Consider the following 144,179-nt stretch of genomic DNA (forward strand, 5'->3'; position numbering starts at 1 on the left):
GAACATTTGACCAGAGCCCAGAAGGGAATGGGCCATGAAATCATGGATGAATGATGGCTGAATATCCCAGAGAGCAGAAATAGCAAGCTCAAAGACCCAAAGGCTGAACTGTTCTCTAAGTGTTTGAACCACAACAAGGAGGCCCAGATGGCTAAACCAGAGTGAGGAAGACAATCTTTGGAAGAAGATGAAGTCAGAGAGGTACTGGGACCAATGATTTGGAGCCTCAAGGCCATAGGAAATATGTTAGCTTTTACTCCAAAACTGTAGTTTTTGAAATGAGAGCAGTTTTGAGCAGAGAAACATGATTTTACATTTTTAAATCCATCTCTGTTAGTCACCTTTCTGTCACTGTGACAAAACACCTGAAATAAACAACTTCTAAGAAGTAAAGATGTATTTTGGCTCTGCTGTTTTGGGGCCATGGCAAAGCAGAACATCATGGTGGTTGAGCATGTGGTGGATCAAAGCTGTTCACCTCATGATGATTGGAAAACAAAAGAAGCTGTGGGGCTGGGGTCCCAACATTCCTTTCAAGGCACACTTTCAATGACCCAATTTCCTTCCACTAAGCCCCACTTTCTTTAAACATCCCACCATGTCCCAAGAGCACAAGACTTCCACATATGGGACTTCGGGGGACATTCAAGGTCCAAACCATAACAGGATTAATTTAGCTGCTGTGTTGAGAAAACTTTTCAGGATGAAACAATGGAAGAGGCATGAAGATCAGGTGAGAAATAATATGGCTCAGGTCAGGGTTGCATAATGAGGTGGAAAGTTCTGTTTTCTTGATATACTCTTTTTAATGTTAGAGCCTACAAATATTGATGAATCAGAGACCTGTCCAATGTTTTTGTCCTTGGCAGCTAGGATAGAATCGAGTTTCCTGAGTCTGGGAAGACTGTGCTCCATGGGCTTGGCTAAGTAGAGAAATTGGAAATTCAGTTTTGGGAATGTTAAACTTGAAATGTTTCGTAGATATCCAAGTGGAAATGTTGAATAGACAGTTGGATAGGAGAGTCTGGGAATTCATCCAGCTGGAGCTACACGTTTGGGAGTTGTCAGTGTATAGATGATATTTCAAGCCATGGTACTGGATCAGATCACTTAGGGGTGGTACATAATGGAGAGAGATCTGATAACAGTCCTAGGGTGCTTCTAGTCCTTCTTCTGGTTTCCTTTGCAACCTTACATACCACCTTTAAATCTTTAGTTCTAGTTCTACCTGCTTTGAACTGTGTCTTTTGATTCTTCCAATGAGGGTTCGGAATACCTTTATTTCTCTTTACCTCTACCTCCTAACTTTAGCCAACCATACTGTTTTTGTCAACTTTTGCACTGCTGGGACTAAAAGACCTAACAAGAACAATTTTAGAAGAGTAAAAGTTTATTTGGGGTCTCATGGTTTCAGAAGTCTCAGTCTATAGATAGCCAGCTCCATTCCTCAGGGCTCCAGGCAATGCAGAACATCATGGTGGAAGAGTGTGGTGGAGAAAAGCACCTCACATGATGATCAGAAAGGAGAGAGAGAGATTCCATTCCCCATATATAAACAAAATATACCCCAAAGTCACACCCACAATGCTCACCTCCTCCAGCCACACCCTACGTGCCTTCAGTTACCACTCAATTAATCCTCATGGGGATTAATTCACTGATTGGTTTAAGGCTCTCATAACTTAATCATTTCACCTCTGATGTTCTTTTGTGGACTCACACATGAGGTTTTGGGAACACCTCACATCCAAACCATAACACCCCCCTCTACTTCATCGTTGTCAAGATTGATGACATTTACATTCTTCTAACCATCTTTTAGTCCTCTCTGTTAGATCCATGTGTTGATTCTCAAGAGTAACAGGACAGGAAAAGGCATTCATATTATTATAATTTATGAATTTGGGATACTGCTAAGCCAAGCAGTGTAAGGTACATTTTCTTCTTTACTGGTTCAGTGTCATTCATTAAATAGTTCTTTTCTGCCTGTTGTATCTCAGGAACAGTTTTAAATGTTAGCACACAAGTTGCCTGACTTCATCATGTCAGGCAATTTGAGACACCTTTCTTTCTTTCTCTCTCTCTCTCTCTTTTTAAATTTAAATAATTTGTTTTAATTAGATATACATGAAAGTAGAATGCGTTTATGCACGTTGATATATCATACATAGATGGGATATAATGTCTCATTTTTCTGAGTGTACATGTTGCAGAATCATATTGATCATGTAGTCACATATATACATACAGTAATAATGTCTGTTTAATTCTACTACCTTTCCTATCCCCACATTCCCTCCCCTCCCTTCCCATCACTTCCCTCTACCTAATCTAAGTAATGCTCTTCTTCACTAGTGCCCCCTGCCTAATTGTGAATTAGGATCCTCATATTAGAGCAAACATTCAGCCTTTGGTTTTTGGGATTGGCTTATTTCACTTAGCATGATATTCTCCAACTCCATCCATTTACTGGCAAATGCCATAATTTCACTCTTCTTTAAAGCTGAGTAATTTTCCATTGAGTATATATACGACAATGTTTACCTATTTATATGGACTCTTTACCACTTGAGATATAATGTTTCTAAAGTTAATATCAAAATAATTCTTTCTTAAAATAAAAAAAAACTCTTTTATAGCCCACTTCCCTGATATTAGAACCACTACACCAGCTTTCTTTTGGTTAGTGTTTGCATTGTTTTCATATGTATATATTTTTTATTAAGTAAATGATCTTTCATGCTTTATTAATTATTTTAAATAATGTTGCAGATTAGTTTTCTTTAATTTAACTTTCTTATATTTTTGTTTTGCTTATTTTATTTTCTGGAGTTTCTGTTTACTTTTTTTTATGATGAGAAGAAATACACATTGCTTATCATTCCACAAATATTTTTTACTCACTCTACGTAATGTAAAGAATTTTTTTTATATTTCTGAAAACATCTTTTTTAGAACTATGGAGTGTTTGCTCTAATTTGAACTACTTCAATCTAACCCAGCTACACAGCTGCTGACACTTCTCTTCTATATAATTCCTAGTTGTTTATTTTTCTTTTACTCCACATCTTCCTCTCTCTTGGGTTTGACCTTCACTTTGTTGGAATATATCTCAGGTACATTTTTTTTCAGAAAGAGTATATGGAAAATGAGCTTTGAATCAGGCATAATGAAGTCTCACACATGGTCAAGTATCTGGATTTATCTTATCTTCTAGGTCATTATATTTAACATCCAAATAGTATTTTAAGGAGTAATAATGAATACAAGCCACAAATAAGAAAAGAAAAACATTCAGGGAACAGGGATTATTTATACAAATGTACTGAGCCATGAGATGGCAGTGTGAATTGGGAATCACAAGAAATTCAATAGTGTAGGACATCAAGAGCCAGAAATAGAAGGAATAGGGTGGGGTTAGAAAGGAGGGGGAAATAAAACTGAAAGAAAAAGTAGGGTCATATCCTCAGCAGTCTTTTCTGTCATGCTAAGGGTCCTGGTTATAATACTGGAGTGAAAGGAAACATCAGATCAGTCTTACTCTGGGAAATATTAAGGCCAGAGATGTGATACAGAAATATTGATGGCTTACAGTAGGATGCGGAGGATGGTCATGAGATTGGAAGAAAAGGGGCCGCAGCAAGAGAAGTAACTTAGTTTAGCAAGACGATAGGACAGGGACAGATCATAGGGGTAAAAAAAGCCATGTTTTTACTTCATTCTGAGCAATGATAAAAACTTCAGATTCTGAATAGTGGGATTGGTACTTTAGCAAAATCACTTGGGATACATTTCAAGAGAAAGACTAGATACCAGGGTGGAAAGACTAGAGATAGGAAAGCCAATCACGGTGTTATTTTTTTTCGTTGTTGTAGAAACCAAGATAAGAGGTGATGGTGACATGAACTGACTTGGTGGCTGGAGAGAGGGAAATGGGTTTGAGTGATACAAGGAAGATTAATTAAAAATCAAATGCTGACTGATTAGATGTGAGGATTGAAGGAAGAAAGACAGAGGACTTATAGGTTCTCAGTTTGGACCAGGGGATGGATGGATGGATGACATAAATCTCTTAGAAGACATCTGTGGGAAAGGATGAAGGATGTCTTTCACTGGGAATGAAGCACATTTTAGATGTGGACCTTGTGGATCTCCTTTCCCCTTTTATCTCTCTAATGAATCAAAGAAAGGGACTGACTGCTTTTCCTCCTTCAATGTCTGTCCTAGAGCATACTCCCTGTTACTCCATCCTCTCCTATTGCCAGGGCAACAGTCTCCTTTCAAATTCTCAAAACTTCTCCACTTTCTTCAAACACAGGGCCTTTGCACTTGCTATAACCTGGGTCTAGAACTGTTTTCCCTCCTCTCTGTCAATGTGACACTTTCTCATTCTGTAGAGTTCAGTGTCAGTCACTTTGTCAGGGACACCCATCTGATCTTGTGCCAGCTCCAGGGTCTCCTACCCTTTTTATTTTTCCTATCCCATTCTTTTACCAATAAAGAACTTTTAGTCTATGGAAATCATTTATTTTTGTGAATAATTGTCTTGTCCGCTAGAGTATAGCCTTCATGAAAGTAAGAACTATGTTTATTTCACTCACCACTCTTTCTGCAGAGCCTAGAACAAATGTTTATTGAAGGAATGAATGAGAAGAATGTCCTGCAGCTTAGCTGTGGCTGTCACCACAGAGGATCTTTGCTCCCAGGGTGAAATGACTCTTCTCAGACAATTCTCAACAGCTGTTTGAGGAGTTGCATGGCTAATTCCCCGACAGCAATTTATCACACACAGGCTGTGCTGAAGCCACTGTGTATAATTCAGGCAAAACGGTACCTTCAAGGCCTCTTGAAGTTCTGAGCTGGGAAACCACCCCTGTTGCCAGGTCCCTTTGGGAAGCTACCAGCAGGGGGCTTGCAGTGTTACCTGGGAGACAATGGGGACACATCCAACTAAGGTGCTCCCTTCTGGAGTATTTGCTACTTTGCAGACCATGAGCTTCTTGACTGTATACTGGGCCCTGTCCATGATTTACCCCTGAACCCAGCTGAGTGCTGACTCATAAAATGAGCTCCATATGTATGTGTTGAATAAACAAATGGATACATTAACATGGCACAATCTCCTTATGTATCTTTCATCTATTTGTAAATCTCTCTCTGGTCCAAATCAGTCCAGAACTTTCAGAAGCAAGCCACGGGACATTTCCTTCAGTGAAGTGCTCTAGCCTTTACCCACCATTTCTGCAATTCAGACATTTCCATTATCTGCAGTGGTAGGTGGGAGACTCTCTCCCTTGAGGTTGATTAAGAACCCCAGGGCTTACGATATCTAGTAAAATTGAGGATGGGCCTTGGATCCCTAGTTGAACCCATTTCTACTTCCAGTGCTTCCTGCTGATGATACTTGAGGCTATTAAAGGCAGGTGGCTCTGGTGGGGCATCTTTCCCTAGCACAAGCTCGGCTGCAGACCTCTTGGCCTCTGCCTTTAGTGCTGTATGCTTAGCTTTCATTCCATCAAAGCACTGCCTAGCAATTCTCCTCCTCTCCCTCCTGCCTCAGGGAGGCAGCCTTTTTTCCTCCTCCTTACCCAAACTCTCACTTCCCATTTCTTCCCATCACCTGGGCATGGGGTTGGTCTGCCTCTCACCTTTCCCTTGCAGGTACAGAAGCCTCTATGCTTTCTTAGAGGCAGTGCAAAGGCCTGGTGAATCCCCTGGAATGAGTGAGACAAATTCAAGGCTGTCCTTAAAGGGAAAGGAAGAAGAGCCTCCTTTTCCTCCTCCTCCTCTGCTCTCTTCCTCATTTCTTCTTAAGACTAGTATACAATAAGGTACCAATTATGTTCACAGTTACTCAATTCTGTTAGATATATACATAAACATGAGGTCCTGTAATTTACTGTATTTCATGAAATCCAGAACACATCAGCAGTAAGATATTACATCATTTTATCTCCTACTAAGAAGAAAAAAAATGCTACCTATTATAAGTATTAAACTCTGTGGATTGTATGCTGTATAACAAATTCAAAATTATTCATATGTGGAAAAAAAGGAATTTTTTTTTTTTTAGGATCAACTAAATCATACTGCATTATTCTGCCCCTAGCTAATTTTGGTTAACGATTGGACTTAGAGATCTTTCTGTGTTCATATTACAAGAATCTATTTCATTGTAAAAATCATTCTGTAGTATTCCGAATAAGGAGATAAAATAGTTTATTTGATCATTCATCTACCGATAGATCTTATTTTTGCATTTGAAAACAATGCTTCAGTGAAGATTCTTGTGAATATTATGAATATTCTCAGTTCCCAGAAGTGGATTTCCTACACTGTATTAAATTTGGATCCTTACTATCAATTTGTTCCATCAAAGATATCTATTTGTAATCCTTCAGTAGTGCCTGAAAGTATCCATTTCCCCAGGCTCTTATCAAGTCTAGATAATAGCAATTATGTTTTCCATTTTTTTTAAATCAAGTTGACCCAAAATGGCATGTTGTAATTTGTACTTCCCACATTGCCAGTGAAAGTAAGCATATTTTCTTAATATTCCTTAGTTATTTTATTTCTTCTCTGGTACTTTGACTACCCATGCCCTTTGCACATTTTAACATCAAGTTGTTCAATTTTTATTGATTTACAGTTTTTTTTAATATAGTAAGGCTAGAAATTTTTAAAATATATTTAGAAAGCATTTTCTCCCTATTTACATACTCTAAAATTTTCCATGCTTAGTTTTTATTGTTGCTGAAATGTAACTACTTTGATTTCATTTTTTTGTGGCTTCTGGATTTTGCGTTGCTTAAAAAGGTACCAGACTATAGTTTTCCAGAATATTCCTGTGTGTGTCATATACATGGATGTGTACACATATGTATGTGTGTCTGTGTCTGAGAATGTATTTTTAACTGTTAGTCTGCCAAGAATTTATTTTTGCATGTCATGAGGGAATCTAACTTTGATTTTCTTCACTTAGTTTAGTTTTTAAAGGATTTTCTTTTCTATATAAACTTTAAAATAGTTTAAGTTCCAAAAACAGTCCTCTGAAATTTGATTGAAATTTCATTAATTTATAGAGTAAATTTATTACATTAATTTACCGATAAAGTTATTGAATAAATTAGATAAAATAAACACATTTATTATTTTGGATCTTCCCATTCAAAACATTACCTTACCTCGATGTGTCCCAGTTTCCTTTTTCAAATAATGAGGATAATAATTTTAAATGTCTTATAACATTTCCAAGGAAAACTAAACAAATCATGTAAGTAAAAATATTGGACAATTCTTGGCACATTAAAAGAAAATAAATTCTAGTTGCTATTATTATTGTTATTATTATTTCCTATACTTGTAGGTTTTCTTTACACCTTTACAGATTAGTTTTATAACATTATTTTAAATACTTGTAGGTTTGATCACTATTTCATTTCTACTGTATGTTCTAATTTTTTATTGTTAACACATAGAAAAAATGGATTGAAATATACATTAATTATTTTAATATTTATTAAGTATCCTAGATGACCTTTTCCCATTTCTCCCTCTGATCTGGCTCTAATAGTATTGGGAAGTGCCAAGAACAGAGAAACAGAGACCAGACAGAAGGTCTTAATATGCCATTTTCTTGAAAGTTTGGTGCGTTTGATTTCCAAAATCAAACATAAAGACACTTGCAGTGTTGTGTTGCTCAAACAAGTTTTCCCTGTGACCAGTTAGGATACACTGGAGAATTTCCTGTATCGAATATGAGAGTAATCACTGCCATCAGAATCTTTTAATATTGGCTTATGTAAAATACACCTTTGACTATCTCCTTTGTAAATGGCCATTTTATTTAACATTAGGAAGCAAGTTGTTTTGAGACAACTGAGAAAACTCAGGATGCCCAAGAGGAGGATACAGCTTGGTGGATTTCTACCATTCTCATGATGCTCAAGAGAGGAAGTGGCTAAGACTTACTAGAATTCTTAGATGTATTATCCTCAAACAAGAGGTGTCAGTGGGGAGAACTCTAGGTAGGCTGCTGAGTCTAAAAGAACATCATCTTCCTTCAACCGACTACCCAGGGGGTTTATCAGTTCCTTGAATAACTGAGTCACATCATTAATATCCAAAAGAAGAATATGATGAACTCTATGATTATCAGATTTTTAGAAATCTATTTTTATATTAGCCTCTTTCAAACATCAGTGGGGCTCACAGGGTTCATATTCAGCTCATTTAAAAGCGGGTCTTGCTATCCTGAACATTGTTTGAAACTTTTCTTTTTCTCTCTTCATTCTTATGAGGACGGCATCCCCTCAAGTGTTACTGGCCTGGTTCCACTATGTCAAATGTATGCAGCAGAGAAAGGAGATACACCAGCAGCTGGAGTGGCTGAGCGGAAGGAAGGAGACTAAAATGTATTAATCCCATTTGAAGCAACAGGCACTGTGTTGAATGCTTTCAGATACAATACCACGTTGATCCTCATAACAATCTTGCAAGGAGAACGTTGCTATGAGTATGTTCACACCTGGAGAAACTGAGGCATAGGGAAATGAAGATTTGAACCAGGGTTGGTTTAACTCCAAAGTTCATGGGTCAGAAATGCCAGCTCATTTAGAATTCCAGCTAGAACTACCAGAGATATTAGGCCAGGTCTCCAGAATCCTTGATACAAGACCTTGGTAATGTGGAGGCCAAAGATAAGTCTCAATAGACTGGACTTATGCATGAAGAAATAAACTTCTTTTTTGGCAAAATACTCCATCAAGAGCTCCCCTGATGGGCAATTCAAAACCTTTCCAAGACAACGAAGACCTGCCGTCTTAATGGGAATGCTGCTGCTGTCTTGATCTTTTGGTTAAAAATCTACTTCCTGGAACAAGGTCACTCTCTCCCAGTATTTTCCATCTCTAATCTTGCTCAGTGAGTTAAGATCAGACAAATAGGACTGAGGAAGCTGTAGGCAGACAGAATTAGCAATAATTCTTTCCCACAATACTGCACTCCATTCTTCTAACATACCTCAAGTGCATGCCCTCGGCCAAAACAGATCTGGCAAGAGGAAGATTAACAATGATGACAAAAATAGTCCCTGACTTGATAAAACAAATATCAACTGGGTCAGGGGACAAGAACTGCCCATAACTAACCTTGGGATCTAATATGTTCTTCATTAGCACAGTATTGCACCATCTTAAGCATTTCACCTCATGCTAACTCTGAAGTTAGACCTTAAGCCTCTGCCCTTGAACTTAGTCAATATTTGCAAACTGTAGGGGGAAAAAAAAAGGATATAGATCTGCATGGGGGGTGAATGGAAAAGATTCGGGAATAACTTTTCTGGCTTTCTGTAAGCTCACCATTTCCAATTCCTTGATTTTTTTTTTTTTTTTTTAGAACCAAACTTTAGAGACAAAGTTCCTCAAGTAGATGTTTTCTGTGACATTGTGTGTAGTGTGTGTGTGTGTGGGGGGGGGGTGGAGGGGTAAATTTTCATTGAATAAAATGTGGCTTTGTCTTAGTCTGAGCTCCCTAATTTCCTCTCAAGATAAGGATGAGCTCATTGAACCTATCTGGTCTCTAGATCAGTAAACACTCTGCATGGGGCAAATTCCAGTCCCAAACCCTGGGCTCCTGCACTTCGGGAGCCCATTGATTTTCCCTTTCCTGAGGCTTCAGGGTGAGAGGTCAGGGCAGGTGGTGGCGTGGGTGGTCAGATTTCCTCTGTCTTCCTCTCTATCCAAGGCTCCAATTCTCGGATGTGGGAGCATTCAGTCTCACCATGTCCAGAGCAGAGGGTGCCTTCTTCACCATCTCCTGCCATTCTTTTATTCGGACATGTACCCCAACTTTTGCCATGATTTTTGTGCCATCTGTTATTGTTGTTGTTGTTGTTATTATTGTGGTGCAGGACCTTCTGCATAATTAGGCAAGTTAGCATGATCTACCTCGAAGCTACACCTCCATGCTCTGTAAGATCTATTTTGCAAGGAAGTTTCTTTTCTGATCACCTAGCCATGAACTCTGGTCTTCCCTAAGTAAAGTTGCCCCACTCCACTTCCTTTTCCCCTTACCAGTGGTAGGAACTGCAGATCCATTTTTCCCATTGATCAATGTGCAGCATTTTGAAGTGTGTCTTGGACATCCTCCCTCCCATCTATAACACCAGCTTGCTCTTTTGAAGGCAGGATCCATATATAGCTCACTCTTGTTTATGAACTCTGCCTTCCTTCTTTACCAGGAGCTCAGTGAAGGTCGATTTGGGATGTGACATTGAGAAAAGAAAAAAGGAGTAAAGTACCAATGGTAGCATTTAAAATGCCAGGGACTACCCTATGGGGGCACCCATTTCTCAAGGCTAATGATAATTCTCTCTCTTTGACTTCCTCTTCCTCCTACCTTTTATTGAGCACATGCTATACCAGGTACATTCCCCCCAGCATATCTTATTTATTCCTCGATTCAGGGAGTAGGTCTTGTGTCATTAAAGAATAAACAAGGGCTCAAAAGGACTTCAAAACTATCAAATCATGGACGAGGCTTCAGATGTAGGTTTCTTGGAGTCTGAAGCCCATGCCAGTGACAGTGGTGCTGCACCCTCTTGTCTCCCAGACTGCTGCTGCAGAGAGCTGATCCGTGCAGACTGTCCGTGGGCTAGCAAACAGGGAGGCATCTGTGCAGGTCAGGGCCTCATTTCCTCTCTGAAGGGGAAGGGCACATTTCCCCGCTGTCTTCTGTGTTTTTGTCTCTTACTGTGCTTCCTACAAACAAAAGTGGTATTTGCTTACTGAAAAAAAAAAAATCTAAAGACTACAGAAATGTATAAAGTCAATGCAGAAATTGCCCCTTACTTAAATGCTTTCTTGCTTACTTCTATTCCTCAAAAGTAACATTTATTATGGTGACACGTATTTATCATGGTATACATGCACTTCTATGTGTATGTATGCGCATGTGCGTGCATGCACATGCTGGATAGATACAGAGATATTTGGACTTTAAAAAGAACCTCACAAAAGTGGATCCAATCCATGTTGTGTGGAAATATTCTTGTATTTACTTTTAAAATTCAACAACATATCATGGATAACTTTCTATTTCATTATGTATTTCACCCTCACAATTTTAGTGGGTAAATAATATTCCATAGGCCTTGGAATCAAAATGCAAATCCGACAAACTAAAAGTAGAAATAAAGCCTTTTCAAAAAAGATAGGTATAATTATTGTGTGGCAGAGGTGACATAAGAGGGAAGTGGGGTCAGTTCCACCCAGGTTAAATTCACTTAAGAAGACATAAAGTCACCCAGTTTGTTTTAACAATCTACCTAGTGGATGACTTTGGGTCTACTGAGGATTTTTCCATTGTTACATATCCCTGAACATGTCATGTAAAATTTAGACACATGAACTGAGGCTGTCCCTGCTTCAAACCCCAGTTGTCTGTGACTCTTCCCCATTCAGCCAGGGTCAAGCACTGGTTCTAGAAGGGACTTCACAAAGGAAGTACAGAGACAAAGCATCAAGGTTTTGACTTTTGAATTTCTAAATAGGGTCTTAAAACTCAGTGTTGAGACACCAGTCTTAAAAGTGCAGGCTTTTAATTTGCCAGACCTAACTTTTTTTTTTTTAAACAGTATGATAGAAAAGAGTGTTTTTAGTTTCAAAAGCTCAAACACCAAAGAATCAAGGAGGCATAAAGCTTCATCTACAACAAAGAGCAGAGATAACACGTGAGGATCCAGCCCTGCTCACCTTCACTGGCTGGAAGAGGTCTCCCTGGGCTATGGGACAGAATGGCAAAGAGGTATGTAACTAGACCCTGTCCCTGTAAAGTGTCCCTTGGATCTTAGGCTAAACCCGGAGCTTGGGTGGAGATGACAGGACCGCCAGGTACATTGGGACCTTGAAGAAAGAATTCACAGCGGTGTTCCATCCGGCACCCAGAATGTCATCGCCATGCAGACGTGGCCTGGGCCAACATGGTGTGGCTACATTAGGGTACCAATGGCGAGTGAGCACCGGTAGCTGAGGCCTCTACCACAAAATGGCTTGAGAAAAGGGTCAGACTTTCCCGAGTTCAGATCACTGCAGGTATTATCATGAGGAAGAAGGTGAGTCACTGAGGATCTGGGGACACCTCAGTGGAATGGGGCATGGAGCTCTGAGGTCAGCAGTGCAGCCCTGGCCATGGTCACAGACATGGTGCTCTGCTGACAACTTGGAATTGGATGACTCATGACTCCTCTGCTCAAGGACCAGACAGTACAGCATTGTTGGGACATTATAACCAGAGGCCTCCCCCAAGGACATCAAACACGGGGAACTGAAAGTCCACAGGAAGAGAGTAGAGCAGAGAGGGATGGAATCTTCTCGGAAACAGCTGAGCAGGCCTGGAGGTGCCTAGATTGCTTTCTGCCATCAGAACAAAGATGAGCTCGAGATATAAATTAAGTTGACTTGTAGGGGGAAAAAGTCATGGGTTTTAACCAAACCGAATATTTGCCTTTGTCATTCCTACTGGCTGAGGTGTGCAAATATTTCGATACGATGGCTAGCTAGATGAGGAGTTGGTGAGGCAAAACCATGCACCTTTAAAAATGTTATGGGTGTTGCCAAGTTTCTCTCCAAAACTTTGGTGGTCCCAGCTCACGCTGTTTGTCACCAGGTCTGTTGGACAGAAACTTCTGTCCCATTCCTGGTCAAGCTCTGAATGATAACAGCTATTTACTAATATTTTGCCAACCTGAAAGGGAAACAAAAAGTCTTAACTCGTCCTTTGACCACTGTCCACTGCTGCAAGTTTCAGCCATAAATCCACTTGGAGTTTTCTTTCTATTTGGGAGCCCAAAGTAGAGGAAAAAATAAGACTGGATTAAAATTAAAATGTTGAAAACAAGCAAATCCATTTCATTTATTTATTTTTTTTTTCTGCCACTGAATCTTGTTACCTGTAATGGCAACTCTCATAAACTTCATCAAATTGCCTAGGGTCAGTCCTTCCTAAACCAAGCTCCTTCAGTCTGGTGGTTTGTCCCTTTTTCTTAGAAACTAAAAAAGTAAGTTCTAATGTTTTTTATGTCAATATTCCAGAAAATGAAAATGTCATGATTCCTTTTGCGTAGAATGAATAACCTACCTTTAATGGCTTTCCTAGATTTCTTTCTTCTTTGTTTAGTTATGGAAGGAAGGTCTTAGCAATGCACTGGATGAATCTGGCTTTCCCCAAAGACTCAGAGTTCTAAGGAGACATACTAAAACGAGACATGGTCTCTGAGTTAGGCAACCTGGCAAACTGAAATCGCTGAAAGAGCAAAGGCTACTTGGCCCTTTGACACAGAAAAACTCAGGAGGGGGTAGCACACAGTGTTTGAGGTCGCTGACAGCATCAATAAGAAATATTTGTCTTCATTCTCATTTGAAGGTAGAAAAAGCAAATAAAATTTATCAAGAAACTTTTTCCTGCTTTTCATGTAGGAGTAAGGCCAGATCTTACTCCACGTCAATCTGAACCTGCTCATTGGCAGTATTCTTTTTACTATAGAAGGGATGGTCCCAAAATAAAATTTCAAATTTATAATAATAATATCAAATAAATTATAATAAGATCATAAAATTTATATCTTGTGTAAATATAAAATATATTTTATATTTAGAAGTAACTACTGGATTTGCTCAACTTTTTTGCTTTTGTGTTCATAAATATGGGCTTTATAAACAAACTGAGTGTACATAGATATGTATGTTTTGTGATGCATATCTGAACTAGTTATACAATATGACCTCTTTTGCATATTTGATTGAATTCACCCATAAAAGCATAACGTCCAGGTACCTTTGGGGAAAGAGAAAAGTTTTGTTTGCTTTTGGACCATTTTCCCAATTTCTTCTGTAGCATTGGTCCTCTTGGAATTTCTTACTTAGTAAAATTTTATTTACTCTTTGGGCTGGGGTTGTGGCTCAAGGGGTAGAGTGCTTACCTAACATGTGTGAGGCACTGGGTTTGATCCTCAGCACCACATAAAAATAAAATAAAGGTATTGTGTCCACTTACAACTAAAAATATATATTTAAAAAATTTATTTACTCCTTTTTGCTTATGAATTCATCTACTTGGCTAAGATGTTTCATGTGTAACCCTAGTATTAACTATGTTAATTCTTGGATTTGGAGTGGAGAAAAAAAACCAGAAATAATACTCATTTGGTAATGTATGTATCATTCATGATTTTTTTCTAAGTGCAGATACCTATCCTCATGTGCACACACCCAAGTTATGTTTGGACACTTGTACATTTACCCTGCTCTGTGCCAGCCTTCAAGGTTTTTGCTCAACTTTAGTGTCAACTGCTGAGCTATGGATAGAGATTAAGGGAACACATTGTTTTGTTGGTTTTCTTTCTTTCTTTCTTTTATTTCTGTTTACCAATGATTTTTCCAGTTGTGAATAATCGGAAATAGGAACATTGATTTTTAGATTTATTTCCCAACAGGTCAAGGGTAACACGACAATGACAAGAAATCCCTAGCTCCAATTTTCAGGGTCTAGAAATACTTACACCAAGGAATTTCCAATACCAGTAAAGCACAGTGTACTATTTGCACAAGCACTGGGGGAAAACCCAGAACTTTCTATACTGGCAGATTTATTTGCAGAGACACAGGCATTTTTTCCAGGGTGGCTGCCAAACTATCTCCTGAGCTTGTCTAGCTAGCACCTGGGCCACTCCGCAGGGGGCTTTGCAAATAATACCCTCCCCTTTGCCAGGATAGAGGCTGCCTAAGTGATTCTGTTTCAGTGTATTGTGGCACCTTAATCTTTCTAAGCTGCTCCACTCCTATCCTGGGGCCAACCCAAGAATGGCTGCTAAGGGTGTGGCCACAGAAGCTGTATGACTGAGGCTGGGGATAAGGCCTGAGAAGATGACAAGAGTGGGCTTTGGATTTTTAGAACACTTCTGTGATCTTCAAATTTAAACATCTTTGGAAGTTGGGATGGGTCTGGATGTAGTTCTTAGACTACAAGTTAAAACAAAGTGGTAAGGTAATAAAAGCCACTGACTGGCTTTTGAGAAAGAGAACCTATTGTTATTTGGCATAAACCATGTGCCAGGCTCCTGCTTCAATAACCTTTTTTTTGAAGGCTTGATAGAAGTCACATATGCTATTATCTATTTTATGCATTATATTTAAATTTTATTTCATTTGTAGTATTGGGGATGAACCCAGTATATGCTAGGTAAGTGTTCTACCTTGCTCAGTTCTTTTTTTATAATTTTATCTTGGGACAGGTCTCTCACTAAGTTGCCCAGGCTGGCCTCAAACTTGTGATCTTCCTGCCTCAGCCTCCTGAGTAGGTGGGATCACAGGCGTGTGACACCATGCCCAGCATTATCATCTATTTCAATTTTCACTTTCAACCTGAAAGATCTTTTACCTAACCCAGTGAGAATATTGAGTCATGTTGTTTCTTAGCAGACAACTCTTTTATTTAAAACCGGATAAGTTTTGTTAGAATTTACTTGTTATTTAGCTTAACATACACATTCATATCCTTTGTCATACCCAATGAAATCATTGTTGTTTTGAGCAGAGAAATCTTTTTTTTTTTAAATAAACATTTTATAGTACTGGAATATAAAGATGGAGCTGCTTCTGTTAAACAAGGTCTTAAAATGTTGGCCCCAGATATAATAATACCACATTGCTCTAGAGATCTAGAAATTTCTAAAATTTTTTTTAGTGATATTCATTCTTCTTCACAAGCAGGACTGTGACCCAATCTCTCGTAGAGAAGTGTCTCTCACCCTGTGAGTTCTTATGCAGGATGTGGAAGGACTCTCTGACCTTGGACAGGAAACAAGTCCCATAATTGAGGGTGGGGGGAAGGCTGGGGGCAGAAATACCTAGACAGACCATATAAGGTGCAAGGCACAACGGAGACCAATAAGACCTGGCCTCCTTGAGGTGGGGAAGGTCAGACCCCATCACCTGCCTTCAGGCAACACAGACCTGACATGGAACCAGCACCCAAGTATTCCTGTGCACCCACAACGTGTCATTTAAGCATGTACCACTGGAAGAGAAGCACACTGAACCCTTGATATCTTAATGTTTACTTTAACAGTGGCTCATGGCTGTGAACAGAGGGGGGGCAGCTATGACACAAGCACCCAAGGCTTGGCAAGAGGCCAAGACACTTACCAAAGGGAGAAGGATCATGACTAGAGAAGGATCCAGTCACACTTGGTTCACTTTAAAATCTTGCCCTTGCCTTGCTCTTTAATCCAAATCACCTTTCTCATGAGAAGCAAAACATCGTGAGAATTTTTTTTTTTTTTTGCATGTAGGAAAGTTAAAATTATTTTAAATAAAATAATTTTAAATTTAAATAAAATTATTTTAAATTCTCCTAGAACACTCGAGGATTGGCATTGAATAGATTGGAGGCAGATTTTCCAATGCCCAAAGCAATAATCCTTTGATGATTTTTCCTGTAGTTTCAAAAACTACCCTATAGGTGTTTACCCCAGTGTAAAGCCTCCCTCCAAAAGGTTATATTGTTGATAAGGGGATATGGTGCTACTTATTACTTTGGTATCTTTCATAATTTTGCTTATTTTTCTATTGGCTGTTTTATAAAGTTGTGTCTGCTGTTTTCCTTTCTGCACACTTCCTCTGTATTTTGTGCCTTTCAGAAGACAAGAATACTTATAGATCCCAGAATTTGGCAATGTATTGCAAATATATGATGTATGTTCTCCTACTTGTATTCAGGGGTGTCTATTTCTCATCTCAGCATATGTCACTAAAAGAATGTGTGCAAAATTTTATCTATTAATTTTAAAGAAAAACTTGTAAATAATTTATGATTGCTTTAATGAAGATAAAATGAATGAATCCCATTTTATTGTTAGCTTGTGAAGCTTATATATTCCATTATAAAACAGGCACGGGTATCCCTCGAGATGTGCAGGGGACAAAGTTTGTGATCAGATTTAGAACAGATCAGGGTTAAGAATGGTGGTGCATGATTTTTCTAGACCAAGTCCATCAGATAATTTAGAATCACTCAAGTAAGGAAATGAAGCTGTATTTTTTACTAAACCTTCCATCAGAAAACATTTCTACTTCATGTTTTGGGTCAGAATGTGGATTGTCTCATCTGGTTTAAAGCAGATCAGTGTTAAATAAGTTCACGAGGAAGGAAGAGTCACCATATAGCTGCAATGCCTCTTCTTTCCAAGAAGAGAAGTTGGAAGGTGGGAGGATTCTTTTTGCTCTAATCAGGGAATAAATATCTAAACATGGAGGGACATAGGCATGATCATCCTTTGTACAATTTAATTAGGAGACTGGAATTTAAGTTTGTGCAGTTGATGGGAAAATAATTCCAAGTGCTAAAAGCTCATTATCTTTTAATAAAGTTTTGACCTTGCATTTATTCCAAGAACCCCTGTGTCATTAGGGTCAAAATGTAAAGTTCTCATCATTTAGCTGAAGATGAAAGAAGAAATCTGTGAGACCAAGAAGATACTCTACAAGAGCTTGTTTAGACAGAAGGATGGTAGAGCTGTGGTGAACAGTGGATAGTTAAATAAATCTCAAATAGGCAAATGACTCAGCTAATTCTTGTTCCTGATGCAAGGATTTAATTCATTTTCAGTTACTATGATAAAGTACCTGAAATTAGATACTTTATTAGCTCACAGTTTGGAGGCTTAAAGTCCAATAAGAGGCAGCCCATCAGTTCAGCTCCTGTGAGGAACTCTTGGTAGATGGCATGATAGTGAGAATAGTATGTGTGGGAGGAAGAGATCACATGGCAGGAATGGAAGACAGATAGATTCAGAGACCAAGCTTGATCTTTTTTAACTGGCTCTTGCAGGAACTAACCAGGGTCCAGAGAGAATTTAATCCCTTCTGAGGATGGCTCCCTGAATGACTAATTACCTTGCACTAGACCCCACCTCTACAAGATTCCACCAACCCTCAACACCACCACACTGGGGACCAAGCTTCTAGCACATGGAACTGCTGGAAACATACTCCAATCATCTCTAAATCAAAAAAGAAGACATGATTTCAAAACAAAGAAGAATATTGATCTATGAAATGTTACAATCAGTCTTCTTAGTATGAAACATGCTATCAAAACTGTCTAGAGGATCATTTTAGGAAGATTTTGAAAATTTACATCATTCCTTATTTCTGAGTTCAACAGAAATAAACATAATGCAAGTGTTAGATCCCATATTTTAAGTAATAAATTTGTCATTATGTGACTGTCAGGAACATCTTTCCTTGTTCTTTGAATCATTTGACATTAACAATTGAACTTTAGTTTGAGGGCGGAGCAAATCTGAGAGAAGAGGCTTCTGAGCGACATCTAGCCATTTACAGCATTTACTGCAAGATAGATCTAGGAGTTGCATGCATTGATGCTGGGGTTATGTAACTAAGAATTGTAACCCAAGGAAAACTCTATACTTGATATTACAATCACAACTAGTCTACTGCCTTACAATTGCACCCAGGTCCAAACAGGAAATGTCATGCATTTCAAATAAAAAATTCAAACGGCACTGAGCTTGTAATGTATATTTTATTTTGCACAAGCTTGCATATATACTGCACATACATTCAGTTTAAGAGAAGATGGAAGGCACACAAGGCAATTGGACTACTGTATCCTTTAAGTGGTACAAAGCAAAAGGTAAAAGTTTGGAGAGAATACAAAAGCTTAAAACACACAAAGTAAAACCCCCTCCCTCCCTCCCTCCCCACAACAACTTATTTTTTTTCCTGTTTTAAAATTTAGTAGCTGCCAAACTAAATTTTTTACTTTTACTTTAAAATCAATTGTCTACTGCACCTTTTAATTTTCTTTTTAATATGGACAGGGAGTCTCATTGTTTTATCATATCAATTAATATTACAGTACATCCTTGGTAATACAAAATTGTACACCTTCATCAAATAAATTAGGATAAATTAAACCAATAAATTATGCAAAGTCTTCAGAACAATAGACAATAACAAAAATCCACAATTGAAATTGCCTCTAGCTAAAAAAAAAATCAAAAATTGACTTTATCAGTTTAGTTATTGTACTATATTCAAATCAAAGGGTCTTTATTACAAAAAAAAGAGCTTCATAATGCTATTTACAACATATTGCTAAATAATATAAAGGCAGTGTTTTGTCACGGTTTATACTATATACATATGAGAATGGCTGGGACAATATTGGGGGAAGCCATGACCTTTGATTCTTCTAGGTAGTGCTGAGACCAACCCCAAATACATTTTTTTTTGTTTCTAGTTCTAAATTTAAAGTGGTAATATACAATTTTGAATTTTTATCCCCCTATATAGAGGACTTGAATATTTAAAAAATACAGAATGAATCCATCTTCCCCAAGGAAGTCTAGCTCATTTGCCTTTCTGCTCTTGTTTGTGCATTTTAGGGGGTGTCTGATTTAAGAGAGGGCTCAGTTGAAAAGACTCAAAGTCCAGACGCTTCCACATTCTGTTATATTCTTAGAAGGATAATTATAAGAAGATGCAAAGCTTAAATACCAGTTTTGATCCCAGCTCAGAATATGAGCATTTTAGCTTGAGTTTTATAGATGGTTCATAACCAACAGATCTACAGAAAACAAAACTGCATTTCCTTCAACATAACATTTAAGTGCAAAACAGTAACTGCTTACTCATATCAACCAGTTACATTTTTTTTAAAGGGGAGCTTTTTGAAAACAATGCTTCTTGTAATTTGCAAACACAGAGTTTGTACCAGAAGGAAACATTTGTACTATTCACACCAATGAATACTCTATAATATACATGGCAAAGAGGTTTTGCACTGTCCTCACATATACACTGCTTTTTTTAAGGGGAGTCTGTAAACCACTTTGTCTTTGATGAATTGATGACTGCTTCTAGGGGACATCCTATTTTGAAAGCTCCCGAATCTTTAGCTTTATGACTCAATATTCACCTGCATGTGTGTGTGTGTGTGTGTATGGAGGGGGTTCTTACTAAATGTCTTCATGTACATAGAAAAGAAACTTCATAAATTTACAGAAACTGCATTACCCTTGCCCTTGACATCTGATAAAAGAGACTGTTATCTTTTAAAAGTAGAGAGCAGGATTTTCAAGAATGCTTTCAACTGTCTATACAGTCACTGTAGTGTTCCTAATAAATTCAACAGATGTTGTGAGAATGTAGTTATTTATTAAAATCTCATGTCTTACGTAACAGCAGCCATGAGGTTAAATATTTACATTGCTTTATAAAAGTTCCCCTCTTGCTTTAGTGTTTCCATTTTGCTTTTTTTTTTATTTGTCTGTTTGTTGCTTTAAATTTTTTTTTAAATGATATTCACCCACATCCCTAGTACAGTAACAAAGATTCTGCAAACATAAAACACTTTAATTAAATAATACTCGGAGGCACAAAGCAAACTTCAGGAGTATGTGGGTGAACATTTACTTAAATAATTACTACATTCTAACATCTTCCACGTGTTTTACCATTTAATGTGAAACGTCCTCATTTAAACAGCCAGAGAGACAGTAAGAATTAAATGTTTTGTTGTTGCAAATAGAACATTCTTTTCACAAAACATAACAAATGTCTAAAATAGGTTCTTAAATCTAGATAGGAAAAGGTAAGCTTTCCACTTCACACGCATATATATATGTATATTTTTACATGTGTGTATATGTGTGTATGTGTTTTTATATTCACACATCTGCACACACATACATAGCACATGGTATGAAATATTGCTTCTATACTACTTTTCATTAGGCTAAGAAAACACAAGATTTGCACCACAGTTACAAAAAATTGGCTTCTACAAGAATTTTCAAAACTCGAATGCTGCTCAAACAATTGAGGAAAAAAATAATTTGCGGTATCAAACTGTTCTAAAAATTCTCTTCTTCAAAAACGTATTCTCCCGCTTTGTTTTAAAAAGACACAAAATATGCATAGCTATCAACATTACGTCAAACAGCCAGAAAAAAAATCTAGTGTTTATTGCAGCTGTAGTAATTGGAAATAAAGTCAAAAAGATGAAATCGAAAGCCACAGAAGGCACAAGAACAATTGTACTTGTGGGAAAAAACTGGTATTTTGAAGGATTTTTAAAAATCCCCCCGCTGGTGCATTTAGATCTAGGCACAGACTATAACCTCAAGTGTACACGTAAAACTAATTTAGAATTAGCAGAAAATAAGTGTAATGTGGAATTTCAACATGGACTTTAGACTCTTTTTTTTTTTCTCTCCTGTGTAAACTGTCCCTCATCCTTCACCCTCCCACCGCGGAAAGTCAACTTTCTCCCATGGACCCAATTTTCAGGTGGTGAGAGTTAAGATTTGAAATTTGGTGATTTTTGTTTTTCAAGTAACTGTTAAATAGGAGTTTTTGAGAGACAGGTTTTTATCACTTTCCAATGCACTCGGAGGCACAAGATTGTAAAAGGGGGAAAACTATCTGAAAAGCAGAGTGGTCGAGTTCTGTTTTCAGAACAAAGAGGTGAGTTTATCCTCAAGCTGCAATTTTGACTCTGAAATCATTTCTGTGCCTCGGTAAACACTGAGGGGATATTCTCAGTGCTGTAAGTGCATCGACACTAGGTTGTAAACACACACTTTTACTTAATTTATCTATCTAAATTAGAAAGGCAGGGGATAATAATATGAAAACTCCAAATAAGTCTGGAATCAATATTTCACTTGCCCCAGATTAAGACACCTAGTCATCTGTCTACCCAGGTGAACCACTGCTCTGCCGTTTTGCCCTTTACCTTGCACAGGGCAACACAACGTTGATGTTAGGGATTACCCGGAACAGCAAAGACCAGTTGCATGCTGACATAAACAACAAATGTCAGACTCTTCCCTATGAAGCAAATTCAGATGGCTTCTCTACTTGTGCTGATTGGAATCTTTTTTTTTCCCCCTAGACTTTTATTCCAATATAATGATTATCCAAACTTTTTTTTTCTTTTTAAGCAAGCCAAAAAAAAAAAAAAAAAAAATGACAAATTGGATCCTAATGATTCAGTGTGCATGAGTGTGAGCTGGGAGATAGATGTGTGCGACCGTGGGGGCTGAGCGAAAGGGTTGGCGCACCAGTCCCAACCGCAGCACACTCTGTCCACACTGTGAGGGCCTGTGAGACTCCTGAATGATGCCCGGCATCACAGGACTGCACCATTTAATTTAAAGTCAGCAGGTTTTAAGGCTTTGTGCTGACAATAATTGTGTTCATACATTCCTGTCCATCAGCAGAATTTATAAATGATGTTAAATTACAGCAAATGGGTCAGCTAGTCAGTCACATGGGTCAACCTGCAGTCTCCAAAGTCAAATATGATTTTTTATAAAAATTAAGGGAAATGGCATTTATGTTCTGTATGTTTTAAATACCAGATTTGTTACTGTGTCATTTTTGGAGGTGTATATCAAATTATCTAAGGGGAAGGAGGGGCCTGGAAAACGCCATTAGAATGAATCATGAATTTGACTCCATCCACACACGAAAATTCATCTAAGAAAACAAGTGTGAATGCTGTTAGATTTTTTTTTTTTTTTAAATGCACGTATGGGACATTGTACATCACTGAAAAAACTGGGGAAAAAAAAAGAAAAGAAAGAAAAAAGAGGAGAATCATTGAAGAAAGCTTAAAATAGCAGCTAGCTTTCTTAGGTGTGCTGAAATTGTGTCTTTTGGGTTAACCCCAAATTTTCCTACGCTATACACTATTCTCACATTTTGGTCAATCCTAGCTTCTGACTTAGAAGAGACATTATCAATTGCTTTCAAACGTTATACCTAAAATGAAAAAAAACACTTAGACTGTCGCCACTTTGAATACCCATCAGGGTAGTGTAGAGCTGTATATATGGAAACAGGTCATTCTCACACGTCCTCCTCTTAGGAGGCAAAGATCAAGTCAGCTGACAGCTGTCAACAAACTTGTAGTGTAGGCAAGGATTTTATGGTCCATTGGGATTTCTTTTATTCCTTACTGTAGAAAGGTATAGTGTCTTAGAAAAAAAAAAGAGTTGATTAAACAAATAATAATTCTTTTAAGCATATAAACAAAGTCAAGCAAAGAATATATTTGAAGCTTATGTGCCTTTTAATATCTGAAGCAAAATAAATAGAAAATGATAACAAGTTATAGGGCTTTTCTCTATGAAGAGTGATCTAAGCTCACTTATTGTGAAGAACCTATTATAAAGTTGACAGAGGTGGCTAAAAGATCATGTGTGATTCCAGTCTTATCTTGAAAGAGTTAGTTTTGTACAAAATTGCTTTGCCTCCATTAGAAACTGGTACTAGTTTGGGGGTGTTTGCCATTGCTCTTAGGTAAAGACCGACAGTGATTATTTTTTTCTTTTTTAATTTGGACTGTTGGGGTATTTTTGAAAAGTGAGCTGCTCATCTGTCATTGGGATTATTTTTAAACACATAAGAAAAAGCTACTTACTGAGTTCAAACCAAACAAAATACTTCAGTGTATGAAGTGGTTTCATTGAGTTTCCAGACCTTCTTAACAATGAAAAACAAGAGACACATCAATGTCAGTAGAGCTGTGCTGTGTCATGGTTTACCTCAGCCAACCGCCATTTTCAATAAGCCACCAATCCAGCGGGTGCATCTTTAACAAATGCCCTTCCTTACTAATGTAGACTTTACACGCGCCAACATTCTTTTTCCCTGAAAATTAACCCTATGTTAAGTCTCCAAATGTTAAGGGCCGTGGGCAAAAGTAAACTAAAGGCGGAAGGAAAAATAACCATCCCCTCATTGTGGAAAACAAAAGGAAATGAGAGAGATGATGATGAGGAGGAATTACCAGCTGATTTCATAACATATCCATGCCTCCCATACACATATATATGAAATCAAAATCTAGACACATAAGTTGGACATCCAAAGGGGACTGCTACTATTCATACATTCAAAAAGAGTTGTTGAAGTTTCTACTCATGAAGCAGCTCTTGTAGGCAGTTTGGGGATTTGAAAATCTCAGGGACTTCACTATCCAGCTTGCAGATGACCTTGTATATGGCCTTCTTCCAGGAAGGATCAACATCTTTGCCTGCGATAATGGCATTGAAAAACTCCCGTAATGTGATCTGCGCAACTTCCAGGAATCTCTCTGGAACCTGCTGATACAAGGAGACAATGGCATTAATAAAGTTTTCAGTTTCAGGTCTACAGTCTTCAAAGGAAACTGAGCTAAGTTCGTTCTTTCAGAAAGAGGCTTCCATGGTACCTGCATTTTCTAAAAATGGCCGGCTTCTATTCTCTTATGTAAAGTCATTATATATAGTAGCATTGTAACATGACAGCTCTGTGGAGTTTTAGAAAAAGAATTGTGCAGAGCCTACACGCAGACCTATTGAAAAAAATAGGATTTCGTTGTGAACATTAGGGTAGAGAATAGGGAGGAGGCAGTTGGGATTCCTGATTTTATTAAATAGGTCCATTCCAGAAGAAAGTCTCCAGCGAATTTGTCAGAATATAATTCATATTTCCTTTTGATTTCCATCATGAAAATAAAATGTGTTCTCACAATCAAATAATAAATAATTGAGCATCTATATAAACTAAACCCATACTTTCAATAAAGAAAATTTAAAATCTCAGCTTCTGGGTTTGTATCAGGACTGTTGCTGAACTCTCAATTGTGTATTAAAACAATCTGTACCATGAAGTACTCTACATTCATAAAGGAGTAAGATAATATCACAAAATATAAAATTTAAACTGAATCCTAAAAATGCCACATCAGAAACTGCTTTGAGGTTAGAATTGCTCCATAAGAAAATGATTTATGCAGTCGATAATAATTATGAAAACTAACATTTTAGTATATATCAGGCACTAGGTTACCTATTGAATGTCATTTCATTCTCCCAAATTCTCTGTGAAATATTATTATCCCAGTTATACAATTAAAAAAAAACTGAGGGATCAAGGAAATTGCTCAAGGTCATTACATTCCAAGATAAACACTTCCCAAGTATTCTTTTTAGATCTGTATTTATAAAGCCTTTTCTTCTACAGCAATTAATAGATGTGTTGTGTATGTGTGTGCATGTGTGCACGTGTGTGTATGTGTGTGTGTCTATGTTCTCTTGTTAATTTAATAGATTCACCTCTTGACTAGGGAAAGGAGTAGCAACTGGTGTACCTATTTATTATTCTTTTAAAGTTACTTATAGTAAAATGTGGTCTATCTTTCCCCATTATCAATATAATGGATTCACAGAATAATGCCACCAACTCATAACTTTCCAAGTACATATTGACACTCAGTGGATATCTTTCAGGGGTGCATTTATGCATTGCTGACTGTTTTATTTTTACATATAAAGACATACAAGTACCATGGCTGTATTGTAGATACATCTGTCTACACACATAACAGATGAAAGATGTTTTTCTCAGTACAGATATGCTGCAGAAAAGGAGAGAAAAGGAGAGGTATTGTCATGTTGAGCCTCTCTCCCCATCTGTTCCCCAAACTGGTGCAATGGACCTTTTCATCAGGATAGTAACTGGTAAAGAAAACTAAAATAATGACCCAATATTCCAGTTTTCAACATTTAAAATTGGGCGAACAAGCTTATTACTCCCAATAGCAAATCAATCGTTCTCTTTAGGTAAACCTAGTAATTCCCCAGCAAAAAAAGGGGGTTCTATTTGGTGTCTAGCAAAAGGAAGAATTCTGCGCAACCTTTACCAAACACATTTACACTGGCCTATTGTTAGCACACAGTTCCACATCCATGGGTGACCGCCTGGAAAGTCACCCATGGATGTGCGTGCAACCCACCGTTCCCTCCTGAGAACTCATCCAGCTTTCCCACAAACCACTGGTGATCTCCCCCAAAGCTCCTGGATACACGCGAGGATTTGTTGGAGGAGAGCTTAGCCTCTCACTCACCTTATACCAGGACAAAGTCATTAGGCAGACTTGTTGAGTACTCTTCCCTCCTCCTCCCAAAGATAATCCTCCACATTTTATCAAACGGGCATTACTGAGAGAGGGGATCTGGGTGGAGAACAGTTAGGCAGTGTAACTACCCACCCTAACTATTTGGACTGGGAGCTGTTAGCCAAATGCTACAGAAACATAATCATTGGCATTTATTAAAATAAACATTTCAAGAAGTGTGGTTCCACTGGCCATTGGCAATAGAGCCTCTACAAAAATCTATGTTCCTTGAACACTCAGAGGAGCAACATGGCAGAAAGCGTTGAGGGATGACAGGTGTGGGCAGGGGCTCCAGAGGAAGGCAGAATCCTGGAAGCCTTGCCCACTACAAGGACCCCACGGGAGGTCTGGGGAGCCAGGGGAAGAGGAAAGAGGGGCATTGTGGATATTGTTCGAGGAGGTAGATACATCTAGAACAGCATCAACATCAGAGGAGGAAGGCAAGAGTAGCCACAGGATTTGAGAGAACAAATCAAGGTAACTTCATTGGGGATTCTGTGCAGGCTCTCTAGCTCATTATTCTTATCATCGTTCGCCATGCCTGCTAAAGGTTTTTTAGTGGGGTTTGTTCTGTTTCAAACATTCGTTTCGTGTGGATATCATCATGGGCTTAGAATATCTTCTGCATTTGCGTTTTGATGTTACATAACTTTTTACCTACTTGTGTCTACCTTATTCTCAGGTGTCTTTAGGTGAGAAGTCATGGTTTTTATTCTGCGTATCACCCACAGTGTTCAGCAGGGGATCTTTTGCAGAGTCATTTGATAAATACTGTAGTTCATAGTAAGATCTCATGCCCTGTTCTAGCCCATCTTGCCCTGGAATTATACTTATATTTTCCCTCAATACATTGGGGGTGGCGGCAGGGAAGGAAGCTTAAAATAAAGACAAAATTGGCTAGAAGTTTAAAAGTTAGAGTTAGGGATGGGGTTGTGGCTCAGTGGTAGAGCGCTTGCTGAGCACGTGTGAGGCACTGGGTTCTATCCTCAGCACCACATTAAAAAAAGAAAGAAAGGAAATAAAGTTACTTTAAAAGTTAGAGTTTAGAAATCATCATTTTATGGATGAAGAAACAATGTAATTCTCTTGAGACACAGAAATTATGAAATAAAAGAGACTTGTGTGAAATAAGGTGTCTTCCCATTAAACCATGCTGGCTCCCTTTCAATGTCTGTTTTGTTAATCAATTTCAGTTTCTATGAGGCATCCAATCTTTGACAAGCTTTTGGTCTGTAACTGAGAAAAAAACCACCAACAAGGAGCTAGGAACTTTAAAATAAATGAAAATGATGCAAAAAATTCCTGGGAAGAAACTGGGTTATTGGTTAATGTGTGGGAAGGGGTGAATTCTTTGTGTACAAGGGAAATGGGTTGCTAACCTAGTGTTTGCTCTGAGGTCATGTTCACCGAGTGGACTGGGATGGATAAAATAATGTCATAATGAGACCCCCTAACAATGGAGCAACTCCTCTTTTCTGGTGGCTCCTGAGGCCCAATGTTGGATAACAAATGGTCGGAGAGGGTGCTATTGAATTCTACCACAGGTAGAAATACCAGCCACGAAAACAGAAACCCCTAAACCCTCTGCTTGGAAATTTTCCCTAATTCCATTTACCAGAGTAAGGGAGGTCCTCCTGATGCTTTTGTGGGGGCATCTTAGGATTCAGGGTCATGAGTAGGACCATATTTTTCTGCACCTCCTCACACCTAAGGGCTTTCCAATCACTAATAAACATCTGCAGAAAATCCCTTAGTGACAAGTAATCCCTTATCTAGGTTTCTTTTAATAGAACCCAACACTCTGCAGAACGAACCCTAGAGTATATCTCCTCAGCATCAGGTGGCAACAGTCAATCAAGTCGCTGGAATGCAAGACAATGCAGGCTGCTGGGGGGGGGGGGGAGGGGGAGGGAGAAGGCCATGCCTTTGGACATGCCACAGGGAAAAAACAAAAGGCTTCCAAAGTCTCTGGCTGGAACTCTGAGGCTATTGTGGGAGCTGCTCTGCCCTGCGTTCTTCAGGAGAGGAGAGTGGAAAGTTTGCTTTGATAACAAAGGCATCCCAATAAGGGAGCCTCACCCCAAACGGTTTTGCCTTAATAGTTGGAGGAGAGAATAGGATTGTGACGAGGTGCTTGAATACTTGAATAGCTCATCAGTTTGAAGGGGGCTGGCTAGCAGCATCTACCAATTTCATCACAATTGTTTGTACTTGAGTCTCCTCAGAGCAAAGGAGGGCCTTGTGGGCTTCAGGCAACTGGGGGAAACAAGGGGGACTGTTTCAAGTCTGCTCAGTCCACAGCTGGGTTGAGCACACACACACACACAAGGTGTGTTGAGTGGGTAGCTGTTTTGCTGTTCTTTTTTTTTTTTTTTTTTTTAATCAGAATGAGTGGCAAAGACATTTTTCCCCCGTCTTCCTCCTCCTCTTCCCAGTTGCTTTACCTTCAAGGATGATTTGTTTTATTAAACTGACTGTCCCTAGCCTCTGCAGTACATAATAAAAGCCTGACATAGCAGGCTGCCTGCCTTCTGTGTCCTGCAGATACTCATCATAAGTGTCAGGACATACCAAGGTTAGCGGTCACTGGAAGTGTGCTCGCTGGCCCAAACCTTGCCAAACGCTCTTGGCAGCTGAATGAATGTCACAGAGAATAGAAGGGGAATTACAAAGGTTAAAAAGAAGACAGCCTCTCCTATTTTCTGGAGACAGAGAAGCTGATTTTTCACACCTCTGAAACATCCATAAGCTCATTCATCAGCCTCTTGCGGGGGACCATAACCTTGCCCCTTGCACAGGTCTCCATGGACACCCCTCCATCCTTGATCCCCTTTAAAAATTGGCCCACCGACCTTGTTTCATCAGTGAAATCATCTTTACTGAAATGGATAGAAAACAAACTAGGCATCACCTCTCCCTCTGTCTACTCTCTCTCTTTCTCTCTCTCTCTCTCTCTCTCTCTCTCCCCACCCCCCCAAGAACGGAAGATTCAAATGGCCCATTGAGCATTATCAATAGATTCCAATCTTATCAAGGGAGATCATCTTTACAATACATCTTTTCAGCTCATTTTTTTTTTCTCAAACTTCCTTCAACAGAAAAAGGGAATCTGGACTCATGTATGGGCAGGAATGGCTAAGGGTTGGGAAAGTAAAATCCTGCCTAGTGTTTTGGTGAATTAGTTTGTGTGTGGGTTTTCTTTCTTCTTCCTCCTCCTTTTTTTCTTTTTCTTTTTTTTCCTAATACTATAAAAGGGCAATAAAATGCTGACTGTAAGAAGACAATGTCAAGGAGAAAAGGGTACTGGTATTTTGGATACTCTTCACTGCTCGCCTTGGAGAGAGAGTTATTCTTGTCACAAACCCTTTTGTCTGCATCTGCTGACTGCTTGCCTGTAGCCAGCAGCATACTTTAACTGTTTTGTCACCTCCTAACATCACATGCATCAGCTGTTGGGCTTTTGTTACGGGTATTGTAGAACTAATCCGCTGTGGCTGTTCTACTGTGCAGTAAATAAAACAGAAACGGGCTTCTCAGACTATTCTGCATGAATATTTCAGATGGCTTTTACAACTCCGATTCACAAAATCAAATAAATAAATAACTCCCCCAGCACCCTCACCCCCCTCCCCGCACACAGAAACAAAACCCCTCCAACCAGCCCCAGATGCCTCCAAGTCAACTGCATTGAAGGCTCGGACTTGAGCCTTCAAGCAATTGTTTCAGTGAAGTTGAAAGAACAGTCTCCTCTCAACTTCAGCACCGTGGAATTCCTATTTATTATTAGAGTCGAACATGTCTCATGCTGAAAACCGGCTGAGCATCCCTGAAAATCTGAAGAGCTACTTTTTCTTTCTTTTTTTTCTTTTATTTTTTTCCCCTTTGGGCCTTAAAATATATAGGTAAGGCCATCAGAAACGCATAGTGTTGACTTGTTAAAATGCTTTTATTGTTTCCATCTGCATTTGTTTCCCTTCCACTCATCTGAAAGGGGTCAAGGGAAGATGCTTATACTTTTCGTTCATCCTAACTGCATTTTCTAAGATGTTTAGCCTACCCAGGAGCAGAGAAAGGAAATCAAACTCTGAGGTCTTTTAAAACTAAATTCACATCAAGAGCTCTCTGATGGTGTAAACAATGTCCTGATCATAGAGAGTGAGGCATCTTTCTGGATGCCTTCTAAGTGTCTTTGGAGAAGTTCAGAAGAGAAAGGGCATCTACACGTGTGCGTGCACACACTTGCACACAAAGATCCTAGGAAAGGAGATAAACAGTTGGAGTACTTTCCCGAGGATTCATTCACCCTAGTGTGCACATGATTCCTCTAAATAAACTCGCCTGTCCCTGCTGTTTGTTAAGTAAATATTGATCAAGGAGAGACCTATCTCCTGACAGCAGTGGCACAAGCTGGGGACTTGTACTGCAGACAGGGTGGACTTAACTGGATAAACTCAGATGCTTTCCTAGCTCCTCGAGGAGACTATCAGATGAAAAGACAGATAAGGGGACACTGAGCGTCTCCCCTGCCTCGCTCACACTGAACTCTCTTCCTGCTAGAGGCAGGAAAGTGGAATCATGGCATGTGAAATATGGTCACAAGATGCTATGACTAAGGGTCTTCCTTTGCAATCATGCATGCATTTATCCTGTGTGGACAGCCAGGAACTAAGTGGCCCTTCAGAAGACAAGAAATGGTGTGGGATGCTAACACAGTGAATTGTGGGATTCTATTCCAATGCCCTCTTTGTTGCAGGGGAGGATCAATTGGGAAAGTAAACACGAATGTGCTTTGGAAAGCATAAAATATCCAAACATAAGGAGGTGGTTTGAACCTTTAAAAAGGAGCCCTAATTCCTGAGAAGCATCTCACTGTGATTAATAAATATGTGCAAAGCATTGTTTTGAGAGATGCATTGGGGAATGTTTGCTTTTTATTGGCTGAATCAACAAACTGAGAAAAGTTGCTGTGTTTCCTAAATTTGAGTTTTCTCCTTTCATAATTATGACTCAAATTCCTGTTTTCCACACTGTGGTAGCTGAATGGATGCATGTACTTCCCTGCGAAGGCCCGTTTTAAAACAATCCTGAGAGATTAGGTTGTGTGTATTAAACTCTGAGCACCATGGTCAAAGAGCAAGGTGTTATATTTAGAGTTCCCACCAAATGGCTCCATGGTATTCGTATTTTATTAGGATGCTCTAACCTATGTTTGGAGGGACTGGCATTATCCAGGAGCGCTGGCTGTGAAGCTGCTACAGGGTGACACCAAATGAGGCAGAGGAAGATTCTTTGTCAACAACTGGATTTAGGACTAAAGTCTCTCTTCCTCTGATGCTCCAGGGGGCATTCAGCTTCCCGGGGACCTTAGAGGATTAAATTACTTTAAGACCCATGCAGTTTGGGGCCCTGAGAGGGAGCCCATTTCCTAGTTACATGTTTTGCTACTTAAATATGTGAAGAGTAAATGCTTGTAGGAAGTGGCTCTATAGTTCAAGGCTGTCTTTAAAAAACACACACACACACACACAAAATGGTCTAAGCAGAGGAACACATGGCAATAACATTCTGTATCTTTTTTTTTTTCCACAAAGCGTCAAAAGAACAATGTTCTGTTGAGCAAAATTCAGTAGCATTCTGTAAACATTAATTTAAGGAAATCAATAGACTCAGTGAGCTAAAGCCATATTGCAAGATAAACTGGCCAGAGTGCCACTTTGTCAAATAGATTTTCGTTTTCTCGGCTAGATAAAGACAGTTTCAAAATGGGGCAAACGTGTTGCAACCAAGGTTTGAAAAGTATGTGGCCTTCAAACAGTCTGCCTGTTCCTACTACAAAGCTGAATAAACATACTTTAAAAATGATAAGATTGCTTTAGAATTGATTTGGCTTTCAAATTTTATATATAGTAGATGGCTTGGTGGTCTCCCAGGAAAAGAATACAACAAAATAAGTGTGCATTCAGAATAGAAAATGCACTTAGGAGAAAGGGGTTAAATTGTCTTGAGAGACAGAGAGCTTTGGGAGCAGTTTCAGTGGATGTTTGACTTTAAAAAAAGAAAGGAAGAAAGAAATCTTTATTCATGCTGACCTGATGGGCAACAGGCCTTCTTGCCAAAATCCAAAAGCCAAACTCTCCAGTGAGTTTGGGATCAGAGGTTTCAGCTGGTGGAAGCTGCTCAGGTTCTGTACTCACCAGGCAGTGGCATGTGGGTGTGCGAGGGGGTGTGGGGATGGGGGCAGAAAACCCAGGCAAGGGCTGGGGAAAGAGCTGCAGCAACAATCCACCCAGGAGCCTCAGAATGTCCCTCAGCCAGACTGAAAGAGCCATGAAGATAATCAGAAAAAGTGGCAAAAGGAAAGCCTGCCTCCTGCTTTGTCACCACAGTGAGGACCTACGTGGAGTTTGTGGCAGTACTCATCCAAGTTAGGCGGCCTAACCTCCTCCAACGCCATTCCAGCCCTTATAAATGCCGGTAGAATAGCAACCAGATATGACATGGTGGAAATGACCCGCTGGAGGAAATGTAATAAAAGGTATGAACAGTCACATGGAAACTGCAGAGGAGGGAGGTTAAGGATCTATCTCAAATGGACAGTGGAACTCCATGGAGAAGAATCACAGGAACTGGACTTTGGTCTGCAGTGTGGGGAGCAGGGGTGGCCATTGGCCATGCCTCTCCCCTGGACATCACTGAGAACAGCATGAAGGAAGAGCAGAGACACCACCCTGAATCTTTGTTTTCTCACCTGAATTCGAGTCTTTGTCTTATAAAAATAGGTATTTAGAAAATAGAGCTCACAATAAAATTTCTAGACCTTTAAGATGTTGATAACATACCTCTTACTAAAAATTTCATTTAATTATCAACGGTATGCTAGAGTTGAGTATTTTTTTAAAAAATTTTTTAGTTGTACATAACACAATACCTTTATTTTATTTATTTATGTGGTGCTGAGGATCGAACCCAGCACCTCACACATGCAAGGCAAGCGCTCTACTGTTGAGCCACAACCCCAGCCCCAAGAGTTGAGTATTTTGGATGGCTGTGACTTTTAGGTAGGAGAAAAGAACATCTTAACATCTTCTACGCTATTCATTAATAAACTGTGTATACATTTTAAATGATGCAAATATTCCATCATCAACTCGGCATGCAGATACGAAAAAATAAATAAAACCATCTTTTACATAGTCCCTGAAAAGGTGGTCACTTGCTGGGAACAGAATGACAAGTGACTGTGAGAGTTTGTCAATATTATGTTGTGGGGCTGAAATTTGGTTCAGTGAATATGCTTTCAGTAGCTAGTTGACTTGCTCAGGCATGCAAGTCTTGCTGTCGTATGTGTTAGGAATAACGATTGTCACGTTGTTTGATCTAGAGTAAATTTTTCTTCCTTCTCAAACTCTGCCTATCTCAAACAATGACTCCAAGTTTAAACAAATGAAATAAAACAAAAGCAAAATACAAGAAAACTGGGTGTGGTGGTGCCTGCCTGCAATCCCAGCAATTTGGGAGGCTGAGGCAGTAGGATCCCAAGTTTGAGGCCAGCCTCAGAAATATTGAGAGACTTTCAGCAACTTAGTGGGACACTGAGTCTCAAAAAGAAAACCTAAAAAGGGCTTGGGATGTACTCAGTAGTAAAGCAACCCTGAGTTCAATCCCCAGTACCAAATCAATCAATCAATCAATAAACAGACAAACAAATAAATAAATAAATGGTAAAGCACCAAAACTAAAACCTAACACCTCCTTCCCTTTCCCAAAGATACTGTAAGATCTTAGACAAGATCCATAGAACTCTAAGATCTTATAAAGAACTGGAAGTGCACTGCTGGAACTGTACACCTGTTAGGCTGTTGAAGTAAGAGCTAGACCAAAACAATTGTACCAAACCAAACCAAACAAAACAGAAAACAAAAAAGAAAACCTTATAGAAGGCTAGGTGCAGTGCACTCCTATAATCCTAGTGACTGGAGAGGCTGAGGCAGGAGATTCACAAGTTCAAAGCCATCCTCTGTAACTTAGTGAGGCCCTAAGCAACTTAGAAAAATAAAAAGGGTTGAGGACAGGATGTGGCTCAGTGATTAAGTACCTTGATACAAAAAAAAAAAACAAAAAAAAACCCCAAAAACAAAAACAACAACAATAACAACAAAAAACCACATAGACATTTGGAACTTCAGAAATAGAAGGGGTCTCAGAAAGTTCATGATCCACGAGAGAGAAACAACCTTCAGCCAGGGCTCAGTAATCTTCGTCTGTAAAGGGCTAGATAATAACTGTATAGGCTTCATGGGACATATTTGATCTCAGTTGCATATTCTTATTTTTCTTTTTTACAACTGCTTAAAAATGTAAACACAGCTGGGTGTGGTGTGCCCACCTGTAGTCCCAGTTACTCTGGAGACTGAGGACTGCAAATTCAAGGCCAGTGTAAGTAACTTTGTGAGATCCTAGCTCAAATAAAAAAATACAACAAAAAAAAAAAAAAAAAGAGAGAGAGAGAGAGAGAGAGAGAGAGAGGGCTGGTGTGTAGCTCAGGGGTAGAAAACTTATGCCTGCAGCCCTGGTTTCCATCCCCAGAACAAAAAATATATATATAAAATATTTAAATATATATATATGCCACTCTTAGCAAGGTTCATGAAAACAGACAGAGGGTCAGATCTGGCCTGCAGGCCACAGTTTGCCAAATCCTGCACTTAGCCAAACTTAAGGGCTACCAGTGTTTCTAAAAGCCTAATGTTCTTTCATTCTGTACTAATCCTGTGTGCCTCACTGGGTCAGCACACCAGTTGTTCTTGTGGGGGAGCCTGGATTGACTCACCCGAATTCAACCTGCAATGTCATGCCATTTTTCAGATGCAGTTAAGGCTGCCCCTGTCAATGGGAATAGAGTAAATAAACCACGCACACAGATAGCCAGGGATGGCAAGACTTCAATTTTGCCTTGCTTTGCTTAGGAACCTTTCATTGGAAGTTTTTCTACCATTAAATATTTAAATGTGCCAAATAGAAAAATCTATCCATGCTTCATGACACATCTAACCAATCAGCTCCATACATAGCTAGGAAAATAAACACTGCAGCCAGTGCACTAGTGGCTCTGTGGTCCTAATAGACTTCCCATCAAGACAGCCCAGAAATTACTGAGTTCAAGACAAGCTGATAGTGTTTGAAATTCATCTTTTGCTACAATTACCAGGTAAGGTGTTGAAATAAATAGGGCCAAGCTTGGTACCATTCTTAGATGGGAGATTATCCAAAAACAACATGGCATGAATACTCCAATATTGCATGAAGGGAAGCTGGGGCACAGATAATCCACAGTTACTCCTGTTTCGATGGAGAATGCATTACGTGATTGTTTTCTGCAGCAGCTTTCCCTTCATAATTAAACCTTGCTTAGGCCAATATTAAAACAGGTCTGCGTGCCTTGTATTCTTGTGGATGGAGCAATATGAACAAGGAGACTAGGGAGAAGCCGTTAGGAGGTGGGGCCCAGGCAGGACAATGAGGACAGCATTGCTCATAGTAAGCATCATAAAAAGCCCTTGTGATATGGATGCCAATCAAAGAGAGCTTCAGAGAGCACCAGATCATGGGGGATCTTGACACTTTGCTGGTCATAGCCTATGACACCCCAAATAAACTCTGGATCATTTTGAAGAAAGGACAGGATGATCAATCTCAATGCAATCCCTTGGTTTTGACTGTAAGATTTTTAGTCTGTTAGAGAAATTTTGTTTTGGGTTTCTAAGGAATTCTGCTAATCTCTCCTCTGCAATTACCCTTTGCAAAATTCTCCAAATTTGTGGATTCTGTATGAACAGATTCAGCCACCAGAAGATCAAAACTATTTGAAAACAATTTTTCATCTGTACTGAACATGTGCATACTTTTTCTCATTATTCCCTAAACAATACAACAATTATTTACATGATATTTACATTGTGTTAGGTATTATGCATAATTTAGAGATGATTTAAAATAAACAGGAGCATGTACGTAGATTATATGTAATCTATGATATATGATGACATTTTATATAAGGGACTTGGGCATCTGTGGATTTTGGCACTGGGGTGGTCCTGGTACCAATTTCCCCACCAATATAGAGAGATGACTGTGTTTTTAAAGCTACATAAGAACTTCTGAAGGGTTTTTGAAATCACATTTTTCAAGAAAGGTAAATAGTTTGGAAAGGGAAAGAGATTCCAGAATGGCCTCAGGGGCATTGGGAAGCTATGAGACCCCTCCCAACAGCTAAGGGGACTTGGGTAATGTTTGGTGTGGGGGTGGGTCTTAGAGTGCTGTCAATACCAAGGGCTGGCCCTACTCCTTCAGGTCACTGAAAATGATCAATCTTTGAAGATAGTCTCTATATTCAAGGAAAAGCAGTGGCCTTGAAACCTCAGCCTTTCATCTTCTTCCACCTACTCCAGCACCAGGTCATTTCTCTGCTACCGCCACCCCCTTCTCCGCCACCCTCCTTGTTTCCAGTCACCTTTAGTACCAGATTTTAATTAAAAGTGTTAAGGTAACTTTAGGAACAACAACAACAACAACAACAAAATACAGAAGTTGGTTGCAGTAACCACAAGAAATATGAAAAATACATATTGAAATGATTTGTCCAAGGATTTGATATATACCCACCACAAACTATGCTTACAACCCCTGCCCCCACCCCCACCCCCCCAAAAATGGAAGAGACTTTTAAAGTCTAGATTACTACCATTGGGAATACTTAAATTAAGGGAAAGAAAGTTCCCAACCAAGCCTAGAAGTGAAGATAGTTATGTTCTCTCAAACAGCTGACTGAGATGTTACGTGTCATAGATTAATGCAGATTGCCATGTGGAGGTGTGGCCCACGTGAAAAGCTAGGGACATGTACACTGATGAGCTCTCTTAGCTTATTCACATCTGAACCACCTCTGAGAAATCCCACAAGTGCAAGGGCCCCACCGATACAGTTCACCTCCTCCGAATGGCCACACAATGGAAATAAAAAGTGAACAGCAAGTATAATGACGAGTGCTCATTTAGTCAATAAATTGTTTATGAATTTGAAAAATTAGTCTCTGTAATCCCAGGAAGGGAGTCTCCCTGTCTCCCAGGGCACTGTTGAGATTTAGATCTGCAAAGAGAGCTTTGGGAGGAACCGACAATGGGCCCCCTGGAGATTTCTACTGAGATAATTAAGCTACAGCAGAGTCACCAGGGTAGAAGTGGCCCCGCATGGATGCCATCTGGATTCCCAGGGCCTCCACACTCATGGCACACAGCTCTGCATCGTGACCAGGACTTGAGAGACTTCCCTGAGAGAATTTAGGATGTCCTCTGTCTTCGAGTGACAGCATTTCAGGGCCAGAACAAGGCTCGTAATCCTTTCCAGGTAAGCCAATTAGAGTCAGTGAGGCAGGTGTGGCCAGAGGCAGACCCTGCAGGACAGTGTCCCCCACCCCCAATTCCCTGCTGCTCTTCTCATCTGGAACGGAGGACTCCAGAACTCCCTAACAGTTGCAGGCTGGCATCACCTTCATTGTCATACTTGGGGCTGGAGAAACCATAAACTCTATTTTAAACCAGTTTGGTATTCAATATCTGTCCCAATTCTGATCAGAGCTCCCCACTGGCCCGTTTATTTTTCTATTGAGAGTCAGCAAGAGATGACACCATAGTTGGGCTTCTGGTGAGGTGGCAGCAACAAGGTTACAATAACCTGGCCCCATAAGCAAATAAAAGTGAATGCTTGCTAGGTGTGGCAGCACATGCCTGTGATCCCTGTGGCTGGGGAGGCTGAAACAGGAGGATCACAAGTTTGAGGTCAGCCTCAAGAACTTAGTGAGGCCCTAAACAACTTAGCAAGACCCTGTCTCAAAATAAAAATTAGAAAGGGATGAGAATGTGGCTCAGTGGTTAAACACCTCTAGGTTCAAACCTAGCAACAACAACAAATGAATGTATATATAGTATTTACTTTGTGCTAATAAATTCATGTAGGTTAGTTTGATTCTTATAAATTCTATGAGATAGGTACTATTATGTCCCCTCCTTTACAGATGAGGAAACTGAGGTACAGAGATGGCAAAGATATTTGCTCAACTTTCACTGCTTTTAGAAAGTGGCAGAGCTGGGACTTGATCTTGACTTGATGGGTTTTAGCCTCGGTGTTCTTAAATTCTACACTAGGATTGGTCTAGGGCCACTGACAGTGAACTATTCCCCAGAGCATTTTTTATTTTTAAGATTTCAAGGTGATGTCTGTATCTAAAGTAATGTTTACTAAGTAAGCCAGAAACAGTGTGCACGCCCTTCATCCCAGCAACTCAGAAGGCTGAGGCAGGAGGATGGCAAGTTCAAGGCCAGCCTGGGCAATTTAGCAAAATGACCCCTCATGGGATCATTTTAACCAATAAGTGCTACTGAAAAAGCCACTCAAGAAATCCAGCATCTGAGAACAAATTTGTAGAGCAAACAAAAAAAATTCCACTGGGTTGCCCATGAGACACAGTCACCAAACTGGCTCAGCCATATATACCAGGACTTCTGCCCACGGTTTAGCAACTGTAACTATCCCTCGGAGTAGCACAGGCCAGAAGCACATTAAGGAGGGAGCTAAAATGATCAGGGGCAGCCCACTTACTGTATGAGATTAGGCTTTTAAAAAGGATTAGAGCTCCTTAATCTGGAGAGATGAAGATTAAGGGGCAGTAATGATCAAAGTCTATGAAATCAGAAAGGAAATGGAGAATATGGCCACAACCCCATCCACAAATCCCAGGATATTATAACAAGGGATATCCCTGTGGAGTTCCAGGGGAATCACTTCAAGAGCCATAAAAAGAAGGTACTATTTTCACAGCAGGTAATAAATTTAGAGAATTATTATCTTGAGGAGTGGTATATTCTGAGAACAGGGTTAAGTGTAAAAAAAGGTTTAAACAAACCCACGAGTGATAAAACCATAATGACCCAACACTGGAGGCTAGGAACATTCTGGATATATTTGAAAACCAGTCAATCAACGATGGATACTAGTCTCTCCCCAAATGCTCCCTGCCAGGGCTAATATGGAGCTGGGAGGGGACCACTGCTCTGACCACCTCTCTCCTTACTGTCTTCAGCTATGTTGCTCATAAATACTTGGAACAGGACTCATGTATATTCTTGGGTCTATTTTTAAAATGTATATCAGGAAATCTTAGGAACCTGGTACAATAGAACCAACTCATTCTTCAGAGGAAGGTTTTCTGTGTTCTTTTTTTTTCTTTCTTTCTTCCTTCCCTTAAAAAAAAAAAAAAAAATTCCTTGCCAGGGTCTTTGTCCTTGATCCCCATATAAAAATATGAACTCACTCCCTTAACTATACTTCCAAACTAAAATCTTATATTGTACTCAGACACTTTATAAAACATGCTCCAATAGTTAGGGGATTAAAACCGGTTAAACTCTCTACTGGGGAAGCTTCTCATCCCACACTAACACAGAATAATTAATTCAAATTTAAGGGGAAATTAAACATACCAATTATGTAGTACCCATCACAGCCCAAGATATTAAGCTCTAAAATTGACGACGGTTATTGTAGGAGCCAGAACACCTGAACAGAATCTGCAGCTCTGGTAAATATATAGAATAAAACTGGGGAGAGGGGAATCTTTCAGTTCTTTTCCGAAACAGCCAAGAGTTGATTAGATATCTCCTAGTAGTGTGGAGATTGGGGAGGCTATGGCAGCAGGAAGAGGGGGCTGTGGATTTCGGTAGAGGGTAGAGAGGAGAGGAAGATGCCATTTAGAGAAAAGGAACCTTCAGAGGACTCTAGCCTGCACAGCAAGGCATAATGGATGTTGCCCATACTCACATTTTAAACTGCTCTCAGAAAATTGGTAAAATCTGGCCATGTGCAGGAGCCAATAAAGAAGGAAAGAGGGAGTGGGAGAAAGAGGTGGGGATGGAGGAGAAAGGCAGAAACAACATCCGACACCATCATCAGCCAAGTACCTATCACTTGGTACATTTTCAAATTGCAAGTTTTTGAAAACCTGAGTCCTGAGTGGTGGGGAGCTATTCAAAGTCACTGTTCATGTGGGAAATGGAAACGTAGGAGAGGTGGAGAGGGCCAGTGATAGGCTCAGGGTAGAGAGCACAGACTTCAGAGTGATTTGGGCAAGAAAACTGGGACATCTGGAGTTCAGAAGTCGAGGAAAAATGGGGGAAGAACTAGGAAGATGAATACATGATCATCAGGCACACAAAAGAATGGAGCAAAAGGAAGCCTGGATTTGGGCACTCGCGTCTGGCAAGGAGGCCAGCAGCAGGGCTAATGAAGCATTTGCGGTGTGGGACGTTTGCCAGCGCAACAAAGAAGATGTGCTTGGGCTCTGCAGATGTGCCAGGGCCCCCAGAGCAAAATAATGACATAATCACCATCAGTGTCACAGACCAGACTGTACACAAGGTGACAGGGGAGGGGAAGCCTGTAATACACACGCAGGGAGGACTTGCCATGGCCCACAACGGCTGCGGCCCTGAGGGCTGGGGTGCCTGCCCGCGGCCCCACCCCCGACAGACCTGGGATCTATGTCTTCAAGCCCCAGGTGAGGCGACTGCTCATCTCTGTTGGGTGTTCGACCCAATTCCAGCTACTCTTAACGAGGCCACAGAAATGGGAAAAGCTTCAGAGGGATCTGCACTGGATGGTTAGGGGCTGAAGAAAGCCGAGCGAGGAGAGAGGGGGCCACAGGGAGTTTCTGTGAGTCCAACTCGCCAGTCTTTGCAACTGCCATGAACTGGACCCTCGCCACGTGCTTTTTTAAGGGTGCCAACGTTTCTTTTATACTGTATGGAAATGCAAGCAATATTTTGGGGAGCCTGGGTGGGTGGGGGAGGGGACACAAATGAGCAATAAATGGGCCACCTCAAAAGGAGCACAGAAGCAATGGCAAGGCTTGAGACAGCCGCCCCTGCTCATTTTAAACAAGGTCTCCCAGCAGGGCCCGTCACCTGCCCATGGCTTTTCCTCAGTAAGGTGGGTGTGTTAGTACAGCTGTCTGGCTTTTAAGTGACTTTTGTCAGTTTGAAAGTGAAAGTCTGTTTGAGGAGCTGAAAGAACAATAGCTCCGGAGCCCGGAAGAAGAGCTCCAAGCACAAAGGACTTGGCTACACTAGTGTCCCTTTTCATTGCTTCTCATGAAAGATTCATAAGAATAACTTTAATTTTTTATGACCCCCTTTTTGGTATGACTATATTAGTTGTGTCAACTTCCACATTCAGGTTCTCTTTAAATACCAAAAGGTCTGTTGTGAAATTGTTTTCAAAGAGCACTGGGGACAGAGTCGATTGTGGCCATCCTGCTGGTCCCTCCTCCAAAAGAAATCGCTATCAGGGACACAGATTTCCTTTAAATAGGGTTCCCTTCAGCCTTGAAGCTGCCATGAGCAGCGACAGGGCAGTTATTTTAAAGCTTACTAATTTGCCAGTTCAACTGCTCCTCGGAAGAACGATTATATTTGTTTTTCTTGGCTTCACCCTATTTAACAGAAACAGTAGTATAATGATCATTAATAGACAATCCTCCTTTCCCGATACTTCTCCAGTGGCTGTCTCCACACTGTATCTTTATTTTGTGTCTCAGCCAAAAAAAAATGGGAGGGGGTGGGGGGTGGGGGACAGATTGTATTTGTTTTATGTCATTACCAAATATTATTGAAGATTGGTTTAAGGCAATCCTTGAAGGCAAAACCATAATCTACTTTGAAGAATTGAACTCTGATGCTTCACCAAATCGAATCTTTGCAAAAAATATTTCCTGTTGCAAATTTACATTGATGGATTGAGGGGAAATGAGTGATCATGAACATTTCTGCCCTATGAATGACAAAGAACCAAACAGCTAAAGTTACATACCATCTTGGGGTGGGGGTGGGGGTGGGGTTGGAAGGAATGAGAAAATTTGATTTAAAATGTTATCTGCCACTGCCAAAAGAGACCTGCAACTTCCAGCAAGCTTTGGTTTTGCTAAATAAGTTGGTTGAATCCAGATGAAATAAACAGGCTCAATTTCAATAGGTTGTTCAAACTTCTTCAGACATTTAATCCGGGATGGGCTGAACACAATGATCACATCCCCCTGAAAGCTCTAGCCACCAGCAGCGGCTTCCAGAAGGGAACTTGTGCTCTCTCTCCTATTGATAACCCTTTGTGGGACGAAGAAAAAGAGGCTAGGCAAGGAGAGCTGAATGTCAGACAATAGACATCGCTCCACACACTGCTTCTGAACTTTCCTCATCTCTGAAGGACAATTAATTATGAAGGCCTTAGGGGTAGGTCGAAGCAAGGGAAAACCCACTGTGGTCCCAGCACCCCAGCCGCCGCCTCTGTGTTTGCTAAATGCTTCGCCTGTTGGGGTACAGCCACCGAGAGAGCCAATAGATCATTGGGGGGGGGGGTGCGGGAGGTGAGGGAGGAAAGCAAAAGATTTTTTTGTGTGTGCGCCTGCCCTTGTATAATTCTATTCTCACTGTGAACTCATCCATACACAAAACACAAGGACAATTTTTTTTTTTTTTTTTTTTAAAGAGAGAAAAGCCACAGGGTAGGTTACAGTCAGAAACGGGCTCTCCAGTGGTGTGTTAAAAAGGATGGTCTTTTCACCAAATCATTTCACAGAGGCAAAACAGACAAACACAAAGAGTTGAGACTTTTTCTCCTACATTAAATGGAGTAACTGATAAGGTCAGACATATGATACCTAAAGACACGAATCTGTGAACTCTTGAAGTCAAAGGGCCTCTCTGTGCCGAGGAACAATCTTTCAAAGGAAATAGATCATAGAACTCCACTGAACCCCCTTTAAACTTTATGAAGCAGGAGGAGAAAAAGCTCTAAGTAGGGAAGCTTGACAGAAGAGCCTTGAACTATTTTCTGAAGGAAAGATGAGACCCTCCCTAGGCTGCCACAAAACATCTTTTTTTTTTTTTCTAAAGGCTCCTCTGAACTTTGATATGTGCCAAGACACTGCTATTGAAAGCTGTATAATTATGTGCTATAGCCACTGTAGAAAATGCTTTGTTCACCCCAACAAAGGACAATAAGCAAAGTAAAGCGACATTACGCTGTATCTTTTTCTTTAAGAATGTTGAGAAAGGTCATGGAATGCTATAACTAATAAAGCTGTTGAGTAAGGAGGTTTTAAAGTTGATCTTACTGTGCTTGAATGTAACCCAATGACAAAAAAGACACAGGGAGCTAAAAATGCAATGACATTACCAAATAGATGATAAATCAATGGGCCCGCTTCATTATACTGATGAACACCTTGAATCTCAAAAGGACAACGGTAAAGAAATGGAGCCTCGTGCCGCTCAGGGTGCTCTCTCCCCCCAACCCCCAGTCCCACTCCCAGCCTGCTGCTGCTGGTCCTGTCCTCTCCTTCAATTCCAGGCAATCATTCTGCTCAAGGAATATGTTCCCAGACAGCCATGTGTGTACATATATTTAGAGAACATTCATTTAGTCTCTTAAAAGATCAATTTGGCTTGTCAATGGTGGGACTGGCAAGGGAAGAAATGGTAAGTGTTCCTTTTCCTCCTCACCACCCACTAAGAGTGCGTTGTGTGATCATTTAAACGGCTCAGCAGCTTCGAGGCCAAAAGACAGCAACAGCAGTAAAAGGTTTTCACTCATGTGCCAGTTTGCCAAATGATCACTCATATTTAAGTATCTATTTGGAGCAGAGGGAAGCGCTTCCTAAATCCACCTGTCCTCATTCTTCTTTAAAGAGATGACAGTGTGAATGAAAGACTTCCAAATATATTAAATCTTCTTAAACATGGGCGTGGTTGAAAGTGGAGTGGGCTGGCAAGAGGAGCATGTTGAGGGGAACAGGTTGAGTGAGCACATGCGTTGGTGGGTGCAGGGGAGCCCAGACGGGGTGCCTCTCTTATTTTCTGTGATCAAGAAGAAAGTGAGAAAATGCACCCATGTAGAGGTCCGCAGAAGTACCCCTTCTTGCCTATGCCACCTAGAAAAACGTCAAACCCACTAGGCTCTGTGATGGAGTCTCTGCGATGGAGCCCCTGCTCGGTAAGATGCTATTTCTATCAGGACCTTAGGAAATGGCATTTACAAAGCCAGTAAGGAATGAATCAAGTTCCCCATCCTATTTCATTTCTGAATCTTACACTCAAGACACCTAGGCCTTTAGTGGGGGCAAAGGAGATTAGTCACTCTTCCTGGAACTTAGACTCCGCCTACAGGTAAATGACTAGCCACCAAGGGACCCAAGAGGGACCCTGCTTTTCTTGGGGGGGGGGGGGGTACAGTTACCTCATGGTATCCCAGACTGAGAAAATGTGCTCCATGCACCCCGATGAAGGTATCTATTGCACCCTTCTCAACATACACTCAACTGTTTCCCCAAACCCTTAACCTCTGGATCATTCTACCTCTTTTAACTGCCCCATAGGAAGTGGCCAGCCTGGTTAATGCTGTCAAACCTAAGGTCTTTGGGCTCCTTCAATAGTGCAACGAATCTTGTGAGTTACACACATCAGTTGCCTTAGTTGAGAGTTCCTTGCAAAACAGGTAAACTGGCTACACCATTATTACCTTCCTTCCCGGCTACAGTTGTGAGAGGGGGAAAAAAAAAAAGCAATAAAATCCAACTCATATGCCCCTAAAGTAAGAAGTATCAATTTGATTTAAAAACTGGGAAGGAATGCCAAACCTGCTTTCCCTCCCCATAAAAAAAAAGAAAAAAAAAATTTTTTTGGAAGCTCTTCAAAGTGAAGTGAGAATGAAGCATGGAAATATATACCATAACACCTGGAAAGACAAATTTATTGTTGCCAATCTCATTAAACGCGAGAAGCAGGAGTGAAAGATGCAGCCCGTAATGGAACACCCCTTCCCTGAACACCTTTGCAAACTCATGTTCAGCAGTGAGCCACCCCCATCCTGTGCAATGTAGCCAACTTGCCTCCTTTTAGCACAAACGAAAAGGGTAGTCCGTTTTTTGTTTCCCCTTTGGTGTCTTCTTCCACATCCCCTGGGTCATCTCAAGCTCTCACCACCCTAAGTCTGGATGCCGTGCCAAGAATCTTGGCAATTGTGTAAACTGATACAAAAGACAGAGCAAGCTCTCCTGTCACTTAGAAGGTCCTGACTCATAAAGGCCAGGAAATGCAGGGTCCAGAAGAGGAGAGAGATGCAAGCCACTCCTTCTTTGCCAGCGATAAACCTTCCCCATCTGCTTTATTTTCCTATAGGCCAGGGGTCAGCAACCCCTCCAGCCCAGAGGGCCATCAGCAGCAGGGACCAGAGGGGGATGGTGCTGAGCAGTGACAGAGGTGCCACAGAAAGTCAAGACACAAGCTGAGAGGAAGCAGAAAGCTGAGAAGAGACAAGGAGGACAGAAGAGAAAGAAAAAGTTCTGGTGAAGGAGGAAAAATCAGATTCTCCTCAAACCTCTTCTCTCTTCCCACCTTTATTGGTTCTACCCATTTCGAACAACTTCAAAACAGAGCTCAGGGGTAGAGTGCTTGCCTAGCAAAAAGCCCTGGTTTCCATTCCCAGGACTGCAAAAAACAAATGGTAAGGCTTTAGGCAGGTTGAAATGTTTCTATTAGTGTCTATGTCCTTATTATTGCCCACATTAAATAAGTTACTATTGTTGAAATGCTGTAAGGAATGCCAGGGACATTAGTAAACACTCAGTAAATGTTAGCTATTTTATAATTGCTATAAATAACTGATTGAGAAACTTAAAAACACAATTCATACAATATTTTGTTATTTGACCAGCTAATAATACTCAGGAGGGTTAATCTATTCCTTTACACTGACTGGTTCTTTGGTCATTGTGTAAACATGACTTCAGTCTCTCTACCACATTTGGTCTCTGCTTAAAATTAACACACACACACACACAAAAAAAAAAAAAACAAGGTATACAAGTCTCCACTCTACCATCCTCTTCACTTGCCTTACTGAAATTATGGGCTCATTTACCTTGATCTGAAGGGGAGAAACAGCAATGCAAAAGTAGAACAGCACACACGCTATCAGTCGAGGTATTCAGCTCGAGGTGCCTGTACTACTTTTGGCTCGCAGCCATGGCCCATGCTGGTGGAGCTACAGTGATAAGAACGGTGGCTTTTTAAGCATCTCACTTAAGAAGTGACCTCCATGCTCAAAGGCACAGAAAAGAAGGGATCCTCTTATCAGAAGCATTTTTAGTAAATGTGCTAAACTGAGTACTAAAGTAAAAACTATATGGTGATCGTGGGCTTCTATGTGGTGGTGCATCTGCATGTGAGTGTACGTATGTGAGAGCTTCTGCATGGAGCAGACAGGGCACCATCCATGTTCCTGAGTCTTCCTTCCAACGTTTCTGGAAAGAGCCTGGTTTTTAGCAAAGGAGGAATTTAGGCCCAGAATAGTCCAATAACTTGCCCAAAGTCACGTGAGAAGTGACAAAATTCCTGCCCAGGCCTCATGCTCCTTGCAGTGAAGCAGTCTTAAAATAGACACTGCAGATAAAGGAGAGGTGGCCTGGCTGGAAGTGGATATGATTCACAAAGGGAGAAATATCAGATGTTAATCATATTAAAGGAGGATTTAGATGATGCTAAATGGAGCAGCTTGTTGGGTATCTCTTGATGCCATTGTCCCCTGTTTGTGTCATTTTGGTCCTTGTGCTGAGAGTAAGGGATTAAATTCCAACCAGGTAAGGTTTAAACAACCCCCACAAATCCTAATGTGCACTTTAAGGATTTGCTCCCTTGAGTACGTTATACAGCAGAAACGCAGAAATCATCTCATGAATCTTGGTCAAATCTTTTATGAAGCTTGATCTGTGCTTGCAGGTGAATATTTATGTCATAATATAATATAAATAATTCACTAGCACACTGTAGAAGTCTCTTAGCTTAAGGTTTAGATCAATAGACTTATCAGAAAGCGGTGGGGTGGGGAATAAAGCTCTTAATAAGATCTCTTTAAAATGTTTAGCCATAATCATGTTCTTCAGCTGTAGAAGAAATGTGCTTGTATTCTGTCATTATAGTAAAATATCTCTCGGTTACAACTGAGACTTGAAAGAGAGAGGTTTTAGGATAGTGAATCAGCACTCCAAGAGTCACTAATTTTAATGTGTTCAGCGAAAGAAAAACTTCATTGACAACATGTTTGGCAAGAAATATATTGGCTTTGGACAGAAAAGATACAGTGGTAACTTGCAGTATAATCATTTATACTTTCAAGGAAAAACTATGACTTCCCCATTGCTAAGTCTGCATACTTAGTTTTCTTTCTCTCTCTTTCTTTTCTTCCTTCCTTCCTTCCTCCCTCCCTCTCTCTTTCCCTCATTTCTTCCTTTCTTTCCTACTAGGGATTGAACCCAGGGGTGTTTTATCACTGAGCTACATCCCCAGCCTTTTTTATTCTGAAAAAAATTTCTTGTGAAATGCTGAGGCTGGCCTTGAACTGTGATCCTCCTTCCTCAGCCTTCCTAGTTGCTGAGATCACAGGTGTGTGCCATCTGCCCAGCATACTTGGTTCTTTATAAGCCACCATAACTGATGTGCACTTCCCAGAACTAAGGAGAAGAGCTGAAAAGGAATGGGCAAGCAGAGAGGGTACTGGTGATCAGTTCCCTTTATTGACAAGGCCAAATTGAGGTGTTCTCTTTGCTTTGAAATTAATAACATCCTGGATATTTCTAGTGATCTGTCTATAATGGGAAAGCAAGAATATTAACATAAGTTTCCTTAAGAGCAGATATGAAAAATTTCTATCTTTAGAATAGCACAGCATTTAGCCAGGATGATAGAAGAAATGAACCAATTTTGTCAAGCCACAGCCCATCCACTCTCCTAATTGAGGGTTCGACCTGCAGAACCCTTGTCACATTCCCATCTCCAACCATTGTCACTTCAGCCTGCAGGGCTCAGCAAAATGCCTTTGTGAGTACTGGGAGATTTGCTGGTGTTGTCTCATAGATAGTCATCACGTGGTGGTGAACACTGTTTGCTGAGGCACCGCATTAGCCCATAAAGAAATGCCTTACTCATAGCTACACATCTTTCATTGTTGCAAGGGTACGGCTTCCTAGAATTGTCTATATTGCTTTGTTTGTATCCAGAATGTGCATGTTGTAGATCTATCCAAGACAGTACAGGAGCATATGAGCAAAGAGCAACATGTTTTTATAAAGGTATACATAGGCAAAATAAAACACATGATCCGCTCCTCCCAAAACAACAGAAACAAATAAAACCAAAAAGGGATGTCGATGGATCTCTTCTGATATGTATTTGGTAAATTCTCATACCAAGGCCTCCATTAAGAAAATCAATTAAAGTTAGAAACCATGGAATTACTCCCCTGTCAACATTTCTAGACTTTTTCTGAAAACAACTTTTGTAGCTATCATTGCACAAAACATGCATCAGCTCAACTGACATCCCAGAAGATAAATATGAAAAAGCTTATTGGAACAGGGGCCTCTTCTCTGGAAGAGGTATTTGCTCCTTACTGCTCTTTCCTTTGGACTGTTCAGTTCACTTTTCTGGGGCCAGGTGGGTCTTTCATATAAGCTAAAGAGCCAGAGGAAGGGAATGGAAATGGTAGAGGGGCAACTCCCCATGGTTCTGATGGTAAGCTCTGCATTGTGGCTGCGCCTGTCACTCTACCAGGCCATGGTCTTGTAACAAACTAGTACCAAACAGATTTGGGAACATTTCTTAAAAAAAAAAAAAAAATTAAAGTAAAAGGAGATGACCAAAAAATGTAGATTAGTTCCTACCTCAAAGTCATTTGCTTTATTGTAGTGCATGTTCAGAGCCCTGTACAGCTCACAGTCTCTGGTTATAGACAGCTCCTCCGTACTGGTGACCCCATCGTTGATGGCTTGACGTGCATACTTCTCCATCTGAATGTAGTAGAACTCACGGAAATTGCTAAACCACTTGATGAGCTGAGAGGTAATGCATCTGTTGAACTGTTAAATTTAAACATTGAAAAGGATAAGAATATTGCCATTTTTGTTCATTTGTTTTTTTACGTATTTGAAACAGTTTCAAAGTTCCCCTCCACCCCGTTACCTGGAAAAGCGTGTATTTAATTCTACCAAAATGGTAGCAAAAAAGAAATAACCTTTTTTTTTCAGAATATCATAAAACGTTCCAGCGATGGAAATCACATTACTGACCCTTCACATTTCAAATGGAAAACTCAAGTTCTAAATCAGATTTTTCTTAAGCTTAGCATCTTTTAAGGAAAACATGATTCTTCATCTCTCAGAAGAACAACTGCTTTTGTATACTCTTCTTTTGTGTACATGGGACTGGGGATTGAACCCAGGGGCACTCTACCCCTAACTGCAATCCCAGTCCATTTTATTTTGAGACAGTTGCTCAGGCTGACCTGGAATTTGTGATCCTCTTGCCTCAACTTCCAGAGTGGCTAGGTTACAGGCTTGTGCCACCACACCCGGCACATTTTGTATATTCCTCATGGAAATTCTTTCAAGCCATGGAATCATAGAAAGATCTGTTACTCTCAAGTACAAAAGACAATGAGCACAGGACTTCACCATTATTAGTATGATATAGATTTTTTAAATGAGGATTCCCATCACCTCATATGGCCTCCTTTAATGCAGGAAAATGGCTTTCCAATAAAACGGCAAGAATCTGTTATTTGCTTATTTTTTTGGTAATGGGTGATTCCCATACCCATCTGGCCACAATTCCACTTAATGTTTGTTCACAGTACTAACTTCTGGTGTGGTTTGGCCAGACCTTGGTACCTGTTCATCTTCTCCCTGAAGCCAGTGTTGGATAAGACCCATCCCTCCTTTCCCTAGGTATCTGTGCCATTTGGGAGGTGTGTCTAACACACAGTACACAGACAGCATAAACAGAAGCTTTATTCCTTTTTTAAAAAAAAAAAAAAAATGCCAAGTTACTATAACATGGTTAAGCTTTAAAACTTTGTTTACCAAGATTTTCCTGATGACCTTTGTAATGAAGATGTCTTCCTGGATGCACTGCAAATGATACCATCCTTATTGACAGCCCTCTGCTCATGTAAAAGACAGATGCATCTCAACTTGCCAAGTCAAAACCAATAAATCCATAGCTTTATATCAGGCAGTCTGACAGACAACCCCTGCCTTTTGTCATCACAGGCATTCCCTTCCCTGGGCCCCAAGAAAAAGATGTACATTCATCAAAAATCAGCAAAGAGCACTTATCAAACACTGGCCATGAGAACATCCAGACTCCAAGAAGATGACAGCTAAAGTGTGTATTGGAGCTGTAATTACTACACAGAAAGTTGTTTCCATACTAGCAAAGATAATAAATGAATGAAAATTTATGGCAGAGAATGGAAGGAACAAGGAAACAGAAGCAGGGAGACTGGTGTTTCTCCCAGAAGGCCAACTTGCATCATAATTGCCATGGAGTTGCAAGGGCCCTTACAGATAATTGACCAGAAAATGATTAAGTCATCAGCAAATCGCTTCTGCTTGCAAGAGTTCAAACATGTACTTAACCTATCCAAGAATTATATTTTCACTCTGTGTGTCTGCTCTGTCTCTATTCAGCCTCGCGGGGAACCCGATTAAAAAGACAACTGAAGGACCCCCGTTATCTGATCTTCTGGTTGCCGATTTCAATAGAACTTAAACCCATTACGATTTGCTGAACTTGGAGTTCTTTCCATTTTATCTCAGCAGTAAAATACACTGTCCAAATTTCCAGACACTGAGATAAGGACTACAGGCCCCCGTGACGGCTTACTGTTCCTTTTTAATTCTTTTAGAATAAGAAACAAAACATTACAAAATGATAGCAGGCTGTGCACTGGGGAATGAAAATTGCTTTGACATGGAGATTAGGCTTCTGCATTGTTACAAGACATTGTCTCATATGGACAAGAGTACTGTAGAGGAAAAAATAGAAGGGTATTTTTTTTTTTTCTAGAATGGTCATGAATGACCTAATGGGAGAGGACAAAAAAGTAAGTGCACTTCCCATTATTTACGAATGGGACATAAAGGGAGATTTAAGGCTTATTGTTAGAGAATGGAAATACCAGAGAGAAAGAATGGACAGAAAAAAAACAGACTCCCCAAACATGAGACAAGTGAAATGACCAGCACTAGAGACCAAAGACCAGGGTTTCCCTTCCACAAGTGAACTGAAATGCATTTGATTTTCCTTCCTGGCTAAAAGCAAAGCAAGTCGTCTCTTTGCTAGATATTTGCGTTGGGGGGAGGAAAACTGTTAAACTTTAAAGAGTTAATTTCCCGCGTTCTGTAGTGGCTTACAAGAAAAGGATCAATTGTTCTATAAAGGCAAGCTCTGTAGTGTGTTAATGTGTTACTGCAAAAACTAATCGCTACAATAAAGAGGCTGTGTTTCCACAGTGTACGAGTCTCTGTGACTTTGATTAATGCTTCCCACGGGACATCTCAGCCTCAATATGGGCTGAAGAAACTTCCTAAATATTCAATGAGCATGGTCAAAAGATGTATAAAACAAATCAATGTGACACCTTAATCTGGCTAGGCAGCAGTTGACTCAAGGGGTGGAGGGGATGGGATACATCATTTAACACTGCCGGCTTGCAAAGCTGCGAGCGTCTGTTCTTCAAAGCTGAAATGACATCGAATCTGTTGTACTTAGTGGTTTAGGAGTTATTAGTTTATACATTAAAATCAGCACCCAGTAGCAAACAGGAAGGCAGTGCAGCCCACCCATCCTAAGCATCTCTCTCACATTTGCCCAGTTGCCCTTCTCAAAGGATTTGAAGCCCTGAGGAGCTGAGCTTTGTGTCTGGCGAAATGTCATTGTGAGGGAATTAAGTTGGACTCTGGGTGAAAACACAGAACTTTGTTTAGATTTTTGACTAAGTCAGCCCTGGTTTTACTCTTCTATCCCATCATCACTGTAGAAGAACTTCTCTCCTCTCACCAGCATCTCCACATTATAGGATTTCCCTTTACCTCTTTCTTTCCAAGGGAATTGAAAAGCCCCCATTACCTAAGCCCAAGGAAGTCACTTGGGGAGAGTAAGCACTGTATCTATTCTTAGGGAAAAATACAAAGGTATGGGCATCACCCTTGCTTAGCTCATCTTCTGGGGCTGGTGGCTTTGGTGGACATGTAGGCTATGTCTTATTTATTAAACAAAATATTTTCTGCTCATGCTGGTTTCCACTGGTTTTTACATGAAGACTAACTTCTGATGACTACATGAAGTGAAAGGACCTTACGATTTGGAAAAGTATGTTTTACTAGAACTGGGAATTTCCTTAGATCAATGTGACCACAATCCCAGGATAGGCTAATGTGATCATGACACATATAACTTGCTACAGAGGCACCTGAAAGTGTTTCTCAAGATACGTAATATGGGGTTTTGTTTCAGCTAAAATTCCAAGGTCCTTTTCCCAATATTTAGGGATCTCTCTAAATTCTATAGGGATTTCTTGAATCCTGAACAGAATAAAACTTTGCATTGTATGCTCATATAAAGGGAAATTTGCAAGTCTCTTTCAGCCTTTCAAAAAAAAAATCCACATTTATATATTCATGTTTCCATGTAGCTATAGATATAGATAACACACACACAATATAACATATACATATACATAGACCCCAAGATATATATATATATATATATATATATATATCACACAATATAACATATACATATACATAGACCCCTATATATATATATATATATATATATATATATATATATATATATATAATATATATATATTTATATATATATAATATATATATATATTTATATATATATAATATATATATATAAAATCATTATTTATATGTGTGTGAATTATATATATATATTATATATAAAATCATTATTTATGTGTGTGTGTGTATGTGTGTGTGAGTGATGTTGATATGAACATTACCAACATTCAATTTGGAATGATTCTTAATATTAAAGAAATCTCAGAAAGATCTGCCATTGTTATCTGAAAGTTTCTGGGCCACCATGCCAGGACCACCTTTAACCCTTGTATGCATGACTTTTCATTCTCATCAGCGTGAGCTCAGGGAATACAAATTCATTAATTATTAGCCAAACAAAAGACATAATTAAGAAAGTTAAAATGTATAATTCATTCCAAAACTAAAAGAGAAATGACCTCTGGTGATTTTCTTCTTTGCCTTCTATATCCTACTGTTTCCCCTCCATTAGAGTGCCTAATTATTATTTAACCAGATTCCCACACACTTTGATAGTTTTCTCTCCCAGTATGGTTAAGCTATGTATGGAGAGAATTTATAATCTGAATATTGCCACTTTTTAAAATAACATACGCATGCAGGTTTTTTATTGCTATTTTTACAGAATAGGTAGTTATGTGTGACGCTGCATCGCTAGATGTATTCTAAAGAAATGGGAATGGTTTCTTGTTGGTTTCTATTGCATGGCATTTATAAAACCACAGATCAATAATCTTCCCTGCCTTATGCTTTCCCCACCACATGTGTGCACACACAAAAACATGAGTGTACCTAATGTTCATGTCTACAGTTGGGTAGTGTTGATGGCTCAGAATGGCTACTGCCGTCTAGCCCTCCAGGTGGCTGCATTTGAATGGTGGGTGAATGATGCTTATGTATTCAGTTCGTAAGATTCTTTGACCTCTTTCTAGGTGAAAAATGCTATATAAATAATATAAAGTATTACCATAATTATGTCACACCCTTGAAGATCTTTGCACTAAGGGGAGGTGTGAAGGAGGTGACATGGACACACAATGTGAACACATGTGTGTGCGCATGTCATAATCCTTTTTTGCCTCTTTTCTATCTTACCCTCATCAAATCAAGATTCTGGGAGGATTCCCTAGAAGATAAACTTTGCCAGGTTCTACCAAGTTCTAGAAGCCAGCCAGTCCTCAACCTGCTGGCCAATTCCCTTCTACAAGTCTATTCTAGATACCCCACCTCCATCCACCCCCTGCCCAAACCCAGACCCTTTTCTTGGTCTCCTGTGTTACTCAGCCTGTTCTTAGGCAACCCCTTTCTGTTCCAGACTTTTTCTGCCTTCCCCATCCTTCCCAGTCGGTTGGCACTGAATGAGGAGAAAACATGCCTTCCACTTAAGGAGTACAGCCAGGGAAGGGGAGAGATAAAAGGCTCAAGTTGACACACAATTCAAAAGCAAACAGGAGTGAAAACAGAACTTTTCTCATAAGGCCAAATCAAACATCAATGAAGGAAACTGAAATGAGTTGGCCTGCAAAATGGGGCCAAGGAAGCAACTCGAGCCTGGAGTACAAAACAAGCTATGCAGAGGGAAGCCGGAGAGGAGAGAGCATGTTTTGGCAGCTTCTGAGTTCTCAGTGGCAGAAATAAGAACTTGTACATATGGGGGTGGGCAGTGGAGGGGTGGGGGAAAAAAACACCCAACCCTAATAAACTAATCTCAGCTAATGTAATGTTTATCAAGTTCCTTGGATAATGATACCATGTGTGCCATTATCATCATCAAAACCCAATCTATGTTTTAAAAAGTTACAGATGATTAACACAACATCAAGTTGATGCAAACAATTACTTAAAGCCCACACACAACACACACACAGAGACACACACACACAGACACATACACACACAGAGAACCAGGAGGTCCCCATATTCTGTAGAATGAGGGAGGCTGCAGCTGTAGGCCGACAGCTTTCATATCCTCATTTGAATAATGTGTCCTGAATCTGTCACTTTATTCATTCTCCTTATGCTCAGTGTACTCTACATCAACAACAAATTAAGTTGTAAATAAGAGACAATCATCACTTTTGTTTTTAAGCAGCTACTGCATAGAGAATTTCAATGCACGCTCCTTTTCGACAGGGGGGAAAAAGAGGTGCTAGAGTTTGCTTTCATGGGCACAAATATGGGGGAACCAACAGAAACAAAAACAGAAACAGTTTACTGTTGCAGAGGGGAGGGGGGGGGGAAACATTCTCTAAAGCACAACCATCCATTACGAGCGGAAATTTCTTCCAGGAAGCTACTAAAACATACAAAGACAGAGGCTAAAGTTTCCCGGACTACGCTGCAAACCCTCGTAACTTGGAATACCAGTCCTTCGGTCTGAATACACAAGTGGCATCTCTGCTCAGCACACCTTTAGACAAAAGGACAAGTGCATCCAATCCATTAAGACACAGGTGTATTAATAAGCTGATTCCATATTCATCTCCATTAACTTCTGAGAGTTCAATCACTACCACATGCATAGAAAATAAAAAAAAGAAAAAGAAAAACTATATAATAAAAAAATACCCCTACCTTTACATCGGAGAAGTAGGTCTTCAGCATATTGGAGCTGGGGTAACGGGTATAAAAGAACATGAGCTTTGCTTTTTTCAAGTGATTGGGTGACAATCCTTCCTGCATGTAGGATGCAATTGGTTAAGGCAGAAAATTCCATAAACAACAAGGATTTGTCACTCCTGCCCCCCACCATGCACAAAGTCACCCCCAGAATGGAGGCCCATCACACAGCCCATGGCACTGGCTAAGGAATCTATCACCTGTCAGAAATTGCCAAATGTACAGGTGAGGATGAACAATTAGCTGCAGATTCTTGGCTACTTTGTGACAAAGGTGGCCAAACCTGTACCCTGCTCTAGGTCCCGTATGCTATCCATACGTTCACTTGTTGCTAAGGAGGTAGATGCACCCAATGTGTTACTGCACAACTCTCATCATAAGAGATTTTTCCTTCATCACAATTACAGTTCTGTTTGTTTGACTCTCCACACCCTGTGGTTTACATCAAATTATTATACTGACATACGTGAACATAGAAAACGCATTATTTTGAACACTGTTACACAAGCTTCACATTTTACCTCTTAGTGCTAATCTAATGGGGCTTCGTGACTTGATTTCTTCCTATCATACTTTTATCTCCTTTGAATTGTTTCCTTTAAAATAATGATTCTAACTTGGTAGGGGTAGTTTTGGCACAGGGAGAACAGGGTGGGGGGGTGTCCCTTTTGTTAAAGCAACGGTCCAAAACCAAATACGATTTGCTTGTCCTGGATTTATAGTTAACTCCTTTGAGAGTGACACAGTAGTTGGGGCTAACAAATCAATAAATGTGGGTTAGTAGATCAATAAATGGCCACTTACCCCAAATAAGAAGACCTATTTATCTGGAAACATCATTACCTTTTAGATCTGTAAACAGCAGCAACTAAAACAGTTCCCAAGAGAATGTGAGGCTAACCATAACAATCTAGGCTTCCTGATTCTCGCCCGGATTCTTGGCACTCCTCAGCAGACTCTGAGCTGGGATGGCTCTGGTCACATCTGTGCCGCAGCCTGGCCCTGCCATTTCCTCAGCAAATTAATGGCTTTATAATTTATCAGAAATGAAGATGCACGTGGAGAAAATCAATGTGGTCCCCCACAAGGTCAATTAAGGGTCTTTCCTAGAAGCTTCTCTAAGGATTTTTTTTTCTCTTAAAGGAGAGTCTGGGAAAAATAAGGAAAAAAAGAAAAAGAAAATGTGTACAGGTTCATGCACACACCACACACACACACACACACACACACACACGCACACACACCCTTGATTACCCAACAGAATTTCACATCTTATGAAGAAAAGGCAAATAAACACAGCCACTCACAGAAGATAAAGGTTTCCCAATGACCTCCATCAAGTACAGCATGACTAATCGTAAGAATGGAGGGGAACCAGAGAAGTACTAGAGAATCATGATCAAATTAATATTGATAAGCTCTTGACTACTTATAGCAGAGTATTTAACCAAATATTCGGCTGAGAATTTGTTCAATTAACATTCCCTTTTATACCCCATGCCATTAAAAAAAAAAAAAAAAAAAGATCACCTTGGTTGGCAAATAGAAAAGTTAAGCATTGTGGTTTTGTGCGTGCATGTGTGTGTGTGTGTGTGTGTGTGTGTGTGTGTGTTGTAACTGAAAATAAACACTGAAGAAAGAAAATTTGATTTTATGTCTGTAAGCCAAAGCAGCTTAACTGAACTTGTGTTTTTGTTTGAGGTCCTTAATGATTACAAAGACGATAATTTATGACTGACATACTTCTTGTGCCAAGGAAAGAGCTGAAAGGCCCTCCAGTAACCTCCATTAGACTGATAGAGAAGACTAAAGGAGCCCAGGACACTTCAGGACCATCTGTCCAAATGGATAAGTGAAATAATAGCTGCAAGCTGTCTCCTATTGCCTCATGATAAGAGTTTTATGGAAGCCCCAAGTTTGACAATATTCTCAGATCTGGGTTCCAATCTCTTCTTTCAGACAGCTACATGAAAACAACCTCATATGTTTAATTACTTATGAGTCCCACATCTTTCAAAATCTGGTCTCACATGAAATTCAACTGTTTTGCTTTATTCCTCAGATAGGCAGAGAGCTATCGAAACTTCCTGAAGCTTTCCTTTCATTCCAATTTTGCTACGATGTTGCAGTTTTTATTTAAAAAATAAATAAAATCTCCATCATATTTTGATCAGAATTGAGAGTTTTTTAATTTCATACACACACACACAAAATCTCGAATTTAGATTTCTGAAGTTCAAAATGTTTTTTGCTTCAAAATGTTTCCTATTGGTCATGTTTGGAATCGATCAGTTGAAATGGAACACAGAATAAATCTCTATCTCTTGCTCATTGTGCAATTAAGATAAAATTCCCATAAAATATATGTTTCTAATAAACTATTAAAAATAGCTAATGAAACATTTAAAAGCCAACAGTTAGATAATCCTTTCTTTCTCCTCAAAATAAATCTGAACTGACCAATTGGTTAATTTCCCTTTTAAGTGCGTGTGCTGAAAAGCAACTGTTCTTCCAAGAAAGCACTAGCTGTTTCCTGGATACTTACACACGCACAATGACTCATGATGGAATAGATTCAGTAAACATACAGCTGTACTGAACACGAGCTAAGCTCCATTCAAGGCCAGGAAAGAAAATGAGCACAAATAAATATTAAGGAGGTAAAGGGAGGGGGGGTGGGTGGGTTGAGGGGGGATGGAACGCAAGCAAGATCTGTCCCGGCAGCTCATGTGGCTTTGCCTCAATTCTCTTAGCCATAGCTTTGTGAAGACAGATGACATTCAATTCTATGTGTAATGCAAAATAGACAATAACTGCTGAAACTTGAGACAGCTGCCAGGTGTAAAAAAGAAAAAAAAAGAAGAAAAAAAGGAAAAAAAAAAAGAAAAGATGATAAATCCATAAATTAATGAAAGACATCTGCTCGGGAATATAAAAGATCAGAGAAGCAGGGTACAGCAGCTGAACCTAAAGTGGTGTCCAAACAACCTGAGAAGCTAAGTGTTGTCTGTTTACCAAGCACAATACAACCTTACCTAAACAGCCCCAGCGGGAGGAGCAGGAGGCAGGAAAGAGGCAAATAGAAAAATAATAGGTGGTGAAGGCTGGAGGAAGAAAATTCTCTTTTACTAAACTGAACTCTGGATTGCAGGACAATGTTATATGTTGCAATTCCAAGGAAATGGACTGGGACTACTTATTTTTTCTCAAATGCTTGCAAACCTAAAGAATTTTGGTTTCCTCCTTATTGTCTGATCTGCTGTTTCTAAGAGGCCTCCTGTAGGAACCTGTGATGGGGAGGAAAGAGCTAAATTCCCTCATTTAATGACAGTAACAGAGCAAGTTGTTACTCTACTAAGAAGTTCAATGGAACCAGAGGGATGTGTAGTTTACACTGATCTCTTGGAAGACAAAAATTTAAATTATAAATTTTTTCCGGACATTGGGGAGACTAGGACCCACACTTTTTCAATCCTTACTTAATCTGTGTGTATCACTATCACTTAGAGAATTATTATGGATCCAGGAAACATCTAAAAATGTAAAAAATCAGCTTCTGTGGATTTGTTTCATATTTTAGAAATTTATTTTTAATTCATGTTTCAGGTTGAATTTTAATTTCTTAACATTTCAACATTTCTTTTTCCTTCTAAATTTCAAGTAGTTTTTAATATTCTTTCTAAAAGTCAAATAGGGGGAAGCTGACTGCCCCAGAGATCAAGCTCAATTTCTTCACCTGCACATCTTAATGGCTTATAATACTACTCTTGTGCTTTAATTGGGTGCATGCAAATGTTTGAGGCCTAAACAAGGCTATTTTTCTTGAGATGCAAAGAGGATGAATGACAAGGAGCATCGTGAAGAAAAGCAATTGGCTGGTTGTTTCTTTGGGAATTTGAATAAAACTTAATATTTGATTAAATAGATTCATTTGCAAAGATACTGAACACATTTTTTATATCCAAGACATGAGCTCTTTGACCAGGTGCATTGACTTTCAGTTTAATATGCACACATTCATGATTTCCTTCCTACCACAGGTGATGAGGTGGAGTGCTCTATTATTTAGAACATATATATTTAATATGTTCAACTTAGGATGGATTCAGCTGATAAGCTGATGTTCTTAATAGTTTTTATCTTGGCTACTTTGTTCAAAAAAAAAAAAACAAAAAAACAAAACAAAACAGATGATGCCCTTTGGAGTAGAAAAGAATCATTCCTTAAGACTTAAATTATTTAAAACAATTTGGAAAACCATGAGCCAAAAATAAAAACACAAGAATGATAATCATGGTGGTACCATTTCATTCTACTTCTGGTTATTTCTATTGATCTTTCCTCAAAATAATTGTAAAAGGGATTCAAACATGGCTCTGTATCCCTAAAACTAAAGTTAAACACTACTTGTTATGATTCCGAGATTTCTTCAAACTAAGCTTGAAAATTTTGTCTATAATCAAATAGAAAAAGGAGTTCAGAGAAAAGTACAATTTTGTCTATAATCAGGTAAATCAAGGGTAGAACTCATTGACATACAGTGATAGAGACAGGAGCAAAGTGAATCCAATCTGTCAATAAATAGATTCTCAGTTGTTCCAGAATTGTGGGGACCAGAAAAGGTGGCTTGTCTATCCTCTTCTTCCTGAGGAAAAAAAAAAATCTACTAATAAGCTGACTAGTTAGGTGTACAATGTAATAGAGAAGGAGAAAACCAGGTTAGTAAGGCCCAAACATGGAAAATGTAACCATTAATTGCAACAAGAGGCCCAAAGCTTTCAGCCATAATGATACAAGAGAACAACTCCAGGCTTAAGCAGCTACATTCCATGTGATCATGGGTACTTCTCCCCATCACTGTTTAATAAAAATCTTATATTGGTAGAAATGGGAAAAGTTATCCCTATGCAGTAAAAGCAACTATATTTTCTTTACAGCCTTTGGTATGTAGAAAAATAGAAGAAACTTCTTTCCATTCAAATACTCAAAATTCCTCAGGGGATTTAGAGAGGGTGAGACAATGAATATAGCTGACACTTAAAGCAATCTAAAAGATTTTTTTTTTCCCTAGAATACCAAACTAACTTAGAAAAACAAAAAGCACAGGCAAATTATAATTATCTGGTTATAACAAGAAGGCTAAGCTCTAAAAACTATAAACTAGCATCACAAGCAAGAGTTTATATTAGTATAGACTTATAGGACTTTGAAAACTGGCTTCAGATATTCATCAAAATGGGCATGCACGTACCTTTATCCTTTACACTTGTGGGGGTAGGGGGAGAAAGAAACAACTCACTACTATACTACTTGTTTCACAAGTTTAGGGCTCTCTTTAAGTGCCACAGGGTCCAGCCCTACACGTCATCCTGGTAGGCACTTCAAAAGATCCTCTTCTTGGGAAGGGTGAAAACCCATTCAAGCCATTGCGTTTCCTTACTTCACCCTTTTGCATCACCAACAGCTATATTCCAACCATGTGAACAAAACTTCATTGCCTGCTTATAACATAAAAATCATGGTGCTTGTTACACTTTAGCTTCATGACTGGCAGGTGGAATTTGAGCTTTTTGAGATATTGAAGTTAAATCAGCACCCAAGTCGAGACTCAAATCTAAGACCTCAACGACCCTCTCACAATGTTCTTCTCCTCTTCCTTGTACAGAGGGAGACTCCATGTTTACCTGTCCAAAGCATCTCAAACTTGTGGCTCCAATTCACCTTACCAAAAACTTCACCCCTATCCTGAGAGTTGGCTGGAGGATGACCAAGGAAAACGTATTTCTATCATAGCTGGGACTTTGCAGTTATGTGGCAGCCTCTGGAGTGAGCTTAGATAATAAAATGTCAATCTCTAGTCATCAAGACGATTGCTCAAAATCCTCAGTTTTGTAGCAGCTAAGTTAATTGCTAAATTTTATATCCATCTGGTAACTTATTAAATAAGAAACATGCTTCCACCTGTCCCCAAATGCTTATTATTCTACTACCCCAAAAGATTAACAACTGCAAGATTTTTTTTAAAAATTACTGAAAGGAGCAATTTACAGAGGGTGGGAAAGTGCCATCAGTTAGAAATAGCTGGAGTTAGGATAGGTCTACTAAAATATATATATATATATATATATCTGGTACCTCTATATAAAAGCCAAGTTCAAAATTTAAAGGAGTCATAAAAGGAGTCATTTTTAAGTCTAATACAGCTGAGTTTTATATTTAATTGTGCTCTCTTGCTTTCCAAAATAATTTGCTTTGTGTATGTTAGGACAAAAGATTTCTGTGTATGGTTGAGCAGAGGTTAATCATGCATAGAGGCAGCTGCACCAGACCCAAGGAACAGACCTTGGGTGAATGGAGAGACTGATGCTGTCTGAATAAATCAGTACCTGTATATTTCCTATATAAAAAAGAGTCTCACTTAAAGATTAAAGAATCTAACTCCCCCCTTGCCACATCCATCTTTTTCCCACCACAGGACAGCAGCCTCCCACCAATAAAGCACTCTCCATAAGATTTAATCGGGCCTTCCTTAAGTGGACCAGGAGCCTTGCAGATGGGTTAAAGTGAGAATTCTTCTTTGCGGAATCTTATGGGTCTGAAAACTGACTTTTCTCCTTACTCCATAATAAAATTTACCATCTTTATATATAAAATATCTGAGAGAATTCAATATTTACAATGAGAATTTTTTTTTCCATTTCTGAATCTACACTTAGAAAAAAAAAAAAAAAGAAGGTATACAGGAAGAACAGCATAAAATACACTACTGAAAAAGCACACAGAGAAACCACCCCATGGAGGCAATTAACAACCGATGAAAGTTGCAAAGATGACAATTTAGTGTTAAGCTTTTCTGTGATCATGCTGATAAAAGCCTATGACACTGAGGAACAAGAAAGATTGCATTCTGGAGTAGATGCTGATCTACATTATTCTTTATATTGTGTAAACCTACCCTTTCAGAAAAACTTTTTTTTTTTTTTTTTTTTTGCTTTTTGTTTTGTTTGTTTCTTGAGGGGGGAAATAAAAGGATATTGCACTTCCCGAATAAGGTGAGATTTCGGACATGTCTTGCAGATCGCCACACTCAGACTTTATGAGCGACAAGGAGAGCCCTTCGGCGGTGCTGGGTGGGTGTGCTGGTGAACAAGGATGGTGGCTCAGATGGTGGGATGACATCTTGGTCCTCAGACTCGTGGTATCCCTAGTTAAGTCTAAGGATTCAGGAGAGGCTCTGTCTTTTCCAGAGAAGGAGCCAGAGGGAGCACCTAATGGACTCTGAAATGGGTAGGCCATCAAGGGAAGGGGGAAGGGATGGCGGAAAGTGGAGGTGGTGAAGCCTGCGGTGGCAGAGAGAGGTGACTGGTGCAGGGGCTGGTGGTGGCCGCCAGCGGCCGGGCCGGAGGCAGACTGGTCAGATGAGTTTTTGCGGACAACCAGGGGCAGTGCTTCTGTCTGGTCTGTGGAACTGGGCATCTGCACGTTGCCAAAGGTGTCCAGGGGGTTCGGAATGATGACGTCGCCAAAGCACTGCAGGCGCTGGTTGGCGGTGTGGAAATTGTGATTTTCCCCGTTGACTGCAAATCTGGCCTGGGGGATCTGGAGAGGTGGGAAGACCTGAGGAACCTGGCGGGAAGGCTTGGCCGAAAATACTTTGACCACCGTGTCCACAACTTGTGACATGGCAGTGTTCAGTTCCTGTTTCAAGGTCTCGGCCAAATGTTTGCCTTCGGGTTGTAAGGAGTTTGGCCCGTGGTCTCTTTCTTTGTTGTTGCCTTCTCGCTTGGGCTTGTTGTCAGCCAGCTCCTGCTCTCTGATCAGGGCTCGAGCCCGGTCGATGAACTGACCTGGGTCCAGCTCACACATCTCGTTGTCGGACCTCCCGACCGAGTCCTGGGCCCGCGCCTCCAGGATCTCGGAGCGCATGCTGTCTTCAGACAGGTTACCATCTTCATCATTTTCAGAATCAGTGCTGTCATAGATTTGGTAGAACTTTTCCTGCAGCTGGCGCAGCTGTTTCTGCATGTCCTCCAGCTGCTGTTTCAGCTGTCGGCGCTCCTCTCGCTTCTGTTCTTTTCGGGCTGAAACCAGCTGCTGGAAACTCTGTTGCTGCTGCTGGGGCAGCTTTTGCTTGCGTTTGTTTTCTCTGTAACTTTCTCGGGGACTCACAGACTGCGGGGCCATCTCTCTTTCATTTTCATTGCCCCTTAATGCCACACTGGGGGAATGGCTCATACCCCGAATTATATTCTCAACCCGGGCACGCTTTGCTCTCAGGTGCTCATCACATAAGCGATCCATATCAAACTGGCTCATAGTAGGCCTGCCAAAAGGGGAAAGACACTCTGGGGGGCTGTCTCTTGAAGAGTTGCTGCATATATCCTCCTGATGTACTTCGGAGCCTGTACTAGAGAGACCGCTGGCTTGGAAACTGGGCTCCGTGCCACCATTTTTGTTCATGTTATTTTTCAACAGCTGGGAAATTATGGTTGCTCCTGGAAAAGGCATCATGGCATCTTCATACGAGTTCGCCCTCTTCAGCAGCTTGCGGAGTACATTTGACTTTTCCCCATCTGCATGCTGCACCACTGAATACTCAACATCCTGCTCAGAACCTTGGGGATTCATGGCACTAAAAAACGTTGCTCTTGCCTTAGCAAAAAATGCAGATGCTGTCCCTACCGTCCTTTTCACTCCAATGTCAACTCTTCTCCTCTTGGTTTGCCGGCTTAAGAGGGCTGTGCTGTCATGGTCAGGCATCACTGGACGGTTATTGTGCCATCTTCAAAAGCTCGTCAGCTGGGCACAGCTCAAGAATCCCGGGACCCTGGCCAACAGAACAAAAGGACTGATGAATCATTTTCTTTAAATTTCTCCAAATTTCCTGACCTCAATCCTGAATCAAATGCAAAATGCATAGGCTCTGGGATTTATGGCACATTACAATTATTGCAATTTATTATGCACTCTGCTTGAAATGAAACATTTTTAAATATTTCTGCTCCACTGGTTTAAGATGGATTAAGATTAAAAAAAAAAAAAAAAAGCAAAAACTGCTTAAGCACCAGTAATATGATTCTCTTTCACAAATGCCTAAAATGATACTGTTTATCTTCAGAAGAAACAGTAGATTATAAGAACACAGCCTCTGACAACCAATTGATTAAATTTTGGGCATTGAGATTCATATTATGAAAGAAGATGAAAGTGGTCTATACTTAAGAAATAAGGTTAGATTTTAAGACTGTGTGAAATTGGGATGAAAAATTCCATTTCTGCATTAAAACTATTGTGGTTTTAATGCTACTGAAGGAAAAAGACTCTAAAATAAATGCAAATATTTTACACACACCCTTTATTACTGAAGTTTAAAATATTTTTGTCATATGTGAAATGTGAAGAACATCCCAATCAGCATCTTTCAAACATAAATGGCTAATTTAGCATTGAAAGAAATTCACAAATACTCATTTTACAAGTCTGCTTATTTAGCATATTATGCATTTTTATTAGTGAAATCATATGTGAAGATGGTATCTGTGGCTATATCTTTCTATAACCAAGAATATTTATAAATTTTCACAATGTCCTTTTGATGACTTTAATTATTAGAAAGTTGGGTTCTGCAAAAGAAAAATGTCACTTTTGAAAAATCAATATGTGGCACAATAAACTATGGACTAGGCAAAGTACATCTTTAGTATAGTTTTCTTCTGTTAAAATCTGCCCAAATTGTACTTCAAACACCTAAAGAAATGGTTTAACATACTCCATTTGTGAATCTTATTTCCTATGCCAAGTAACAGGAAAGGAAAAAAAATTAAAACAGAAAAAAAAATGACTGATTGAAGATATAGAAAGAAAGAAAATAACATCAATCAAATATGTGAGAAAGGGAAATAGGTTCTTTGTATATGAACTTCCGTTGTTTCTTGGGGACACAATATAAAATGGGAACATCCTTGCTTGCATTTTATAAAAGGCACTTGACATATTGTGAGACTTATTAACTAGCAATGCTAACCCCAAATTTTGTGTACATGCAAAATGTCACATCTTTTTGTTTACACTTAGCATTTTTGAAGAAAATGAAAATATTTTTTTCATGCTGGATTTATCTGATATTGAACTTCACGTTTGCTTAACAGAGCACATCTTCACAATAACAGGGTCTATTGCCAAAGGCAGCGTGCAGAGTGTTTGGAACAGCTCCCATCTCTTTCGGTTCACCTGTAAAAACATCTACGTGCTCCCTAGGACTGCATCTGTGGCTAGTTTTAAAGAATGACTATCCATGCAAATAGGCATAATTTCAGCATGAAATAACCTGCAAAAATCAAGTAAATGCTCAATGCTTACATGGCAACAATATGTATTCTTTTTTTTTTTTTTTTTTTTTTTAATGCAACAAAGATTTCATCATGCAGCTTTTGGTGTACATGAAGATAAACTTCTTAAAAAGAATCTGCTTTAGGGTAACCATGAAAGCAAGATGATGTTTCTTTCTATATATTTTTGTACACTTGAGGATGAAATACTTTTTATATGCTTCAGGATAAAATTTTATGAACTTGGGATGAAGACATCTCAATAACTATAATATTGGGCTGAAGACTGAATTCAGAGTAATTGAGACTCCTCACACATTTAATAATGAAATTGGTTTCAGGAATACAAAAATACCGTGACAAATATTTCACTAAAATATTAGACATGATAAATCAGGTGTGGCTGTCAGGTAAGAGAAAGAACAAGAAAAAGGCTGGATTATAAGTCACAGGAACACTTGGAAATGTGGGGGGTTACAAAGAAAACTCTTCTGTGCATATATCAGCTTTCCAGAAATAGAGCTCACTGTCATTATTTTAAAATTTTACCTCTTTTCTTTCTGTGTGCAAATCCTTTTCTTTTTAATATCACCTGCAAAGCACACGGATATCCAATCAAATACTGAACAAACTTCCTGCAGTATTTTCTCTCCCTGTTCACCTTAACACCCAAATTGGACTTTCCTGCCCATCTTACTACTAGAAGATAACCTCTGATGCAGAGCCTCAGAAAGAATAGACCAGTTTCATTGATGTGCACAAGGTCATCCCCAGGCATCCTCCTTTTCCAAACTGCCATTTACCTGTATCATCTGCATGTCCTCTCATCCAGCCTAGGTATCAACAGCTGCATCCCTGCCTCATGCCAGAGCCAAGAGGAGGGCCCTGCTCTTTCTAAGGTGGAGAGACATGATACTTTCATCTTCAGTGGAGAATAAGTGTTAATTAAACATGCTCATCCAGTCTGCTAAGAACAAGATAATCCTGTAACTCTCTTCAAATTCACCAAACTAAACTGATTTTTTTGAAATTATCTTTCAATTGCTTCACATTTTAAAATTAAATCATGATTCCTTTCTATTTGGGGCTAATAAAATTTAAACACTTTTGGGGTCTTATTGTAAAATGTCTAGCTGAGACATAATACATAGAACAAAACAAATGAGAAAAAGTAGAGAAAGTGATTTAATCCAGAAAGACATCATATTAATAGGAACAAATAAATATATATCTCTATAAAGTTTAGACCTAAACTTAGAAATAAAGATAGAGTGATAGTATACATTGGGACCATAACCCATGGAGGCTATAGGCAAGATAAATAATAACTGGTTGACAGTACTTTAATAACATCATGTTTCACAAACAAGACACACACACACACACACACACACACACACACACACACACTGATATGTTCACCACATAAGAAAATGCTCTATCAAATGACCATAATGTAAACTAAATCACTTGAAAACATTTTTCTAAGTGTTTCCATGGTTTTCCAATTCAGAATTTAAAGGATGCTATGGAATGACTTTATCATGAATGTTGTCTTCTCCATTAAGATTTTCAAAAACTCCTAAATTTCTCAAAATATGTACTAAGCCATAATGTTTCAGCTATGATTATAATTGATTCTCACAATTTTTTAAGGTTAATTCTGATTTAACTAGGCAATATGAAACCTTTTGATCAGCACTGGTAAATATCAATATCAGCAAGAATAAAAAACATACTGATGTAGACTTTGAACCCAAATTATTATTGATCAAATACACATACTCTATTCCTATAAAGTCCTCTTTAATATGAAAAACTATATAGAATTTTTAAATTATTGAATATTTTGCTGCATCAGTTGGCATCTAATCTACACAAATGCTTTAATAACTCCCATGCAACAGATATCTTAACATAGCAGATTCTTCCCAGAAAGAAATAAGAACAGACAACAGATAAGAACAGATTTTAACTATTCCAAAAGATTTTTCATTGAAATTGGAATTATCTGACATTCTATTTAAAAGAGAGAGTTCTAAGAATCCTGATTGACTTAATGTTAGTAGAGAAGAATTTTCAGTAAAGAATTTCAAAGGAACATTGCAATATGAAGCAGAAAGTAGCTCAGTGCTCCACTCTAATAAAGAAGCTATTTTGGGGAAGGGGATGCAACTTTTACTGCATCTATCTGGAGTCCAGATTCTGGACAAAGAAGTGTTTCATTATGGTAATTATCCAGATAGTTCAGACAAATCTTTTATGAGACAGGGAGAATATAAGGTTGGCATGGCTTCCTGCTTGGATTTAGATTATCTGTCTTTGTTGATAAAATTATTTGGAAAAATTGCTTACATTTTAGTTCTTTTAGAAAGTCATTTTTGAATGGATCTCCAATCTACTTGGGTTAACCTGGTTATGAAATGTTAAGTGGAATATCGTTAACAAAGACTCTTTTTAATCAATCTGAAAATCAGTAATTCAAGGGGGAAAATAATCAGATGATTTGATTTAGGTACTTCCCCCACCCCATATCACTAAGCTGCTCCCTTCTCTGTATTCAAGAGTTCATATCTGTTATTTAACAACTTTTCCTTTAGATACATTTCTTATTGTCAGGTAAGAAAACCTTTGATATTTATTTTGAAGAACCCAATTGGCATAAGTTAATACTTCCATTAACTAAGATTGTATTGAAAGGGTTTAAATTTTCCTATCATGATAGAGTTCTCAAATCATAATCATTTCATTTATGATTCTATTAAAAATTCTATATATTTTTCACCTGCAAAATGAACACAGAACATTTTCTGAGATGTGCCCAAATTATAAATCTCTACTTATTTAAAAAGTAATAATTCGCCACGTTGGGTAAATAGAAGAGTATGAAAAATAATCTTAAGAAAATACACTTTTAGTTTTTCCTTTTTGCAGAAATTTGGGATACTCTAAACATCTAAGCTTTGAGGTTTTAGATACATTAGGAAAAAAGGCTTGAGAAATTCTTCTTATATATCTCTTCCAATTTATACAAACAATTAGAATACTATATTAACACATCATTCAGAATCCACTTTCATACTATAATATCAATAACATTTTACAATTTCCTTTTTGTCCTAAATGTAAAAAGTTTCATATTAACATTGAAAATTTGAGCTAATTCCTGAAATGATATAGGAAATTGATGAAAAAAAAAAGGCCTTTTGAATTTGAACAACTAAAGAATAAGTCTGGCAACTTATGAATTAAGCTAGCTTGGGTTTTAAGATTGCATGTGCTGCTTATAGAAGAGTGATGCTAGGAAATAAAGTGAGAACAAAGATGCATGTTATGTATGCATGACTTTCCCCCCACCACAAAGTAGTGATTAAACTAAATAGAATTCTGCATAATGAACACATAAAATATCAATAAGTGCCAAGCACAGATAATCCCTATTAAAAATAAAGTAAATGAACATAGCCATAGATGACATTTTAATTACAAAAGAACTTCAAAAGCATCCAAGGAAAGTATGGAGGGGTGGCTTTGATGCTTAAGTTTAAAGAATAAATGACACATACTATCTTATTTTCATGGAAACAATGTTAACCACCCAAACAACAAAACAAGCCAAGAAAAACCATTTATCATCTAACCTATTTCTATGCAACTTAATTTAAAGAAGGAGCCTGTTTAATGCAAAAATTTAAAAGGTCAAATTTTAAGAATCCACAGAGTCCTCACATTGAATTCCCCCAATCCTCCCTCACACATCAATCTGCAGTCCTTAAATTCATCTATTTACCATTATATAAACATATCCATGAGTAGGTTAACTAGAACACTCTCCTGTTTTCTTCCTCACCACACACAGTCTATTTCATTTTGAAAATACTCAGAAGTTCTTGCAAGCAACTCTTCATAGAACTGGCCACCTGAATCTTGCATCAAATAGAAAAGCACAGTTACCTCTCATGTACTTGAGATTTTTCTTCTCCATCAAAGTCATATCTAGGACATCTGGCACATATCTGGTACAATGACAAGTGAATTCTACTTTATGACAGTATTTAACATATGACTTAAAAGTTTATTCACATACCTATTCTTTCTGGACAGGGAGAAAGCATGCTAAAAAGATAAGCTTTAACACCAGTAACACTTTCAAACTGACGTTGGTATTTTTGGCAGTTACACACACCCATCTCTGTCCAACACACACACACACACACACACACACACACACACACAAAGGACTTCTCTCTCTCTCTCTCTGCCAAGCACAGACCTGGGAGACAGGCATAAACTGGAGGGAAGCAAAGGGAAAGTCAATCTCTCTCCACCTGCTGCCTGAAGTGGGGGTGCTTTTGGCCACTGGCAGACAGAAGCCTGAAACATGGCCTCAGCAGCAGCCTGCCAACGTCCTTAAGAAAAATAAACAAATACATACAGACTTGCCCCCATCCCTTCCCAAAGAACTCACAGGACAGGGCTAAAAACACAACAGCAGCCCAATTCCCATTAGCCCAGACAATCCTATTAACCAGGACGACCATAAATTCATAAACCTCTACAACCCTCAAGCAAGCCTTGTGGTCTGGAACACACAGACACACAGACACAGAGGAAATTTGCACCTGTCTTTCTTGACACAACACACCTGTCAGGCCCTGCCCATGCGCACTCTGCTAATAGACTTCTGCCTACCTAGTTTAGGAAAGAAAATGTATGTGTGTGGGAGGGTGGGTGGGGGTATATTATTATTATTATTTTGGTAAGGGAGGGCATGAGTGTGGGGGAGAGAGGGAGGGGGTAGGGGAAAGAAAAGAAAAAAAAAGAGAGACTCTTCTAGCCTTGACTTTGAGAGGAGGCCAGCTTGTACTCTGTTTTTATAAGCTTAAGGAGACAACACAGACCTTCTTGGAAAAATAAAAACAAGCAGGTGAGTTCCCAGCCTTCCCCCAGGCGGAGTAGGGCTCTGGGTTGCCAAGAACAGCAGTTTCACACTCCAACCTGCCTCCTTGGGCTATTTAAGACTATCGCCCAACCCCTCCTTCTGTTTCTGCTCTCTGCCTGGAGGACTCTCCACTTCCGAAGAAGCTGGGAAGGGGCGGGAGACCAGTGAGTGTGGAAAGCTACTCCCCCCTTACCCCCACCCCCATCGCTCCCTCCATCAACGCTCAGTGTTAGCAGGAGGACTAACTGGATGTCACACTAGAAGAGCCAACAACTTGCTAAACTGGACTTTGGATGATATCTCCCGCCCCCCCCCCCAGCCAAACTCGCCCCCCTCCCTGACCCCTCTAGTCTGCTCGGGCAAGACAGCAGCTCTTCCCCCTTCTTCCCGCCCTCCTCACTATTCTTCCCAGCAACAATTACTCGCACCTCTCCTCTCCTTCCTCCATAAGTCCTCCGAACTGGGAAAAAACAGTAGGTACCACCCAGACAAGACCAGACGGAAGCGGCCCAACACCATAGAATGCCAGCGATGGCTGTGAGATTCTTCGCCTCGGACATCCGCTGCCCAAGAACACCCCTAAGCCCACCCCGGCCACAATCCGATCTCCGCTGCGTTCAGGCCCCACTCCCTCCACCACACGACCCCGGAGGGCTCCAGGTGCCGCCTTACCCTACTCAACTTGCCCCAGCTCTGGGCTCAGGAGAGGGGCGCCGCTCTGGTTTCCCCGGACCCATCACTCCACCGCTCCAACCCCGATTTCAACATTTCAGCGTCGACAGCGTTTTGAGAGGAAAGTAACAGAGCGCCCCCCTCCTCCCTCTCTCCTCCTCCCCACTCCCGGCCCTCTGCTGGGGTTAAAAAGGAGAAGTGAAAGGTATGCAAATGACAAGCAAATTGCAAGAGCCGGGAAGAAAGGCAGCTATAATAAACAAGACAAAGGGAAAGGACGTGGGGACTAGCCCCGGAGTTTTAAACCCCGGGAGATGGGAAAGATGAGGCTTGGCGGAAAGCGGGGATCCAGACGAACAAAAAGCGACCCGGTCCCCCTCGCGCGGTCCTCTTTCCCGAGAATAGAGGCCAAGAGAAAGAAGGAAAGGAAGCCAACGCCTCCTCGCACCCCAGAAACAGTACACAAAAGGTGACAAGATCAGCGACAAGTCCAGCCACATCAGCCTCCCCCATCGCCAACACCACCACCACCCCCCAGCCACCAGCAGGAAAGAGAAAGAAATAAAAGCCAAGCGGATCACTTACTCTTAGGAACTGGGAGGAGCGGGGCGCTGAGTTCCACTGAGGCTCCTGCTTAGAAACTGTTTAGAGGCTATTTTATTATGATTCATTTAAATAACACCACATTCTCCTGGAAAAAAAAAATGTTTACACGGGTATGAGTAATGGGAGGCTCTTTTCTTTCCTTCTCATTCAAGAACAAGCCAGTGCAAGTGATTCTGGAAAAGGGGAGGGGACTCACGAGGGAGAGAAGATACTTACGCGGTGCAGAGAGCAGTGGGACCGAGTCTCTCTCTCTCTCTCTCTCTCTCTCTCTCTCTCTCTCTCTCTCTCTCTCTCTCTCTCTCTCTCTTTGCCGGCTGAGAGAGGAAAACACGCGCGCGCACACACGGTGATATCTTGCGGGTGATGAATATGATAATTGGACAAGGGACGGTGAGTCTGTGCGAGAGCGAGCGAGCGGGCGAGTGGGAGAGGGAGAGGGGAGAGAGAGGGAGGGCGGGGAGGGGAGAGGAGAGCTGGAGAGAAGGGGCGAGGGCGGAGAGGAGTGGAAAGAAGCGGAGAAAAAAGAAAATGAGAGGAGAAAAGGGAAGAGGAGAAAGCAGGAGACGAGAAGAGGAGAGAAGAAAGCAGAAGAGAAGAGAGAGAAGAGGGAAGAAGAGAAGAGGAGCGAAGCAGAGAGGGAGCAGGCGGACCCGGCGAGAGCTCTTTTGCGCCGCTCTGCTTTCCCCGGCTGCAATGGTGTATTATTTCAGAGCGCTCCCTCAGCTGAGGGCTCCGCTCCACAACAAGATTTACTTTAAGACACAGCTGAAGGAAACAGGAAGACTGCACGTCACAGTCTGACTGACGTACCCGGCCCCAGCACCCAATCGCGAGGCGCCTTCGGATTCAAGGGGGGATAGCGAGGCAAGAGAACTTGGGAGGAAAAAAAAAATAATTAAAAAAAAAAAAAAATATATATATATATAAAAGGGGTGGGGGTGAGGGGCTGGGAAGAGAGGAGGGGAGAGGGGCCCTGCGCTTCCCCTCCCCGGCCTCCATCCCCGGCCCCCACCCCACCCCCGCCCTGCCACTGCTTCGGGGCGCCTGGATCGCCGCGCCGGGGCCGCAGCGAGCCATCTGCGGGCACTATGCAAAGCGGCGCCTGGCTCACACTCGCTCTTCCAGGACGCAGGTCTTTTTTTTTTTTTTTTTTTTTTTTTCTCATTTCCCAGATACAGCTGATCGAGTTCGCCGAGTGGCCGAGCGAGTGAGCGCTCCTCGAACTTGGGTGGAGGAAAGCACGGAAAAAGTATACTGGAGAAAAAGTGGGGGCTTTAGGAGTGGGAGTGGTAAAGAAGGAGAGAGTGGGGGATCCTCAAACCATTGCACTTCTAAAAAGATCATAGCTAGTATCAACAACACATGTCACCCTTGCTTCCTTTTGAAGAGGAGGTGGACGAAAAAATACAGGTAGGTTTTTGCAATTAAAATAATAGGTGCCAGAGGTTTCACACTGGGTCCGTTGCATCAGATATTCAAAAGATCAACATTGGCTGATTCCCGTCAATCACCCGTCAAAATTATTAGGAAGAAAAAATTTTTACCTTCGGTTACTTGTGACAATAATATTCGGACTATGGGTGCAGCAGCCACTAAAAAAATATGTTACAAACATTATCTCGTGATTATCCCTCACTAGATCACTCACCCCGGAATGACCAAAGAAAGTAGTTCAACATAGAATTTACACAATTTCGACGTCTAGGTAGCAAACTCTGAAGTTTATTGGGCAAGCATTTTAAAAACCGAAGTGTTGGGTTCCAACATAAAGCCAGAGAAAATTCACTTTGGTTTGATATTTCTTGGATGAAAAATAACCAGTAAGATAAAATAATAATAATAATAATAATGTCGCTCTTAAAGAGCTCATTGGGCTTTGTAAGTAACAAATGCTAAAGAGAGAGTCTCCAGCTATAGCTAGAAGGTCCCGTTCACCGGCAGAGTAAACGGCTTTTAATAAAGCAGTCGCGTTTATGACTTAAAGATCCCATAAAAGCTAGGGCTTGCAAGAGCTTGGAAACATAGACACTCATACCTAGTCGTTTAGATGCTCATTTTTTTTTAAAGTAGGAAGAAACAAGTATTTTTTCTGTGTCCCTCAAATTTAATCATAGCAAAGGTTGAATCAAGTGCTGTGATAATAGTATTTATTAAGTGTATGGCCAGTACACTGGTTTACCACTGCTACCATCTTCTACACACACACACACACACACCCCACTGTTTTCTGGGACATTTACAATTTCAGCCTCAAATTCATCAAACTGTGAAGAGGATATTAAGTCTTCTCTTTTGAATAAGAATAGCGTTGGTAGCATGTGTCTGTCTATACCCTGCAGGAAACTTTTGGCACGAAATTCAAACATTGAAAAGAAAGGGGGAAAAAAATCAGGTTGACCAGGTTATTGCCCAGGATAAGAAAAGAGACTTACGTGAGCATCCCCAGCTTTCTTTTCGTCCGCCTTTCTCTGCCCCCAGACACTCCCTCCTTCCATTATGGAAACAACACAGACGAATGCACACACACCAGTCACACCTCCAGTGAACGGCTACTGTATCAAGTGTTCTAATCGAGATGTGACAATTTAAGCTGGGAACTGAAATAATCTATCAACATGCCCATTAGATACAGGATGGAATAATGCTTCTATTGGTTGGGTCCCTTCGAGGTAAGCGGGTGTATTAAGCACGGAATTTGGGTTCTGAGAATAGATCAAATCTACTTTCTTTTTTTCCCCCGTCCAATTATGTTTCCTTAAGAATCTATTTGTACACATAAGTTACCGCCAGCCTACAAATAAACTGGTAGGAGTAAATAGTGTATGCCCTCCACACCTTAAAACCATCTGCTCAGTTTGACATTTAAAGGGAGGAGGCCAGGAAAGGAAAAGGGAGAGAAGCAGGAAGAAAGGAGGCAAGGAAAAAGAATAAGATTCAGACTCTGGAAAGAAATGGCTTGAACTTCAGCCCACAAGTTTGGGGCAATTGCACCTAGCGCTCGGATGCACGTTTTGCACACACCACTCCTGGGATCTGGCGGCGGGAAAAGTTTCCTGCGCACCGAGTAAGTCCTGTATCACGCCGAGGGCAAACCAGGCCCGAGCTGAAGTCCGGGTAACCCACTCGACAAACAAGGAAACTCCCCTACCCCTAGTCTGGGCGACGGAGGCTCGCGGCTCGCCCCGCTCTGCCGCGGCAGTTCGCAGCCCGCATTAGGGCGCAGGAGCCGCTGTAAGAGCGCGTGCGACTCTGGGCTAGCGAGCTCGGTCTACAGCCCAGCTCCCGGAGCTGCCTACGCCGAGCCCTGTCTTGTCCCCTACTGTCGGGGCGACCGAACAGGCCAGGCTGCTGGCAATCTCTCTTGTCAGAGCTGCGGCTCTCTCCCGGGTTTCAGGCGGCCCTGGAGCAGGGCGAGAGGCCCAACCCCCCATATCTCGGGCGACTCCTGGTTTGTTTTCTGATAGGGAACAAGCGATCAGTCAGCCCGGAGACGAGAAGTCGCCTAGATATTGGCTCCATCTGTGAAACCAGCAGCCAAGCCTAGGGTCAACGCAAACCCCTTTCCCTGCCCCATTGCCAACACAATCCCAGTAACTTTAAAGTTAACCCAAGTTCTGACCGGCCTTCTAACAAACTCTCTCTCTGCAGGTTGCCTTTGCTTATTTATCTGAGAGGTAATCTGTGTGCTCTTAGTCAAACTCTTGCAATTATCACTCAGACATCTAGTTCTGGGTTAAACACACTTGCCTTGACATTTCCTTGGTCTATTATCCCCTCTTGTTCTTTCTTAAAGCCCTTAGGTAAGGGTAGGAGGGAAAGCAGTGCATGCAAGTAACTTATAACCTTACAAACAACTGTCATCAGATCTTAAAATTAATTTGGGGAATTTTTGACAAGATTCAGTTGAGAGGTAAACATGATGGTGGATTTCAGAGAAGGATGCCCAAGAACCTTCACAGTCACCAGTTCACCAACCCAACCACCCACCACCACTACCACCAACCCGAGGAAGGGAGGACAAAGAAAAACCACCCCCAGGGTGCAGGCCTGCTGTAGGTTGCCTAGAGGCAGACTGACTGCTCTCATTCTCATCCCCAGTGCCCTGTGTGACGCCAAACCCAACCTGAATTTGTTCTGAATGGGGGGGGGGGGGGGGGGAGAAAGTGAAATGCCACAAGATCAGTAGCAAGTAGCAGCTGCAGCGTTTCTCTCTTGGGAACCCCATTGCTTAGAAGCCTCCGAGTGATGTTTGTTTAACCAACAGCTTTCAAAATAAACAAGAGAAATCACTCCAAATAAGTTGAAATATAACCCTTACAAGAATTTAGACTCATAGGTGCTGAGAGAAAAAAATAATCATAATTTTTAAAATAAAATAAAGCCCCCACCTCCAAATAAGAATCTTCCCTTTTACCTAAAGGAGTGCAGTTGTCATAAAAGTATAGATTCATTGGAAGGAATCATTACAATAAGGTGACCTCGAAGAAAATCACCGGTCCCCCACAAACACACACCCGCGGGGAAGAGGAGTTGTCAGTGATTTAAGGGTCACACGACTACTTGATTTTATGGAAGTGGGTGAAAACGATCAAAGGAAGGTACATTCCCTGCCCTGAAGTAATAAGGAGTAGGCTGGAAGCTCTTTGCCGCCAACCCTGGCTTTGCCTCAGGCACCGAACTTTCCAATATCAAGATATTAACAGATGGTCGTGAGCACATGGAGGGCTGTTACTTACATAATCCAGCCACTTCGCCCGGCCGCGCTGAGCCGGGCTAGGCGCCCGCCAGGCCGCGTGCGAACCTTCCGAGGGGTGCTCTTGCTCCCCGAAATAACTTGCCTTTCTCCAACCCCACCAAGCTCTTTGAGGGCTACGATTTGGAAAGGCTGTGATTTCAGTAAAAGACACACATCGATCTGCTTGTGCTTTATCTTCTTCAACCCATAATAGTGAAAAAGCTGGAGACCCAAGGTCAGAGAGAAGAGGAGGGGACGCCTTCGGGGAGAACCGGGTGCTAGCTCTCTCCGTATCTGGTGCTGTCAGGAGGTGGAATTCACCCAATTTACAGTCCCTCCACACACACACACCACCCCCACAACCACCACTGGTTCAGATCAGCACATCTTTCGCTGTCACCGAAATACAAAGGCAGGCTCGGGCCGCAGCGGAGCGGGAGTGGGGTGGGGTGAGGGTATGAGTGCGAGGGGACGCCTTTGCACGCGGGGGCGCAGTGGGCAAAGTTACGCAAAACCTCCGGGTACCGCTACCCTTCCGAGTTGGTGCAGGTTTTTAAGCGCTCGTTCCGGCTTTCGGGGAGTTTCTTTCAGCTGTGTGGCCGCCTGCTGCCTTCACGCCCTCAGTCACCTCCCGAGAGGCCCGGTCCCTCCTGGGGTGCCTGTGTACCTCCGCCTGTGTGCCGGGGGGAGGGGGGACACGTGTGTGTGTTTGCCAAGCCTCCTCCCCGATGGCGACTCGGGACTGCCAGAACCTGCGAGGATTACGCCTGCGATTGTTGGAAAAGTTTCGGGATGGGCGGGAAGGCTCCTCTCCTGGCGGGAGCGGTGCTTCTCGCTCGGGGCTTCCTCCTGGTGTCCCCCTCCCTCCTCGCCCGCCCTTCCTCGCCGCGGCCCCGCACTAGGTGTCGCGGCCTCAGGGACCGAGAAAGCGAGCGCGAGATGCTGCTGCCGTGGAGGCGGCGCGATCCCTGCGGAGGGCGAGTCCTGTGGCCCGCGCGGCCCGTGGGGGTCCACACCGCCCTGCCCGCTCGCCTCGCCTGTCCCCGCCAGGTTCCCGCGGCCTTTGCCTCTTCCTAGACCGCCGCAGGGAAAGCCGCCGGGCTCCATTCGCCAGGGCTCGGCGCGCGCCGGGGCACAGAGGGCAGCCACCTGCTCCCGGTGCGCTACTGAGCCAGGGGAGCGTCGGTCGCGGTCGGGGAACGTCGGCCGCAGCCTGGCCCGCGCTGTCCCCACCGTCTCCCCTCCCCCGCCGGCTGCCTGTTGCTGCAGGGGCCGTCGTGGTGGTGGCGCGCCACACGGGGTGGAAGTGCTCGACCTGAGAAGAGGGGCTAGCTCTAGGGACCGCAGGAGGGGCGGGGACACAGATCTTCCCTTGGCCCACCGTCCTCCTTTTGTCGATGAATCTAAGATGTTTGGCCGTAACTCTCATCTTCCCTTTCTTTGGTCTTTCGGGTCAAGGGCGAGAATTCCGAGGAGGTGCTCTGTTTTCTGGGGCTTGGGTGATAGGACTTAAGTTACCCATGCTGTCTATCTTACAAAGCTTTTATTCAGGATGAGGAGCCAGGTAGAAATAAATAGGCATAGGCCAGAACAGCGAGGGGTAAGAGAAGGAAGCTAGCTCCCAGTTTGGATTTATTCAGGGAGAGAGTAACTCTGGAAAGTTGCATTTTGTTTAAATTAGAGCAAGACCAAGTTGAAAGCCAGATTTCTATAATTTTTCTGGTAATATTTCTTTTATGAAGTATCTAAGTGTCTGTTTGTCATCATTTTGAGATCAAAAGGAAAAATCCATATGCTGCATAGTTCTTCGAAATTGCTATTTAAATATGTTTTAAATGTTTTATCCAATGAGGAGTAGACTGCTCAGAGGCAAGTCTGGCGACAGGGATAGCTGGAGAGCTGGATGGTTTGATGTGGAGCAGTGGTTCCAAAGACCTGCTAACCATCAGAATCACCACAGGAGCTTTAAGAAAATAAAATAAAATAGATTTCTGAGCCCAGGTAGAAGATAAGCAGAAGGACCTGCAAATCTGGTAGTCACACTATGTCCCCAATTACTGCTCAGCAGTTATTGACTGTGACCTTGGGTGTGTTAACCTGAGCCTCAGTTTTCCTTATCTGTAAAATGGGGATAATAGCCAAATCATAGTTATTGAGAGACTTCTTTTTACACAAGCAAAATTGTTCAGCCCATGATTGGTGTTCAAGATAAGGAAACTATTCTGTTCACAAATGTGTGCACATATGCTTGTATTGACCTTCCTCTACCCTCAAAGTTTTCTTGAGGCCAAGTGGACTTAAATGTTCACATTTTAGCTTATGCATTGTTACTACCTGGAGCATTTCATATGCATACCCTGAACAAAGACCTTTTAGACCAAAAATAAATAAATTAGAACTGGTGCATGTTTGGAAGCTAGGCCTTGTGCTCCCAGACCTAGAACTCTCCATCAGGCCCACTTGAAGACAAGGGGCATTTACTAATCTGAAATCTGCTTTTATTCCCCTTCCCTGTCTCTCTCTCTCTCTTTTTTTTCTTTTCTATTTTTGAGCCTCTTACATCTTCTACTTCATAGATGGCAGAACTTTCCTATAGAAGCTGCTGATCAGACCCATGAAACCACAGGACAAAAAGTTCTATTCCAGAAGGAACAACAAGCAGGGAGAAAAAAGTCAATATTCCTAGGTAAAATAAAACCAAATGTATATCATACATCAGATGTTTTACATGTTTGAATCCATACCTCCCCCAAAGCATGTAAAATAAAATAAAAAAATTCTTCACAAAATTATGTTCAAATCAATGAATAGGAGCACCCCCAAAGGTAATGCAGGGAGAGCCAGCCAAAGACAGCTGTGAGCAGGGAAAGGAAGGCAGGAAGGTGCCATGCCTGGCTGAGACTTTTGCAGCAGGGTGAGTGGAAGAGAGCCAAGGAAATGGAATGGGCTGAACCAGCAGAGACAGATCAAGGAGGCTGACCATTATAGAAGTGGAGGTGGCTGTCAGTGACTAATTCAGCATCCCAAGGAATGTGTTTTTCTTGTGCACTCAGAAAACTTGAGAGAAAGTAATTGTATATTCCTGGGGAGGGGATCAAGAAGGGATTGCCAGCTTGGGGCACCTATAAACACCCCCTCCCTTCCCGGTGAGTGAACTTCAGGGGTGGGGATGGAGCACTATACTCCCAGAAGGGGAAGAAGTAGGAGCTTCTCCCTCCCCTCAATGCCTCAATGCTGGTGGGTGACTTTGGACAAGTGTGGAAGGTTCCTGCTCTCTTGACTAATCTCTGTGTTCAGGTAGGAAATGTCTGTGACTCTAAGCAACAAAACAAAGGAAACTCAAGACAACTAGAGAGGAACACATGTATCTGGGAACAGGCTGGAGCAGATGAGTGGCAGTCTCTGTCTTCTCCTTTACAAGCACCATCCTGGTGGGAGGAGCACATTTGCCCACACTTGGGGGTAGGCAGGGGATAGAAGCCAGAGGGAAGACTGGGGTGGAGAATCTGGATGAGCATGACTGGGTGGGGAGTGACTGTAGGGGGTGGGTGGCAGAATGGGGGAAATGTGTGGAGGGTGGAAGGAGCTGCCTGGTTGGGGAGCATACAGCTGGGGGTGGGCAGAACAGGGGTGCTTTGCAGAGCCTATGTGGGTGGGCTGGATTGATGGAGAGAGAGGGGAGGTGAGACCCGGTGGGGCGGGGTACAGAGGAGTCAGGAGAGTGGAGGTTTGGTGTGGAGTCCCCTTAGCTCCAGGCAAGGCTTCGGGGTGTGGAAGTATCTTTTGGGGGGCAATTGGAGAGACCAACAACAAGGGGAGATGGGAAGCTAAATTTAGCCACTGTTCCAGCCAGGGTGAAGGGCGTCTTGGCTTCCTCTAGCCCAGACTTTTGAAGTTGCTCGCTAATTCCCAGTTGGCTAAAAGGACTTGGAACCCACAGATCCATGGTGGTCACATCGTGTGAGGACAGACATTCCAGGCTCTTTCCTGGGGACTGCTGGGTGCGCCTGTGTGTAGGGGGTTATGGTGGTAAAACAGTCCTGTGGGTACCAGCCTCCCTCTCAGTGGGCCTGGCTCTGCTTGTGGGGGTGTCCCTCCTGCAGAGCCACCTCAGTGTCCCTTAGGCCCCTTCCTCCTTCCTCTCAGCTTCTCCCCCTCCATTCCCACCTGAGGCCCAGTGTTGATACCTTCCCTAGGTCCTGACCTTTTCCCTCCCTGATCAAGTGGGAGAGTTCCCCTCTTTCTCTCCTCAATACTGATCATCGGGTAATGAGTCTATAAAGAGCAGGAGAAGGTACATAACCCAAAGGGACTCAAACAAAATGGAGTCATTCCATTCACTAGATCGTTTCTGTTTGCAAGACCTTGCTAACTGGTGGTAGTTGGTGGCCCTGCTGAGAGAGCAGAGTGACTGGATGATTTTGATGCAGACCCACCACCAGCAGCTATTAGCTGAGTTTGATTTGATCAGATTTCTGAAATCTGAATGAGGAACTGTGTTCCAGAAGATTCTGGATGAGGGGCAGAAGTGTCAACATCCCCTTCTCCTGTCATATTTCACAGTGATCTTCCAGTAAAAACACCACAAGGAGGCAACAGGCATTGTAATAATGAGCGATGATAGATCCTTCCAGCATTTACTGAGAACTTCCTCTATGCCAGATGCCTGGTACTCTATACTTCAATTTTCTTCATTCTACAGTGTCGTAGATTATAAAACAAGCCATTAATTTAAAGATGGACTTTGGGAGAAAAGGGAGACATGCTGACCTCAAATGCACAATTGATTGTTAAGTCATACTGATTTCAAGAACATGATAAACACGAGAAAAAAGTGAATCTTAGAATTGAGGAAATAAGCATATTTTATGTAATTCTCCCAACAGCCTGGAAAAAGGATTATCCCAACTGTATGAATAAGTCTCATTTCCAGTCTCCAGATGTTCAAGGCCACCAAGCCAGTAAGTAGCAGAGCCAACAGTGGAACCCAGGTCAGCCTGTGGTCTGGGCTGGAAGTTTCTGCTAGGCCACAGAGTCCCCGCAGGAATTGGGTGTGATCAGCGCCCCCACTCCACCCCCTTTTTTTTTTCTTTTTTCTCTTTTTAAATACCTCTGGTTTTTGTCGTGACCCTTCTACCATCAACACCTTCACCCCCTAAAGCTAGGGACATTTCCTTGAGGAGCAGGAGTCATTCAATGGAGGAAAAGGTACAAAATAGTCAAATTACGTTTTTTTTTTTTTTCAGATTCAAAAAAAGTCTGTAAAGGGTAAAAACTGTGCATGCCAGGTTTTGCTGTTCACCGCAGGAAGTCAACGAATTCAAGGATCTCTGTACTGCTGAAAATAGAATTGTAAAAAAAAAAATAATAAAAAGGGTGGGGGGGGAGAGAGAGCAAACGAAACTAATCCTATTAAACGTGGTAGCATGTTTTTGTGGCACGCAGGGAGAGATTAAGCACAGGAAAGGGGATAAGTACTGCTTCAGTTTCACTAAACTAATGTGACAACTTGTCATTGGAGATCTTTACAGCTTGTTAGTAGATGAGTAGCTGATTCAGAAGTGTTTTCTATCATTCCCTTTGTGTCCCCCATGAGTTTTTTTTTTTTTTTTAAGTTTTCTTTCTTTTCCTGTTTCTTTCTTCCCCATGCTGGCTCCATTTTGCTTTTTAATCCTTAGTGTCTCCTTCAAGTCAAAACATTTAGCTGGCTCTAATCAAGATTTGGTTTTGAAGATGCCCCTTGACCTTGGGCTGCCCAGAGAAGCCCCTGAGAAGTCGGCTCTCCATCCCCAATCTGGGCACTGTCCTGGGGCTTGAGAAACTGAGTTCTTTGGGGAAAACTCTCATTTCAAATTTCTTTTTTTTTTCTATTCTTTTTTTTTCTCTCTCTCTTTTGCCTTCCATTTCCATGCCTTGATCCTTTTAATCTGTCCGTTCCTCCTTCTTTCTTTTTTTTTTTTTCTCCAACTTCTTTCCCTCTTGTTACTTATTTCCCTCCCATCTTCTTTTGACTAGATGACAATGATGACGATGATGATGCTTTGTTCTCCGGATGGAATCCATAGCTTTGTTCATGCTAAGCACCAACCTCTACCCTGTTGAGAGCCACAGCCCAGTCAGAATGACGCCTGGCATATTGCCAGAGGGAATGGTTGAAAGGTGATTCCAGGGAACCATTGAGATGATGATTTGAGTTAAGCTGTATATAATTGCTGTGATGCTGGATTGATTGAGTTGTATATGGACCCTGCTCCAGGAATAGGGTGGCTCCGGGTATCTGACTAGGGCGCCCGCTACTTTGGAGGTCCCGTGCAGTTCTTCCCGGGGTTGGGGAGATTGGGCACGCGGAGCCCGGTGGAAGGTGTGTATTCCCGAGTAGTGTGTGTGCAGTGCCGGTGAGAGTTGGGGAATAAAGAATTGCTGTTTGAACCTACAAGGCTTTGTGGCGGCTCGATTATTTGTGCCCAGCCAGACTGCGGCACTACCCCTGAACTACATCACCAGACTTGCTTTCTTAGAATTCATTTCCCCTCCTTCATGTTTTTCCAAAACTCCCCCAACCCCTGCTTTCCTTCAAATATGACAGTGAAATTCATAGAGAAAGATTATGAACGCTTGAAGGTTTCCACATTGAAGAAACTCCTGTTAAAGGGGGCCCTGGTGAGAGGATAGGGTCAGGGGTCCATTACTGACCCCAGCAATGAAGGAAAGGCTGTTCTCCATTGAGAGGAAGCAAGGATTGTCATTGTCTTTCCAAAACAGGTGTCGAGAGCTTGCTTGGAAATGTGGCTGGCTGTCCCTCTCTCTGTGGCTTTGGCGTCCCTCTCACCCACGAACCCCTCCCCCCTGCAACTTTCCCCACTGGCTTACCACCAGAGATGTTGAGTCAATGGAAAAACAACATTCGCCAACATTAAAGGGAGACTGTTTGGAAAAGGAAGGCCCTGCTGAGGCGCAGAGGAAGCCTGTGCATTAACACGGGCCACCTCTTATCTGGGGCAACTGGGCCTGAGCTGCCTGGGCTGATTCTCTGCCTTTGCCAAGAGGTCTTCAGCAGACAGGCTGCCTTGCAGAGTCAGGGGCTGATTCTTATGGACATCATCAGGACTCTTAGAGACAAAAGGTCATTGCTTTTTTTTTTTTTTTTTTTTCTCAGAGACTGAAATCCTGGAGCAAGAAGCAAAGCTTTTCAGAGGACATACTTCTGTAGGCCCACATCTCTACTCACTGTGGAGCTGGCTCCTCCCATTCCCGGTGTGTTGCGAACTCCTAAGCACTGTGGGCACTGGCCATTCTGACCTGAATGTGAATTGTAGGGAGGGACAAGCTAAAGCAACCCAAAGGAAAAGCAGAAAGAGGCATGTGAGTAGGTTGCCCCTGGCTCTAAACTGCTTCTGTTAAGTCTTGAGCCAGCTCCTGATGGAAAGATAAGGTAAATCCCTAATCAGTCAATAATTAACTGTAGCTCCATTAGTGGCCCAGTCAGCCAAATCCCGCTGACACCTTCAGAACCTTGCTTCAGTGGGAAGGGTCAGCAGAACCTTCTGAGAACCAGGCCCGTCTACTCGGCCCTCTACAGACCCACTCAAGGGGTAAAAGGGGTAAAGTTATGCCTTGTCTGCCAGTGAAATCTTTTCTCAGGTTAAGTCCTCAGGATAACTTCTGGAAATTTCCCATTTGGAAATCTCAGCTGTGTGTATAACACAGAACAGCTTAGATACCTTGTTCTGGTTCTGGAGCACTTTGAATCAAATCCCAGATGTGTTCTGACTGTTGCAACCTTATTCTTCTTCCAGCCCCAACTCATCTCAGTTTGTGGTTTATTCCCAGTGTCCCTAGACATTCCGGTCCCCTGTTTTCTTCAGTGTATGACAAAAGCAAACATGGCTTTTGATGTAATAAGCAACTCCACAGCCCCACCAATGCATGACAATAATTTTTGAATTTTAAATCTGTAAGAAATTAAAAGATTAATATATATTTGATTTGGCAGTTGATGAATCAAGGTTATTTTTACTTCCTGTAGAAGCAAATTTGGGGGAAGGTAGACTTAATATTTTTACTTTAAATTTTTGTTTTTTTGTTTTTCTTTGCCTTGTTGTTCTATGTGGCATTTTTTTTTTTTTTTTTTTTTTTTTTTTTGGTATCATAAGCAGTAGTCAAATATACCAATCTGGTTTGAATTTTTCCTGAGGTCAAGTTATAGGTCATGAACATTGTCAATCAATGAACTTTGCTTCTAATTTTAACTGTTAAGCCACTTGGGAAAATGCACTTTTAGATACTGGAGGAATGGGGTACAAGAATGTGGTTTGATGTGAGTCCATTTCTGTCAGAAGAAAAATGACAAAAATCTTAGGTTTGGTGGCTGGACCCCCAGTCATGATATTCCTGTGATAGAGCATGTAGCTCCTCTTCTGTTGGTTCTGGGTCTCAGCCTCTGTAATCACCAATACATCATTGTTCTCTCCTCAGAAAGCCCAGTAGTCTGGGTGCTCAATTAATCTTTGGCTGCTTGGGGGAATTGCCAATGAGTGAAAATTCTGCCAATGATCTGTGACACCCTTTTGAACAAACATGAATTGAATGACATTTCTTTCCCCCTCCCCCCCCAAATCATCCATCTGTCCGTTCTTATGCAACTTTTAAGTTCCAAAAGGATAGAAAGCAAGCTTTCTTTCAATCACACTTTTGGCTTAAGAAGACAATCTATACATCAGACAATATATAATCTACTGTAGCCTTGTAAGTATGTCTAAATATTCATCAGCCCAAACCAACATACTAAATATAAAATAAATTCAATTTGGCTTTCCTTTTTCTGTGTTCAATTCAAACTTCTTGCATTTATGAAGGCAGTCAGTAAAAGATCAGAGTCAATGTTGGTCTATGCTTTTTAATCACTTTGGGATGCAAGAGGCGTGAGAAAGTAAGGGAGAAACAGTGAAAAAAAATTACAAACTAGTCATTATTGAATCTGTCAGCTAAAAAAATCTAGTTTCTAGTGTTCTCAGTTTTTATATTAATTCTGATTCTTTTAAAACATTAAAAAGTATTTCGTTTACAATGGTGGCATCAGGTAAAGCAGAGACCCTACACTAAGTTGTCTTTGAGATCCTGTTGTTTGGATATTAAAATGAGATTTTTTAAAAAAATGGAACCGGAATCTATTTTTCAATAGGTCAAAAGGCATTCATAATTATACTAATAATTTTGGAGTGTCATGCTAATGAGGATGAGAAAATGTAGGTCTTGACATTGCCTTGTTTAGTTGCATTCACCCTGGGGGAAAAAAAAAGATGTTGTTTACCCCTCAAGAATTTCTTAAGGAAAAGAAAAATCAATCTCCATCAATGAGCAATATTTTTCTCCCCAAGGGATATTGATTTGAACATTGACTTCACAATGGGTGAGTTATTTCCCTAAGACCCCCTGTTGTGAATTGTGAGATGACATGTCATTTATGAGCCAATAAACATGTTGTTTCTAGTATAGTCATCTCATCAGGGAGATTCCAACTTTGGAATAGTGGTTGCTTTCAAAAATTTCACCTTCGGTACATTTGTGTTAATTATCCCTACGGAATATATCCTAAATTTAAAAAAGCATCATCTCTCACCATTCTGCCTTTTTAAATAAGGTGGAGGCTTTACAGTGCTTCTGAGGGAGAAGCAGGTGGCAGAGAACAAATTCCCTTTTCTGCTTCATCCTGGACTTCACGTCCTCTTGGCTTGTGCCTAGGTCCATGACTCATGTGTTGTCTTCATGATTGCCCTCTCTCTTTATATAATGGCATAATTTGGGTATTTTAAATTTTGAAAATAACCCAAATTTTTAATTTACCAGAGAAACCACTATGAAAAGGAACCTTGTGGCAGGTGGAGATATGGGAAACAACAGGGAAGGAGGTAGTCTTGTTAATAGGAGTGATGGTTCTCTAAACTTATCTGTTATCTATTTAGATTTGTGTATGTTTTGTTTTCTTAATGCATTATCTTAAAAGGTACATTTGGGCTTGTTCATTCATCAATTTATTCTTCAAAATATTAATCTATACCCTGATCGTGTATCAAATATGAATCTCAACATTTGTGATACCAAGCTAAGTAAGAACCATCTGAGATGCTCATAGTGTGGGAAAGAAATCAAGCAGCCCTGCTACAAACACAGGTTGACACAAAATGCTTTAGGAGTCCTGAGTGTTATTTTCATGTCAGCTTTGAGAAACAAGAAGCCTTTGAGGAGGAGCTGGGCAAATGCCTGCCCACACCATGGATTTATGAGAGGAACAGATTTGAGTTTATGTCCGTGCTACATGATGAGAAAGATCTCATGCAAGTCACTGTACCTCTCTGAGCCTTGTGAGTAAATCTAGGGTGGTTGCTGTACCTCTCTGAGCCTTGGTGTCCTTGTGTGTAAATTGGGGACAGTCACAATACCTACCTCAAGAGATTGCTGTGAAGGTTAAATAAGAATGTATGCATGTGTGTTAGTCAGCTTTCCATTGCTGTGACCAAAATCCTAACCGTAACAACTAGCAGGAGGAAATTTTTGTTTTGGACTCACAATTTCAGAGTTTCAGTCTATGGTCCGTTGATTCCATTAGTTTGGGCTGCCGTGAGGCAAAACATCATGGTGGAAGAACATGGTAAAGGAAAGCAGCTCAGTTCACGATGTCTACAAAGATGGGGATGGGGAAGGTGGTCAAGAAGGGCCAGGGACAAAATACAATCTCCAAGGGCACACCCTCAGTGATGTGCTTCCTCTAGCTGCACCCCAACTACCTACAGTTACCATCTAGTGGTCCATTTAAATTAATAATCCATCAAATGGACTAATCCACTGATGAGATGAAAGCTCTCATAATCTGATCACTTCACCTCTGAACATTCCTGCATTGCCTACAACATGAACTTTTCTGGGAACGACCTCATATCCAAACCACAATGGCATGAAAGGCCTCAGCCCTGTGTCTGGCACAGTGTTCAGCACTGTGATTGATAACCAGTAAGTGTTCTCTAGAAAGGACAAAGAAGAGTAACCTTTTAGCTCCATTGCTAAGAGCCATCCAAAAATATCTACTGGGTGTCAACTATATGTTGTGCTCTAGTGCTGGGTCCTGGGTAGGAGCTCAACCATGAATGGTGTGAGGTACAGAATAACATGCATTCCCAAAAGGCCTGGAGGAGACACATTCACCCTGCAACTGGAGAGCCTGAGATGGCCTCTTGCTGCTGAAGTTGAGAACAACAGGGAGGAAGAGCCAGCAAAGGTTTATCCTGTCAGACTAGGAAGGGCTTTATGTGGCAGTGGTGGCCTTAAAGAAGGAAAGAGACAGTGAGACAAGTGGTTTCTTGTATTCTCTAACTGTTCCGTGAGTGCGCCTTGATTCTCTGTAGTGGGGCTACATTCTCTCCAGAGGTAAATATCTCATCTTTTTCTTGTTACCACCCTCTTCATGTTACCCATTAGAGTATGGTACTTCTGGTATATACTTAATGAATGTGGCTATGTCGTTGTTGTTTTTAATTGTTTTTCTTTTCTACACACTGAAATACTTGCCCTGTTCTATGCCTGGTCTGTTTCAGAATACTCGAATCAAAATGCTTTCTTCTGTGATTATCACAAAGATCCATAAATTGGAAGTTGTGATCATGCCACTACTTTAGTACTCTTAGAATAAAGTTCAAACTCTTGAATGTGACCTTTATGATTTTGTAAAATCTGGTTCCTGACCATGGCTCCTGCCTCATCTCTTGAAACCTTCCTCTTCTCTCACATATTCCCATGTTGCAGGTCTTTCTTGCTTTACTTGAACATTGTGAACACCTTGATACATGCTCTCATCTCTCCATAAAAGGCCTCTTGCTATGGTTTGTCTCCTGAACTCATGCAGGAGTTTAATCCCCAAAGTCTTTATGTTAATGATATTAAGAGGGTAGAAAGTTAATCCACTGTGATGTTTAAGAGAAGGGACTTTGGAGAGTGATTAGATTAGATAAGGTAATTAGGCGGAGCCCCTATGATTTAAGCCTGGTATCTTTGTCAGGAGAAGCAGAGAAACCACATAGCGAAATACACAGTGTTCTCACCATGATGTGATGCAGCCAACAGGGACCCTCACCAGAACCTTAACCATTCTGCATGGACCTTCTGTCTCCAAAACTGTGCACTAAATAAACCTCGCTTCTTTATAAAGTAGACCACCTCAGGTATTTTGCTAAGGTAACAAAAAAAGCTGACAAATACAATGCCCTTCTCCAAACTCCTCCTCATTTTTCAGGGTCCTACTTAAAAATCATTTGCTTGAGAAAGGCCTCTTTTTATTTCCTAGACTAGAAATCCTGATTATATTTGTTCATGACACCTATTTTTAAAATTCTGCTTTTAATAATCGACATGAGGAAACTATTTTTTTTCATTGAACAGTATTCTTTGAGTGCTTCAAGTAGCCTAGATATTGGGAATATCATACAATGGGAAAATCAAAATCTCTGCCTTATGGAGCTTATATCTTAGTAGGTAAGGCAATAAACAAGAAATATAGATACAATGTCAAGTATTATAAATACTTTAGAAAAAAAGTTAATCTGGGGAAAGGTAAAGAGAGGAAATCAAGAATGCTAAGGAGGAAAACTGTTCAATGTAGAATTCCTAATACCCATCACAGAGCCCAGTGTCAAGAAGGTGACTGACACGTCTACTGAATGAGAATCACATTGGTTTGAGTAGACGAAGCAGTAAGAGAGCAGCAAGTAGGACTTACCGGGTTAGATGGTGATGCTTGTTTCTCACCAGTCTCCCTGACTGCAGCTGGGACAACACAGTCTGTGCATAAACTCCATCTCCAGTCTAAATCCTTGTCAACCCTGATTCCCTGTTAAAGTTGATTACATTTGCACCTGTGGAGTGGTGGTGTCACATACTTGATTCTTTTTTTTCTTTTTTTTTTTTTTTTTTTTTTTTTAAATATTTATTTTTTAGTTTTCGGCGGACACAACATCTTTGTTTGTATGTGGTGCTGAGGATCGAACCTGGGCCGCACGCATGCCAGGCGAGCGCGCTACCGCTTGAGCCACATCCCCAGCCCACATACTTGATTCTTAATCGCCATGGGCAAAATTGCAACTGGTTGGTGAATGAAATATTTATGCTTTGAGGAATTGGTGTTCTAATCTGTTTCTATTTATACCAATAATCAACTATTTTGCAGTGAGGAGGAGGGTAATATTTTTTTTTTCCTGTGATCTGCGTACATGCTTCTAAATGACTAATGAAGTCAATCTGGGCCTGGCAGATTTTGCCTCCACTTAGACAGACGTAACGCTTGTGGACGTTGTGTGATTTCTCAGCTTGCTGCTTCCCTGTTCCCACTGCAATGATCTCATTATTGGCATTTTGTTTTCAAAGTGTTCTCTCTCATTTTTGCATCATGCCTCTGTGTGGCTCGGTCCTAAAGCACTACCTACTTTTTTTTTCTTTTCCTTACACAACCAGGCTTATCTTTTAAGAGAATATTCTGAAGATTAGCCAGATGTGGTGGCTCTCTCTAATCCAGTGACTCAGGAGGCTGAGGCAGGAGAATCATAAGTTCAAGGTCATGTTTGGCAACTTCATGAGACCCTGTCTCAAAATTTTTAAAAAAGTTAAAAGGGCTGGAGATACAGCTCAGTGGTAGAGTGCTCCTAGTGTCAATTCCCAGTAACACACACACACACACACACACACGCACGCGCGCGAGCACATTCTGAAGACTAAACATCTTTCATTAGCAAACTTATTTTAGTGGAGTTGGGAGAGGGGAATTCATGTTCTCATAAATATCTTCCTTGGTTGGAATGGGAGAACTGACTTTGGGGTCAATTTGAAATAAGATCAAGCCAGATTGAGTCCATTCTCTAGAACTCATGAGAAAAACTGGATAGCCTGAAGGAAATGAGGAACACAACTGGTTCCTTTCCTCTTCTCTGGACCCTAGCACACACCTTTTCTGCTGTCACCTGGCCTTACTTCCCTCAGGAGATAGTCCCAGGGCCCTTTTCTGGTACTGCACTTGAGCTGCCAACCCATCATGCTATTCGAATGAGAAATGCCAATCAAAGTCCATCCTTCTAAGTTCATTTTGACTTTTATCCATGATATTTTTATCTGTCCCACCTCTCTGTGTGACGTGCCACTTATGGTTATGACTTATCATGGCCAGATCTCAGACTCCCCAACAGAAATCATATATTTTGTATCTACCATGACCCAGCTTCCTCTGCTACCCCATGCCCTCTAATGCAATGAGATCATGTTGCTGCTCATGGGATGGGATAGGAAAATGATCAGAGAGAAGTGGAATCCCTCCAGCCCCACAACTTTCTTTCAATGCTATTAATTTCTAATTATACATCTATTTCTTTTAACTTATTGACTGCCCACCTTTACCTCAAACTATAGACTGGATGAAAGCTGGGAAATGCGCACACTTTGTTGATCAGGATGTGCCAGTGTAAATACCAAATACTTCAACCTGTGAAATACTGGGGTGAATGTTAGGGAGGGGAACACATTCATGGGGATTTCTGCTCACCCTCAAGAAGTGAAATGAAAGCAAAACTCTGGTGCCTTTTGTCTCATTGTGGGCAAACTGGTATGGGCTGAGAAATTCAATTAACTGTATTCATCAATTTTTGTCTCTGGGGTGGAGTCATGAGAGTAAGACCCAGAATTCTTGGTCCCACCCCTTTTGCGGCACTCAAGAGAAAACAAACTTGGCATATTTCATCAACCCGATTTTTTTTTCCCCTTTGTCTCACAGGAGGCTCAGCTGAACGCTAGATCCCTCAACCAGTGCAACAATCAGAAACTCAGAGACCCTCAGCCGCCTCCAATGATGTCACAAAACCCTCAAGAACGCTCACTGCTGAGTTGGGCACAGCTCCAGCAAACACAATTCTTTCTGCCAGTTATTCAGAGTCTTTGACAGATTAGGTGGTCTTTTTAATTTTTTTTTCTTCTTCATCTTTTTTTTTTTTTCATCCTCTTAAAAGGCAGTTCAGTTTACCTCTAAGCAAGACATTAGCTCTGGCCGCCCCAAATAACATTTTAATTGAAGTCTCAGTCCAAACAAATGCTCGGCCTCTTTATTAACCCCAACAGTGTAATTTTTCAACCTAAGACTGATTCAGGGGAACTGTCTCACTTAAACTGCCATGCAGCGGAACATGGCGGTTTTCCTCAATCAGTCTCTTTTCTGACCTTAATTTGAACCTTAATCTCTTTTAACCATGTTCTCTTTATTAGCTGCTCATAGCCGTGGCACAACACTAATTTTCCTGTTTTTAGGCTCTCAGTTTACAGAGGTATTTCACTCCCCCTTCTGCCCCCAAATGTAACCATCAGGTTTCATGGACCTTTTGGGGAAAGGGAAGGAAATACTTATTCCTAATTCCACCCCCCCCTTTTGGCTCAGTAATTTAAAGAGCTGCTTTGCAAAAGTTTCTGTAGAATTTTAAATTGTTTATTTCTGAGGTGCATAAGGTTCATGTATCGAAAGAATTTACACTTGTCAGAAAAAAACTGAAGAACACTTGAAAATGATGAGGAGAGATTTTTTTTTTTCCTCAACAGATCCACACTTATAAAATAAAGTGGAAAATGAAGACGATCATCTTAATGATTCAGGCAAAAGCAATGTATTTTTATTAGAAATCTCTAACCTTTTAGAGGGGACCTGAATTATTCAGCTAGTTGCTTTAATTTCTTCCTTTGTTTTTATGCTTAGATATATCAATTTGGAATAAATATTTTTTTTCTTGATTATACCTTCCCCATTTTTTTTGACATTGGTAAAATGATCCAAATTAGAAAGGAAAGAAAAATCATCCTTTTCAATAACAATGAAGAAAAAAATGTGTTTCTCTATTTGGAGTGTACCTTAATATAGCAGAACTATGTAGGCAGAAAAACAGTGCTTACGATCATGTGCTCAATTAAATTTATTATAGGTTTTTGTACTTTTTGGCATCACAGTGAAAGCGTATTAGTTATTATTCTTTATAACCTAATTGGAGGCTTTGTATCTGGTTACCCCTCTGTTCTCTGCTTAATACAATAGTTTTTTGATTGCAAAAATTGCATTTCTGTGACTTTAAAGTCCTAGAACGAGGTTTGTCATCGGAAGCGGAAGATTCATGCCGGCATTTGGAGGGCAAGGGACTGTGTGCCCTCTGGGTGTGAGGAGGTAGACAGCTGGGAACAATTGTCTCTTCCCTGCGGTGTTCAGTGGCATTAGCAACGTGTTTGCACGATAAACTTTGCCTTCATTTCACTGGCTTCAACAATTAGAGGAATTGAATCAGAGTTCTCTGAAATCATAGTTCATTATACGTTATTAAATTCCATTATTCAAGAAGTTACTGCTACGATTATAAAATTTTCCAATATCTCCCACGAAAGTCCCACCTCCTTTCCCATGTATTTTCTTTTAGGTTTATCATTTGCTTCTCTGATAGGCCAGGTTTCTTTTTCTTTGCTATTGGTACTTATTGGGAAAGCTAAGAGCTAATTTGAAAATACATCTTTGAAAGGACAGAAAAAAAATGAGATGTGAAAAAATGGTTGAAGATTCTTAATTAGTCCATTATTTGACACGCACGATTTAACATGGTATGCTTAGCATTGTGCATTCCCCAAAAGAACAAGGCTCCTTTTTTTTATCCCAAACTTTAACTCCCTCTCATTCATTATATCCCTTCTTGTCACTTTCCATTAGCTGATCATGACATCCTTTGCTAGAAGGGCGAGCAAGCAGATTACTTCCAAACTGGTGTAAGTGACACTCAAAAGACTGGCCTGAAGGGGGTTCTGTGATAGCAACAAGCTCCTCAGCCCCTGGAGTTGGAGAATGTCACTTCAATAATATATTGGAGTCCATTGTCACATCATTTCTGTAGTGAGTTGGCAGCTTTCCAGAGTGGTAAGAATGGGTCTTTTGCTGGAACTTATGGGTGATTGTGTCTACTGTTATTACTGTTGCTAATAATAATGATGATGATAATTATAAGAACAATATATTGCTCCAATCCAACACTCCTAGCATCTTGCATTTTACAGATGAGGAAACTAAGGACAAAAATTTTCAATTGTCCACGATCATAGGTGAGGGAGCTGGGATTTTAAATGAGGTCATGCTGTTTCTGTTAGAGCAGCACACCAACTTCTAGGAGACTTCAGCATTTCTTCCTAAATCTGAAGAGTAAAGAAATGATCAAAAGAGTATTCATTTTAATGCAACTGAAAAAATACCATCATGGGGCACTTCTAAATGGGGGCAGAGGATGAGTGAATGAATCAGCCAGGGTCGAACAAACATGGATAGATTTCGCTAAGGAAAGAGTATATGATGCCTGATCAGAGATCAGCCATGGAGATATGAACTGCTCCACAGTCTGGCCTCCCCTAATCCCTCCCCTGTTCCCAACAATTTGACCTTGGGAACAGACTCTCAGCCTTAAAATAGGTTTAACCCAAGAAGATACAATAGCAGACCTGCATTTGCACAGCACTAAGACAAATCCTGGCTACCAGTCAGATCTTGACCCCAACTTCTGGCTTCATACGTTTTTCTGCTTCTGAGAAAATCAAATTTTCTTTCCTAATCAAGTTTCAGCTTCTTTCCTTCATTAAGCAAGTGCTAGCTTTTTAAAAAAACCAGTAACCTTTGAAAAGTTCTGATTATAAAATAGAGAAAATGGAAATACAGAGCAGTACATTGAATGAAATAAAAGTCCTCTAACCAGATGTGTTAGCTTTCCATCACTCTGACAAAATGCCTGTAAAAATCAACTTATAAAGAAAAGATGGCTCGGGGTTTCAGAGGCTTTAGATCATGGAAACTTGTCCCTGTTGTTTGGGACCATGGCAGGCAGAGCATCATGTCAGGGAGCAAGTGGTGGACCAAAACCACTTACCTTGTGGCAGCTACAAAGCAAAGAGAGAAAGGGGCTGGAATTCCAATACACCCTTCAAGGGCACACTCTCCATCACCTACCTTCCTTCAACTAGGCCCCACCTCCTAAGATTTCCACCATCTCCCAATAGTGCCATTAGCCGGGGACCAAGTCTTCAACACATGAGGTTTTAGTGGACATTTATTTTGTGTTTTTGGTACTGCAGATTGAATCCAGGAGTGCTTAACCACTGAGCCACATCCCCCACCCCTTCTTATTTTTTTATTTAGAGACAGGGTCTCGCTAAGTTACTTAGAACCTTGCTAATTTGCTGAGGCTGGTCTTGAACTTGTGATTCTCCTGCCTCAGCTTCCTGAGTCACTGGGATTACAGGCATGCGCCAATGCACCCAGCTTTGTGGGACACTTATGATCCAAACCATAACAGAAAGGGAAGACTGGTAAGGTGTATATCTTTCTAGTTCAGTCTATCCATATATACATTAAGTAGTAAAAAATGGTGGTTGCAAGGACAGAATCTGAATCAGACGACCTGGTTTAAATACCATCCCTAGAAGTGGAACTCAAGATGTCTGGACCCCAGATTTCTCATATGTGAAATACCTCCCCCATTTGATTGTTGTGACACTTAAGGATCTAATAAACATACAGCAGCTGGCTTGTGGGAATCGCTTTACCACGAGGGTCCCAATGGTCTTGTCCTATTCCCTGATTCTGACTGTGCCCCAGCCTACTTCATTCCAAGCCCATAGATAATTTCATCCTCAGCCATGCTTCTGTCCCTTCTCCATCCATTTGGTTTTATCAGCTTTCTTCGGACACCACCTCAAGATTTCCCTGAACAATCCCTGAACATTTAACCATAACTCTTAAGTAAGCATTGACAGAATCTTATTTTCACTCCTGTGAATGTGCTGGATGCATTTCTGCCTAGATTCCCTGCTTACCCAGCCTGGCACCAAGGCAACAATCTGAGCAGCCCTTCTTGTTCTTGTTCTCATCTGTCTCAAGCTCCTTGAAGTTGGTGCAGATGGAGGCGAGATCAGGGGTTTGTGATCACAACAAGAGCAACAGCAGCAACCCACATCTTGGACCTCTGGAATGTCAGTGACAAATTATATACATGTACACAATATAAGGGAAGGTATATGTTTAAAAAACATTTAAATGTAAAAATGGAAGGTAATTACAGAGGATTTTATTTCCTTATTTGTTCCTTTTTTAAAAAAAAAAAAAAACATCTGTTACTAAGGCCATCTCTCAGAAATCTTTGTACCATTGAGAAGGCAAATCTGTCTATTTATCTATCATCTATCTTTTTAAAATGAGGAAGTACGTGTGACAGGAGTGTAAATGGCCAGCGACAGGGATGGAGGAAGGGGGAATACATTTAATGAAGCTGGGGGTTCACATGGACCAGTCAGACGTAGGGAAAATAAATGTTGATTTTATATGCCAAAGTCTTGAAAGGGGCTTGACGGCTCAAGGCTTTGGTGTGTTTTTCCAGATGGCAGATGCCATTTTGTGTTTTGCATAAACTGACTAAATTTGCTTGCTCTTTGTACTTATTTCAGAGGAAACCATTCTCTGCTTTCAATAGGACAGAAGAGCTCCTTGGCACTGGCACCCTCCTGGTCTGGTGAGAGGAATGGTGAAGGGACTATTCTGAGGACATGCAGGCATCATCCAAAGCTTCCTACATTCGGAACAAGGAGAGGTTGACCAGGGCTTTGGATCCTTCTTGCCTGAGGATGGTTCTTGCTCTGTGAGCAAGTCAGAGGAAGTCACCCATGCTGGGAAACTCTCAAAGGTTATTTTTCCAGTTTGCCCATTTATGATCTCCAGGGATGACAAATAGGTTTGTTGTGCTCTTATTTCAACTATTTTACTTCCTGCTAAAGGCTAGTTGTGTGATCCTACAATTTAATTCTTCTAGGCTTCAGTTTTATATATACACACATACACACACACACGTGCATGCGTGCACACACACACAGAACTTAGGATGATAATAATAACAAACACAACTCTTAGGGTTGTTTTGAGGATTGCATGGGTTAATCCATATAAAGGCTATAGAAGGGTGCCTGGCATATAGTAAGTATATATTATAGTTATTATTATTGCTATGATTAACTTCTATGAGGATTCACATATTTTTTTTCTTATTTTCAACTGATTGCTCAGTTCATTATTATTATGTTAACTCTTTAGGCCATGTTTATGGAAATAGACTGGGAATAGAGTAATGAAACTACATTTTTGCATTCAAATTTTAGCCAAGCTGAAGTTCTTTGTTTTATATACATGTCAAAATTTTTCTATTTTTTATTTATTTGTTTGCGGAGGATTGAACCAGGGGTACTTAACTATTGAGCTACATCCCCAGCCATTTTTATCTTTTGAGACAGGGTCTCACTAAATTGCTTAGGGACTTTCCAAGTTGCTGAGGCTGGACTTGAACTTGTGATCCTCCTGTCTCAGTTAGCAGAATTATAGGTGTGTGTCACCAAACTCAACAATATCACAATTTTTAAACCCATTTGTCCATTGATGTGCAATTAAGTTGTTTCTGTATCTTGGATATTTTGAATCATTTTGCAGTGAACACAGGTAGGTCTATTTTCAACTTTTTTTAGTTTTTTTTTTACTGTGCTGGGGATTAAACCCAGGGCCTTGTGCATACCTGGCAAGCACTCTATCACTGAGCTAGAACTTTTTGAGGAATCTTCATGATGAAAAACTCAAAATTTCTGAACAGACTGATTCTTGACCAATATACTGGGGATCATTTCAAAGGACAGTAACTATTTGGAATGGAACTAAAGCCTTTTTCTTCTGTCCTAAACCCAAAATATAAGACATAGAATGCAGTGAAGAAATAGTTACTTCTGTTGACTACCTCTTATGGAGAAATGTGCAATTTGAATATTAAAAAAACATTCAAATCTTATATTTCACAAATGTATTTTTATTTCCTGTCCAAAATACAATAGGATAGAAGGTCAATGAATGAGACAAAACTCTCTAACCATTGTGATTCTTGTTATTGGACAGTTGAAAATGGTCTCAATCACCTTTGCTATTCTCCTTTAGCAGTGGTGAGGGGTTTCTATTAATAATGAATAAAAAGTGATAACTCAGTACTTGAAACTTTTGCCCCAAATCCAGTATGAAACCTGAAAAACTAAAGAGCATGGAACATGGAAGTATGGAAAAAGTCAACAGTATTGTGAATATTTATTTTATTTCCTGCATTAGATTTATTTTGACCTCCACTGCTCATGATTCACAACAGTAAGAATAAAATAGTATTTAAGTTAAAGTAAAAGGCACAGAAATGACTCCTACTCCTAAATTTGACCAGAGGGCAGCTCCATCTTTTTGCCTTGACCTAACACTTAGAAATGGATCAGAAGCCGGGCACTATGGTGTACATCTGTAATCCCAGCAGCTTAGGAAGCTGAGGCAGGAGAATCAAGAGTTCAAAGCCAGCTTCAGCAATTTAGTGAGGCACTAAGCAACTCAGTGAGACCCTGTCTCTAAATAAAATATAAAAAAGGGCTGGGGATGTGGCTTAGTGGTTCAGTGCTCCTGGGTTCAAACCTCAGTGCCAAAATTAAAAACAAAACAAAACAAAAAGACTCAGGAAAGAACTTATTGTTAGCAGTAAAGCAGAGAAACGTAAACTCAAAAAGAGACCAAAGAAAAAGGGAGAGAAGTTGGAAAGACCAGGAAGAAGCTGCATTGTGGTGAGAGAAATTTTATAGCAACAAAAAAGAAAAGAAAAAGAACTTTATAATCATTTGACAAAATGGTTAGCTGACCAGTGAAGACTTACCCTCCCCTTCTTCAGGTACACTTGTTCCCCAGAAGTAATTGCCCAGCCAGAGATGACCCAATCCCTGCCCCTTCTCCATCTTTTGACTAGGAAATGCCAGAATAACCTCAATGCCACTCACTCATAGGAGATATAGAACATAACATGGAATAAATATGTATCTCTGAATCACTGCTCAGAGGAATATCCACATTACACTTTTTTAAAAGTATTTTTTTAGTTGTAGATGGATAAACTATATCTATCTATCTATCTATCTATCTATTTATTTATTTATCTTTTATGTTGTGCTGAGGATCAAACAAAACAACGCCTTACCTGTGCCAGGCAAGCACTCTACCACTGAGCCACAATCCCAGCCTCACATTATAATTTTCTTGACTGAGAAATAAACTTTTTAAATGTTAAGCCACTGAGCTTTTGGGGGTCACTTATTATACCGATGAGCTTTCCTTATACTGACTAACACACACATTGATACCAGAAAGGAGTTCTAGAAGCAGTTGCCTTTTGTTTTTCATCTTTGCTTAAAAACCAGGTAACCATTTCCTGATACCCTTATTTTTCTTCATTGCCAAAGGCAGCTAAGAACCGCCAACACATGGTATCTATCACTCATAACCTCAAGAGTTATGTGGTCTGACTTTTAGGTTCCTAAAGGCATCAGCTTTGCTGAGTGTTTCCCCACAGCATAATGGATCTCTAGCCATCCCAGCTTATATACCTGCTTCTAGCAACCCACTATTTGACCACAAAGTCAGTGCCACTATATTTTTAGGTTTTTGTTATAGGACACAGCATGTAACACCAAATATTATCATCAGGTTTAATCAGAAAATAGAAGCTTGATCCAATGTTTTCCTGCCATTTCTTCTCTCTGGACACAGATGGAAGAACACAAAGTCTAATCCTCTCTTGAGACTTATCTGTGGCCATGAGGCAAAATCTTTGTAATAGCTTGTGAACAGAAGTACCATGCCACCTTAGGCCCAGGTAGTGGAGAGAGAGTGAAAGAGAGAAAGGGAAGGGATATGTGTGTGTGTGTGTGTGTGTGTGTGCGCGCACACACACACTTCCTCCCTATTCACACACTTCTTCCCTGTTCTCTTCTTCTCCATATAAATTTTGGAAGACATGAGTTCTAAGATCCCAATGTATAACTACAAGATGGAAGCCACTCAATCTGCCTCCTAAGCAAGAACAAACCTTTATTTTGTTATTTAGAGTTTGGGGGTTATTTATTATTGAAACATAGCTATCCCATTCTGATCCTAAGAGTTTCCATGAGTAAGGAGTTCAGTGCAAGGAATTAGAAGTCTTGCAGAATCACTGGGTAGGCTGGGGAATGAAAGTCAAGAATGTTGCTACTAACTTGCAGGAAATCTAACCTGAGGAATCACGGGGAAGCCAAGTTGCTACTGACGATTTCAGCTGTCTGCAGCACTGACGTGGGTGATCCTCAGGAGGGTGCTCAGGCATGACATATACCCCATGCTTTCCATCAACCAATGCACATACACCTGTCTTGACAGAGAAAAATGTTTTTTCCTCTTTCTCCTTTTAGGGATTTCAAGATTACCTCTCAATGGCAGATTACACCAAGAACCCTACTGGTAAGGAAGCCTGGGAATTGTAGTTTCCAAGGCTTTCAGCTCTTAGTATGGGAAAAACTTGGCGGATAGGGATGGCACTCACTGTCCCAACAAATAATGGTCTAGCATAGGTGCTCCTTGACTTTCCCATAGGAAATTCAAGTGGTCATCCTTGCATAGCCTACCTTTCTTTGAAAGCTACTTGATAACAGATCTTAATTATCTTTCCCTAGTGTCAGAAAATACCAATAAATTGTTTTGTATTGATTTAAATGGAACTGTAACAGAATTAAAAGGAAATATAAAGTTGTCACCATATGTTTAAGTTAGATTTGGACACCTTCTGTTTATGGAATCTGATAGGCCTCCTTCATAACTACTAGATTCTGTCCCAGTTTAAGCCATTTTCCTTCCTAGCCTGCTCAGAATGATCATAAAGAGTTTCTTGCCCAACCCATGACCTTGAAATTGAGCTTTAAGTTCTGTCTCCACAGTCAATAAAATGATTTTTCAGTGCTCTGGTTTTTGTTGGAAACTGTCCATCATATTTTTATTGCTGTTTTAAACTATATCATCAAGTTGGTTTACAGAGCTAGTCAAATATTGATGTTTAATTCATTTGATTCTGAACACAGTCTGATGCTCTGACAATACTGGAATCTATTGGGGAATCAGGTATATGGGTTCACATTGGGGCAGAGTGGGGACTATTCAGGTAGGTGGGTTTGTGTCGTAGTAAGACTCCATTCATCCACTAGAAATGGGCACTCAGGGGAAGGAGGAATAGATTCTTGTTTCATTTTATCTGAAAAGGCTCACTGATTAAATCCATCTCTTGATATCTATTTTCCTCACCTAAAAAGGGTAAAGCTATTGTTTCTGTGGCGAGAATGATGGTGGAATGACTCAGACTTATTCACTGCCATCAAAGAAATTAAAGATACGGATCATGTCATAATTAATCATCTTATTGTAAAGTGGTGGCCATATCTACCCGAAGAGTGCTATGTGCATAACAGCACAATTACGGGGGATGTGATGATGTCACGGCTACTAGTGCCCAGCACTTAGCCTCTCTTTTCCATTCCCACCCACCCAGATCTCTGGCTATATTTAGTTGTTTTACAGTGTCACCTGAACCAAAGTCTGTTTTATGGAATTTACTGAATAGAGAAAAGAGTTAGAAAATCAATCTCCACAAAGTCTATTTTCCTTGGTTACCTGTGTTTCTTCTTGGTTAATGTTTTCTCTTACTTTGTACCTAGAGTCATAGCTAAAACACAATCATGAGTTTACTTTGTGTAAAGGAAAGTAGGACATTGAGCAATCATCTAACGAATACTGTCAAGATGGTTAGTGAATTTGGAAAATTCCACTCTCAAAAAAATTACTTTCTCTATTCTGTAGCAGATTTCCTCTTGGCCCTAATTATCCACAGCGTTGTCCAATTTTCTGATAGTTTTTACTGTTGTTGACATCACCTAAATAATTTACTTAATGGATTTCATTGGGTTCATTTGGTAACCCCTTCATCTATGTGGCCTGTTCTACCAATCTACTTACTTATTCAATAAATATTGAACACTGTCCCAGTTATCTAATGTTGTTAATAAACTCTTCTAAATCTAGTCATTTAATGAGACAATGTATTTTTGTCACTTATGATTCTTAGGGTTGATGGCTCAGCTGGGCAGTGCTTGCTGAGGGTGTCTTGGGGTGGTGGCAGTCAGATGGTAGTTGAGGCTGGAGTCATCTATAGGTTTCTTTACTCATATCCTTGGTTTTGCACTGGTGAGGAATTTCTTTCTCTCCACATGGTTAGCTTGGGCTTTCTTAGAGCTTGTTGGTCTCTTGGTAATCAGATTTATTATATCATGACTGGCTTCTTCCTGAGAAAATGTTCTAAGAAATCCAGGTGGAAGTTGCAAAGATTCTTAAACCTAGTCTTGGAAATCACACAATATCATTTATTCTATCTTTTATCTGCTGAAACACTCATGGGTGAATGCAGACTCCAGGGGCTAAAGCAATAGATCCCCTCTCACCAGAGGGGAATGGTTTGTGCATTCAAGGAAGAAAAGAATTGATGCGGTCATCTTAATGAGAAGCTCCCACAAGTGCCTACTTTGTGGCAGGTGCCATGTTAAGCTAAGTGCAGGGACAACATGTTACTAGAACAGGCAAATTCCCTGCCCTCATGGAGATTAAAATCCAGCTAAACTGGGTCTAGTTTGATTTAACTGTCTTCATAATCAACTGCTGAGCAATGAATACCAATAACTAAGCTTATTTGTTTAGCAAACTGGTAAAATAGCTATTCTGATTATTTGTAGGCTGGTCATTTTGACTTTATCAATAAGGAGACTGAATGAAATTGTGGGTATCTGATCCACAACCTGATGATTACCTTGACGAGCTGGTTCATTCCTGAATTTTAAAAAATGCATCCTATAGAGAAACAATGGGGTATTCATCTGTTGTTTGATAGGAAAATCAAGTTCCTGCTATGCATGGAGGTAATTTCTTTGATTTGTAGTAGGGATTATTAAACAATATCAAATTTTGAAATATCAGATTTTGACTCTGATGAGCTTCCATTCTTTCTAGTAGTTCTGACTGCATACAGGTGGAGCATCTTGTGATAATGACAAAACAAGATGGTGAGCCCAGACATTGTGTGATAAACAAGAAAGGCAGTATCTGCTTCCCTCCTGAGAATTATATTTTGGAGAGAAGCAATTAATTGTTTGCCTCAGTTTTCTTCTCCCTTGCGCAAATTCAAGGAAAGTGATTTAAGTTTGTTAAGTTAAAGGCGATTTCAGGACAGGGAATGTTGACACAAAAATTGGTGGTGTTCAGCAATTCTCAGGTCTTATCATTTTTGGCAAAGTTTATGTCCATTCAGTGGGACCGCTATGAAGGGCTGGGGGAATAGCCTCATGATGTCACAAGAGATACCTTGACATTTCAGAAACAAAGGTCGTAGCCTGAAAAGGTGCAAGAGCAGGCAGAATTCCTGGACACGCAGGTCAAGTTCTTCCATGAAGCTGGTATCATGTGCCTTCCTGAAATGCCTAATCTATATAGCTACATTGGTTCACTTCGTGATAAAGGATATTATGAGAATATTTTAAGTCCAACAGCAACACATTTTTTGCCTTATTTACCTGAACACTTCAAGCAAAACTGAATTTTGATTTGTCAGAGCAATTGTCCTCTATTGCTCCGTGAACTTCAATTTCATGGCTTGACCTTCACCAATTCGGCTCCTTTTCTCATACTGGTGAATCTTGTGTCTACTAAATTAAACTTCTTTCCATTTCTCAAGCCAATTTGTTTATCTAAAGTACCTGTCCTTACTTCCTCTAGAAAGTCATAATAATCTGACTTTAATTATAATCTCACTATTTCTCTAGCACATACTTGTTTGATGTGTTATTTGGTGCCTGCTGCTATATCATGCCATAATTTTTCATGAGCACCTGATTTGCCCAAATGACAAGAACTTCTCCACACAAATACACATTTAGCATATATGTACATTTAGCATATGTGTATGTGTAGTGCATGTTCATATATACACCCGGACACACTTCTCAATAGCTGACGACTTCTCTCCACTTTCTTTTTGTTTTTATAAGTTAAAGTCAAGTAGAGTATTTTGTAGTTACTTAGTGAGTTGGATCAGTACATATGTCCTAGGGATAATGCAAAACATTTTTTAAAACTCTCAACTTCACACTCACAAAGACAAAACTAATCTAGATTATTGCTCATCTGATCCTCTGGGAAAATTTTTATAAATTCATAACAAACGTTCGAGTACATGAGCTATGCAAGCACTTGTAATTGATTACTTGAGGCAAAAATCGAATTTTTCTTGAATTATTCTAACTCCTCAACTTAAAGATGTTCTTAAAAAGCCTTTGAATTTCCATGCTGGTCTTATCCAAGCTTGTTTTTATTGATCATGAAAGGGTCTCAGTGGCATGGAAGACTCTAAGCTCTTCCTCTATAAATGTCTATGGGTATTTTCCTCTTTTCTGACTCCTTACATGGACAAACAATTTGAATAGAAACTTGAAGCTGACCTCACATTTTTTTTTTTAGTTAATGTGTCACCCTACTCTTTCCTCTTCTAATCAATTTGCTGTCCCTAAAATCTTTTTTATTTACAAAGCATGGTGCTGCCACCCTGCTTATTCAATCCATGAGGGGCTTCCCGATTTGGCTGAGATTAGAGCCGCCAGGAAACCTTTTTAGTCCTCCAAATACCATGAATTATTTTGACATTCCTGATATTAACACACACAAAAAAGCTTTCTTCTCATAATTAGACATATACTTAAAATGCAAATAGTACTAGAAGCATTAATATAATGATAGGTCCTTATTCACAGAAGCTGATAATGACTGATAGCAGATCTTCTCCTGACAACAGGTTTCAATAAGAACAAAGTAGTGATTGAGTTTGGGAGAAAGAGCACTGTATTCTTACAGTAGTGAGTTCAGAAGTAGGGTTTGTGTGCCCATTGGAGAATCCAAAGTGATTCATTGGTGCGCAGAAAGAGGATATTAAAATTTCTCTTTATTTTGATTTTATTTAATCTTGAATTGAGTTCTTGGTGCATATATTCTTTTTAAATTAACCCATAGCAATTCCACACATTTATGGGGTAGCATGTGACATTTCAATACATTTATACATTGTGTGACATTCAGATGATGTTCTTTTGTGGGGGGGGGGTGAGAGTACCTGGGATTGAACTCAGGGGTACTCAACCACTGAACCATATCCACAGCCCTATTTAATGTTTTATTTAGAGACAGGGTCTCACTGAGTTGCTTAGGGTAATCTGTATGTAATTTAGAAATAAAAATATAAAGATTGAATACCCTCCAATTTTTTTGTATTGATACTTGTTTATGATCTAAAATTTAGAAATCACTGCTTACAAAGGGAGAATATGGGTAAGGCCCTTGGATGATATGGGGAGAAATGGGAAATGGTTTCAGAACAAGTGTTTGTAGTCTCAGAATTCGGACTCTGGTTACTACTGGTTCCAGTCATTTGATCAATAGGGAGTTCACTAACTCAATCTGACGCCTGACTGTCCCTTTTAAGATGTCAAGAAATTGCTCAATGTTAGGATGGATGTTGACCGAAGAAAGAGGATTTGAATCATGCTTTTTTTTTTTTTTGGTTTTGTTTTCTCAAGGGTCTGATGGGAACAGAAAGTTTTGAGGGAGTTCACTGTTTCTGCAAGGTGACTGGTTGGATAAAGAAGTCCAAAGTTTTTTATCTGCAGAACAAATAAGGCCTGGTCAAAGGTAGCTGAAATGCATGTCTCCCACCTTGTCCCTTTTCCATGTCTGAGGGGATGTTTGTGCCTGTGGTTGTGCAACGGAGAACCTCCTCTATGTATGTGGAATGGAGAGGAGGTGCATTTTAGAGTTTTACTGGTTAAAAATAGTCCTTGACCTTTATTCTGAGTTTGACAGGTAATTGATGATGGAGTTTATACAAAAATAAGTTAAAAAATGAAAAATCTATTTGTTGATGAGATATTGCTAAATATCCAGGATTGTTTTTCAGACAGCATCTGAAAAAAATTTATTTTTCTTTTTCCAGAGATACACATGGCACAACTCTATAAAAAACTGAAGTAAGTTTACTAATTCATAGTTGTTTGTTTGTTAGCCTGGAAGTTTGTTGGTGGTGGTGGTTAATGACAACAAAGACAGTTGGATTGTCCTTTTGACCACTCCATGATAATTACTGGCAAATATTCAGAATTGACAAAAGTTCTGAAAATGTGACCCATAGCAAGGAGCTTGAGTAGTTTTTTTTTTTTTTTTTTTTGGTACCAGGGATTGAACTCAGGGGCATTTGACCACTGAGCCACATCCCCAGCTCTATTCTGTATTTTATTTAGAGACAGGGTCTCACTGAGTTTCTTAGCACCTTGCTTTTGCTGTGGCTGGCTTTAATTCACAATCGTCCTGCCTCAGCCTCCAGAGCCATTGGAATTACAGGCCTGTGCCATTGGAATTACAGCGCCTGGCTATTTTTTTTTTAACTTTATTTTGTTTATTCATTTATTTTTCATGTGGTGCTGAGGATTGAACCCAGTGCCTTATACATGTGAAGCAAGTGCTCTCTTGCTGAGCCACAACCCCAGCTTCTTGACTAGTTTTTTAGAAGATAACTTTCTATGCAAAAATATTGGTGGGAAAGTGGAGTGTGACTGTATGGCTGAGATAAGCACTTATTATTGGGAAAAATAATCTATAGAATATTATATTAACCAATTAATGAAACAAAGATTTGTATCATAGAGATCCTTATTGTCTAGATGTATACTTGATCGTTATTTTGATCGTGGTTATTTCTGTTGGAACTTAAGGTGCATAAAACCAGTTAAAGAGACATTTTATATGGGACAATTTTGAAGTATAATAAAGGAACCAGCAACCAATTATGGATAGAAGGTGAGGTAAATTAAAGAGATGAACTCTAATTTTTTAAATTAGGTGTGGAGAAACTTTCTCTGATAACATTTTTTTTTCTTAAGTTTACCAATTTTGTAGACAATTAGATAATTTTATTTAGCATTTCTTTTGTTAGTGAGAATCCAACAATGTTTATCATCCAAGAATTCTTCCTCAAGGAAATATTTAAGAAAGGCTTTAGACATTAATAATAAAACTTCTGCCTGATTTTTGATGTTTGAAAACAATCTTGATGGGGTTTAAATTGTAACCTGGGAAATCCACATAAAATTGTCTCTGTTCATGTGACTATACATGGATATACAAGTAATAATTGAAATTAGCTAATGCCCATATTTTCTGAATAACCATAACATTTATTGACACACTTGATGAAAATTAAAAAGCAAAGCACAAATGTTCCAGTGGAAAAGGAAGTTTCTAAGCCTAAACCCTGTTATGACCTATGGCTTGGAATTTCGCTTATGATCCATCTGTTCAAGTAGAAAAATTAGTTACAGTAAAAACTTAGGTTAGTTATTTGCAAGTACCATGGGCTATGAGACATTGAACCACATGGTAAATAGGATTGGACTCTTTCAAAGTCCATCGTAGATAATTATCTTTCTGAGGATGTGAATTTATGGTTTTTCCTGAAAATGATAAACTTTGGAGTTTCCATTGAGCTCTAGGATGCAGGGATGACAACACTGAGTATCATGAATTGTCCGTTCTGCCTTCAATATGGTTGCTTTGGGAGGAGGGTGGTTGACTGTGGGCAGGTGTGGACGCTGGGACTTTGTAATCCAAAATGGGCTTCCATATCTGTAGAATATCAGATTAGCCAATTAATGAAAATAAAAGCCATCATTTTATAACCAGACACTTTAAGGCATTTGGTGAAGAAGATGACAGAATGGAGGAGAGAAAAGAGAGTTACAGAGATGGGAGAGATGGAGCCATAGTACACACAAGGTGTATGTCCAGCAGGCCTCAGCTCGGAGGGCCTGGTTTTCCAATCTGGCACTCAGCTCATTGAGTCTGTTTATTCAGCTACAGTATCAGACATTCCCTTTTCCTGCCTGAAGAAGTCCCCTTTGAAGAACTGCTCTGCTGGGGAGTAGTTTCCCCTTGGACGGGCTACTCCTGTTTGCAGTCCTAAAGGAAAAGAACTGGAAATGTCACAAGAATGTTCTTTAAAGCGATATTCCAGCACCACGTGAGGGAGGATGAAATAGCTGTAAAAGATGTGTTTCCTGGTTGAGGTATTTTTTTCCCCTCTCAAGTGCATTTAGCACTGAACAAAGGTATCACATGAATGGGATTGGGGTCAGATGTTCTTGGGTACCTCCAGATCTGTGTGGGCAGGTTGAGGCTGGGGGTGCGAGATCACTGGGCAGAACAGCAGCATATCAAGCTTCTGTAGGCCTGGAGAGAGGGCACACATCTGCGAGAGCCAGAGAGAATTCAATAGGCCCAGCCAACCTAGTCTCGCAAGTCTTTATCTGCAAAGGACTCAGTGGTGGTAACTTATCAGAGGACTGGCCTATGTTTTCAAAGCAAAGCAGCAGATGGAACGTTCTCCAGTGAATTGGGGGGACAAGGTTCATAATCAAATTAGATCATTTCAGAGGTCAAGAAGTTTACTTTGGGGTTTCATATTAATTTCTTGGATTTCAGAGATAACTTTTTCAAAGAAGTTTTTTCATCTAGTCCACACATGAGCCCTGTGAAGGAAGTAGGGAGGATGTCAATCTCCTGGATTTTCCTCTTTGGAAAAGGTCATGGCCAAAGAAAGAGAGATGGTTTCCTAGCTCATTACTGGCAGGGGCAGAATGACAACCCAGGCCTCCTGACTCTTGGACCAGGTCTCTTTTCTCTGTGTTCTTGGGACCTGCACAAAGTGACAGTGGGAGTTTCAGAAAAAAGGGAAGGTGACATTTTCTATCTCCTCCCAGGCACGTAGAAAGTCACTGTGACTTTGAAGCCACTGCTTTGCTGTGCCCAAATGCTCTCTCGGGGACTGGCCTTAGGGAGGAGATTCAAAGTAAAACCTTCAGAGGGTAAGTCTCATATTCTAGTCACTGTGGCTGCCCATGCCTGGAGTGGTTTGTTCAGTCTTTACCTGAACCACATAAAACAGGAGTTCTCTAGAATGAAAAGGGTTCTTTGTTCCATCTCTGAGATGAACCCTTTGAGGAAGAGATGTCACTTCATGGTGAGGCCTGATTTTCTAGGGGAGAGGACGGGATCCGCACACTCTCCCTGACTCCTGACTGGGAGTCTGGGGCTCATGTTGACTCTTGGCCTAGGCATGAGGTTCATGCATAAGGGGTCAGAGGGCACTAACAACACAGACTTTATCCAGAAGCGAGAGTGACAAGAATTTTCTTGCACGGAATATGGAGCCTCTCCGGTTTCCAACTCAAAGGGGAAACAGGAACAAAGGTTACTTACAGGCAGTTTGTCCTGCCTCGGTACCCAGAGCTTTATAGTTCATCTCTTTCTGGATGTGTGTCTTCTCTCTACCTGTCATGCAGAAGCTGCTTGACATTGGAGCCATATCTTATAATGATTTGTATCCTCTAAGGGTGCTGAGGGTTTAAAATATCTGATGAATGACTAGGAATGCATTTTCAGCCAACCCCTTATCCAAGAGTTTCTCAGCCTACTGTTCAAATCGGAATCACCTGGGAGACAGGCTTGTGTACTTTGAACTAAGTCCCAAGATGAATCTCCTGCACACCAAAGTTTGAGAATTGTTGCTTTATCTGTTTTTGCCTGACTTTGAAAAACTCTTTGTGACTTTGAGCAATGCTAGAAGCACAAACACAATCTCGTATTTGTGTAGTGTTTCATGATTTACAAGGCTTATTTCACATTTTTGTCTAATTTGATCCTAATTTAATAGGGCTAATTTTTTTTTTTTTTGGCGTGGGGGTGGTACTGGGGTTTGAACTTGGGGGCACTCAACCACTGAGCCACACCTCCAGTCCTATTTTGTGTTTTATTTACAGACTGGGTCTCACTGAGTTGCTTAGCACCTCACTTTTTGCTGAGGCTGGCTTTGAACTTGTGATCCTCCTGCCTCAGACTCCTGATATGCTGGAATTAAGGCAGGCACCACTGTGCCCTTTAAAACAGGCCTCTCTTGGGAATTCTTTTCCCACCCATTTTATAGAGGAAGAGACAGAGGAGTGATAGTCTCTGGATCACATAGACAATTTGTGACAGAGCCTGGATCCATGCCTTCTGGGTCCCTGTGCAGTGAGTGCTCTTTCTACCACAACCCCTGCAATTCCATACCTTTGGCAGTCATAGGTACTTTTTGTATGGGAGATGTTACTCCTTGCTTGCTGTCCATGAAGGTGGGGACCGTGATCATGATACATTGTGAAGTCTCTAGAAGCTAAGATTTCCTAGTGAAGTCTATTGTAGAATAAGAGGTTAAGATTACCAATGAAGTGTCCTTTCATGCACATATTATGAACTAAAACAATATTTTTGTTCATTAAAATCAAGTTGGAAAAGCACAACTGGGAACTGGTGAATGGTGAGAATCCTTTTTGGGAGTGAGAATCTGCTTTCTCGGTGACCTGTGATTTAAACTATCCTCTCCTGATTTTTCATCTCATTATACTGAGACTAATGGAGAAAGGGTGGGAAAGGGGCTGAGACCCTAAACACACCCTGAGTCCTGGAGTCTCAGTGATGATGAGGCCAGCTCTTTTGAAGTTGGCTCTTTCAGATGTCTGTGAGGTTGACAACTTGGGCCCAACAAGACTCCTGTGGAAGTAACTTGGACACCTAGGATGCTGCAAAGGTAAGTGGCTTGAATCTCACTAAATTCAAAGATCAGAATTTTCCAAAGATCCCTTGATGTTTAAGGGAGCATGTCGTCTTTTTTCAATGGCAATTTCGTGGTTGCCTGAGTATTCTAGACAGAACTTTCTGGATCACTGTTTATTCTTTGATTAGTTGCAAAGTACAGACAGCCATCAGAAAATGAGACTTGAAAGAGAAGGTGGGCCTGAAACTTTTGCTGGTACCCAATTCTCTTCCACTTAGCCGAGTGGAGACCTCTTCTTTAATCATGGAGTAATAGATGATTGATATGACTGTACCCTGATTAGAAAAGGTTTCATTTTACTTGTGCACAGTACATGGAATTAGTTAAGGGTTGCATAGGAAAAGAAGTGATGGACTATTGTTCACATTAAATTATAATGACAGCCTTCCTAACCACTGTGTATTTATTATGTAAGAAAAGAAAATGTCTGGTAAAATTCTGTATAGGTTAATAACACCTTCATAATATACTCCTTCTTTTCTATTGACTTGAATAGCCCTCCTACTGACTTTTAATGGATTATTAGAGTTAATTACATCAATTGCAATATAATTGATTCTTAAATACTATGTAGAAACCTCATACAATTATGGAAAAACAAAAGTTATCTAGACATCTCAAATCAAAAAAGATTTGGAATTCCTGCACATTTAATTTCTGATAATCACTAGTCAGTTTGGACATTAAGATTGCATGGTGTCTTGTTTTCTCTTTGCTAGGTTTTGACAGAATTGATAGTTTTACAACATTTAACTCAATATGCATGGAAATATAAGATTAAAGCTGTGAGTGCAATTTTTTTTTCTAAAAAAAGATCACTTCATGGCTTAAAAGCTGAAATGTGTTACCTGCCTAACATTGACAGAAACAAACTCAAGGGAAAATCAAAAGAGGATTTGATATTGAGTTTTAGAAACCTCTTCCCCACAGAGGTAAAGATTCCTATGGGTCTTAGGGCTTGTTACCTGAGGGCTATAAAATATGATGAGGGATGATGAATTGCCTAAAGGGGCAAAATATCTTTCCCATTTTATTATCTAGACATGGACAATGTGTTGCAATGTCAAAAACACTGATTGAAGAGTGCAACATCATTAACATTTGGTATTTGATGTCATATAGATCAAAAGAAATTCTTGTAATAGATTGTTTGAATGCAACCTTTTCAATTTTAACTGATTTTGGGAATCAGTTTTTGGGTACTGACAGTTATAAATGTGAGTTTTTAAAAAAGACTCTTATTTTAGAAAAATAAGGATTTCTAGATTATTTAAAAATGGCCAGCAATGAAACGTGTGAAGGAGAGGTATCTCAATGCAGTAAAAGGGGCACCAAAATAGGCATCAGTAGATCTGGTGTTTTCTGTTATTCCTTGTACAAAACGAGAGAGAGCTTCTAAGTCCTCTGCCTGACCTTGAACTTTTAAGGTTATTATTGCCTATAGTAATTAATTTTATTCTTAGTATAACTGTCTTGTATCAACCCATGTGCCTTGCATGTGTATATATATTTACATATGTCATATCTTCTTAAACTGTAAGTTCCTAAGGACAAGGACCATACTGCATATATCTCTGTATACCCATAACTTATACTACCATTTCCTAGCATAGAATAGTCTACTGTCTGGTTGACTGAGCAGCCAATCAAAAGAAACTGTTTCTTTTTATCCCCTGAAAGTGTTGATATGATATACTAAGAATATGACAATATATACCATTTATTATAATGGCTTGATTTTTTGAAAGCTTTGTAAAATGTATTGTTTTGTTTCATTAATCATTAATGGAGTCAGATGCATTTAAGATGTAAAAATTCATTGTTTTTCCATAAATTGAAATGCAATCATTTCCAGTGGGGTTTTTAATGGATGGGAGCAATCTATTCTAAAGTTCATTTAAAAGGGAAACATATGAAAAAATTTCTTTTTTGAATGAGTGGGGATATGCTCCAGCAGTTATCAAAATAAACTATATATATTGTAAGCAATTGGATAAAAAGGTGTAGAGATAGAGAAATCAATTAGCCAAAAATTTTAGAGTCCAGAAGTAGCCCTAGGAATATTGAGGAAAATAGCAGATAATATGGAAGCATTTCAAATCAGTGGCTAAACAGTAGACTGTTCAGTAAATGGTATTGGGACAACTGGCTCTCCATCTGGACTCCCACTATACACAAAAGTAAATTCCAGATGGAGCAAAACTCTAAACATAAAAATCAAATCTATACAAGTATTAGAAGGAAATATGAATGAACCTTTTTTTTTTCTTTGTAAGTAATCTTGAGTTAGGAGGTCTTTGTAAACAAGATGGCAAATCCAGAGGCCATTCAGGAAAACTTGACAGATTTGCCTTCATGCAAAAAAATCATTAGAATGTTGAAAGAGAAGTGACAAATAGGGACAAGACATTTTAATTATGAATTTCAGGAAAAAAGAGTTATCCTCCATTATTCAAAGACTGCCTATAAATGAAAACAAGGAAAGTATAACTGACTTGCTTTAAAAATGAGCAAGAGATGTAAAATAAGTAATTTCCAGAAAAATGTAAATGACTAGGAAACATTTGAAAAATATTTGGCAAATTAAATTTAAAATAAAAACATGAGTTAACATCTTATATTTCAGACTGGCAAAAAAATTAGGAAGTTGATTGAATATATCAGTTAATGAATATACTGTGTTCGTCTGTTAAGGATAGGTATCAACAATAGCTGGTTAAGTGGAAAAAGCAAGTTGTAGACTACTGTACATTATATTATGTCATTATAATAATAATTTTTAAAAGCACATGTATATAAAATATATTTTAAGGATTATATATGCATTACAAATATATGAATATATGACAGTAGTTATCTTTTGCATAGCATTAAGATATATGTAAGTGTATATATTTGTTCTTTGGGTTACTTTTCAGAAAGAAAGCATTCTTTTATTTTGCTTTATTTAACACTCCTCAAGCTGAATAACTGATCTTTGAGAAATATTTACAAATAGCTCAGAAGATTTAGTTGAATCAAATATTATATGAATGATACATTATTTTGTGGAATCTCAGTCAATTCTGATCAAATTCTTTAAATCAATCTTGTTGAACTGGGTGAATTAAATAACTTTCTAGCCCTACACTATGGTTTCAGTTCTATCCTGTCAGGACACATTCAGTCTTCAGATCCCCAAGCTTTGTTCAAAGGTTGTAGTAGATCAGCCTCCTCTGTCAACTGTGCTTGTTCCACATGACATCCAAGGGCACTCCCACCTGCCCCCAAGTGTTAAATAAATCACAACATCCTGGAATCCAGGCCATCAGCAGGGTTAAACAAGTCAATGTAAACAAAGTCTTGTGATTAGTTTGAACTTGCTTCCAAGTTGTTTGTTAGCAAGGAGTTAACAAGTTCAGACCTTTGGTCATATGGGCCTTTAAGGAAAGCTTTTTTTCCCCATTCCAATGACTTCCTGTTCATGGGAAAATGAGAGGAAATGAACCTCTAACAGGAGGATGGACCCACCCTTTTCCAGTCGTGTGGCTAATTTGTCAGGTGTAATATTGGCACCTGGTGGCTTGTGTTGGCTTCCCGCCCACCCTTGCTGGGGAAGTATCCAAATACTTGTAATAGGCGGTAGAAGACTTCAAAGCCATTTGTAAGAGAAAAGGATGTTGTCATTAAAGAACTTAATGGTGAATACTCCCAATCATTTAGTGATGTCAAGATAAAAGGAAAATTTTAAAAACACATTATCTAGAGTTTTCTCTGATGTATCATATGACCTGTTAAAACAAAGCAACGTACAGTAGTTGATTTAGTGATAATATATATTCCAGGATACATACATCAAAATATATGCATATTTTGATTGAATGTTTAGCTTCCGTATTTTTGTGAGATTAACAAAGGCATCGATTGTTTGTCCGAAGATTATGAATTATTTCTTTAAGGATATAATTCTTACCCAATATCATCTTTCAGTAGGTACTTTCTTTGTTTTTCCTAATGGGACTGCTTCCTTTGAATCAAAAGGGAAAATTACAGTAACATTGAGCGATCTGATAAATGAAAAGTGACGATATGGGTTTTCAGAATTCATTAGGAATTTTGGATGAGCACAATTGATTCAGTTCCATACCTCTCAATTGTCAGCAAGAAACAATTACTTCTTTCTGAACAATGATATGGTTAATTTTTCAGCAATTTAAGGTAAATCTGTCCATGAAAGGGGATTAACCAACCTATAATCAGTGGTCATGAAACCATGATCAATTCTACATAATAATGAAACTTCTTTTTGTTTTTATAATTAATGTAAGCGCTATTGCTTTAGTGTGTCCAAACCTCTCTCTGAAAGCAGAGTCAGTGTTCATGGACATGGAAAACAAGAGTAATTAGTCTCCCTACATTCATGGTGTCACCAACCGTAAACCTCAATCAGTTCATTGTTTCTCTTAAATGATCACCAAGTATTTATTAAAATTTCATTGGCCTAACACAGGATCAGAAAAATTTAATGCCATTAGTTGAATAGATATGAAATTATTAACATTTAATATCAAATATCTGTTCTATTTTGGGACAGATATTTGGATTTACTCTGGCAAGGACTAGACAACTTCCAGAAGGAACAGCAAGTTCATGACCCCCAAGAATTGATGGTAAAGTGGATTAAATTTTCAGAGACCTTGCAATTTTTTACAATCTACCTGGCCAGCAACCATGGAAGACGTAAAGAATTAGAAATAATACCCATGTGATTAGTTGGTCATATGGGTCTTTAAACTACAAATGGGATATGAGGTTAGAAAAGAAGAGATAAATGTTGATTGAAATAATCTTTGAGGAAGGCATAGTAGCTGAAACTTAAGAATGAATGGTATTTAGACAACCAAGAAGGGAACAAGTGGACGTTCCAAGTGCATGGGAACAAGAAAGAGTGTAGCCTGACATAGGGTCTTTGGTAGTTGGAGCTGGAGAGCATCTGGATGACTACAGCATTGGTCTGGGGCTTTCATGGGTTGATGGATCAAGTGGCAATAATATGAAAGGTCTGATTAGCTCAGCAGAGGAATTTGGGTTCTTGTAGTTTGGGATAATAATATTTAAGTAGCAAAATAGGAAGATTTTTCTGACTGTGGTGGGGGGAAAGAAGAATTGTTAGGGGTTCTTGTGGGAAACAGTGTTAAAACTTAGCCATAGGTAATGATGGTGGAAATGGACAGGGAGAAGAGCATTCATGAGACATTCAGAAGGAAGGAAGAATGGGACTAGGTGGTATTGGATATAGGGGCTGGGGGAGAAAAAATAAATAAAAAGTAATTCTAAGATTTCTATTCTAGAAGGCTGGACTAGATGGTTGCTAACCCTACTGATCCCTTGATAAAGGAAAATGATGGGTCCTGTTTTCAGATGGGCCAAATCTAGGATCAATTGGAATATGGGCTGGAACTATCTTATGCACAATTAGAAACATGAGTCTAGAAAGTAACCAAAGAGCCAAAAAAAGATACGAAGAATTGATAATTAACAGTTACTTGGCACCTATGAGTCCAAATTCCATAGCCTGGTTTTTAAGGCTGCTGTCACCAAGTCCTAAGCTGCTTATTCAAGACATCTTGAGCCACTCCATAGCTCACACTGATCCTCCTGGTTCAACCAGTCAACAAACTATGTTCTTTTTTATTTGTGAATGAACTCTTGCTGTTTTCTTTTCCTAGAATCCTCTCACTTGATTTCTAGTTATTAACATCTCTCCATGCTTTAGGAGCAGCTCATGTCCTTCTCCCATCATAAAAATGTTTTTCAAAACTCTGGTCCAGCTGCGAGCGGTGGCACACACCCAGCAGCTCAGGAGACCGAGGCAGGAGGATCATAAGTTCAAAGCCAGCCTCAGCCATAGTGAGGTGCTAAGCAACTCAGTGAGACCCTGTCTCTAAATAAAATACAAAATGGGGCTGAGGATGTGGCTCATTGGTCGAGTGCCCCTGAGTTCAAACCCTGGTACTGCCCCCCCCCCCAAAAAAAAGCTCTAGTCCACACTCTTCTCTCTCCTTTTTGAGATCCTATAGCATTTTGAGGTTGCATTATGTATATAAGCACCCAATCATGCACAAGTTCATGTTGTCTAATCAGATCAAACATAAATGCCTTCCTTGTCAATGAAACTACAAACACTTTAAGGATAAGTATTGATTTTTCTCTTGCATTGGTTAGCAATAATATTTTAATATTTGCTAAGAACAGGTTTTCTAAACAGGGACATAAAAAAAATCAGGGGTTTTCTTTTCCTCATATTATAAAAAGTATGGGGACAGGTAATCCAAAGCTGATTGGGCATATATTGGTATGAGCAGAGACCAGGCCTCTCTCTACCTTTTCACTTAGCCCTCCTAAGGATGGATTTGTCACTTCAGAATCACAAGCCAGTTGATCCTCTTCAAGTGGAGCACCTGTGCTGCAGGCAGGGAGAAGTGGAAAGGCCAAGGATAAGCCAGGCTGCCAGCCCACTCAGGCCTGCTTCTAATGTGCTTGCCTGGAAGCTCCTTCTCACAACCTTGATTAAGGTTTTGTGGGTCAGTAGCAAGATTTAGGGCCACTCCTATTCACAAGTGATGGTACAAATATTGTTTTTTAGTCAGACTTGTTGCTATCTCCAACAAAATCTGTGCTATTTTTTAAAGGGAAGGGCTATTTGTAACTAGTAGGCAGCTAGTTGTCTCTATGGATATATGTTCGCACATGCATATATTTACAGACATGTACACATGCATATATTTATGTACAGATGTGCACAAACACATATATAATTATATGTATATAGTTATCTTTGCAGAGAATTGTTTAGGGACCCTGTCACAGATTTCCAAAGCTGAGGCTTCTTAAGTACCATATATTTTTAAAATGGTGTGTAGTATTTGCATATAACCTACGCATATCCTTCTGCATACTTAACTCATCTCTATATTATTTATAATACCTAATACCATATAAATGCTATGTAAATATTGTTGTATGTTTAAGAAATAATAAAAATAAAATGTGTGTACATTCAGTACTCATATAATTTTTCTTTTAAATAATTTTAATCCATGACTGGTTGAACCCACAGATATAGTACCTATGGATATGGAGGACCAACTGTACATTTAAATTTTACTCAGATACTTACACATATATGTATATTATATGTAATATATATGCACAGAGATTATGCTCTATCTTCTATCTCTGTATCTATACAGAGATGCTGTGTCTCTCCATTTGATAAAGAATGTCTATGTGTATCTACACACAGGCACACAAGCAGTACATTATTAAAACTAAGAAAAACCAAATCAAGATTGCCACAAAACAACCTGCCATATTAAACATTATGTTAATTACCATGACCATTATGGTTGAAGTGGAGACACTGTTACATAAATAACTATTGCTACTATTATTAAATTAAACCAATGTTTTTGTATAGCTATACCAGCTTTATTCCCCTGTTGTGCACAGTCAACCTTACTGTTGACAGGAATCTCTGAAAGCATCCATATCCTCACATTTCTTAGAACTTAGAGGTACTGAATCAGTGATTTGAGGATTAGTTTCTGCATTTTAGGCATCCCTATTGCTCCTTTCCCACCTCTATGATTTAACCAGTGATTTTCAAATTGTGTTTGTGACACAGTTTTGAATCTTAGAATCGCTATCAGCACGTATAAAAAGGTGCCAGAATAAAACCAGAAAAAGATGCCAGTGGGATAAGTCCACATCATCATGGTCCTTGGAACGGAGTTTCACAGAGACCCTGGAAACATCCTCAAATATTGGGTCTTTCACTTTGTGGCTGCGGCTGTGCTCTGTTAAAAATTCCTGAGGAAATGACTTCATCAGTTCATGAGCAGGGTTGTGATTAGGACTCAGGACCCTGAACTCCAGGCTCCAGGCTTTTCTACCATGTTATTCATAACAACAGCAAAGACAGCAGCAGCAGTGATTTACATTTATCTAGAACTGTACAGAGTGCCTCACCAACCATGTACTGTAGACAAGAGTGGTGTTACTGATCTTCAGATAAGGAAATACTATACCCAATCGTGGCAGGGAGTGGAAGTGCAGCAGTTAGGGTGCTGTCTCATGCCCAGTAGTCATTGGAGGGGTTTTCCTAATTTGCAAAGACCCAACTGGTAGCTCTGTTAACCAGGCCACAGACCTCCTTTAGTCAACTTTTAATTACTGTAACAAATACCTGAGATAATCAGCTTCTAAAGAGAAAGGGTTTATTTTGGTTCACAGTTTCAGAAGTTTCAGTCCATGATTGATTGGCTCTGTTGCTTTGGGTCTGTGGTGAGGCAGCACATCACAGCCGGGAGCACATGATGCAGGAAGTCATTAACCTCATAGCCAGGAAGTGAAAGAAAGAGGAAGAAGAAGAGAGCAGTGTCCCACAATCCCCTTCCAGTAGACCTCCACCAGACCCACCTCTGAAAGGTTCCACCACCTTCAACAGTGCCACAGGTTAGGGACCAAGCCTTGAACACTTGGGCGTTGGGGGACGTTTAAGATCCAAACTAAAACAATATCAGAAACACCAATCTGAATCCCTAGGATTAATCTCTTGAAATAAGGTGACATTTGCATTTCTTAACCACTTTTTCTATCATTCAGTCTTAACCAATGTAATTATGTCATGGTAGTGAAACAACCAAATCAATATGAGAATGAAAAATTTACTGTCATCTTGCAATGCATCAGTGCCTTCAAGATGGCACTTGAGCTTCTACTTTCCAAAGACGACATTATTATTTAGGGTTTACACGCATCTTAGTGTGCTAACTGGTGGAGTGTTGTGGAAATCAATTTCGTACCAGGACCATATGTGATATAATACGTGAGCATTAAAAAAGAGGTAGGTAGAGGATATGGTTCATATCTATTAAGAGCATGCTACTGCTTAGAATAGTAAGAATGGTAGCATGGACCCATGAGAAGGAAATAGTTAAAGATGATCAACATTAATTGGAACTTCCTTGTTTGTTTTCTTTTGAAAGCTTCAAGTTATCCAAATGGAGTGTTAATTTAAAAAGGAAAAAAAAAAAAGAAGTGTTTTCTTGGGAGAAGACAATATTTTGAAATGTTTTTAATTCATGAGAGACTGTTTCCTTCAGTCTCCCATTGCTGCATGAGGTTGAACAAATGTTAGCTGCAACTAATTAATTAAGTTTGCAGAAAGTAGCAGCAGGGGATTGGAAACTTGAAGTGGAAGTGAACGTTTTGACTGTAAACATGTTGCCTGCCTGAGAGACCATATCTGAATTGAGTGGTTGCCGAGTTATCCGAAGAAATGCAGTATCTCTGGGAAAATCAGGCTTGGCAGAAAGAAAAAAAATAACACTGTCTCTTGCTGGCAGCTCTATTCATTTATTTCCTGGGTTCCTCTCGTGTATTTTGCTTGATTCTGGACATACATTCTGCTGTCTTCTCTGTGTATGAAGGTGATGTTGTGGGTTTTCCCTCAGAAGAAAGGGAACTCATATTTGTTGAGTGCTTTTTCTATGCCAGGCTCTTTAAATCCTTTCTTTCTGTGAGGCTGATACAATTCTCTCATTTTACAGGTAAAGAAACTAAGAGAGACTTTAGGCATTTGCTTAGGATTGGTTTAATAGGCAATGGGAATTTGAACTCAGATGTCTAACACTGGGGTCTCTTCAGCTATACCATGCTATATGGTGGGGAAGGGCTGCAGGGAGTCTGGTTTCCCTTGGAAGGCTGGGAGAAATGGTCCCGGAAAAAGATGGAGCCCTGGAATATGCAAAAGGACCATCAGATCTGAAGGTGAGCCACAGATCATACTTCATGAAACCCCAGGTTAGAGAGATTCCTGAGCAAGATTCCCTGGACAAGATTTCTTGTGGCCTTCTGATTCCATTGGGCTGATTATACTCACATAATATCCAAACCCATGACGGGACTAATGGCAGGAACTGAACCTGAAAGGTCATGATACAGAGAGAAGGGCCAGGACAGCCATAAAGGATTCAGAACTCGGAGGATAGAAGTGAAACAGCCATGACTTTAATCACAGGAGGCAAGAGCAGAGGCATGGAGAGAAGAAGGACATGGCAAGTGGAGGGGTAGCCAAGCCCCAGTCCTTGGAGCCCTTTGGGGTACCAAGGTCTTTGTGTTCTGCCACAATGCAAGGCTTGCTGATCACTCTGTTTTGGTCACCTTGCTCTTTGCATTGCCAACACTGACATTATTACTACATTGGATTAGAGCATGGAAGACATTCGTTAGGAACGCAGTAGACCAATTCACAATTCACCCTGAATAGACCAATAGAGAAGTTCTGGACGATCTAGAGAGAACTGTACAGTTTTCTTAGAGATGAAATAAGACAAGTACAGATCGCCAGTCTTTTAATTAGCTTACAATGGCTGTCATGGATTCAAATGCCAATGCAAGCTGGACACCGTGGCACATACCTATAATCCTAGTGACTTGGGAGTCTGAGGCAGGAAGATTGCAAGTTCCAGGCCAGGCTCAGCAACTTAGTGAGTCCCTAAGCAACTTAGTGAGACCCTGGAGACCCTGTCTCAAAATAAAAAATAAAACCAGGATTGGGGATGTGGCTCAGTAGTTAAGCACCCCTGGGATCAATGCCTGGTACCAAAACAACAATAAAAAATGTCAATGCAAAATCAAAATTACAATGCTTAAAACTGTGCTTGGTAAAGTAAAATATGTTAGAGTTTGACACTTGACTGCAAAACATAATCTTGACAAAGTTTAGATATGAGAAATTTGGATAGGATAAAATTAAATTTGGTCACAGTTGAACATCCTATGGTTACAGATGAAAACTCACAATGGTAGATACAATGAATGATGGAATTTATATGGTCAAAAATGCTGATAAACACATCAAATTTTGGTTGTAAATTTATATGAAAATAATTGAACTCGATAACAATAATGTCAGTGAAATAAGAAGAACATGAAAAGATACTGGGAAAAGTTTGACTTTCCTATATAAGAAATTATATGTGGAATTAACTTAGACTCATGGGAATTTTTGCTTCTGGGTAATGGGTTGTAGCAAGGTATTGGTTTCTACTATATAAGTATAAAAAGTGGATAAATTACAAAAATTATATTTTAAAGATATCAGAAATGTAGAAAGCAAAGGTATTAGATAAGTTAAAATTTCCTCAACCTAAGGTGAGATCACTGGCCATTTTCTCTCCTGGGGACAATTGTAAGCATGGTCACAGACTAAGCCCCTTTCAGGCTTGCCCTAGACAGATGAACTCTACTGGGGAAAGCCGCACCTGCAGAGAAAGCTAGCAAGCTGGGATCTAGAGGATCTCCAAATGCTTTAGCCTGTTTTCCCAGAGGACATTTGCTGAGTTTAGAGGAGAGGATGTGAGAATGGGAGGCTGGGCTGGAAAAGCAGAGTGAAGGGTCTGACTACCTCAAAGAGCTGGGAAAACCCTCTGGATGGAAGTACCTGGAACAAGCACACAACCGCCCTTGAGATATTTAGAAATGGGGTGGATGGATTCCAATTGAAGATTCACTCTAGGGCCACGCCCACTTAATTTCTGATTGGATCAAGGTGATAGTCACTCTCCTATCTGCCTTTCAGAGAAAAATGGAAAAAGTATTCGTGTGGAATTGAACTAAGATTTCAGTCTCTAAGATTCTTTTACACAGAATATTTACCTTGCAATAAAATCTCCTGAAGTATGTGAAGAAGCAGAGCAATATGACAAAATCAAGGGAAAAAGCAAGCAGGAGACAAATCCATAGATGATCCAGATGCTAGAGTTAGTTCAAAAGTTTTGAAAAAAAATGTTGTACGTATAATACATAAAATGGAGGAAAAAAGACATACAAAAGAAATAGGCAAATTTAAGGTGATTTCAATCAGGTTAGCATATAACTTCAAAATATTATATCTGATAGTAGAAATTCTCTGGAAAAGTTTGACCTAAGCTTGGCCTGGTTATAGCAAAAGACAGGATTAGTGTACTCAAAGACAGATCCAAAGAAAGAGAGCCAAACGGAGTCACAGAATGAAAAAGAAAATTGAAAGAACTTAACATAGCAAAAGTGACATATGGAACATAGTAAAATGTTTTAATATGTGATTGGAGTCCCAGAGGATAGAAAAAAGTCAATGAGGAAAAAGAAATATTAGAAGAAATAATTCTGGAAAGAATTATTTCCAGAAATAATTCTGGAAAGAAATAATTCTGCTTTCCTAGAACTGATGAAAGGCATCAACCCATACATTCAAGAGGCTCAGCAAACCCCAAGTTGAATACATACAAAGAAACCCACCCTTAGGCTCCTCATAGTGAATCTGCTAAATCCCAGACAAACATTGAACCAACAGAATTTGCTCTGGAAAATTGTTTCTGAATGAAAAGTTACTGATGTGATTTTACTTTGATTGATAGGTTTACATTTGCAAATATAAAGTCAACATGTACTTGGAGTCAACCTGGAGGAGTGAAACCAAAACCAAACAAAAGTCATGGCATCATCTTTTTCCTGGCATAAGTGGGTTCCTTTGTTCCTTGCAAACAAGGAAACTGCCTGAAAGCTCCCTCTAGGTATTTCCACCAAGGCTCCTCCCTTACCATCATTGTAGTTGTGAAAATACAGTTAATCATTCTAGCTTTTCAGATGAAGGAAGGGCTTTTAGTTCCACTATTTTGCTTGCTATCTCTAATCCTGGAATTAATCTCAATCTTGCATTTCTTTAGCTATTATCTTTTTTGACCAAGGGAATAAGTAGTCTGTGAAGTTCTGATAAGACAATCAGCTTGGTTCTTGACCCTGAAAATCAGCATTCAGCACCAGTCATTTCTGCCTTTGAGGTCTATAACTATAGTAGAAGCAGGCAGTTAGAAAGGACCAGTGCAATGGATTGTGCTTGCTTTTCTAGATTTACCCATGATTTTCTATTAAGCACGTGCACACATAAATATTACCAAATGGGTTATCTCCAACTTAGAGACAGATGGATAGTGGCAGCAAACTAAAACATCTGGAGATCGATGGATTTCAATCAGTATCCTATCTTTCATGCAGATCATGTTTTATCTGATTCAGATATTTGCCAGCGCCTATGTCATGCTCTATTATAGATCTGTTTTTTTAAAAAAAATTTAGTTGTAGATGGACACAATACCTTTATTTTATTTATTTATTTTTATGTGGTGCTGAGGATTGAACCCAGTGCCTCACACCTGTGAGGCAAGTGCTCTTCCACTGAGCCACAACTCCAGTCTCACTATTATAGATCTTAAGGTTGATTTACCTACTTTCTTTTCCCTGTCTGGTTCCTGGTCAAACCCATATCAAGATCTCCATGACTATAACGAACACAATCTGGAACTGTAGTTGGCTGCTCAAATCTGGAATCAAAGGTGCACATATAACCCCCTTGCATATAGCCCCCCAATTACTCCAGTTCTCCCATAGTGTGTGGGGGCATTATCAGATGTGTGGTCCTTTTATCTGGGGTCCAGATTTCCTTGCTGGTCCTTGCCATTCCTTATCCCAGGAGATAAAGCCTGATCTGGTATCTGGAATTCAGTCCTATGTATAATGGGAATCATTCATTCATTTACCTATTAACTTTAATAAGCTTTCATTGATCACATCATTGTAGTTGTGAAAATACAGTTAAAAAAAATGATGCCCTTAGAGAGTTTATATTCTAATAGGGAAGAAAGACATTAAATATATAATCAGGTAAATAAATAATTAACTATAAACTATGATAAGTATTATGAAGGCTAAGAATAACACTCTAAGAAGAGATAACGAGCAGGATCTAAATAGATTGGATTTCGGGTCAGGGAAGGCTTCTTGGAGTCAGCCAGGTGAAGACATGAAGTGGAGGGGGAAGTGCTCCAGGTGGAGGAAAAGCAGGTGGGCAGACTTGGAGGTGGCCTTGAGCATGGCCTTCTTGAGGGTGTCAATAGAGGCCAATGAGATTTCAGTAGGACTGATGGCTACATTAGTTTCCTATTGCTTCCATAACTAATTACCACCCACTTAGTGGCTGAGAACAATAGATTTATTTTCTCTTGGGTCTGGAGGTCAGAAGTCTGAAATCAGAATCACTGGGCTAAATCAAGTTGTCACTAGGGCAGTGCTTCTTCCAGAGGTCCCAGGAGAGAATCTAGTCCTGGCCCCTTCCAGCTTCTGGTGGCCGCTGGCATTCCTTGGCTAGTAACCACGTCACTCCAGTCTTCAAGGCCAGCATCTTTAAATCTTCAACACATTCCATCTTCTATCACCTTTCCTGCTGTGTGTGCTACGTCTCCGTCTCCCTCTACTACTCTTTTATAAGGAAGCTGAGATTGCATTTAGAACTCACAGAAATAATCTTTCTGTCTCAAAATCCTAATCTTAATATCATTGCAAAATTCATATTTGTCATAGAAAGTAGCATTTCCAGATTCCTGAGACTAGCATCTGTTATCTTTAGGGACCATTATTCAACCTACTATACTATCTTGCATTAGAATCCCCAAAGGAACTTTGAAAGATGCAGTGCCTTGGCTCTACCTCAGAGCAGTTAAATCAGAATCTCTGGGTGAGGTGTGGATATGGATATTTTTTATAGTAATCTTTTAGAAGATGACTGTAATATATGCATGGGGTGAGAACTACTGTGTTGGGGTGTATGGAGGGAGAGGCAGTTGTAGTAGCAGATGGAGTCTAATCACTGGATACTATCTTTTTTTTTTTTTTGGTACTGGGGCATTATCCCAGGGGTGCTTTACCACTGTGCTACATCTCCTGGCCTATTTATTTATTTATTTATTTAAATTGTGAGACAGGGTCTTGCTGAGTTGCTCAGGGCCTTACTGAGTTGCTGAGGCTGGCCTCAACTTTGCGATCCTCCTGTCTCAGCCTACCGAATCTCTGGGATTACAGGTAGGCACCACTGCATCTGGCATCACTGCATCCTTCTGCTGCCATAATTAACACTTCTTAGATATCGATGCTAACTGAATGAAACCATTGCCTAACGTACCATTTTGAACTCTTGGAATCTGCCTCCCTTGAGGTTCTAGGCCCTGCCTCCGTCAGACCTTGCTCCTCCTTCCTCAACAAGTTGATGCAGAAATCCTGTAGTATGTCAGGGTAAGATTAAGTTATAAAAAAAATATATAGCACTGATAAGTTAGTGGAGGTCAAACTTAACTGGCCTGGTAGAAATATAGAGTTGATTACCCTGGAATTATAAGTGAAAGTCTACAGAACATGTACTGAGATGCATTTGTAATTTGTAGAAATAAAGTAAAGAAATTAACTTTAATTTGAACTAAAAGCCAACCCTCAAGGCAGGCCCAGAATTTGGAAAACATGCCTAAAGCTGGGCCCTCCTGTACTCACTACTTGTTTTGAGCTATATAAGAGAGCTATTGCCTTTCTCACTATTTCCATTTATCTATGAAATGATTGTGACTGTTTTATTCAGTGAATGTATTTGGGGGAAAATAGGAATTTGGTCTATATCAAGATCCTCATGGTTATCAGCAGCTTTGGCCCTAAGGATAAACTTAAGACTCACAACTATAAAGGAATATCCTTGGAAGCTATGAGGATGATCACAGCATTGGCTAAGAATTTAATAACCTGAGGAAAAGAGATAATTTATAAAGCCTAAGTAGCTATATGCTAGTAGATCAACATTTCCAAGTGCCATTTTAAGGGAAATTCCCAAACTCTGATCACCATTGGTCCATCAGGGATTAATTTGAGGGCAGCCATCTTGGCTTTTACGAATCACACAATGGTCTTTGGGGAAGAAAAGAAGTAATTATCTCACTTTGGAGGCTACAGTCTTTTTGTAGTCAGATCTACTAATAGACTGCATCCACAAGGGAATATTATTGGTAACACCTGGAAGGCATGGGTTGGGTTCTTAAGTACTGGGAGTGTTTAACTGGAAGTTCTTTGCAGATGGGGTACAAGGCCTACTTCACATCATCCTTCTGACTCTGTGTAACATCATTCCTAGGACAGTGCCACTTTGCTCCCTGCTCCTTGTTGCTGACAATTATTTTAATTGGGTCTGGACATAAGGAAAAGATTTAATATAATAGGATGCTTCTTTGGGGTAGTCCCCCCTTTGCCTTTCCACACCCCTTTCCCTCTTCTTGTTTCCAGAATTACTTGCACCAGATAATTTCCTGTATGTTGTTAAAACATTAAAATGTGTCTGTTTGCTAATGGGCCTTCCTTTGGGTCCTCTTTCAATTTAGGAATGCTGGGTGGTGGCATTCTTTTCTGGGTCCTCAGAGCTGAGCCTATTCAAATGCTTAAAACAGGTGTGAATGAAGGCTGATCTTCCTTTTGGTTAGTCCTCTTTATTTATTTATTTATTTTGGGGGATTGAACTCAAGGGGCACTTAAACACTGAGCTACATTCCCATCCCTGTTTTGTGTTTTATTTAGAGGCAGGGTCTCACTGAGTTGCTTAGTACCTCACTTTTGCTGAGGCTGGCTTTGAACTCGTGATCCTCCTGCCTCAGCTGCTGGGATTATAGGTGTGCTCCTGGTTTGGTAATCCTCTTTTAAACTTTCAATTGAACACATGCTTCCTTTTCCAAAATGGCAGATGCATATCTTGTGAATATCTTAGCTTTTCTCTTGATTCTCCCTTCTAAAAATACCAGGAGACATATGGTAATTACTAAAACTTCTTTCCTGATAAGATGGTCTGGTGGGTGCTTCCAATAATGCCTTTCTTATTTAGGAAGTGGTTCGATTACTTTTACCCTTGACAAAACAAATTTCAGAGTATTCACCTAAGGGGAGAGTGTGGAAGGAATGCAATTCCTAACTCTGGAGCTCTCAGGCCTGAATTCCCCTCTTTCTCCTAAGAGCAGCAATGGCGGAGGCATTAGTATGCAAGTGCTTGGTAAAGTGAAAATGGATACACCTCCACAGCTCCTCATCTCTGTCCTCAGAAGGACAGCCGGCCAACCGTGCATGCATGTTGGTTTGGCACCAAGACAAATATTCCCTGGAGCATAGACTGAAACCACCAAACCGATATCACATGGGACACCAGCCAAACCCTGACCTTGCTCTCTGGAGGTGAGTGGCTGTGGAATTAAACTGTGACGGTCTCAAGCTCCTACCTGGTTTGTTGTTGTCATGGTTCTTGTTAATGCCGCATTTGAATATTGTTGTTCTCCCTCTCCTTCGGTATCTACCAGCCACAAAACCACTCCCCTGGTCTTAGCTTGTGAACAATGAGAGACTTGGTTCCAAGAAGTGAGAAGAACATAAAATTCCTTCTTTCTTGAAGTCTCATCCTTGAGAGGGAAGGACCACCAATGGATTGCTTCACAGTCATGCCCAGGTGGCAGGGCCCAGGGTCTGGCAGGACAGGCAGCAGGGATGGCTGCCTGCTCCTTTTGCAACCTCCCCCTTTATACTTTTTTTCCTGCTACTCCAGCGCCTCATTCTTTTTTTGTTTGTTTGTTTCCAACCCTCATCTATTCAGAGCTTCCCATAGTCTAAGTTTTTCATGAATTCAGGACTTTAATTTAGCAGGGGTGGAGGGCGGGGGTGGCTCTTCCCACAAGCAGCTTTGGTCATTATTTCCAACTTGAAGAATAAAGAGGCAGCAGGGTGCCATGGAAGGAGTCAAGACCAAAGCCAGAAGGCCCCAGGGACCAGTCTCACTGCTTCTAAATAGCGCTGGGGTTCTGGCTGCGACACAGGCCTCTGTTTCCTCAGCGATGGGACGAAGAGTTAGCACAAGAAGATTTCCAATGCTTGTCTCATTCCATCATTCTAGAGCTCCCTGGTTATGTGAAGTCAATATGGGGTTGTGCCAATCTCACCTTTCTTTGTCTTTTGAAAAAAACTTTACTGTTAAATAAACGAATGAGGAGGGATGAGAAGAGTCTCTATGCTAGATTTCCCAAATGCAGACTAAAGAGGAAAACCTGCTTTTGAACCATCGGTATCCAGAGGCTTACACCCTAGAAATAAATTTCCCCCTCCTGGCTTAAAGTGAAAAACTTTGTTTTCCACCAGGATAAGAAAGTGATTCAAGTGGCATTTGTTGTAGTTTTTCAGGATCTTATTTCTGTACTGTAGCACAAGCACATATAATTGTTGGTTAAGTAAAATTGTACTTTTGGAAGGAAAAGGTTAAAGTTGGCTACTGATATTCATCAGGAGATGGATATTTAATCTTTAATCTCTTGTCCTAGCCCTCTACTTTGGATCAACTCATTATCCCGAATAAACGATGTGTCATTCCCATTATTTATGTTTCACTGCAGCCAAAGTATCTGGACCTTGTTTTAGTAAGCGCCATTCATTTCGACCCATTCAGTATTAATCTCCCTGCTAACATCTTTCCTGTTCTATGTGCTGTCCCCTATTTGCTTTTATGTTTTCTGCAGAGTGTTTATAAAAGGATAATCTTTTACAAAGCAGACAGAATTTTTGTGTATAAACTGCTCTGTTTGAATGCCTCATTGATATACCATCTAAAAACTGAAGTGTTCAGCAAGATTAGCAAAGCCCTGAGCTATTGAGCTGGGGGAAAACATGAGAACTGGTCCCTTCTCTATAGGAGGCAAAGGTGACAGGAGATGCCTTTGCTTTGTGGTAGTAGCCAAAGCAGGGCCATTGCCCACCCAGGCCCCAACAGGCCTGCTTGCCTGGAAGTTAAAGGCATACAAAGCAAACTGCTTAGATCTCACTGGATGTGGGTGAGGAGTGTGATGGTCCTGTGACTCCTTTGCTAGAATTTTCTCAGAAAATGCTGTGGCCCTGTGAACACTGAATTCACTGTGGAGTCCCTACTTCAGCTAAACCCTTTTCAACTTTTGTAAAGTGCCCACATGCTGTTATTTGGTTCTCCTGGAGGTTAAATTGTCATTTTTTTTCTGATGGACCCTTGTAGAAAAGGCAGAAGGAACCAAGCAAGAACCCAAAAGAGGAAGACGTTCTCTTCCTGCCTCCTCTATCTTCTCTCTCTAGGGATTGGGATCTCATCCAAACCACACTCTCCCAGAGAGGAGGCAGAGATTGTTCCATTTTACAATGGACAAAGAAGGTTCCTTTGTGGAATTTTGCATGGCATGGGGTCCCAGATATGCCTCTGATGAAAAGACTTAACAGATGGACTCTGAGAATAGGAATATGTTCAAGAAAAAAAAATATCAGCGGAAGGGGGGTTGCGGGTCTGGCCACTGTGGGAGCTGAGCACAGGAAGCTGTACTGAGCAAATGCTTTGTACCTTAGACAGGGTGAGTTCAGCTGGTAGAGACGCGTGAAGCATCTGAAACGCAAACTGTGCTTGGGTTTTTAGTTGGCAATACGGTGGAGGAAAAAAACCCAAGATGTGCCGTGCCAAAAATTTATACGTGCCTTCGTAGAGTATTTTTTTTCCAACAAATTGATCACTTCGATTACTCAACAGCGAGGCTGGTTATCTTCTGAGGAGTGCCCTTTTGTCCACATGAGAATTTTTGATCACATTTCCACATCTATCAGGAAAAAGTTCAAAATAGACATGTGGTCGTGCCGTTTTAATGGCAGAGACCCTCACACACGAAGGGGCCTGCCAAATTTCTTCTGAAGATCTAAGCTACAAAAACACTCAGAGTTTATCCAGCAAGACTTCATCAACAAGAAGCACTGTTGAGGATTTTGTTTCAGCGAGATGCCTCTGTTGTTGGCCATTTATGACAGTGTTAACTAGGATGGGTGCCCTCGTCCTCATCTGCAATCCCTACCAAGAACTGACAAATCTTTGGGAAGAACTTGAACCCAGCTTCCTTGGGGGTGCTCTGTGTGGCCTTTGGGAAAGAGGACAGCCAAATGACAGCTCGCCCTCACCACCTGGCAGAAAAAACTCTGTACATGGTGGTTGGGGGAAGGACTGGGAGAAACTGGGGAATTCTTACAGCAAGCCTGGGTCAAGTGCAATGTCTAAAAGAATTCAATAACCAGGTCTCAAGGTAGGGACTCACCCTTTTGATGGAGGGGAATTCACGGTGGTGGCTACTTTCACTTTTAAGAGCCTCCTTAAAAAATATACGGATGGGACTGTAGCTTAGTGGTAGAACACTTGCCTAGCGTGTGTGAGGCACTGGGTTCGATCCTCAGCACCACATAAAAGTAATAAATAAAATAAAGATACTGTGTCCATCTACATCTAAGAAAAAATGCATCAAATAAGTTTCTCTAGGAGGGGAGGTTGTTTTAGTCACTTTGCAGGTGTTGATCTCAGTGGTACCTTGTTTTGAACTTTCTTTTTTTTTAATTCTATTTTTTTCCTCCTTTTCTTCTCTCCTTAATTTCCTTTGCTTTTCTCCCTCACTCCCTGGCTCCTTCTTTTCCTCTCTATTTCCTCTCCTCTTCCTCTCTATTTCCACCAGTTCCTTTCTTTCATCTTGGTGCTAACTGGAGACCATGATGAATACAGATGACATGCTCTTGGCTTCAAAAGATGTACCGGGTAGGCAGGCAAATATTGCCAATGCAGAAAGTGTCTTGTGTACGGATGGCCAAAGGAGGTCACTTTACATCAGTATCCATCACTCATGAGGGGCTGCCGGGAGCCCTGTGTGGAGAGGATTCTGACATCAGCAAGGGCCTCAGAGGGACTGAAACCCCTGATCAACAGGATATGACAGCAAAGGACACAGGGAGAGTGTCAGGGAGGAGCACTCATGACAGAAACTTGCCCATCCTGGGTCTAAATCAGGGTTTCTCAATAGTGGCGAAGCTGTCATTTGGGCTGGCTAATTCTCTGTTGTCGTGGGGCTGGTAGACTGTTCAGCAAGATCCCTGACCCTCTACCCACAGATGCCAGTAGCACCCCCATGGTTGTGACAACCAAAACTGTCTCTAGACATTGCCAAATGTCCCCTAGGGGGTCAGATGCCCCCTGTTTAAAAACCAATGGTCTAAATAAATACCACTGAATTAAATATAGGGAAGTAAACAAGGAAGTTAAAGGGGCTGGTAGGATGCAGAGCTTAAGGGATGGGTAATTCTGTGTAAGAAGGGTAGGATATGTCGTGGCAGAGAAGAAATTCTCAGTCACTGCCATCGCCTGCAAGGCTGTGCATGGGCTACACGTCTGTGGTTCTAAGGTTACATCTGTAACTAGACCAGGACCCTGGAGAACAGTGCCAGAGATCACAGAAGAAATTTCCCTTTGTGGCCCTGGGAATCTTAATGGGATGTGGGACTCTCGAAGGTGAGGGACCCGGGTCTGGTATCCATTGTAAACTTTCTTAATTGAGATCAATTGACTCCCTTTAAATTTCTTGGTTTGATCAGAGTATCAGAAGGCAGTGAGCAAGTCCTGATATGTTTGATGAAATAAACCAGTGACTCGAGACACATTCAGGGCATTTAAGTGAGACCCATGCTGTTTCCGGGTGTGGCATTCTCGTTGGAGCAGAGTCCTTTCAGGGGACCTGATGCAGTGGGAAGGTCTGGGTTTGACGTTTGAGCTCTGCTGCTTCTCCAAAAGCCGAGAGAGAACAAACAGATTTTACAGAACAGATTGCTGTAAAATCTCCCTGATATCTGTAAAATGGGGAGAGGATTTCCTAACAAGGACGTCATAAAGGTTAAGTGAGATGGCATAAATTGAATGCTGCGTTCAGGGACTGGCTCGAATTGAGGGTTCCAAAAGTATTCATTACCTCCCTTCTTGCCCTTCCCATGCTGAATCTTGTAATCCCTCTTCCCCAGTAAGATGAAGAAAGTAGGAATAGACAAGAAAGAGACTTCTGGTTTCCAATTAAGGTTTCCTGGAAGCTGCCTTTGGCCACCCTCTACCTACTTTCAGAGCACTCAGAGTGAGTGAATGTTGGTAAACCTCAGATCAGACCGAAGGTTCGGGTGAGTGTGTATAAATTTATCTTGGGACAATAGGTCCTGTGGGCATCACTGGTGTTTGGAGACAAAATATTCCTCTTTACTCTGCTCTTCATATCTCTGTGCACTTAAGGGCATGATCTGCCACCGTGTCTCCAGCAAAATAAGATACTTTACAGTGAATAGAATGCAAGCCACCTTCAGGAACAAGAAGAGAGAATCCATCCATCATCTCAGGTGATTTGCTCCCAGAAGCTCATAGAACAGAACCAGGAAAGCTTCCATATTTAGACAGGAAGGAACTTCACTGAGGACTCTCTTCCCAGGGGCTGGAGAGCAGGACTTTCTGGACAAGTGTGGCTGTCAGGTCAGAAGCAGTGTTGGGACTGGCATCTGGTGTCTCCCATCTTTTGCTCTGAGTGCTCAGCCTGGGCTCTCAGCATCCCTCTCTGCATTTACCTGCCCAGCACTTGTGTGCCTTGACCAGATGAAAGCTGCTTCTGGGCTTCTGCCTTGCTGTGTGCTTGCCATCTTTCTTCCTAACCAGAGCGGGCTCACACATTGAGCTAACGCCACCTCGGTTATTTGCAGGTCCATGGCTACTGTATTCACATCAAAACTCTATCACCTACCAGCTCTGAGGCACTGGGCAAGTCATCTAACCCGTGGGAGCTTTGTGGTAGTGTTCACAGAAAAAAAAACCACACATGGTGTGTATATCTGTATCTAGATCTAGCTAAATGTATGAGGAATATATACTCATAATAAATCTCTTTGTGTATATATAAATCTTAATGAGCTTAATTACAATTGTAATCTTATTATTCCTTATATTAAGTCTGTTTATATATAAATAATAAATCTATCTATATAAATATACATCTTCTCATTATGTATGTTCTGTGTTTGTGTGTGTATACACACACACACACACACACACACACACGCACGCGTGAGTTAATATAAGGAATTGGCTCACATGATTTTGGAAGCTAATAAGTTTCAAGCTTTGCAGTCGGCAAGCTAAGGTAAATTTGTTTGTTTGTTTTTAGTACCAGGGATTGAACACAGGTGTACTCAACCACTGAGCCACATCCCCAGCCTTATTTTATATTTTATTTAGAGACAGGGTCTCACTGAATTGCTTAGCACCTCAATTTTGCTGAGGTTGGCTTTGAACTCAGGATCCTCCTGCCTCAGCCTCCAGAGTCGCTGGGATTACAGGCAAGTGCCACCGTGCCTGGCATGCTAAGGTAAGTTTAAGTTGAAAAGTCACCAGGTTCAAGACTCAGGAACTGAGCTGAAGTTTCAGCTGAAGTCTTAAGGGACAAAAAGGCTGATGTCTCAGTTGGAAGGCAATTGATCAGGAGGTTCCCCCTTGCTCATAGAAGGGTCAGCACTTTTGTTCTCTTCAGATCTTTGGTTGATTAGATGAGGCCCACTCACATTGTGGATTTGTTTTACAATCTGTTTTACTTCAGTTATCAACTTAAATGTTAACCTCATTCAGAAACATCCTCACAGATGCATTTGGAGTCATGTTTGATCAAACATCTAGGATTCCTATGGCCCAGACAATTGGATGCATAAAATTAGCCATCATAACCTTCTATTTTCTCCTCTGTAGAATGGGGGCAACAATAGAACTCATAGGTTTAATGAGAAGAACCCGTCTTAAGCTCAGGAGTTTATGAAAACATAATGCCCTCTCTATATGCCATTGTTATTGTTGAGGTCTTTACTGAAAACACTTAGACACACAGGCTAATGTCCACATAGAGGGAGATGAGGGTACTGGGGAGGAGGAGAGAGGTAAGACGGACTCTGTTCAGTCACACAGGGCCTCATGCGTGGTTTAAGGTGCTCTTACTAATTCAAAATATTTAATAATCTCTCTGAACAAGTGAGACCATGCATTTTTTCGTTTTTCACTGGGCCCTGAAAATGATGTAGCTGATTCTAAAGTGAGGAAAAGGGAATCTGTTAGAAAATGTCCAAAAAGGTGTTAATGAGTTATCTGGGCTCTGCGGCATTTAGGTTCCCTTCCCTCCCCCACTGAATCCTGCAGCCATGAAAACTGCCACAAGACATTCATTTTTAATGACTTGTTATGGGCTTCTTAGCAATATATCTTTGGGTATTAAGGTGTGGAGTCAGAGACTTAAAATGATTGATGTCTTTGCTCCATACGAGGGGTCTCCCACACTTAGCTAGTGCCAGATATCCACTCGGGAAATTTATGGGAGCTCTTGGCAGCCTAAGCGGCCATCAAATATTAATCAAAAATATGTAATAACTAATATATACTTAAAGAATTGAAGAAAATTAATATTCAAGGGAAGCATTCAGGGACCCATAAAAATAACAAATGCTAAAGAGACTCAGTCAAGGTTGGCAGGTTCAGAATTCACCCTGTTCTTGTACTTGCTGTGAGCTTCTGGGCTTGCTGACTGCTCTGCAGATCCTGAGATGGTAGGATGAGGGACTTTGCGTTTTTCCCATTGGATTGGGGCTCCTACTAAGGAAAGGAGCAAAGTTCTGCTTAAGGACACTGCATGTCTTCCCCTCCCCCCACCCTGTGACCACCCCTTTCTTTTGTATGCCTTTCTCATAACAACAAGCACCCCCAATTGCAACTACTTCTTCATGGGATACTTTTCTGGATAAACGGTCTTACCTCTTTCTCTTCAACATCCAGGACATTGTTGAACCATGTGATTGTTCTATTTCCTTAGGTAAAAAATGAGCACCTACCAGCCATTTTACAGGATTCCGTTTTATAAAAGCTAAATAAAACGTTATGAAATGAGCACATACTAGAACTGAGCTGTTTAGGAAAATTAGAACTGAATGATCACCCTGAAGCAGGCTGGGAAAATTCCCATAATTCCTGGTTTCTGTTACTGGAGCTTTGCCTGCTCCCATGGGCTCTGCCCAGTTGTTTACTGGGGAAGTTTCACTCTACCTTTCCTTCGTCAAAACAAAGGCATGGAGAAGCAGACCTGCTTGGGGGTTGGCAGGGGAAGTTCACTTGTCCCAGCTGATGCTTTTAGTTGAGAACTTCTATAAGTCCCTTCATGTTCCTGGTCTTGAGCTTTTTCTAATACAATGTTGGTCCTGCTTATCTTGATAATACTAGGGACACAGAGAAGTAATTTATTTTTTAAAAACTTTTTAAATCTTTAAATTGACAAAAAATCATTTATATATTTATGTCGTATAACATAATGATTTTTTAGTGTGTGTATTCACTGGGGAATGGTTGAATTAAGCAAATTAATGTATGCATTTTATCATATACCAGTTTCCAGTTTTTCTTTTTCTTTTTTTTTTTTTTTGAACAGTTAAAATATGTTCTCAACAACTTAGATGATTTGTTTTTTTGCAAAATAAAAATTATTTAGCAGCATAACTCCAAGAAGTGGAGCTGCCTGTGTGTGTGGTTGTCTAGATTCTCAGCTTCCCCTGGGATGGGGGACTGCTCTTTAATCCCCAGGAAGGAGCAGATACAGGCAGATCGTGTGTGCTTGGAAGGAGTAGTTTGTTCGGGTGCTGGCCCACCACGGCAGTTGCTGGTCTCTTCTGTTATTGTGGAAAATCAGGAGCGGAGCCTGTCACTTGTCATCTGTTCTTCGAGTGTAACCAACTTTTCTTCCATGGGCCATTTGGTGTGACTATGAATGATGGCTCTAGCTAAATGACACCATCCTGATGGTGGGGTAAACAGAAGTGAGGCTGGAACAGGCGCCTTGGATCTGGCCTGTGTTTTCTGAGAGCCACAGAAAGGGTCTGGGATTGAGAGGAATAGGCAGCACAGTTGGGCAGAGATCTTGCTTGTACCTCTTGTTCTCTCGGCTGTGCTGCCTGAGGAGTAAATCCCAGAACTATTGAGCTGAATCTGAGCTATTTGTCTGAGAATGACCACATGCACCCACTTGCATTAGATTCCACATGGAGATTTAGGATGTGCATTGAATGTCAGTATCACCTAGCTGAATTTCTCTGTTTTTTCCCTAAATTGGGAGGTGAACGTTCTGAGGTCATATGTCTGTACCGGAAGAGCAGAAATGAGAATCAGGTTTCTTTCCTCCCAGATCCGTGCCCCTTGTACACTGCAATGTATTCCCCAGACTATTTCCTCTGATCTCAGGGACCACTGTTTAACAAATAGCAGCTTGTTTTTTGAAGATTTAAAAAACCCTCTGCTATTGTATTAAATGTACACATCGGTTAAAAGACTCAATTTAGAAACATCGAAGTGAGAAAACATATTGAGAAGCCGGCTGGATTAGTTGATAGAAAAGCAGGTTCTGGATTTTAGAAAGATTAGGCTCAAATTCTAACTCTGTCACTTACTGCTGATCTTGGGCAAGTTACTCTGTCTCAAATTCACTATCTTGGTGCTAAAAATAGTACCCACTCCAAGAGATAACGTGATTAGTCATTGAGATGATATATGTAAAATGCTTGGTATAGACCCCAGCACATAGTACTCAATGTATTTAGACTTATTTTTGTGTGTGTATGTGTATGTGTGTGTGTGAGTTGCATTTGGGTATGAAGAAAGTGAAGGAGGAGTACTTCAGAATTGGTAGTAAAGCAATTCTTGGGTTAGTTGCCTGGTTCTCTGTTTCAATTTGCCTGTGAAGACATTTCCTGGGGTATAGCATGCTTCCCTGACCCTTGGTTTCCAGAAGCATCACCTGGCTGGGCCCTAGACAATACTAAAGTATCTTGTCCATTTGTTAATAAGTTCTGCTATTTTAAAATATATATATATATATATTTTATATATTATATATAATATATAATTTATATATTATATATAATATATATATAATATATATAAATATATATACTGTGCCCTTTTCAGCATCCCCCTGCTCCAGGGTTAGACGGGAGCTAGGGACATAATTCCTTTAGTGGGTTACTAAGTGCACTGTGTATGTACAGTATGTACATTTGCTTGGATGGCTGCCATGTGGTAAATAAATACTAGTGGCTTTATAATATAGAGCCTATTGTGGATTTGTGTGAGTGGGAAAAGAACAGAAGAATCCATGTTACAAACAACTTTTGGTTCATCTCTCTGGATGGCACATCCATTCCCACGCACACTCGCAACCCAGTTGGTAGGAATGGGACGCATTCTTTCCATTGTACAGATGGAGCAACCAAGAGACTGAAAAGTGACATCACCAACAGGCAGTGACCTGAGGAGTCAGGGCCAGAACCAGGTCTGGAATACAGACTTCCTGGATCCTGACCCAGGTTCCCTTCTGCCGTCGGCCTTCACCAGGAGGCTGGAAGGACCAGGGAAGTAGCTGTTTCAGCCCTCTCTCCGTTGCCCTTGGAAGTTTATCATCTATCCACTGAGTGTTGACCGAAAACACTCTGATTCCTGAGGAGACCTTACAGGATGTCCTGTGGAGACTTTTCCTCCTTTTTTGTCAGTGCTTTGCTGGCAGATTAAAATTCAGTGGACCCCATTTGTAGGAAGTCTGATAAAATATTCTCATCTCTACTGCAAACAATTTCTCCATCTGCCACTTGGCTGAGAGGATCAGACTCCAACACCCTCGTGAGAAGGGGAGAGTGATACTAGGCAGAAGAAGGTACAGGAAACAGCAAGGGTTTGTGTCCGGACACAACGTGTCCCTATCTATTGTCTGATGGAGCTGATTAGTCAGCTGTTAAGCAGCTATTTTTTCTTCATCAAAACAACTAAATATAACTAAAACTACTTTGCCTATTATTTAAAACCTTGTAGTTGCAGCTCTATAAACGTAATGTATAAATCTGTAAGAGAAGTAACAAATTTGGGCCCTGCATAGGTGAGCTATGGGAGGAAATGGTTGGAGAATACATGAGGTCAGATCAAAAAAGCTTATTTGGGGAGGGAAAGCAGTGTCTTTTGACAGTGGAAGAAAACTGTGCATTTCACCTAAGGAGGCATTTATAATATCTACTATTTGCAAAGAGATGTGCTCAAATGAATACAAAATGAAAAAGGCGTGATCTCAGATTTGCATTGGTGAGGAAATATCCCTTCCTTCAACAAATACTCAGTAAGTGCATACTATTTACCAGGCACTCAGCCAAATCCTGGAAACATACTGGTGAACAGAAGACATGAAGCCTAACTTCATGGAACTTGTATCCTACTAGAAGAGGAAAAGGTGAAATAAATCCTAAGAAGGGAAGAAGGATACTGTGATAGAGTGTCAGGATGGGTGGGGATGGTTGGGGCTATTTCAGATTAGGGGAATTCTCTCTTGAGAGGTGGCATTAAGTCACAGATATGAAGAGCTAGGATGAGCACTATAAGCAAAGGCGATTTCAAATGCAAAGATATGAGAAGAGAAACCTTTGCATACTCCAGAAACTACCAGAAGGACTATGTAGTTGGAGTATAGTGAGGAAGAGATACGACAAGGTCAAAACAGGATTGTGGATGAAAAGAGACAGGGATTGGAGACAGAGATGTGGATAGATGCAGTCAAGTCATTGTGGTGAGGGGTGTGATCAGTGTTTTTAACTGAGGGATTAGATAAGAGGGTCAAACAACATTCAGGTTTCTGGATCAAGAATTTGGTATACAGTGGTGCCACTTATTATTAGGAAGCCCAAGGAAGGACTATCCTTGTAAAGGGTAGAATGATGAATTCCATCTGCAGACTGCACAGTTTGAAAGGGTTGTCCAAATGGACATGCTGTGTGCATATAGTTAGACATGTGATTGGTCTTAAGCTCAAGAGGAGGTCTGGGTTGAAGACACAAACTAGTGTCTTAGTATAAAAAGAAATTGTCATAGAAAAGTAAAGTGTTATGTGTATTTAGAGAAGAAAGCAATTAATTCAGACTAGGATGATATAGATGACTTCAGAAATATGCCAAGCTTAGCAAAAGACCATAAGCAAAGGAACAGAGAGTAGACAGGGGAAGAATGATGCAAAGAGAAGGTCAATGCAAAGAGAAGGTCAATAGTGATATGAAAAGGATTATACTTCTAAATCCTTACCTCAAGAAAGTTAACTGGGAAAAGGGTCTAGGGACCAGAGGAGGTCTACTCCATAATTAAGAAAATGAATAGTTAATGTCATAGACTGTGAAAAAAACATTTGCATACACACACTGGTAAGGGATAAAGGACTTGTATCTTTAATATATAAAGAATGCCTATAAATGAACAATAAAAAGACAAACAAAAAACATGGGCAAAGACCTTGAATAGGCACTTCACAAAAGAACATTTACAAATAACAAGAAGTAGATAAAAGCTGTTAGTCATCAAGGAAATGCAATTTAAAGCCACCATGAGCTATATTTCACATACATGAAAATGGCTAAAATAATACCAAATATGAACATGCAAAGCAACCAGAACATCGTTATCTTGTTGGTAGGAGTATAAAATGACAAATCACTTTGGAGAACTATTTGATAGTGTCTTAAAAAGTTGAACATACTTCTATCCTATGACCCAAACTATACCAAGTTTAAGTGTTTACTCAAGAAAATGAAAATGTCTATGCACAAAATGACTTATATGTAAATGATTATAGCTGTCCTAGTCACAACTGCTAAAGACTAAAGACAACGAAAACTTCCACTGATAGGAAAATGGATAAGCAAACAATGGTCTCTCCATACAATGGAGTACAACTCAGCTATACAGAAGGATAAAACACTCATCAATGCAACAGCATCTTAAAGTCACTATTTGAGTAAAAGAAGCCAGACATAAAAGAATGTGTGCTGTGTGATTCCTATGACATTAATTTCTAGAATAGGTCAAAATCAGTCTATAGTAATAGGAATCAGAAAGTGATCGCCTATCAAGGAGCAAAAAGAAACCTTCAGTAATGACGGAAATGGTCTTGTTGAAGTGGGACTTACATGGGTATGCAATTGCTAAATTTGTTAAATGGAATGTTCAAGATCTTAAGGTCAATGAATCTTATTGGATGTCAGTTATATCTCAATTTAAAAAATAACCTAGATAGTGTAGCTCCAGAGAGCAGAAAAATAGATGGTGGTAACGTGGTGACAATGTATTGAAATAAAAAGAATGCACTTAAGTGAGCAGAGTCTAATGGTTTTCTTTTAGAGTGACACATCTGTCAAGTTGATCAGTGCTCATGAGCACCAGGTGCACATGCTATATGTTGTTGAGTTAGAGACTTGAAACAACTGGGGTAGGTATAATTCAAGACAACCTATGCCCCCCCCCTCTTATTTTGGTACCAGGGATTGAACACAGCAGCACTTAGCCACTGAGCCACATCCCCACCTTTTAAATATTTTTATTTAGAGATAGGATCTCACTGAGTTACTTAGGGCCTTGCTAAGTTGCTGAGGTTGGCTTTGAACATGCAATCCTCCTGCCTCAGCCTCTCGAGCCACTGGGATTACAAGTGTGTGTAACCACACTCTGCACAATTTACATCTCTGTAGCATTTGCAGAACACCAGGCTCTGTTAAGTGTGCTCTGTTTTCTGTTGGCTTCTCAACAGGACTGACCTCTATTTCTTTGGCTTCTTCTATAGCATGTAACATAGCACATCTCAGAGCATGATGTGTGATATGAGTGGGTACTGAGTAAATATTTGTTGACTAATTTGAAGAAATGATTTAATAACTACCAAGTGAGTGACTCAGTCTGTATGAATATGAACACTCAGTGTCTCATTTCTTTTGTAAAAAACAAAAGAAGGTTTTAAAAACCCTCACCAGTTTCTTCCTACTCTCTGTAAATCAAAAAGTAAACAAATTAAGAAGGTATGGAAAATGAAGTTAACGACCCCATTTCCTGTGCCCTGTACTTCCGGTATGAAAGGCCAAACTGATGACAACTGATCTAGTGGTTGGATTTTGGATTATTAAAAGTATTTTGCAAGAAATAAGCTTGACTTATGGGAACCAACAGTGAGATAACCTCCTTCAGTAAGAATGACAGCAACAGTTGATATTTCTGGTGGAAAACACCAGAACAAAACAAGAACCAAAAAACTTCCAATCTCAAGAGGCAACAGGATATAAGAGAGATTAATGTAGCTGCAGATGCCAATAGACCAAGCCTTTGAAATATGTGTTTAGTGAGGAGTTTTTGTCAAAATTTACTTCCTGCTAATTTTTTAAATATGGCATATAGTGACAATAAAGCATTTAATGATTTTGTATTGAGAATATACTTACAGAAATAAAACAGAGTTAGCCTAGGTAAAAAAAAAAATGCTTCATTCTGTGCATGATGAACAGTAGTACAAGAAAATACATTTCTATAAATACAATGTAATCATTTGAGCCAACAACCTTAACTCAAAAAACAAAAATCTATTCAAACTGTATACATTTGGGCTGGGGCTGTAGCTCAGTGGTAGAGCACTTGCCTGGTAGGTGTAAGACCCTGGTAGGTGTAAGATCCTTAGCACCACATAAAAATAAATAAATAAAGATATTGTGTCCATCTACAACTAAAAAAAATTAGAAAACAAAAAAACAAATTTATACATTTGATTTTAAATGGCAGGTGAAAACTTCTTAAATATTTGGAAATTTATACGAAGTTAAATTTTATGTTCTGATTCTAAAATTTAAAACCCAGATAATATGCATTTATTGGATAGTTTAAATATTTTTGAAGCATTAATAAGGAAAATAAAGGGTGTATTTTATTTGACTCTGTCTTCCTATGAAATTTATGATTTCTTGTAAAAATACAGTCCACTAGAAAATACATTTTATAGTATTGAGAATAAAAATAGGATAGAGAGCAAAGGTAGTGAGCATTACAGGGTAGGGATGTGGTAAGATAGGGAACTTCAGAAGAGAGAGAATTCTTAAACAAAAAGACTTCAAGTATCTTGTACTGATTGATTGACACTGAACTTCAAAATTTTTTTTGAGTTTCCTGATGATCATGTCAAAAAAGGGAAGCACAATTATTGGTGTGATTTACAACAAAATTTACATTAATTAAATTGGCTTTAAGCAAGAGTATCTTTATTATAAGAACAAACTACATTCTTATCATTAAAATAGGTGTGCATGTGTGCATGTGTGTTTGTGTAGTGTGCATATGTGTGTTGATTTTAGAGGACTAAAAAAGAAAATGGACAACCTTCTCAACAATAATTCTTTCATAAAAACACCATAGAGATTTATTCTGAAATTTTCTTCTCTAGTGTTATCTACATTATGAGAAGGCCAGGGCAAAAAGAGCCCAATTATTCTGCTCTCTGCCCACTACTCAAAAATAAAACTTTGGCCTGTAGTGACAGGATAGATTGAGCTTCAGACTCCCTGCAAGTCTCCCCCACTCTGCTTCACATGCAAGCTGAGCTGTAAAGAATGTGGGCTTGTCTTTAGTGACCAGGGTCTTTTGTGGTATATTGTGTGGTCATCAGGTAGCTTTAAACATCAACTTTGACAAGGAAGCTGTTGGCAGACCAGTTAAAAATAAGAAGCCAAGTTAGGCGAAGAAGTGGCAAATGGGGAAGGGTTGGAAACGACTGCTGGTGGCAGGGATGATGAAGGCCCTTGTCCCTGAGGATCAGGACACATAGTGTCATGGTATTCTTGGGCCTGGAAGTCCAGAGACTGGGAATCACATTTTACTAACTGGGTGTAATAAGAGAAATATGTCAGTTTCTTCCTCTCTGTGCTGATGCTGAGAACCTGGTTCTCCACTCCTGATGTTCTCTATGTAGAAGGCTGGCTGGCATTCTGGACCCTCTCCATCTCCTTACTGATTTGTCCTAGGGCAGCAAGTCTTTGATTGACAGAAAAATATACTCTTCTGGGTGGCAGCTGCCTACAAGGAGCAGGAATTCTTTTCCTCCTCCACCATGAGCAGTTCCTCTCCCAGGCCAACATGACCAGTGCCTGCAATAGGGAGTCTGCCTAGTTCATGGTTCTCACACTAAACAGTGCCCTGTTAGTCTTTACTGATAATAAAGATTTCATTTTGGATTCCATTGGCTATTCTTTTGGTTTCTTTATCCATTGGTTCAGCTCCCAGGTGAAGAGGGGTGCCATTATGAGCACCCTTCAGAGACCCCAACAAGATTGACTATTGGTCAAATTCATCTCACACTGGTGTAAGGCTAATCAAGATTATGGCACAGTGATATGGTGTGTAGGGTTGTTGGTTGATACGGTGTTGGCCAAGTCCCCTAGTCCCTTTAGTCTGGTCTGGAGGTGTCAATGGAGAATACAAATCACAGTAGTCAAGATGAGACAACTGTCTTGACACCACATGAGAAGCAGTGGAATCTCACATACTTCCCACCTTATCCCTACATCCTGAAAATGGCCGGCGAGTGCTCTCCTTGGACAGTTATCCTCCTAGGGTTCTCTGTGGTATCTGGCTCCTCAGGGATGACCTCATTCATCCTGTCTTCATAGCTGGTCTCAGGAGTCTTTCCAATACTACTCTCAGGATGAAGTGGATCGTGTACTTTTCCTCCTGTTGCTGGGTTACCAATGAGTCTTCTTGAGCTCTTGGCTTATGCTGGCCTTAAGGCGAGATATAAGGCCTGTAGAAGTATCAGGAACAGCCAACTGGTAAAGCTCTTGAAGGACACATGTGCGGGGTGCAGGGGATGGCATGTAGATTTCCTGGAGGTTCTTGCTGTCAAAGAACCTGCTGATATTCACGGTTCCTGTAAATGTGGTTTCCCAGCCTGGCTTCAGAGGCCTTCTCCATCTGCCCAGAAGGCACCTTGATGAGGGGAATCCAAATGAAAAGAGAACACAAAAAAGGAACTATTTCCTATTTTTATTTTTGTTAATCATCTCCACATACCTACAGCTCATGAATGAGAATGAAGAACACTGGCCT

General features: G+C 40.4%; 1 protein-coding gene across 1 annotated transcript; it reads right to left on the bottom strand.

The window, feature by feature from the left end:
• Nucleotides 1-23,144: 23,144 nt before the first annotated feature.
• Prox1 (prospero homeobox 1) lies at nucleotides 23,145-72,244 on the bottom strand. The gene is made up of 6 exons (XM_071619728.1): nucleotides 72,206-72,244; nucleotides 71,969-72,074; nucleotides 62,477-64,268; nucleotides 55,397-55,504; nucleotides 48,854-49,048; nucleotides 23,145-24,196 (listed from the first exon to the last, which is right to left on the bottom strand). The coding sequence occupies exons 3-6, from the start codon at nucleotides 64,199-64,201 to the stop codon at nucleotides 24,011-24,013; spliced, it is 2,214 nt and encodes a 737-aa protein (XP_071475829.1). The 5' UTR covers nucleotides 64,202-64,268; nucleotides 71,969-72,074; nucleotides 72,206-72,244; the 3' UTR covers nucleotides 23,145-24,010.
• Nucleotides 72,245-144,179: the final 71,935 nt, after the last annotated feature.

This window comes from Marmota flaviventris, chromosome 12, assembly GCF_047511675.1.
Source record: "Marmota flaviventris isolate mMarFla1 chromosome 12, mMarFla1.hap1, whole genome shotgun sequence".
NCBI lineage: Eukaryota > Metazoa > Chordata > Mammalia > Rodentia > Sciuridae > Marmota > Marmota flaviventris.

What these genes read in the sequence shown, in the direction of transcription:
- Prox1 (XM_071619728.1), bottom strand. Translation starts at nt 64,201, where the DNA reads ATGCCTGACCATGACAGCACAGCCCTCTTAAGCCGGCAAACCAAGAGG. An exon ending in CACCTTATTCGGGAAGTGCA is followed by an intron (nt 55,505 to 62,476) that starts ATATCCTTTTAT and finishes ATTGCATCCTAC; the next exon opens with ATGCAGGAAGGATTGTCACC. An exon ending in ATAAAGCAAATGACTTTGAG is followed by an intron (nt 24,197 to 48,853) that starts GTAGGAACTAAT and finishes TTGTATCAGCAG; the next exon opens with GTTCCAGAGAGATTCCTGGA.